Source organism: Cheilinus undulatus, linkage group 21, assembly GCF_018320785.1.
Source record: "Cheilinus undulatus linkage group 21, ASM1832078v1, whole genome shotgun sequence".
Classification (NCBI taxonomy): Eukaryota; Metazoa; Chordata; class Actinopteri; order Labriformes; family Labridae; genus Cheilinus; species Cheilinus undulatus.
Genome location: NC_054885.1, coordinates 25,797,944 through 25,904,126, shown reverse-complemented (window position 1 = coordinate 25,904,126; position 106,183 = coordinate 25,797,944). Strand labels below are relative to the sequence as shown.

Genomic DNA, 106,183 nt, shown 5'->3' with positions numbered 1-106,183 from the left:
TATTGCTTGCGATGGAATCCCCATGCAGATTCTCTCAAAAACACAAACTTTACATATGTACATCATCATGACAAAGGACACCAACTCAGTGGCTTTGAGGAGAATGATGAACAACAAATAAACTTTGGGAAGTGAAGGAAGGATAGGCAGAGGGTGATATGCTAGGAAACAATGGACAGGTTCAGTAAAGCGACTGGTGATTGTGTTCACATATTTATGTGTGCATGTGTGTGTCGGTTTGTGTGTATTCTTCTGTCTAATGTGCATTTGGGAACACAAATGTAATCCTGAACATTGGCTGAGTTTAAAACCTTAGAGTCATGAAACAGGATTCAGATGGACTTCTAATGCCTAGCTAGAACAAGAGGTGAAACTGGAAGCCCTGTATGGGCATTGATCAGGCTCACAAAGAAAAAGCTCAACATTTCAGAAAAAAACATGTTCACATTCTACTTGAGAGCAAGATGAGATATCACAAATAAACTTTACCACCAACAGTGTAGAGCTACAAATAGGAATCAAGTTTGAATGTTTAAATTGAAAGTTTAAACCACCACCTCTAAAGAGTACGAATGAAGATGTGCCAAATTGGCCTCTTGGTTTCAAACCAAGAGGCCAATAACATTTTCCTATTAAGTCTGCAGACTCGATGCCTCTCAGTTAATGGAGCTTGTGTGCTATGCTGCATGGCATAGCCTCTTTATGATACTAGCAACCAAGGCAAACAGAAAAAAAAATCCTTTGATGTATTTGAATATATCCAACTTTGTTACTAATTAAGCAAAGTGAAAAATCCAAAAAATCTAAAGCAGCAAACTGTGTGACCATGTCCACTTATCTATCATTTGTATTCTAGACCCAAAAAGATTTTTTTAAAAGGACAGTTTTACAGACAAGTTGGGGCAGTCACTGGATAATTCCCCATTTAAGTTGCTGTGGAAGAATTGCCTCGCACATCTATTTCTTAGGACAGGTGTGTCGGAGTGCACAGTGTCCATCTTAACAGTTCAAAGAAAAACAATAGCACACTGTTCAACTTGCAAAATAAGGGGGGGATTATTTGCAGCGTGTCAGAACTAGACCTTGATTAGACCCTCGTACCACAACTTTGCAAATAAATACTCCCTTTTATTGCAAGTTGGACAATGTACAGGAGTTTTCTTTGAACTCATTTAAGATGCTAAAAGTAAAATTTGCAAACCTTAAAGGTGTTGGTGTGAGTTTTAATTCAAGCCAGGCATTTTGTCTTTAGCTCATAAATACTGAGTTGATTTGATTTCTCATCTTACTTTCAACAAAGAAAGAAATCATTTCTCCCCTAATTTGGGAAACATTTTTTTCAACTACTCTATCCATTCGGTACTCTCACCTTCCAGCATTTAAGTGTGAATACAAATCAAATTCACAGACAGGGAGATGCTTTTTTAAGCAGTTCTTCTTCATAAACTGTATTTTTGTGAGGTCCAAGAAACAAACTATACTTTAGAGCACAGGTGTCAAACTCTGTTATAACGGGCACATCAGTATGAGGTCTGCAGATTTCCTGAAGTATAAAAATGTGAACTTATCCTTGATGATTTAAGATATCCTTGTTAAGTCACAAAAACTGAAAAAGTAAGGAGTAAAAGTATTTAGATAAGAAGTCAGGAATGTGGGAAAAGAAATTAATTTGTGTTTTAATTTCACATTTTCAATTTAACATCTCACAATTAGGACACAAACTTAGGATTTTGACTTTTAATTTCATACTTTGAGCATTTCAACTCATAATTCTGACTTCTTATATAATATTTTGAGCTTTAAGATTAAGTGATATTTTTACCTTTTTAACCAATTATTTTGTATTTTATCTCATATTTTCAACTCCAACTTTGACTTCATAATCCCATAGTTTGACCTTTTAGACTCACAGTTTAAAATTTTGAATCATATTTTGACTTTTAATGTCATTATTACAAATTGTATTTCATATTTTGGCCTTTAAAACTCATGATTTTGACTTCTAATATATTTGCCATAAAAAACATTATTTTTCTATTTCAATTTCATGTTTTGACATTTTTGAACTAATAAATTTACTTTTCTCAGATTGTGAGCCTTTATAAACTTATGTTTTTAACTTTTAAAATATCAAAATCATTTACCATCAGTGCTAAGTTTTTTTGTTTTTTTCGTATAATTTTTACCAGTGAAAAAAGGTTGACAGTTTATGGTTAAAAAGGTGACCCTGTTAGGCCCACAGGTTAGACCTGATCTAGAATCCGGCCCCTGCTGTGGTTGAGTTTGACACCCCTGCTTTAGAGTCTGTCTCTGCACCATTAGGGACGTACCTGACTAAATCAGGCTTAGTTTTCTAAGTGATAGGAATATGTGTTAATACAAAGGAAAGATCTCAAGCCGACTGAAAGATTATTTTTTGTGACTTTAGCTTTCTGGATGGAGTGAAGGAAGGTGAGAGCGACTGGAAAATTACAGGGGGTTTTAACAGATATGAAACATGACCAGACAAATCATTTCTGCCAACAGTAATGAAGCAGTGTGGCATTGCCACATATTAAACATAGATAATAATATTCAAAGGGGAAGACTTAAACAAAGCACATACAGAAGGAGGACATCACCATTAAGTCACAGACAGATTTTAACAGGTTGCTTTAACTGAAAAATGCTTTTCTCATGAAGCAAAATTAAAAGTTTTCCTCCCAAATCTTAGATGTAGTCTAGGCACACAAAAACACACACACACATACACACACTTTCACACACAAAAATCCATGTGCACACTTGTCCTGTGTGCTGCAGATAAAACATCTCTGAACAGGCAGATCCAACTGCTCCTGTCTCATTTATCTACATTGCATATTTCTAGGTTTGTATGCTGTCTGTCGTCACGCTCTCTCTTTTTCTTCTTCCCACTGGATTTCTGTCGTCCACTCTTCTTCTACCACGGGCTGTCACTCCAGTAGCCGTTCATGGGGCCTCCTACTGCTCAGCCGCAGCCGAAACAAAGAAGAGATGGACGGACAGAAGAGGAGGGGGGGTGGTGGGGGGGAATCCAGGAGGGGTCAAAAGAAGGGAAAGAAAGAGAAGCCAAAAAGGGAGAAAACTAAAAATATTGCCATTGGCCGCTGATTCACACTGGATTCAGTGCAAAGTAGTAACGCTGTTGGTGGTAGTGGTGAAGGTGATGATGGTGGATGAGCTCAAACTTGAGGAAAACCACATTTTCATTCTCAGGCTGAGTTATGATGTGAACTTTTCTAAAAGAAAAAGAAAGCCACCTTAAAGGAAAAATTCAGCACTTTTTTAGGAACACAGTTTACTGCCTATCTTAGAATAATGTTTAAAGGTGAAGATCAGTCTCCTATCAATGCATTAGCACACAAGTGAAGTCAAAATATGACCAGTCTAGTTAGCATAAAGACTGAAGAACAAAAGTGCATAAGAGTGCAAAATATTCTCATTTTTAAATGTTTGAATGTTGTGAAACACTTTGAGTTTAGGCACCAAAACTGATCAGTTATCAAAAACAGCATGGGTTCACTTTGATTGAGTTTTTTGGAAGTTAGAGACATATGGTAACTTAAAAAGGTCATATAATTTAGAAACTAATGGGATTGCTACATGAGGACAGGGGTCAAATGTTTCTAGATTAATCAAGTCAAATTATAGTTAAACACAACACAACACCCAAACTATTGGACCAACTGTGCTGTTTGTTCAGCGTCCTCCTTCAGCTCTGACAACTACCCAAATGGATGTTCATGTCTTTCTAGCTTCTAGAAAGTCCACAGATTATGCCAAAAGCCCCACAGTTAAAGCCTTGGGTTAATTTCAACTTTCACACGACTGCCTGCAAAAGGCAAAAGGCTAGGCTTCATGTAGACACTTGGCTGTCTTCATCTGACTCTAATCTTGCACAATGCATAGATAAGAGAGTGGTGTCCATTTTCTATCTTCCTCTAAAAGAAGAGCATAGAATCTGATTTGTACTGTTCCTTTAAATCTTATCTTATGATTGCAAAAAGCATAGCAAAAGAAAATCTGTGTTGTAGGGCTCTGCTGTTTACTTAGAGCTGTAGTGAGGGGGCATGGAGGCAGGTATGGAGTGATGTAAGTGGAGTTATGACATGTTACCTACATTTAATTTTTCTTTGTTTTCATTTGTTCAACTAAACATGATTCATGCTGCAGCTCTTCAGTCTAAGTTTAGCCACGACTCAGCCACTACCACCTATGTTAACCGAAAAACGTGACCTCTTTGACAGTGAGTCCCTTCTTCAAATTGGAAGCCCTTTATACCATGAAACATGATATCAATTCTTAAATCAAACAACAAGGACATTTCTCTTGCACATCCAGGAATTTTGCCTTTTCTGCCACCTTGGAATAGCAATGCAGTTTTAGAAAAACACTTCCTATTAAAAGCGTTGGTTATACCCTGATTCCTGTATTTTAAAGGATCACTTCAGCCTCAATACAATTTCACTACTTTTGAGTCAATGACTGTTAAAAGGTATACAATTCAATCATTTTATACAGGAATTTTTCTTGGAGAGGCCTGCTGAACAGTTAGATTTAATAATACATATATATATATATATATATATATATATATATATATATATTTAATGAACACCTTAATGAAGAAAAACTTTTCACTTTTTCTGCTTCTGTGAGAAGCTAGGCTGACATTAACATTTAAATATCCTATCTAAAATAATACCCAGGCATGTGTGTTCTGACCTCCAAGAGAAGAAGAGGCTTATTTTGATCAAACTAGCTTAAAATTTTGAAATGTAATTCATACATAAATGTTTAATTTTTTCTCATTCAAATGCATGGCAAATGAATTTGGAATTTATTTTTCTGAACTTCTTAAAAATGCAGCCTCTTTGCAATTCAGCTGGATGAAAGTCTTTGAACCACTGTCATATGTCTTTTAACTCAAGAGGACAGAGACGTTCTTTCACATACTTTCCTCAAACGTCCAGGGTATAAAAAAATGATTTACCTTTGAGCTTGCTTTGTTCATCCTGTGAGCTTTGGAAGCATTAGCATTAAAAGTCTGAAGCTTGTGGAGGAAGCAGCAGAAAAGGGAGATGCTTCTGCTTTCATTGTATTATATTCATGGAGGTGATGGAGAGCCTTATAGAAGACTTATTCTCTCTGTATTAAAGGGATGTGCAGAAACCCAATTACATGACCATGATGTGTGTGTGCAAGTACGTCTGTGTGGAGGGGAGTTTGTATCATTAACACATTCAACATAACATTGACTTAAGCTTAAACTGCTTTTTTTGGAAGGTGCAGAGGTGCTACACTTTGGGTTATTTTCTTTTCTAAAGATATGCTTTTGATCTTAAGTGTAGAAAATGTCTATATTTTCAATCATTTTGAAGGTATAGTGTATGTTATTCTGGAGAATCTCATACTAAAAACATGCATGCGGCAGCATTATGTTAGTGTCTATGTGTGTTATGTGTGTATTCTGAGGCTTAATATTAGAAAAGTCTCTTATTTATAGCTACTTTTAAGTATCACTCTTAAAGTATTGAAGTGCAAGTGCAGTCAAGATACAGGCAAAAAGTAGCAAAGGTAAAGCTAGGGGTAACCTAACTCAGCTATCATATCAGTCTAAACTAATGTAGACTCTAACCCTGTTAGTAAGGCAGGTGTTTTTGAGGGTGTTTGTGTATTTTTTAAATGCATTTACAGAAGCGTCTTTCTCATGTTTAAGTAAGGTTTGGATATCAACTGGATTCTAAAATAAGTGCCTAGAATTGCTCTTAGTTTGTAGTATCTTTGAGAAATGGTGATGAAAGAGCAGCCAGGATTGACCAAATGCCCATGAGACTCTCCTTCCCTGTCTAAGCTTGTTGTTTGATTTTCTTTTTCATGTTCCCCCATCTTTAAAAAAGCAAAAAATATTTTGTTGCTGTTGTCGACACTCTGTTGTGTTTTCCTGCCAGCTATGCTACAAAATGGAGGGAATAGGGGAGTGGCATCGCCTGAGTCCTGGTGGCTCGAAGGGTTCGAAGGTGGAGTTGGTGATAGGGGTGAGGCGCAATGGCGCGCCCGTCATCCCAGAGATATTATTGAGGCTGCGAGACTTCTCATAACCCGTGGCTACATGAAGATGACAAGAACAGGTAAGGCCCAAGGTTAGAGTGGGATTATGCATAAACATTTCAGAGAGCAAATGAAACAATCAACGATTTCCAGTGAGGTAAAAAGTTGTAAAGTAGGCAATGTGTGTAAATGGATGGAAATGCAGTGTTTAATGGCAGAAAGAAATTTTATGATATATCCATTAATGTTATGTTATGACAGCATTGCACATCAGAAATAGCAAATATAAACAATTTGTTACAGTTGCAAGCATTTATAAATAAAACAAAATTGAAAAAAGATAAATAACTCAAAATTAAACCAGCCCAAAGCAAAATATTTGAGACCAAAAGAGGAAGTTAGAAAAAGACAGACAGACAGATGGACGGAGGGACAAACAGATAGACAGACAGACAAAAAGAGACAGGACAAAACAGGAATATTGGTTATGAAAATAAGCTATTAGTTGCCACAATTGCCCTTAGACACCTGGGGATGGTGCTGTTCAGCACCGCCATGAGCTGTGTAAGGTAGGGAGGATGCACTAGTTCAGTGGATGTGCACAAACTGTATTGAAAATGAATAGTATTAACACAATTTTAGTCATGCCCATCCACTGACTCCCTAATCTGAGATTCCCAAAAGTACTTTGTCCAGAAAACCAAACCAGACTTGGTGGCTCAAAGATTTTTGGGAAACTCAGAGAAACTTGTGGATAAATCATCTGGAGCTGAGCACAATTAGAAAAACACCCAATGCTCCACGCATACATTTGAATCCTAAAAACATCTCCCCTGTTGAAGACATTTGATCTCAGAGTCCAGGTGTTTTAACCAGGCAGGATAAAAGGCTGCTTTTAACAGGGAAACAGTCAGTAAGACTGACAGAAAGACAGACAAATCAATGAAAGAAAAAAACAGTTTTTAAGTCAGGTTCAAGTGTGTGGTTCCCCTAATTTAGAGCATAAAATGTCAGTTTGATAAGGGGAAATTTTAGAGCTAAAGCCATGCTAGCAGCTATGTGAAGCCATTTTTGGCCATTGCAGCACTCCACCCTGAATACCCTAATTAGCATGCTAACAATGCTAGCATTCCTGCTGTTTACTGACTACAATGTGTGCCAATTTTGTTTAGCACTTTAGCATGCATGTATTTGTGGATAAAGTCAGAAGTAAAAGTTGGAGACAGAGGTTGATGAAAATTATTCATTTGTTTCTTTTAATGAACGACTTAAAATAGCAGAAAGTGGTCAGAGTTAGATGACGTTTTAACATACTGGGTGAACTGGTCTTTCAAAATGATGCTTTCCTTCACAGATGTTACGTGCAACTGACTGAAAAAGATTTCATACTGAGTGAGAACAAAAGTTCAGTGATTACCGAAGACAAGATATCTACAGGCCAGATATCAAGTTTTGTTCCAGTTGTTGCATTTGTTTTAGACCTTTGACTGTGTTTTTGAATTTGAAAGGTCCTGAATTTGCTTCGTGGCTGTTGGGATGTGTTTGCGTTCAGCCACTGTACCTCCATCCCTCCCTCCCACTCCCCATATTCATCTCTGCAAACCTAAGCCTGTTTGTGACCACAGCGCTTTATTTTCATCTTAATCACACTTGTTTAGGTTTTGTTTTGTTCTTGGGCGGCCAGTGTGGTAATGACTGAACAAATCATCATAATGAAGGAGGGGCTAGTTCCACGGTAGACAACTGCGATCTAAAGTAAGCATTGTGACAAATCTGACAGAATATGGCACTCACATGGAAGACATATGAGCAACAAGATGATAAATCTGACCACCCTGTACTTCCTCTACAACTTAGTGCTTAAAGTGAGCAGGCCTTCATGTGGGATCCAAACTCTCTAAAAGTAATAGGGGGACATACAGTAGCTTCTGATTATCAGGCAAGCATTAAACAGTTTTGCCTTAGAGGCAGACACCATCTCTGCTTTTATTAGGAGTGAGGGTAAAAGCCTTCTTTATTGATATAGCTTGTAGTTCAAGCTTGCTTTTCTGGTAAAGCTCTAGATTAACAAAAGGAGGGCTTGTAATCTTAAGCTTGGTAAGACTGATTAAGGCAACTGTTGTCCCAGTTTAAAAGATTCCCTGTTGGTCTTGATTTTTTTGTCCCAAATAGTCCCGTCTATGGATATTGATACCATTACTTTCTACAAGGTGAAATGGTACTGATTATGTTTGTCTTGGTGTGTTGGAGAACAACTAACTTTTTTTCAGTTGGACAAAGGAAATGCCATTTGTCAACAACCTTTATTTTTGGAGAAAGTTGCCAAATTTCATTTTATAACCATCAGCTTAGAACGACAGTATCGATGCAGACACAATAGTTAGCGATAGCTACTTTTAACTGAGGACATGACCTGGAGCCATTACACTGCAGCAGGGTGAGTGCTTATTTATCCCAGCAGCTTCCTAGCTGGCTTTGCTTTAGGAAGAAACAACATAAGACAATCTAACTGATTGAAATGAGTCAGTCTGCCTCTTTCTCCTCAGCAAATCACAAATACATATATTTTTTATATTAATTATAAGTCACCATGACAGACTTTGCACATTGCAAATAATGGTGAGATGGTGGACATCCATCATTCTGAAGTTTGACAATAGTCACTTTTAACCAGACTAGTGCCGTCATGGAGCAAGAAACTACTACAGCAGTATGGTATATTATGGAATATATTGTGGAGTGTTTGGAGCTTCACCTAAATTGACCAATAACTTTTCAGGAGGTATTCTGGGCACTGGACAACACATTGAAAAGTTGGTGTAATCACACTGTAACAATGTATCTATTCATTGCTCTGTGTGTTTGAGAATGTGTGTTTGCGTGTGTTGGTGTGGTTAACTGCATGTGCATACTGTATGCATGGGAAATTGTTCCACTGTGTCATGAATTATCCGGGTCAGGTTTAACTTTATATGTTTTGTGTGCGCATGTTTGTGTGTTTTTTCCTGCATGTCTACTGTGTAAGAATACACATTCTGCTGTGCTTAAATAGATGTGTTTGCAACATCAAGTGTTGTACCTACAGGAATAAATCAGCAGCAATGTGCCATTAGCTGATTGAAACACACACACATGCACAGTCAACATAATCACACACACATAAAAGCAGCAGCAGATTTGAATTGGTTAGGATCAATAACCTAACATAGTGCAGAATTTATAGTGATCTGTCATCCCTCATCTGACTGCTATCATTAGAACTCTTATGAATATGATTCTGTTTATGCCTCACCAATTGGTAGCCTACACAAAGATTGAAGGTACTTATGCCTCTAATTCAGCTCATCATGCACGTTCATGTATGACTTTCCCATAAAAGGACTGGAGTTGTGGTGACTGATTCTATCATGTACTGCACATCAGCTGTTTTCAGATCATCACTGGATTATAAATGAAATTGTGGTGATGATATTTCAGCCCCAACAAGCCAATAAAGGTTTGCAGTTTGGTGCAATTTGCTTTTGCTTTGTGTCTCCATGTGGGTAAGAGCTGTAAGCACCTCTGCTTTTAGTTTGAAGGACAATGTTCTCATGCCGACAGAATAATTCTCTACACAAAAATGAGAGAGGGCAGATCATAAGAAGGGTTTTGGATGTGATACAATCTTCTTTGTCTGTTATAAAGTTTCTTTCCTGAAACAGGCTGAAAAAAAACCCCACCTCATCCAAATAAGCACCCTTATCACTATACAGCATTATTGCTCCAAAACGTCCTCATATCTGGGAAAAGGTCGGCTGTATGTGCCAAGGTTCAGCGTGAGCTGCTTTCTTTTAATGCTGGTAACATCTGTATTTTTCTGATTCAGTGTGATTTACAGCATCTGGGTCTACAAACAGCTGATGTCCAACACCCTACTGTCATTTCTAGTGTTAGGATTCATATTGTATGTGCTAGTGATGATGACTTCTAATAAATATTAATGCTTTATCTTGGATGTTTCCATCACTGTAGCTGCTGGTCTTGTGATCTGTTCTGAAGGTAATAAACTCCTAGACTTTATTGCTGCTCCAAAGCACATTTGTTGCTGCTATAACCACTCTGTAATGCTCTTGAGGTAATCATCATCTACTGGAAACAGTTAGCTACTAACTAACATAAAGCATATACCTTAAAATCATGTTCCCCACTGAACAACAATGCCTCCAACATTTGTCTTTGTTTTTTTTAAACAGTAAAGCCTGATCATAGTCATTTTTATGTTATTCTCTATGTTTGCCAATTTTGAAGCAGATATCTTATTGGATAGAGGGCCATTTAGATTTGATAAAGAAGATAAGAACATGGCTTTAAAATTCTGATAAACAAAGCCATAGCTTTAGCCACTAAACTAATTCTAGTAATAAGTTAGACTTATAACTCTAGCTTAAGCCTCCCAAAGACTGTATGTATTAAACTGGGATTTTCTCTGGAATCTTTCTTTATATATAGTTTTTATTGTTTTAACCAATAAACGCTGATGATGATGATGATTAAATACCTTTAAAGCCAAAGCAAGAAGCTAAGCGAGTGCTCACGGTGTTGCAGCGGTTCTGTTAACTGTGCTGTGGTGGGGACTTGTTGTACATACCTCCACTCAGTCAGACTTTAGTAACACAACGAAGGGGAAGAGACTGAGGCGGATAGCCTACGGATGGAATGGATACACAAGTGTTAAAATGAAATGTGGGAACATGAGAACATGAGGGACGGAGAGGGAAAGGAAGGAGGATCAAGAATTCAGGAAAAAGAGGAGGGAGAGTGGAGATAGATGGGCAGGGAAGAGTTAATGGTAGTTATACCTTTGAAAATGAGCTCTTGCTACAGTGAAAGGGAAGAAATGAGCTCAAAGTTGGTTCACAAAAACAAGAATGAGAATGGGCAAAGAAAGAAAACTACTATATCCTTGTACTTTTCTTTCTGTAAAGGAAGTTGTTTAATGATGTAAAATACTCATTTTTTAAATATGCATTATTGTTGACTGAAAGTTTTTATGTGTCAAGCTTACAGCTGGTCAGCTATATTTTCTGGTAAAAAGAGTAGTTCGGGTATATAGTGAATTTATTTTGTGTGCCAGTGAGAGAGAAAGACATTAAGACTAAGAATATATTTCATACAAATTGCTATGTTTTTGCTTTGTGAGCTGCTGTTGGTATGTCCTGCTAAGGCTGGGCACATCCAGGGTGAGTCAGACCAGATTTTTAAGTTGGTGAAGACAGTGAATTTTGAAGGTCCGACTTCAACTGCCACCCATGTGACATCAGCTTCCAATTTATTTTAGCTGTTGTTTTTGAGGCAGAAAAAATAATCACACAAACCTGGGCGCATGTGTTGCTTTGGTGATTGGGGCCTCCATGTGATCAGAAAACAAGCAGATGATGACATCACACAAGCTTTCTTTAATGCTGTTTAGACAACAACATTAGTAGGGATTGATATCTGTTATGGTTATTTGGATACCAAGAGAAAATTCGTAAAGCTTTGTGTACTTAGAATAATTTGATATCTGATAGTTTATCCTGCATAAGTGGTCTAGGATGTATTTGGAACACGTATGAACCCTATTAAATGACATGCTCTACGGTACTCTGCTGGGTAAAAAAAAAAAGCATGGCTCACTGAGATCTGGGGCTCTATGCAGGGATCTAGATTATTTGGCTCAGTTCTAGTGGTGCAATATTGAGAAATAATGTGGGATTGTAAATATAATATAATACATAAAGGGTATCGTTAGTGTATTAATGGTTATCGAGGAAAATGCAGAGAATAATGATAGTTTGAAGCGTGTATCTTTCAACTTAAAACTTATGAGTATTAAGAAGCCTAAAAAAAAATGAAGTTTTACAGTGCTGCTTTCAAAAAATAACTATTTTTTTCAAATATGTAATTGTACAGCCTGACATTGTGACTGCATTATTTACAAAGGAGCAGCTCTCTGAAACGTCTCATCTGCAGACAACCAGCATGACTCTATGGCAACTTCTTGTCTTTAACTGAGTCTCTTCTTAACTGAGTTGTCATTTCAGTTTAGCCACTCCACGCTGTTTATTTACTAAATAACACTTCACCTTATCCTATGAAAGCAACAAAATGAGGAGGAAAAGCTGAAAAGAGGCACCATTAGCCTCTAAGCTAATGACTGATTTGCTCTCGTTTATTCTTATTGCAGCGGCTTCACTGCACACAGTATGTAGGGATACCAAGCCATGGTAAGAGAGCCACAGAAATAATGTGCGGGTTTTTGTTTAACAGACTTGTTTCTGCCACTTTTATGCCTCCGATTGATTATGGTGATGTTCTGTACATGCAGGCATCTTCTCAAAGTCTTGTATTTTTGGATACTGTTTGGACACAGAGGCTAATTCCCAATCCATAGTCCTTAAGTCATCACTGTTTTCTGTATAATCGAGTTGGTTGGCTTCTGTTGATCACTCATAGGCTAAATCATTGGCATAATCCTTAATTATAAGGCTTTACTAAATCTGCTTCCACCATACCCATGTGATTTTATTTATGTGAAAAGTTTCTGGTTTAGAAAAGCATGCTAAAGTGTTGACATGTCTTTTAGGACTCCAAAATGAACATATCAGTGCAGGAGCAGATGAAAATGCTCTTCAGTTGTATTCTTATTTGCTAGAATTGTTATTGTGTTCCAAGTAAGATTTGTTGCGGGAAAAATTTTTGGGCAGCACAGCAAAAATGTTAAGCAAGGTTTGGTTTCTCTACTCTTGTGGTTTGACTCACATTCACTCATGCTATTCATTGCAATGCCACTATAAGAAAAACTGTATTAGTCTGTAATGTTATCAAAACAAATCTACAAGTTTATAAAAACAGTGCTGGCTATGACAATCCTACTTCAGTCCATTTGGTCCGAATCTTGTTACCACTTTAAAATTATAGTTTAAAAAATATATTTTCCCAAGTTGGGGAAACAAATGCAAACACGCAATGATTGACACATTTGTACTGAATAAATTAAGGGGGCTTGTAATCCATCAGACCTTCTAGACCAGGGGTGTGAAACTCATATTGGGTCCGATGCCAGATTTGCTCCAATGAGACGTCCTGAGGGCCGGACTATTAAGCCCAGGAGCGTCAAAGTCAAAAGTGGATTCTAAATTTAGGCCTAACCTAAGAGCCAAACAAGGTCAGCGTTTAAACATAAACTCTCTACCTCATTTTCACCATTAGTAACATATGAGAAAAATATGACACTGATAATTAACCATTCTGAGATGAAAAAAGTCAAATTGATGAGTTTAAATGATGAAGTTTAAAAGGCAAAAATATGACAAAGAATTTTAAATTGTGAATCTTGAAGGTTAAAACATGAAAAAAGTCAAAATCATAAATTTAAGTCAGAATTGAGATGCAAAATTGAAAATATGAAATGACAACATTGATTTCTTTTCCCACCCTCCTGACTTTTTATCTAATTATTTGAAATCTTTCTATATATTATCAGATTTTTATAATTTAACAAGGATATTTTAAATCGTCAAGGTGAAGTTTGCACGTTTTTACTGGAGGAAATCTGCAGACCTCGTACCAGTGGGCCACTTATAATAGAAAGCTCTTATGATCTTGCGGGCCGGGTATACAACTGTACTACAGGCCCCCAGGCCTTGAGTTTGACACTCCTGTTGTAGACCAAACTCTTAGAAGCAAATCTGCATAAATAAAGTTCATTTATCTAATGAGGCAGCCATTTGGTTCTCTGTTTACACCCAACATAAGAGGTCACTGAACAGAAGAATGAGATATATCAGGCAGTGATAGATATAAAACCTTTTTAAATGATAGAGATTTATTAATGATTTGCTGGAGACCCGCTTATACACAATCGTACTGTTGAAAGCCCTCAGTAGTGTGTTTAAGAGTCGTCGTAGAATGAATGGTTGACCACAGTTTAGAATATGATCTGTGGTTTCTGTGCTGGGTTAATGAAATGAATGAAGAAGGAGGGGAAAATGAGAAATGTAGGGACAACGAGGACAGAGGGCAGAAAGGCAGAGGGATGGAGGAAAAAGGGTAGGTTTAGGGTGAGGAAGAGTTTACATCAAACACCAAAGGCAAATATTATCCTATTACATCAATCTGCATGCAGAAGATATATCAACATGTGTTTCAGTTTACAGCACAATGGTCATTATTTTTAAGATTTAAGGCAGTAACTGCAGAAGCTTTCATATTTATGTTTTTACAAATATGACCTCACACACATAGACACCTATTTTATCTCTGAAAACACATGTTGATTTAAGATTGTCAAAGAAGTAATATTTGCATTAAATACACACATACAAACGTGCAATTTCAACAACACGTCAAACAGGAGGTTAACAATTATACACATACATTCATATAACATGTATGTGATATGTGCTGTAGCTCAGACAAAAAGACTAAAAGGAAACACATACAAACACTGATTAGATGGACAAGCAGGGAGAAGCAGGCAGACAAGACAGTAGTTACTTAAATGACCAAATTATGAAGGCCCTGCTCACTTAAATGACTAAATCTAGATCTTAAAGCAATATACCACTGAATAAAACACACAGCAAAGTTAGAGCATTAGTAAGGTATGAGTGTGAGTGACCAGGGTGATTAAAAAAATGACTTTTAAACTACTTTAAGTTACAATGATAACTTGTCTATCCTCAATTATTTTAGTAATAGTATTTCAAACATACGTGGAAGCTGGTCAACAGGGAAGAGAATATGGTTCTGTCCTGTTCTTCACTGATGTTGGGAAAAGTTTGTATGAAAGAAGCTTATTATCTAATGTCAAGATGAAGATAAAAAAAGAAAACCAAATCAACTTCATGAGGTATATTTCTGTTTTGTTTCAAGAGGTAATTCGGGAAATTTTGATTAATACGTAGCAACAGGTATCTGCAAAGAGAAGAAGAAAAGGTGGCCAAAGCCAGGAAAAGTACTATATGTTCAAAAGTAATTAACCCAATGCACTATATATATCTGTTAGTAATGTACATTACCTGAAATTTTCCAACAGTCTTTGAAGTCAGAGAAATCAATGAGTTGTTTATCATTGCCATTAAAATGCTGGATGTGACATAAAAAACTCTTAGATTGTTACATAAAGAAGCATGACCTGCTACTAAAAGCTGCTGTTCTGTTGCTGTATCACATTCACGTTTTGTGCTGCTTACTTGTAATGGACCACAATTATTCTCTGCCATTGTCTGCCCCTGCAATGAGGATCTCCAACCCCACCCCCTTGTGACATTGTAGCTCCACCAGGCATTTCCAGGTCGAGTAGAGACCAGATGTGCCGCTCAGCTTGGTCCACTTCTGAGGTTCACTTCTCGTTTTGAATGGTGGACTCTGTTCAATAAAAAACTGCATTCCATAAGTAATATTCACTAATCACTTCTGCGCCATTTTTGGTTACATGGATGAGTATCTCATAAAGAGGGAGAAAAGCTGCTAAAAGTGCGCTTTATGGTTAACACTTTGAGCAGCATATCAAACATTCTGGAACTGTGCACAGGGTGAACCAGGAGGGCCTTTTTTTCACAGCGTTTCCTCCTTTTTATGGGGAAAATCATCCATGAAACCAAAACACTAGTCTACTGCTCAGTAAATACACCATATGTGGTGTATTTTTTTATTGCACTCTACATTCAAAATGAGAAGTGAGCTGCAGAAGAGGACCAATCTGAGCAATGCATCTTTACATACCATCTTTAGTTTTTATCTTGATTGGGAGCCCCTGGTGGTGAAATTTACATACTGCGCATTCAAGCTGACTTAATTTACTAACTTTTAAGGTCAATTTTATGGTTATAATAATATTGGAAACTTTAATATGATATCATCTCAACTACACCAGTGCCTGTTTTGATACCACAGCAAAAAAATAAAATAAAATAAAGATAAATAAATAAATAAAAACTCACAGGCACCCAGTCCTGGGAGATCTCTTGATGTCAGTAATCAAATATTGCTGGCAAAGTTCTGCACACTATCCAAATTGCACAAATACCTTGTCTGTGTTTGGGAAAAAAGGGTTGCCATGACATTTGTGTAGTTTAGCCAAAGTGCAGGAGTCAGCCTGCAATTTTTAAGGACTCATCCTTCTTTTATGAACCTGTCCAATGAAAGAGAGCATTTGTATTTTTAAATTATATTGATATTACAATAACAAGACTGCATTGTTTAAAAACATATGGTATTAATATTGACCAAATAAAGACAACTCTATTCACAAAATATCCAGAATAAATAGCACATATTAATGTTTTATAATTCACAATGTCTGGTCTTTGATCATTATCCAGATGATCGAACAGTTTACACTTTCCTTGGCAACATGATTCCACTCCTGATACAACAGCAGCTGAACTGTTGCAGCAGCAGTAAGGATATAAGATAGCATGAGTGCAATACAATAGGCCTCAGGGGATCCTGACCACCAATAACAATTAAATCCTTCCCTAAAGGCAATTGATCATTGGTGGGAGAAAAGGAGAGTTACAGAAATACAGCTGTGTGTTGATGAGAGAAAAAAAAGAATGAATTCCAGCCCGAAAAGAGAATATTTAAGGTGGTACAACACTGCGTCTCATTGGTTGAACTCAAGGGAAATGTAGTGAAAGAGGGATGAGAGCTCTCCACTTTGCTAGGGTGCAGCATCTCCTAACACATCAATGAGCCCCTAAGTAAGACTCAAGAGTCAGTTCATGCCTATGGTATCTGTCTGTCAATAAAGAGAATCAATACTATTTCTACAGAGAACAGGGAGGGGGAGGACAGGGAGAAAAAGACAGAGAGAGAATTATGGAAGGAAAAAAAAAAACAAGGGGAGCCCGGACGGCACTTAGAGAATCCATGAAGTACAAAGCAAGTGAGTGATTAATGCAACATTTCATTCCTATCTCGACCTTCACCCACTTACTGATTAAGTTTCTCGACTAAAGGGTAGATAGACGTGTGTAGGATCATAATGCAGAGTGTGTCTGCTGCCTTTGAATCCAATGCAGTTAGTAGGGTGTAATGTGCAGTCTTAGCCTTTGGAGGCACTAGCACTGCACCAACATTCACTTTAGAGTTACTGTATCTCTGCAGATTTTTTTTCCCCTTTTCTAAGAGAGAGCAGGCAGTGTTTTCTCTGCATTCTCGGCACTATTCATTTATCCTGTTTTGCACTGAGTCAGACTTTGGCAACTTGCAGAGTCACTGGGAAACAGATTTAGTGGGATTTTCCTTATACAATGAGGACAAATGTAACTAAAGGTTTTAATCTAACAATGCCAAGAGAAAAAAAGGGGGCTTTACCTTTTCTGAAGGCTGACTTGCAATGCTTCTGCATACACCTACATAAGATTAAACAACATTTTTGATAAGGCTCTTCAATTTCTTGGAAAAAAATGTGTTATGTGACTTCTGTCCCCAATTGTCCTTTAATAGTGAGAGGCAGGGAGGCTGGCTGCAGACCTCTATGGTGGGCCGCTTTGGGCTCATCTGACCCCTACAATGGGGTGACCTCGATTGTGGAGCAGGAAGTGATGTACTTACCATTGTTGTGGTTTTCCTTAGTTTGTGGTGTGTTATCAGTGAGTGGAAAATATATGCTTCGGAAATGTACGTCACTTCAACACTTCCTCTTGCAAACATGTTTTTTATTGTCTATTATGTTCTGATGAAGACTCCTGTGAGTCCAAATGTGACATCCCTGCTCACTATAGGATTTCTAGAGTGCTTTGGATTTTCAGTTTTGACTTATCTTTCATATTGACTTTGTTTGCATATAACCGGGAAGGTCATTTTTTCCTTTTGCAATGATGATCTCTGTCCCCTTATCCTTGAAGAGCACCTGATATCTGTCACAACTTTTTTCAAACCTTTTTGACCGGTGCAGCACTCATCCAATTTCATCTACAATTGTATGTCATTTATTCTATTTTTCAATTTGACTAACCAACAAAATAACAAAATATTAATAATTTTGCTTTCTTTTTAGGTCTTTGTCATCATTTACATCCCAGAAGATTGTTTTTTGTTTGTTTGTTTGTTGTTGTTGTTGTTGTTGTTACACCCTGCCTCACTGTATGCTTGGTAAAACACAGCCCACTTTATTGATATGAAATGAAACTACGTAGTCACAATTAGGTCTTGACCCAAACTGCTTTGTTACACCGAGTCCCGGAGTTCTCCTGTCCACCGTTTCCGTAGCAACAGGGAGCTAAGGATAAAGTCAAGCGGTGAGAGGAGAGGGAGTGAAAAAGAGAGAACAAGAGAGAGCATGTTGGGTTGTCAGCGGGTTAACCATTAAATGATGGTAAATAAGGACAAATAAATAAAATAAACATGACATACAAACATAATCAATTTGGTAAAATGAATAAAGATAGATAGATAGATAGATAGATAGATAGATAGATAGATAGATAGATAGATAGATAGATAGATAGATAGAGTGCTGTGAAAAAGTAATTTGCCCCTTTTCTTATTCCTGAGTTTTTTGCATATTTATCACACTTAAATGTTTCGGATCATCAAACCAATTTTTAACCTTGCAAAGCAGATGGGTACGCCTGTTTCCTTGTTTTTCACTGGTGAATCCATCTTGCAAAGCTCCCATATGAACTGTTTGGGCCCGGTTAGACAGTGACAGGACAAATCAGCGACGAGGGGCAGTACTTTCAGGTGCTGCAGTGTCGTTACCTAAGCAAACAGCAGCAAGAACTGGTGCAGTTATGGAGGAAGAGATTAGTGTGGATGCTGCTAAAGCGCCAGGTTATCAGAATTTGATGACATTTCTTCATGAAAAGAAGAACAAAGAACTGCAGTGAGTTGTTTTCTTTTCAAAAACGACAGAAGTCGAGTACTTACATGTCTATAGTCACCATGTTTCACGTTATTCCTCACTGACTCCGCACGTGGAGCTCGATAGCAGCTACGTCACATGTTTTGTTGCTCTTATTGGCCCGTAGAGATGTGACAGACAGAACGTTCATCCAATCACACTCTAAGTTTTTTTCAAATTTTTTCTTTCCTCAAACGTTTCCCATTGAAGCTTTCCCAGATGGACGTGTGAAACAAATCCATCTGGCATGTCAGGTTAACCAGTTTTAATATCTCACAAAGACAACCCAAGTAAATACAAAATGCAGTGTCTGAATGGTTATTTAATTTTTTGAAGGGGGTAAAAAATCCAAACCTATCTGGCCCTATGTGAAAAATGAATTTCCCCCCTTGTTAAATCATGAGTTAACTGTGATTAACTACAGTTATTGGAAAGCTGAGACCAATTTCCTTGGCCACACCCAGGCCTGATTAGCACCAGATTTGTTGAATGAAGACATCTCTTAAATAGAAGCTGTCAGACAAAGTGACGTAGGCGACAAGATCTCAAAAAGATACCCATCATGCCACGATCCAAAGAAATTCAAGAACAAACGAGAAACAAAGTGATTGAAATCTATCAGTCTGGAAAGGGTTACAAAGCCATTTCCAAGGCTTTGGGACTCCAGAGAACCACAGTCAGAGCCATTATCCACAAATGGAGATAACTGGGAACAGTGGTGAACCTTCCCAGGAGTGGCCGGCCAACCAAAAAGACTCCACGAGCACGACGACGACTTATCTAGGAGGTAACAGAACCCAGAATGATATCCGAACAACTGCAGGCCTCACTGGCCTCAGTTAAGGTCAGTGTGCATGACTCAACCATAAGAATGACACTGGGCAAAAATGGCATCCAATGGGAGAGTTCCAGGGCTGAAACCACTGCTAACAAAAAACAACACAAAGGCTCGTCTCACATTTGCTAACAAACATCTTGATGATCCCCAAGACTTTTGGAGAAATATTCTGTGGACTGACGAGACAAAAGTTGAACTTTTTGGAAGGTATGGCTGAGTTAAAACAATTCTGCGAAGAAGAGTGGGCCAAAATTCCTCCACAGCAATGCAATAGACTTATCACCAGTTATCACAAACACTCGATTTCAGTTATTGCTGCCAAGGGTGGCACAACCAGTTATTAGGTTCAGGGGGCAATTACTTTTTCACATAGGGCCAGATAGGTTTGGATTTTTTTCCCCCTTAAAAAATTAAATAATTAAATTAATAATAAAAATCAACAATTTACTTGGGTTGTCTTTGTGAAATATAAAAATTGGTTTGATGATCCAAGACATTTAAGTGTGATAAATAATAAAAACTTTTTCACTGTAGATAGATAGATAGATAGATAGATAGATAGATAGATAGATAGATAGATAGATAGATAGATAGATAGATAGATAGCCAACCAGCTTCCCCCCACAGTTAGAAATTTTTGATGCAGTACTGTTCCTTTTTTTGCTTTACTGATTCATTCCTTGAACAAGCAATAGTAGTTTGCATGCGTACCTGCCCTTTAACTTTTGCATACAAAGGCAATGAGAGCCAGGAAAAGAAGCAGAGAGCACTACAATGCAATGGCGCCCTTTCTGAATGCCTCTAAAAGCTCATAGTTTCATTCTTTCCACCCATCGCAACCTCAGATCTGATAGTGTTGGATTGCAGTTGCAGTGGTAACTTTGGAGATCTGTTAGAGAATCCATCCAAGCACAATCTGTGTGAATGTCAGTGTGAGGGGAGGGAGGAAGGAAAGAGAAGTGATCTAAAAGAGATTGTAAGAGAGCGGTGGTGGCACATCTAAAGCTCTAGCCTTGTGACTACATTGAAATGCTTGATTTATCTTTTCTGGACTCAGTCACAGATGAAATAAGAAACCTTAAAAGATAAATAAATCAAACATTTTTTTCTTGAGCTAGTCTTGGAGTAGTGTTATCATTTGGATTTGAAGCTTAAGAGAGCAAAGAGAAAGTCTGAAAGCCCATCCCAGCACAGCTAACAGTGCCACCACTGTGCTAATCACCACAGCCCTTTGAACTTCCTGTTTTACTTACCTGTGTGTGTTTGCATGTGTGTATTTAGGGATTTGTCTGTCTTTCTTTCTCCCTTATTGCTCATACAGATTTTTTCATGAACGTCTTAAACAGCATTAGCCATCAAACCTTCAAAGCAACTACAACGGTCAGTGTTCTAGTGCAGTCCGACAGAGAGTCAGACAGCTGAGCTACAGAAGGTCATTTTTTTGAAAATGGGAACTTAAAAAGTATTTGAATCAGATGTATAAAATTGTTCCCCAATAAGCAGAGCCCATGTTGCAATGGGCTCAGTACTCTCTGTGGGCTGCACTGTAAATACTGACCTTAGCTCAGTTCCAGACGAAAGGATAGAGGAAACCCTCCAACTAACCAATCAGCAACCAGCTCTCACTCTCAGTGATTGGGCAATGAGCCAGCCAGTGCGCAGCAGCCGCTTCCACTCTGGCATTTGTCCCAAAACAAACATGTTTCATTGGATTCCCTTTAATCTGTACCTTTGATTTTCTATTTCTTTTGTTTCTTGATATCTTTATTTCAAGAAAGTCACTTAGTGCTTCGGTGCATTATACTTGACATTTTGGTACACTTCAATTGTAATTAGTTTGGTCTAAAAAAGACAGTGATTTCTTACAGCACCTTCAATCAGTATACCAAAATAAGTATGGAAAGACCAGACACCGTCTTCCCCAAGTTCGGTATTTTGACCCTAAACCAATTTTGAACAGGAATGGAAGGCAGGGGTTTAGGAGGGGTAAGCATTTGGTTCATGATGCCCCTTATCTATAAGTACCAGAGTGAGAAGAGACTGGGTGAGAGGAGGAGAAGGAGGAAGAAGAGGAGGAGCAAGAGGAGGGGAAGACAGCTACACACACAAATTACAGACACACACAGAAAAAGGACGGACATACAGACAAAGGAAAAAATAGAGAAAAGGACAGACAAACAGACAGACAGATGGATAGTGTGACACAGACAAAAAGAGCCAACATACAAACATATATGACCTGACACAACCTGGAGAAGGAGACAGTAACACAACAAAATAACAACAGCACACATCAGACATAAACCTTAAACTGAAACCTTTTAGCCCACACTCTTCACCCAGGTTTAAAACAACATCCCCAGGTTACAAAGAGGGACAGCTTTTCCCTCTCAGACACACTATGAGGCTCATAGGAAGTACAAAGAAGCATGCACTGAGTCACACACTCATGTCTTACAGTCAGAGTCACACAGTGTGTTCATGTGGTTGGGAACAGCTACAGTGTCTGTGTGTGTCCAACTGTGAGTGCTGATTCCTCTTGGGTAATTGAAACCTAAAACAATGTTTTTGTTTTATATATTTACTTCAAAAAATAGATCTTTAATTACCTCAGAAAAAGGAAACTATTCAGGACTTAACTTCAGCAGTCACAGTATCTCGTAGAATTAAAGTGGAATATGTCTCTTCACTGTGGCATCACATTTGCGTCACAGTTCTGAGCGTAAGAAATTATTTTTTATTACCAGTATTCACATTTTTTTCAAGGATATTATCATGCAAAAGAAAATCAAACTTAAACTTTTGCAACTCAAATGTATGGATCATAATGAAGTTTTGTCCTTGATTCCAACAATAAAAAAAATCTCAATGGAAATATTTTCACTGACTTATATATATTTATATATATATTTATATTCTTAAAATGTAATAGCATCATACTAAAAAACTGCAGGCTATACTACAGCAGGTTCAGTAGAGCTAAGGTACTTATAACTATGTAACCATCATCATGCTGCATTTATTTCAAAAGACTAGCACAAAGTAGATGTATTAGTAGCAAAAGGATCATAAATAGAGATATATAAAAAAAACAAGCGACTAGCATAAAGGCATGCATTACTCATCATCAGGTATATCATGTTAAATAAAATCTGTTTATATTCACAGTGTCCTATTAATTAATGGCACAATCATTTTAGAAAGAAATCAAATTGATAAGTCAATTCTATTTTATAGTGCATGGGCATCACGCATACACAAACACACAAACAAAAAACATGCATATGAACCCCATCTTACGTGTGACTATTATTCATGGTATGATGCTGAAATCACACTTAAAAGCTTAACAAGAAAAAGCACCCGGCATGCACCTCTTCACATTCAGTTTTGTGTTACAGGTGTTTTTGTGTGTGCACATTGTGACTGTATTAAAAAAAAAAAAATTCTTTTAGTTTCTCATTTTAAGGTCTAATATTAAGAGACTGTGGATTATTAGTTAGACCTGGTCACTGGAAGATTCATTCCAGACTCCTCCAGTGTCCTGAGCCCCAAATTGTGGATAATTTTGTATATAAAGGTGTTACATATGAGCAGCACAAACATGTATGGTGTAATCTGGTCATGTTATTCCTGGACTCTTTATCACATATTTACGCCATACAACTGAGCTTGTATAATGTGTGTGTAATTTTTGGGCTCATCAGTTCTCTCTAATACAACTTTTATTGTCTCCAGTTTCTCTTATTGTTGTTGTGCGTTAACATATGGAAAGCATTGAACACATTGGCTTTAAAATAAAAATTTGATCAAATTTAGTTTAGTCTAAAAGAATATCTATTCTACTGATTCTATGCCCTGGCTAATTAGATTATCAGTTCTGTCATAAATTATATTTTGTCTTATATTTCATGCAAAGTCTAATTCAGAGTGGAAAAAACAAAGTGTAGGATACCTTTGTGAAGTCTTATCCACCCTTAATAAAATTTAATTTACATTAATAACACAACAAAGTCTAGTCTAATGTTATTTAGCCTGCAGATTTAATCTGAATATTCTAATTGAAAGTGTTCACCTATTATGTTGCTGTTGTTGTTATGCTAGTCAGAGGGTGTTTTCACACATATTGCCTGTTCAGAGGAATAAATATGTTGTTGTAATTTGTCTTTGTGTGATTTTTGTGTTCCTGCTGCAGTATTGTAAAGCAGGCCAAGTATACACCAATGTCTAGTGTTGTAGTACTCGAGAATCGTTTTGGCCTTGAGACTGGTCTTGGGACCTGGTTTCAGATGTCCTGGTCTTCTCTCAGAATTGGGAGCAGTTTTGCTCAGTCCTGTCTCAGTCTCAGACAGGTGTGACTCAGGATTTCCATCAAGACCACATCTGATCTGCTATTCTTCAACATTATTACTATGATAATAAGGAGAAGCCCTTGATAAATAAACAGAGGGCTTCAATTCATTCAGACTGGGCATATGATGTCATTTCCAGTTGAACTGGTCACTTGTTATGCCTCCTTGTAAATCTATTCAAGTACCTTATGTGGCACACCTGCAGAAACTCAGATCCTTACAAACAGGTTGATCATATTTTTAGTCATAAAAACCTTTCTAGTCAAAAATTCTGTACCTGTTAGTGGCTTGTTTTATTAGATTTTTGCATTGTGGTGCTTTGATACCTTGTTTTTTTGCTGTCTTTTAAAAGAGAGTGCTTTTTTGTTGTTCAACCTTGTGAAGATATTTTTTGGCTGATTTTTATGGTCTTGGTTTTGTCTCAGCCTTGGCTTGTCTTGGTCTTGGATAGTGTGGTCTTGACTTAATGTCATTAGCTCTCTGCTTTGTTTTCCCTGGGAACACAAATGCCATGTGCACTAGTGAAGTTTGCACTGTGGGATGGCTCCAAGATGTGAGTTAACTCATCAACATGCAAAAAAAAGAAAAAAAGAGTTGTGGGTTGACTTAAACAACAAGGAGGTCAAATATCTGACAGATGTTTTGTTCTGTTTCCTGGATTAATTGTGTTCTCACTCCAAAGCTATGTCGGCTCAGTTGTTTTGTGCTAGAGTTCATTTATTGTGTTCACATATGACCAAACAAATGGAGCCAAAGAGGTAACGCTCTCTTGTTTCAGAATAAAAGGATCCAGATGTGAAAACACCCTTACTATTATCCTGTGTAGTTTACTCTTCATTAACCATTTCTAGGATTTGTGTGTGTGTGTGTGTGTGTGTTTTTCCTTTATTTAGAAAGGACAGAGGTTAGAGCAGGAAGTTGAGAGAGAGAAAAAGAGAGATAGAGAGAGAGAGAGAGGGAGAGGGAGAGGGAAAGGTGCCTAAACCCAAGCCACCTGCTTGTGGGACTTTAGGGTTTTTTGTGTGAGTAGAAAGCTTTTGCCCCATTTTGTGGTCTGTGTAAAAGTTTACCTTTGTGTTTCTAAGGTTTTGATCCAAGAGGAGGTGGAGTTGAGACTACAGCTCCTGCTGAAGCAGAAGACCATTTGGCCTGAACCACTCCTCTCCCAGGGAGCATGCCACACTGCTAGACTTTAAACCATCTGTTAGGGTGTGTATTTTCAAGTGTGTTGGTGTTTATGGGTCAGAGGAAGTAGGTGTGGAGATGTATAGGTGTGTGGATTATTACAATTGACAGGTGCAGGGTTGCATTTTAGTGTTGAAAGTCATGGTGGCAAGAGAAATGAAAGGAACAATATAAACAAAGATTAGTTTTAAAAAAGAAAGAAATGAGTTTGCAGATAGTTTTTAATAGGGATTGATAGGGAGAGATATAAAAGTTTGGTGATTAAGCAGTGGGAAAAGATGGAACAGGGAACATGGAGAGTAAATGATGGAAGCAGGTGAAAACAAACGTAAGAAAAATACATTGAGGAAGAGGGAGGGAAAGAATGAAAGACATATGAAAAGGCATGAAAAACAGCAGTGAGAAAGAGGTACAGCAGAAAAATGAAGAAGCAGGATGTGAAGACTGAAGACAGAATGACTTTCGTCTGGTCTGCTTTGTGCCAACCAAGTCAGATTTGAAATACTGCAAATAGGACAGGTTTTATTTCAGGATATTACCACTTAATATTCTTAAAATGTATGTATGTTACAAGAAAAATCACAATTGGCTACATTACAGGATGAGGCTGGAGGTATTGTGTGTTCTTCTTTTTTTCTACAAATCAATCAAATCCCAAGAAAGGACTAACACTATCCTAAGAGCTAAGTCAAAGTCATGTATATGAGGTAAAAACAGGCTCATCAAGTATCTAAATAAATATACATATACATTAGTTTGGGTTTTAGCATATCTGCACTTCTAAACATACGAAAAAGGGGATGAAAGACTCAGATATCTGCATAACAAAAAAAAGAAAAGACAACAAAAAAATTAAATCTCAAATAAACTAATAAAAACTTTTTCTGGTCCAGTCATAGTTTCTCAAACATCTTATATTCTCTTTTTTACTGTCATACAGCTCACTCAATAGAAAAAAAAACAACTAACCAACAAGTGAAGTCAAACTGACATTATCACATATTTTTTATTTATTTCTTTGCCAGTAAGTCGAATTGATTCTGTTTGAGGAACAGCTGGGAAACAGTGTTAGAATTTGTTGACCAAATGAACAGAACAAAAAACGTGCATTCAGGTTAGCAGCTCTGTGAGGCTGCACTGTTGTGTTCTTTTCGCTAATTTTGGTTTAATTAAATGTTAGAAGTCACAAAAAATGAACTTATATTCCTTTTAATAGGGAATCAAAGTGTGTCAAGCTCTGAGACCTAAATGGGTCATATAGGGAGAAAAAGACTAAAAGTTAATTAAGATAAAACTTCATGACTCCACGAATGGGTACTGGGGTCTAAAAGCAAAAAACTATAAAATAAAACAAAATCTTGAACAAATGCAATACATGTATGATTACTGTACTATATGTAAAAAAGGAGATGTCTTATAAACAACCAGGTGATCATTTCATCTTGTGAAGGGGTGGTTGCCAGAGAAATAAAAGAGTTCAATCCAAACATTTATTATTAAAAAATCAAACTGCAATGTTCCTTCCAAAGCAATCTAGACAGACTATAGCCCTCATAGAATTAAAATGCTGTTATTTTACATGGCAAAATATACTTTAGAAAAGCTACACAGGTCTTCATCAGGGCCATCATCAGCAGTCAGATGACCCTGATGAAGACCTGAGTAGGTTGCAACATGGTGGGAGTAAAGTGCCCTAAACAGTGGGCCTTATGTTGTGTTCACACCAAATGCAAATGATTGCCTTTTCACGTGAATCTGAACGTGTGAAAAAAAGTGAGTTTACCCACTTAATTTTTTTAAATTTGCACAAATAGCTCGCTCCTTCTCTCACAACCAGCTTTAAAGTCAAATGTCATCATGCATGGCTCAGCTTGACAACACTGAGAGGACTGCTGCTTTGAATCTGGTGTGACAAAGTGACGGATGAAAGTTTTCACAACTTACCTGGTAATCTGACCTCCTCACTCCCTTTCCTCCAAGCAAGCTTCTTTTAATTCTTTTGCTGGTAGAAAAGGCATGTAAGTCATATAGCTCAGGGTAGCCACAGACACCAAAATTTCCTCCTCCATTTTCCAGTTAAATGAACCTCCTCCCCACTCAGGCCGTTCCTTGGGAGGTCCTCCGGTGACCCTCCAGTAACGCATGTGAAATACATCATTAGGGGATCTCCATGCTGATTTGCCATTGAACAGCAAGTGAATCGCTCTAGTTCCGATTTTTCAACTCTTGCAAATAGGCGGATGAAGTGAACGGCGCGTTGAACAAAGTTTGAATTTTTGCAAATTACTCGCTCAATTTGCACAATTAATGTTGTACGTTCATGGCATTTTCACTGCCAGAGGGGAATTCACGTCTACTTGATCTTTACATGACTTTACATACCTCACGCCAATGATTTTACTGGTGGTGTGAACACAACATATGCAATGATGTTGACTCTGTTTTAGCTCCTTACAGTCCTCAGGAAAATCCTGGAAAAGGACGCAAATGTCCACTTTTTATAAATTTTTGTTTTTCTTTTTAACCTTGGTTTTGTTTTCTAAGATTTTAGGTACTGACTTATCGTTATACCTCATACAAAAGGGGAAAACACTGCTACATAGTGTTGTGGGATAAGTTAATTCAATTTAAAGCATCAAAACATAATTTAGACAAATGCACATCTTTCTGTGGGATTTGTTCATTGTTGAAAAAACTGAATAACACCAATGTTGTCTGCAGCCTTTTGACACTCACAGTCAAAAACAAAAGGAAACACCAAATATGTGAATGACTGTTATGAAGTGAAACTTACACAGCGAAAAGGAAAGGTTATCACAGATTACAGCACAAAAAAGGAGGCAGATGTTATCTTGTATGAGTGATCTGAATGGGGGATGCTCTGATTAAATGGTAATAAAAGCATTTTTGACAAGTCATGAAAACATCAGTCATTACTGTTACTTCTGTTTCACATAGGAGTAAATCCAGTCACTCCAACAGTAGCCCAGATGGCAGTGCTGCAGCAGCAGCAGCCTCTGCAGTACCTCTGCAGCAAAGATGCGGGATAGATGCATGAAGGAGACTTCTTCTACTGGCTGTAATTTGAAGTTAATGAGGAGAATTGTTGGATTAAATATCAATGTTGGACATTGATATGATATTTGTGCTGCAGGAGGGAGCTGGTAAATTTGAGAAGTTGTGGTAGTGCCTTGATGGAGCAGAGTTAGCAAAATGCTTAATATTATATTTTTGAATGCTTGAAAGTCTTTAATAAAGCCTGAAGTTTTACTGTCTTTATTGTCTTTGTTCTTTCACATTTTTTCTGTGTCTGTGTCTGTGTACGATGGATGCATGGGGGATTCATGAACACCTGTAAAGTTTCCATAAAATTGTTAATATTCTTTTATTTTGCCCCCCCACCCTCATCAGTGTGTATAATCAGTTAAGTGTGTGCTTGGATCATGTGCATTTGACTGTTTTACAATGTCTTTGCACACAACACACAATGTCAGCACATGTCAATCAGTACCATGCATTGAGCGACAGTCCACTGCTGTCACTCAAGTACTGCCCTCCCCCTCCTCCTCCTCCATCAATGCCCCACCTCCCCCCGTCCACCCTCCTACCTTTCCGAACGTTCCCATCTGTTGTGCGTTGGAACTCCCCAGTGCTCAGCAGGAAGCAGGCCCGGTCATGAGGGTAGCGCTCACGGCTGGTAGTTGAGCCAAGACCTCCAGTTGCTGGACTACGTTCATCCCCAAGGACCTGGTCAATGGTGGGGCAGTCTTCATTGGCCAAGGCTGCGGCATTGGCTGCTGCATCTCCATTCTGCTTTGAGTCTGGTAGATGGCATTGATGAGGCAAGGGGCATATTTGGGATGGCAGGTAGACAGAGGAAAGTGGGTGGCAGAATTCAATGCAAGGAGGAGAGTAGAGGAGATAAAAAGAAAAAGAGGTTGAGAGGAAAGAGTTTTAAAAAGAGTGTGAGAAATTGAATAAAGATGATGAGAAAAAAGAGGGAGAAGAAAAACAGGAGAGTGAAAAAGAAAATAGACAAAGGAGAGGAGAGACAAACAAGATTTAGAAGCAGGCATGAAAAGGGTGGCAAGACATGAAGTAGATATGGGTGGGAGGACAAGGAGGAGATGTAAAGAAAAAGAAGATTAATGGTTAGGGGAGAGGAAGAGGAGAATGGGGTGCATCACAGCAATAAAAATGGAAAATGGAGATAAGACCAGGAGTAGTGAGGAGCGAGTCAGAGGAGGACAAGGAGAAGGAGAAAGGATTTAGAGATGAGAAACAGAAGCCAAAGAACGTGAGATGAAAGAGAAGTAGTGAGAGAAAAATGAGTGGAAGGTAAAAATAAAATCAAAAGGGTAAAGAGAGCAAAAATGAATAGAGACAGGGAGGAGAAGAGAGTGCAGGAGGAGGGGGTGTGGGAGGTGGGATGGGGAGGTAAAGGAGCGTTATTGCCTCGTGATAGCTGTCCTGATCACATGACCAACACACTGCAGCAGAGCACCAAACACAAACACACACGCTTCACACACAGCATCATTCAGCACTAAAAGAGAGAACTTAAACAAAGGATGTAATGTGCTGCATACACATAATGAGAAGATTGCTGTTGGGAAGCAGAGTTGGTGTCTCTCAACACAGCTGTCATTTCTAATGTGATAAGATTTAAGGTAGCAGACACAGGCCTCAGAGGTGGACACACACCAAAATAAACTTTCACGAGTATCCAGTAAGAGCTGAAATCAAAAGTGTTGTTTATTTTTTCTGTTGTTGTCTCACACTGCCACACTCTATGGTGAGAGCTGGCAGTCAAAAAAGTAGAGATTTTAGCCACATTAAGAAAAGACTAGGAATGGCTGGCTGACAAAATCTTGAGCATACAGAAGTCAAGTTTTCTCAGTCAGATGTATGCACTATTTTTTCAAGCTCTGTCACTGAAAAGTAGCACTGGCATTATGGCAGACAATGAAATTTAAAGCAATTCTGGAATTGGGTTTCATTTGTTTTTTTTTCAAATACCAATGCTAAATTGATTTCTTTTAAATGGTGCTGGTGCCTAAAAAGTACTTGTATTGATACTTTAAGAGACAAAAAGTGTTTTAAAAGTCCGCTGTATTCAGACCCCCTTCACTTTTTTCATTTTTCTTATGTTGCAGCCAGATGCGACAGTCAAAAAAGATATATATATATGTACAGGATATATTCTCATTAATCTACACTCAGTACCCCATCGTGAAAAAGTGAAAACAGAGTTTTAGAAACCTTTAATTTGTTAAAACTGAAAAGTTAAAATATGTCAATTACATCAGTATTCAGACCCTTTACAAGAAAACGCCATGTAAAAGCCAAGTGGGCTTTCATGTGTTTTGCACTGAAGAGAAGCTTTTGTCTCACCGATCTGCCATAAGCCCAGAGTGCTGCACTGATGGTTCTTCTTCTAGAACTCTGCCCCATCTCCACACAGGATCTCTGGAGCCCAGTATAAGTGACCATTACGTTCTTGGTCACCACTCTTACTAAGGCCCTTCTCCCCCGATTGCTCAGTTTTGCCAGGCGACCAGCTTCGAAGAGTCCTGGTTGTGCCAGAGCTTCCATTTGCCACTGTGCCCTTGTGATCCTTTAGTGCAGCAGGATTGTTTTGTAGCCTTTCCTAGAGCTGTGCTTTGCAACAATCCTGTCTCTGAGCTCTGCAGTTAGTTCCTTTGACACCATGGCTTAGTTTTTGCTCTAATATGCATGACCTGCTGTGAGGCATTTTATAGAGCGGTGTGTGCCTTTCCAAATCATATCCAATCAACTTAATTTACCACAGGTGACTCCAGTGAAAGTGTAAAAACATCTCTGCAAAGAGTGAGAGAAATGGGAGGAATTTGACTTAAATTTGAGTGTTTGTGTAAAGTGTCTGAAAACTTGAGTAAATGTGATGGTTTAATTTTTCATTTTTAACAAATTTGAAAAAAAAAAATCATACAATTCTGTTTTCATTTTGTCATGATGGGGTAATAAGTGTAGATTAATGAGAATAAATATGATGTATTTTCAACTAGAGAATCAGACCAAAACATAAGAAAAATGAAAAATATGCTGCTAACGTGTTGGTACAAGTACTGTGTTGGTATTGGATTTCGATACTCACCCTATTTTTAAATCTGCATTACATTTACAATGCTCTGATTATAGTCTGGCGCACAAGTTTTTTTTTTTCTTTAAGAAAATGTCTGAGAAACTCTTTAATATTGGTGTCACATTTTTAATTGGAAAATGTGTATCTCTAAACTGGCTGCCATATCTGTGTTTGGCCTGCTGATAAAGGCATCGGTATCATATGTAAGGTTCCCATCAAATACTATACTGGCAAAGCTAACTAAAGAATATTTTTTTAAATCAATTATTCCAAGTCTGCAAAAGGCAAGCAACTCCCCCACAAGCAGAAAGCAACTGCACATACAAACACAATCATTCACCATACTTGACTCCGTGTAGATGATTGACATGTCAGCAGCAGAGCAAAGACAAGATGAGATGGCCTGGATGAATGTTCAGACAGGCAGAAAATACTGTGTATCTATATAGACACAACCCAGGATTATCTTAACATGTCAGCCTTGGCAGTACAGCATCTGGCTTTGTGAGAAAAAAAGATGGATTTGTCCAGAGAAAGTGATAAGCTTTCTTGTCTCATGTATATTAAAATCTTTTTTTAAGTGCAGCCCCTCAAGAAGGAATGAGGACATCAGCAAGTTATTTACAGCATCAAAACAGTTAGATACACTTCTCACAACATTTCACTGCTTGAAATCTGACCTCTGGTCATCAGTTTGATGAAATAGTTATACAATTCTATATAATCATATTTGCTATGGTCACTCTAGTGATTAACTTAAGTATCTGGAATTTTTATAAGTAGTAAAGTACAGAAGAAAAGTTGGCACATGTTTAATGACAGAAAATGTCTTAAAACCAGGTCAAATCCTGTGGAAAAACACATCCGTGCCTCAGTATGACAGAAAAAATGGTCCAGAATGGATCATCCACAACACTGTTCCAACACATCTGAGGCCAACAACCTTTAGGACTTTCAGGTTAAAATTCAGGGAGACTTAATTTATGATTAGATGTTTTTTTTTTTTTTAATTCAAGGGCTTTTTAAATCAATTCAAGAGTTAAAATTATGGACATTAATTTGATTAAAACTAAGCTGTCATTTATTGCTGATAATTTTGTTATAGTTACAGTTATACATTTTATATCTTTTATGTAGCTACACAGCATGTAACTACTTGAGCATTTCTAACCTCTGGGACCCAATGCATGATTGTTTAATATTTATGTTGCTAATCATGCTAATTACTGATCATTATGCTAACTGGGAAAGCATGCACAAGCTCTCACAAGGGTGAGGCATTAATCAGTATGCTTTTTCTCTTACCTGCTCTGTTAATCTCGATGATCTCCTCCTGTGCCAATGGACAGTCTCCAGTACCCATAATGCTACCAGAGCCCACCATGCTGGGCCCAATCACATTGCCCATTAGCCTGTGCGGCGATGCAGTTGCCATGGCAAGGGCATCTGGCTTGCAGTAGTTGGGACTGCCTGGCTGTGGCGCTCTGGGGATGTGCTTGTTCCTCTTCTTGGGAAGCTTCTGCTTAGCCATGGCCAGGGAGTAGTACATGCCGAAGTTGTTCACGATGACAGGCACAGGCATGGCGATGGTTAGCACACCAGCTAAGGCGCAGAGGGCACCTACCAACATTCCAGACCACGTCTCGGGGTACATGTCTCCATAGCCCAGCGTTGTCATGGTCACCACAGCCCACCAGAAGCCGATGGGGATGTTCTTGAAGTTTGTGTGGGCTGCAGCTGTTGGATCATCAGGGTCAGCAGCGATGCGTTCAGCGTAATAGATCATGGTAGCAAAGATGAGGACGCCCAGCGCCAAGAAGATGATGAGCAGCAAGAACTCGTTGGTGCTCGCCCGCAGAGTGTGACCAAGAACCCTTAAGCCAACAAAATGGCGGGTTAGCTTGAATATACGCAGGATACGAACAAAGCGTACCACACGCAGGAAGCTCAGCACGTCTTTGGCTGTTTTGGAGGAGAGGCCACTCAGCGCCACCTCCAGGTAAAAGGGCACAATGGCCACAAAGTCAATGATGTTAAGGGTGCTGCGGAAGAACTCTGCCTTGTCAGGGCAGAAGATGACACGCAGCATCACCTCAATGGTGAACCAAATGACACAGACACCTTCCACATATGTCAGCCAGCCATCAGTGACCACCTCATACACGATCTGTAGGGTGGAAGAAAAAAACAGGTAGGCTGATAGTATGAGACCTTGAGACATATTTTAAAAACATTTACTTAATTATATATCCACAGGAGCAAAGAATAATTGGTATCATTTTGAGTTTCTACAGCTTATTCTTTCAGAACCAGAACCCTCATATCCACAGTCCTAGTAGTGGCAAAAGTACTATACACAAATTCACTAGTGTGAAAATAAAATGGAACATGGGCAGGGGCTCATTTAACTTACATTAGCCTGTTCATATTACTTAATTATATACTGATCACTGTCAGTCAGTGTTCTGGTGCTTCAATGCTAGTAAAAAAAGTGATATGGTTATAAAACATGCTATCTAAAGAAGTCACAATGGGATCTGATGATAAGAATTGTTTTGCTATTTGTATTGACTCTTTGAATAGAGTGTATGAGTAATATTGAGAATACCTAGCACTAATGATGGATTCACACAGATCAATGGATTATTACTGTTCCTGCAGTTTGTCTATTTGAACAAATTAAACTGTAACACTATGAAGACATCTCTGTTTTCAGAAATTACTTTTTCTTCAGAGTTGTTTCATTTTATTTTTTTTAGGGTTCTCCTGATCTCAGAATCCCAAGGAAAAGGAAAACACACCAACATATTGGCTGGGTCTCTGAGGAATATTGACTTTCTTTTTTCTCACTTCAACAGAAATCTGTTTGTTTTGCAGTTATTTTAACTTAGGAAAAGTTTGAAGGAATGCTGTCCAATAGCTTACAAGACTAAATGTTATGTTTGTTGAGAGAAAAAGAGTCTACCATAGTTAACTTATGGCACTATCTGTTTCAAACTAACTGAGACGGGCTGGCTGCAGAGCCCACATTACTGACAGCCACTCTCACAGATTATTCATCTGAGACACCAAGTGTTGTAATTTACTAGTACAAAGAATTTTCAGTTTTAATTCAGCTTTATGCATTTACAAAGTCTGGCAGCTACAATGAGGAAATAACCACATTGCAAAAATAACAGACCAAAAAACAATTCATAAATAAATCAGTTAAAAAAAAAAAAAAAAAAAAAAAAAAAAGTCAGGGGTCTACTCCAGGATTTAATTATGGCTGAGCCGGGCTTGCTTTAGCTTTGTTAGCTTTAAGCTAAAATAGCTACGCTACCTACGTAATTAAAGTTATGACATAAGACAATGAAGCTAAGTTCACTTTAGCAATCTGAGCTTTAGCAAACCTAGCTAAAGCTATATAGATAACATACCTATGTGGCTTACATAGCTGCTGTGTGATTTCAGCTTTAGCTACATTAGCTATTTTAGCTCCTTAGCTCCATTATCCATAGCTAAGTTAGCTCTAGCAACATGAGTTCTAGCAAACATAGTTAAAGCTAACTTAACTGTGCAGATCATGTAGATACCTAGCATACATAGCTGCTTTGTGAGCTTAGCTTTAGCTTAGTTAGCTGTATTGCTACCATAGTTATGAAGCTTGTTATCATCATAGTTTGGCAGCTAACAGAGCTACTTAGAATGTTTTCACAGAGGATGAGCTTTTTTTCTGCAAAGAAGCATGAAATTAAGTCAGAATTAAGTCAAGTCCCATTGTCCAAGTATAATGATAATAATGAAACTAATACTAATTCTAATCATACTAGCAATACTAATATTGATAATAGTAAACAGATTCTATGAGACAATAACATTATAATTATACTTTCACATTTTTTTATGACAAAACTGCACATTCTTTAGGGTTTTCAGCAGGAATGTATGCTTGCCAGAGTCAGGCAAGCAGAGTGCAGACAACAAGTCAGGAAGATATTTGCCACTGCAGCTCTGAGGAAAAGGAATATACAACCTTGTGTCTATAATTCAAGTCACTAAAGCTTCACTGTACCTCATCATGTGTCGTGTTTCCGATGATGACTGTCTCCGTTTTGTTGTAGATGGTGTTAAAGGCTTCATGAGTCTCCAAGCAGAAAGTGGAGATGGAGAGGAGGATGAAGAAGAGTGACCCAAATGCCACATACTGCAAACAGAGAAACAAAGAGGGGAAGAAAAGTGTTACTGCAATACAGAAAATCTCTTTTTACTGAAACATCACAGGAAACATACTTATCTTCCACAAACATTTTTCTCTCTGGCTTTGGTCTTTGTCATTAGTATTTGGTGTTGATATGACTGTTGGTGGGGGGGGGGGCATTGCAGTAGAAACTAGTGATCAAGCCAATAGACTGCAGATAGGGGGCGCCAATAAAACACAGAGAAAAGTCAAGGAGCACTGTTAATTCAGTGCACATGTCCTGACTGGTGCACTCTTATTTATGGCAGAGGGTTAAAAGAGGAAAAATACAAAGCATGTAGACAGAATATAAGCATTTACATGAACAAAGGAGAGATAGAGAGATGTATTCATTATTTGAGCTGCATTGTAATGAATACAGTAGATGTGATTGAAGATCTGCCACACCAAGTTATAAAACAGACAAACAATAAAAACTTAAATCTGACAAATCAATTCTATATTTTGCAGAGCTCAAAGTTGTTTCTTGCAGATCCAAATAATACATATATTTGAGATATCCTATTAAAAAGCAACTTTCTCAAACACTGAAGGAAATCAAACAGTGTTGGAAAGAAGCAGCCAATAAAATACTGTGCAATACATTGTACAAAAGAGCATTTTTATATTCATGTTTAAGGACGTCCCACTTTTTCTGTGATTGCCCTGGTTTAGACGTTGGTGTCTTGGACCTTTGTAATATATGTTGAAGGTAAAATATTGCCATTTTTAACAGACTACCATTTTTATGTTCAAGCATGAACTCAAAATAAAAACACAGCCAGTGTGAAATTCAACCCTGATTCGTGTGTCGAAAATCAATGAGCAGTTAGTCTTTGCTGGCGTTCTTGACAGCAGAAGTTAGTAAGCTACCAAACAAAGCATGTTCTGCTGTATATGAGTCATTCTAATGACAAAGTCAGCATTTTGGGAAGAGATTCAGGAGATTTCCTCCCTCCTTTGTGGTGTACCTGATGTATGAAAGGTTTCTTGACTGTTTATTTGATTATCACATATTGGAAAAGGTGCTGGTGTCCTTGATCAGTTCAGAAAAAATGGGCTTTTGCTTTCGTTTAGAAAAGCTCATTTATGTATGCATTTCTTATCTATATTTCTTAAGCTCTTTTTGATCATATGAATGGACTTTCCTCACACTAATATTGTTATTTACAGAGTCCTTGAGAGACTGAAAGCTGCTTTGGATCTTCTAGCAAAGCCGTGGTGCTCTTCACTCAGTTGGGCATTTATAGGGATTTAGTCTTAGCATTTTTGGCCCGACAGCACAGAAAATTCCTGTCAGAGGATACTCAGGGTCCTCTTTTAAGTTTCCTCTTAGAAACCACTTTATTGGCTGGCTTTTGTGATTTTTAATTGTGTTTTTGATGTTTGGGTTCTTTATTTTTTAGGACATATGTATTTTCTTTATTACTTGTCACTTTGCATTTTTTTTTTTGTTTATACGATTAAACTGCATTTCAAAAGTGCTGTGAAAATTAAGCTATTTTTATTTCTATCATAATTATTAATATCAGTAATCAGGTATTAGTGCCAATACCAAGCCTGATTATGAAGTCAAGGCTGGATCCATGTCTGCAATGTGGCGATATCTTAATATGAATCAGGATGAAAGAAGTAAAGAGGAATGAAAACTAAGCATTTTTAAATAGACAGGAGGAGGAAGGAGAAACATCTGATGAAAATAATACATACATTTGAAATTTAAAAAGCAGATTCAGTTGCTAACTTTCTGAGGGTTTTGCCACAATAAAGGAATAATTTTCTGTTTTGTTTGAACTTTTTGATATTCACAGCCTTAAAGCTTAGTGCTAAAAAATGAACAACTCTCTGAAGCTTGGAGTCCTAACATCCAAATCTGATGGCCATATTCCATGTCAGATATCAGGCACATCCATCTTCTATATAAAATGATTGTGCCTGGTCTGAGATGGATTGGACCAATCAGAGTCATTTGACCTTGATTTATGTTGAGTGAACAAATGTTGACTTATTGGGAGCATTTTTTATAACTTTACTAGTTAATAGAACACCTGAGATTGACTTTCTTGAATTATGTAAGAAATACCAAGTGAACATAAATATTTAAGTTGAGCTAACATTTTCTGGGGGTTCAACTAAAATAATTAGCACAACTACTTTGGTTGAGCCAACTAAAATAGATATTTTTTCTGCCAACTCAAGATTTTTATCTATGAGCGTGTTTTTTCAATGCAACAACATGAAGTATTAAGTTGGGCCCTGCAACTCTAAAAAGCTGTGAAACTTGTTACTCAACTACAGTATTTTACGTTGGGCCCTCTTTTTAGTTCGGCAGTAGGGTTTAGTTGTACTGCAAGATGGTAGCAATGGCTGTCACCAGTTTAGCGATTAGCTTAGATGTAAAGTATAGTAGAAGCTTTCATCAGAACTGGACCACATTAATTCATCATCAGAAGAGCGAAGAACTACACTGAAATCTTTTTTGTCCTCCCCTGACCGGCTTCGGCAATCATAGCAGCTATGTGGCTAGTTAACGCTTGAGCTGCAGATGCTCACCATGTTATATGCTTCGTCACTCTGATAGGCCCATAATAAATGAGACAGACATAATGTTCATCCAATCACCCTCCACCTTTCCCAAACACTTTCAAAGAGCAGACACCAAATAGATGTGAGACCTATCCAATGCAATGGATATGTGAACTGGCATGTCAGGTTACTCAAATCCATCACATAGATTTAATGCTGCACCCTTCAAATTAATGCTCCTGCAGTGTTTCAAATAAGTGTTTGACACTGACTGACAAATGCTTTGTAAATCATCCCACCTGATGCAATTGAGCCAAACAATTCTCACATTACATGAAGCTGAAGTGTGAGAGAAGTAAAATACTAGTACCTTTAGAGATGATTAAAAAACAGCTTCTTTCTTCAATTTAAGTAATTACACCTCAGTGCTGCTACCTTACCCCAGCAATCTGTACATCATATTTCTGTGTAAGCATCTTTTGCACAGTACAGCTCTGTTTAGAATCAGTGATGAAGTTCACTTTCATGTATGTGTGTTAGTGTGTGTGTTTGCTAACACAGGTTTACAAGCTCATATGATGTTTGAAATGGTACGGAATAAAAACATGTGTAAGTACGCTCTTAAGTGTATGTGTACAAATGTGTGTGTATCTGTGTGTCAGGTCAGAGATATAGACAGACTGATGAAGTCTTCCTCCAATCCTCAGAGAGCAAATCAAGTCCCACAGCTTATTATCATGGTCTAATTTAACACTGCTATCTAGAGCTGCCCTGGATACTCGTGCACACACTCACACAAACACACACACACAGGCATACACACATTCATATCATGATCTCTAAATGGAAATGACGGGTTATAATTTTTTTTGTAAACATATTTCACTTTACTGTATTTGTAGTTTATCAGGCTTGGAAAATTCCAAGTTTATCTGGTCATTTCTTTTAATAACAACTTTTTTTCTGAAGGGTATGATCTCAAAGTTGTTGTAGAAATATTATATGTCCTTATGTTCTAATACTATTTTTTCTTTTCTAGCAGAGTGTTGGATATTGGCCGATACCGTGTACAGATCCAACAATAGTGTAAATTTTCTGGACCGGCTGTGCTGTGAGAAACTAGCACATTGTTTTTGCCCTACAGTGAACTCAGACCATGGCAGAATGGTAATGTCAGCCTCTCTGTGAGAAATGAAGTTGTTTTACCTGCTAATGATTGTGAGTTTTACTGCTAAATCTAAAAATAATGACACTGAGAGCCACATCACAGGCTCTCTATCTCTCTTTCTCTCTCACAGTTTGACACAGCATGACATGATGACGGAGCAGCCTGCCATTGTTTGACAGCCCCTCACAAAGTATTCTGTAAAAATATGGCAGTTAGCATTTCAAGCAATAAATGATGTAAAATGGATTTTAAAAAAATGGATAAAAAGATGTTCAATATCAGCTCTACAGGAGTAGACTAAATCTTCAAACACACTAAAAAGTAACCCGCATTCCAGGCTGGCTAGAAAAGGTTCAATGCGGGCTACAAAGGCATGGATAGCATCAATAGAATGGCACAATAGCTATCCTCTAGAGGGAAAAACAGTAAGAAGATGCAATTTATGGTTCAAAACTTATTAAACTTTTAATAACCTGAGTATACAAAAACAGCAGTCTGAAAGGTTTTTTATTAGATACATACAGAGAATAAAGGATGTCATGCTGCTTCCAAACTTTGCTGCTACCCTGGGTCTTTTTTCCTCCCTTATCAGTTTTTTTAATCTGTTGTGAAACTATTCAAAGTTAACCTGACACGTCAAATCTGGAAAACCTTCAAAACTAAACGTTTGGGAAAGGGCAGAGGATTTGAAAGAAACTTGGAGTGTGACTGGATGAACATTCTGTCTGTCACATCTTTACGGGCCAATCAGAGCGACAAAACAGGTGACGTAGCTGCTAGCAAGGTGCGCGTGCGCAGCTACCAAGGAATAACGCGAACAATGGCGACTGTAGACATGTCACTACACTTTTGTCGTTTTTGAAAAGAAAACAACTCACTGTTGTTCTCAGTTCTTCATTTAAGGAAGAAATGTCATCTTGTTCTGATAAAAATGGCACTTTAGCAGCATCCATGCTAAACTCTTCCGCCATAATTGCACTGGCCTCTTGTTGCTGCTCGCATACGTCACAACTCCGCCGCACCTGAAAGCACTGCTCCTCATCGCTGATTGGTCCTGTCACTTTCTAACCTGGCCCAAACGGTTCAGACGGGAGCTTTGCAAGATGGATGCGCCAGTGAAAAATAACGAAATGGGCATATCCATCTGCTTTGCAAGGTAAACTAAAAGTGGGTTTAATTTACATTTTGTCTACTATTTTTCTGCATTATAAATGTGCACAAAACAAAGCAGGAGCCCCAGTGGACTGTGGTAGACTTAACAGTGATTGAACTGCAACATAAGATGTTGTTTGGTATTTGTAGGTAATGATCCCTTTCATTTTGAACATTCAAAGTGTTAATATCAGAATCCAGATCATATTCCAAAATGGTAAGCAGTTTGTAAAGAATAAACATATTTTAAGATGTGGTCAGACTGGTAAAGTTCTGCTTACAACTCTCTTGAGGATTTCAAGGTGGTTATGAAGTATACTCAAATTAAAAGGATGGCTCTCTATGAACAATAAAATCAAATGTTACCACCAGCATAAAGACTGGCTTTTATGAAGTCATTATCTATGTTTGTAAGCACTGCCACAGGGTAAGGTCCAAATGAAGTATTGACTCCATGCTGCAGAATGCCCTTTATATTTTACAGAGCAAAGATTTTCAACAAGTGATACGTATGATGGTTAGGAGGCGGCTGGGTGATGATTATAATTTTGTCTTTAACCATGGTGTTTTAAATTAAACAGGTATTTAATGTCCAGCTGTTTTAAATAAAACAGCTGTTTAAGTTGCTGACAAACATTAGAATCCCTTTGATTTCTAATGTCAGATCACAATCATGAATGTTCAGAGGAAACACTTCCTGCCAGCCAATTGCTGCATAAATGTTGCTGGCTAGTAAATCTGTCTGCACTGCCAGACACTTTGGCAGGTAACCAGCCATCATCTGGGATCTTACAGCTGGAAAAAAACATGTGTTTAAGTCACTACTGCTGCAAGCTAAAAGTTGAGAGAAAAAAAGTTTTGACTGAAGCCCCATTTATGCAAGGTAGTGCAGGTTCAAATGATCTGCGGCTCCTTTCCCACATGTCATTCCCACGCTCTCTCTCACTGAGTTCCTACACCATCCACTGTCCTGTCCTCCCCAAATTAAGCTTAGACTCAATAAACCTGCAATGCAGCAGGAAAATTGATTCTCCCAAAGAAGAAGAAATAGAAGACATACTGTATGTTATTAATTTATGAGGGTAAATTCAATTTTTTGGTTTTCCACTTCACCTCCAATGCACTTAAACACACAAAGAGGATCGTATGAGCATGTACTAATGGGCAGAGCTAGGGGTTGCACATTCAAACACCCTACATCCCTGATTCTCGTATATCTCTTTATAATCCCTTTTATCCCCGGTTATCAGCCATTTCCTCCTGCTTCTTCTATTTATGAGAAACTTTCAGTCGATGAAGCTCTGGCTTGCTGTCATTGTGAAGCAGTTGCATGTCATCTTGAATGCCAGGAATGCATTTTGTTTGTTGCCATGCTAAGCACTATAACAAACATTAAATTATTGCATTATTGATTAAAAGAATTGATGTCGTATCTCTGCGCTATGGATAAAACAGCCCAAGTGTGCTATTCTAGAACAACAAACTGTGGCAATATAAGAAAATTAATTCATAAACTTTACATGATAGTACACATGAAAGTTCTCCTTTTGTTAAACTGCTCTAATCTGTCACTGTAAGATCATACAACTTTTATATACAATACCTACATTACAAACAAATACAAATATTCTGTGGGCCATATGAAGCCCACAATACTTTTTGCTTTTTCAGTTTGCTTTGTTGCTGAAACTACGTTTGCATATTTTTGAGAGAAATTAGAAGAAAAAGTCTAAAACATACTAATAATAAAATCAAATGAAATGTTCCTATCATCTCTAGCATCCTGCAAGACACTAGAAAACACAGGAATCCTTCCTGGTCTCTCTCTTCTTCCTCTCTTACCTACTTTGCCATGTTGGTCCCAGCTTCTTCCGCACTTTTTCATTCCCTCGTTCCTGCCAGTCACACAGAATGACCTAAATCTCTTTCCTTACATCCTCCCCTGGACAATTTTTGCTCTTTCTTTAGCTTCCTCTCTATCTTCTTCATCAGACTGCCTTTTCTCTCTTCCTACTCTGCTGTTTGTCTCCTTCTGTCTCTTTTTTCCTCCTTCATTTTTTTTTTTTTTTTTTTTTTTTTTTTGCTTCTGTTGTGTGTTCATGTAGTTTAACCCCTCCTTATAGATTCTCTGCTTTTGTTTGTCTATCTCTGACTTTTACTTCCCTTAAACCTACCTGTGACAGAGGTCACAGGTGGGTACTGACCCAGGGGATTCATACTCCACTCTGCAGTCCCTTTCTGAGTATCCTCACCTTTAGTTTTTTTGTTTGGTTATCACAACATCTCAGAACAGATTTTAAGTCCAAAAAGCAGCAACTTTCATAAAAATAAACTGCACCAAAACCTTAAAAAAAGTTGAATGAGACAAAAACGAAGAACCAAATGACATTGACATTTCTGAGAAGAACAAAAACACAATTATGATAGATGGTCAGTGTCTGTGACTTTTGTGTTGTTGTGGAGTTTTTCAACTGTAAAGTCACCCCACAATGAAACCCATTGTTTTAAACTCTAATGGATCAAAAAAATCTTTTTTAAAAGATGTATTTTTTCATTTTTCTACTTTCATGATTCTTTTCAACAATGGTGATAATTTTTTTCTTGTTTACTTATAAGTTTATTAGGTAACACTATTTTTCTTTTTCAACATTAACATTTCAATGGATAACTGACAAAGACACATTTTTCTCTTATTTGCAGAGATTAAAAGGACAAAGCATTTGAAATAAACATTACAATATACAATAAGCAAAAGTAATTTACATGACAAACCATTTTGTCTGGAGAGATTTGAGGGCTAAATCAACTGTCTTCCAGGCTTAACAACATAAAAACAATGAAAAAAAGAACCATCTGATCATGGATAAAGTTAAAAATTTATATAACAGCTTTAAGTCAGTGAAGACCACACAAGAGTTGAACAAAACTGAAAAATCTGGCACAGCTTTTTTTGCCCTTTAGATCAGAATCAATACTTTAACATTTTGCTGACATGTGATAACGCATTACTCAAGCTAACATACTCAGCTTTTAAGTTAAGTAAATGAAAGCCAAATGATCGCCAAAACCAAAGGATGAAGGCTTGTTAAAAGCATTTACAAAGTCTTCAGCTGTTTTACATGTATTCAGCATAATGGGCGAAACAACACTAAAACATCATCCAGCAACATAGAAAACACTTCCCTGTACTTTACCTAAGTAAAGTGCTTTGCTCATAACATCAATATGGGAAGTAAATAGTGAGGATGGGGGGAGGCTTACTTGAAGTGCAAGTAAGCAAAGAAGACAAAGAAAGTTAAGGATGCAAGGAAGTGAAGGAAGAAGTGGATGCAGCAAGAAAATAGTGCTCTCAGCTTGGGACAGAGGATCAAAAGCTTCTAATTAGAATCATTTAGCCTGGCCAGGGTTGAGATCTGTGCCCAAACTCATCACTCTGATGATCCCACATCGACCTATATACCAGCCAAGAGAATGAAAAAGGAAGGATGGGGGAAGGCCACTAACAACGCTAAAGAAAAAGAAGGGTGTGCTGTGTGCAATATTATACAGAAGCTGTTACCACCAAGTGGAAATACTGAAAGAAAAAAATCATCAAGATTAAAGTCAAAAAGGCTCAACACAGTCTCATACAGCATACTGCATCCTCTACAGGTTACCTCCTAATTCTATGGTTAATGGTAAAATACATTCTGTAGGAAAGATACAAAGGGCTAACACCCAAGAAATGACAGGACTGTGGTAAAGGTTAGGGAAATACAGCATTTTGACTGTAATCATGATATAATAAACCCAGTGAGCCGCAAACATGATCAAATCTTTATCATAAATGTTGACAAGCTTAAAGTTTCCCAGGAAAAAGACAACTTGTGTTGTGAGAGTTAGATGACAAAGAACATCATCACTCCCATGTGTGCCAAATGGTTTAATCTCCGCAAAAATAAAGTGTCAAGTGACATGTTTTCACCAGAAGGTTACTAAGCAACAAGCAAGAGGTCCAGGAAGTGGGTATGCCCACTCTGTGACTTGTGCTCAAGGACAAAAACTGTTGATTTCGCAATCCTTACGATAGACTATGAAACATGTACAAATAGTCTCATTGACGCCACCCATTGGTTTCTGTAGAGGCATTGTGAGAAAAAAAAGATGACTGTTACAATAATGGAAATGCTGTCTCAACCTAACTTTGATCCATTAAGAAACAGTCAAATAGGTGGAGGTTAGGTAGGCCTTAACCCTACTGGCAAACAGCTTCAACAGTCCACCCATCAGTCTACTTAGACATGTCCCTGATAATGCAAATTTATGTACAGTGTAAAAAAAAAAAAAAAAACCTACATAACCATTTTTAATGTCAAAGTGAAATAGATTTGAATAGATTAATGTCATTCAATTAAAAATATGTAAAGTAAAATAAGTGCATAAAAATTCACCCTCTTCAAGTGAATATTTTGGCTGCAATCACAGCACTGAATCATGGTGGATAGGTCTCAATCAGGCTTGCACATGTGGACACCGCAATTTTACTCCATTGTTCTTTGAAAAATTGTTCAAGCTCTTCCAGGTGGCATGAGGGTCAGGACTGAACAACCCTTTTCAAGTCCAGCAATAAATTATCTGTTGAACTGAAGTCTGGGCTTTGACTCGGCCACTCTTCTCTCAAGCCGTAGTTCTCTTGCAGTCTGAATAAGATTTCCTCCAGAAAATTGCTGCATTCATTTTAGCCTCTACCTTCACAAGCCTTCAGTGCTGGCTATCGAGAAGCATCCCCACAAGTTGATGCTGCCACTACTGTGCTTCACAGTGGGGATGGTGTTTTTTTGGTGATTTGCAGTTTGGTGTTTGCCAAACATAGCATCTTGTCCAAGGCCAAAAAGCACCATTTTGGTCTCATCAGACCAAAGACCTTTAATCCTCTTGACCATGGAGTCTCCCATATGCCTCTTGACAACAGTGGCTTTCTCTTTGCCACTCTCCCATAAAGCTTTGACTGGCGAAGTACCCAGGCAACAGTTGTATGCAGAGTCTCTCTCATCTCAGCTGCTGAAGCTTGTAACTCCTTCAGAGTAGTGATAGGTGTCTTGGTGGCCTGTCTCACTAGTCTCCTTATTGCACTGTCACCCAGTTTGTGAGGACGGCCTGATCTAGACAGATTTAAGAATGTGCCATAATTCCTTCCATTTCTTGATGGATTTAACTGTACTCCGGAGGATGTTCAGTGCCTTGGAATTTTTTTTTGTATCCATCCCAACTCATTGTGTACTTTTCAATAACCTTTTCTCTGAGTTGCTTGGAGTACTCTTTTGTCTTCATGATGTGGGTAGCCAGGAATACTGATTAACCAGTGACTGGACCTTCCAGCCAATTGTGAATTCATACTACAATCACTTGAGACACAGTTAATGCACTTAGGTGGTCCATATTTCACTGTGAGAGTACTAGCACAAACTGGCTGAACCTCTGTTGAATTAGGTGATACACTTTATGTAATTACTTAGTTTACATCGCATATTTGTATTATAACAAAGCCAAATTTAAGAAAAAGTGGTACAAGGTCCACACTGATGCAGCAGTAATGAAAGAGACAGGCAAATGATGTCATCGTGCTGTTAAGGGCAGAACACTTGTGCTGATTTGCTGAGCTAGTTGCTAGTAGCTGCTAGTTTTCAATGTGAGCTACTCAACAACCCAACATAGTAATTTATTATTGTACAAGTTACTTGATGATGTGAAACACTTGACATGTGTTAGAGTATTCAAGGAATCATTGTCTTAAAAGATGCAGCTGCAGCCAAAAGATTTCACACACAACTTAAATGACATCACTTTTTCTCTCCTTTAGCAGTGACGCAGCATCCAGGATGTCCTCTCTAACACTGCAGGAAAGACACACACAAACGCGCACACCATTTTCCTTGTAAAGGTGACTTCACTACAAATAGCCTGGCTGAAGATTTGCATACTGTTTACTGCCCCAGGAGGAGGATACAGCAGTTTGTTGGCTGAGATCCCTCTACCCGCACACACAGGCACACACACTTGAGGTGTGAGTTCTGCCAAGTCAGTAAGAATCAAACTGGACAGGCTTTGTGGGTATGTGTGTATATGTGATAAAAGAACACAGTGACAGTAGAGGTTCAGGTGAGAGACAGCCTGTCTGTGGTCTTGTAGCTGAGTTTTGTTTTAGTCAGGAAAAAGTGGTGCAGTTGCGCATTGCTGTGCTACAGCAGCTGGGATGTCTTACAGACTCCACCTCTGTGGAGTTCCTTATCTCTACTTTCACTTTATTTTTCCCTTTTCTTCTAATACACCTCTTGCTGTGCATCTAGCCCTCCTTTATCTTTGCTGCAATTCATGTTTGTCTGCATTGACTCCCTGTTAGCTGTCCTGTGCCTCTCCCTCCATCTTTGTTGTTGACATATAGTGACAATGCAGAAGCTGCTCAAGAACGAATTCAACCCAAAACTATCCTGAAGATCGGGTTAAAGAGAGATTGGCAGAGTTCTTAGCTCCTTGTTTGTTTGTTGTTTTTATTTATTCTTCACATCTACCTCTATCATCCCTCTTCAATACAACTGTGAACAACAAAATACTTTCCAGCAGACACTGTTCACCAAGCCAAAAAGACTGAGCTCATAAAGAGAGATAAATGTGGCAGGTGGCTGTAAGCTTTAGTTGTGAGCAGTGAATTAACACTTTTGTTTGTCATGATGTTGCTGATTAATATCAGCCTGATTTGTATGGTGAGTAGGATCACAACTAGTGATTAAATTCTGTAGCAGTGGGGGCTGGTCTACAGTAATTGACTCATTTCTGAAGCTAGCCAAAAGTGGCCAGAACTGCAGTTTTGTCACTGCTTCACTGACTTCATTTTCTAGCCCCTGGGGGTTTAAAATTCGTGAAAAGCAAGAAAAATATGTATTTTAAGTTTATAAAACAATAGAGGGACTGTGTTATTAACTACAAGCTCAAATTCCATGATGAAAAACTCTCAGAGAATTTAAAATAAAGAGCATTTACTTTAGGCATGTTTGTTTGGTACCATGGGCTCCCTCCTCCCCCACATGTCTAGTGTTACAGTAGTGACACATTTCCATGCCTGAGCACACTTGCTTATGCTTACAGTCAGATATAATTTTGACAATATAAGTGTAGTTGGTTTGCGAAGAAGAAAAAATAGAGACAACTATGCCAACCACTCGAATTATCATCAGTTTATGGTCTGTGCGGACAATGGGATTGATCCTGCCAGCTACAGATACTTTAAATATTTTTAAGATTCCAGCAGTGACCCTCTTCCTAAGCTATGAAGCTTTAGGATAAAATGGGCCCAGAATGAATAAATAAAACAATTTCTGAAGAGACAGGAGATGTTTACAATTGGCTTTGCAACTCCATTTGCAGAAGAGCACCCTGTACTCTCCCTCATGCTGTGCCTGAGTCCACGTGAATCATGAGACCACCTCTACAAGTAGTGCTGAGCCTGCTTCACTTCTGTCTACACTTATTAAGACTAGACTTTGGGGTCAAGTGTACTCACATAAAGGCCTTGGTGTGCCTTCTCAGCACTCTTAAACTTCTGGAAAATTTTGGCATCCAGGGAAGATGCATTTGCAGATTTAAGGCATAGCTAGCTTGCAAAACTGCCAACTGGAATGTCAAAACATGTAGTAACTCACAATTAAGGAGGAGAACATAAGATGCTAATGTGCTGTTTCTATACTGCCATACAATTAAAAAAAAATCATCAATCAGTTAAATGTGTCTTTTCACGGTCGCAGCTATTTTTTTTCTAGATAGGTTTTGTATTTAATGACCAACTGCCAATTTGCTTTGCACAGATTTCAGATTTTTTTATCCAAAAATTGGCTCTTAAAACATGGTGTGGCTCATATACATGTGCAAAACGTTATCTTTGCAGTAACTGTACATTAAAGTAAAGGGCCCAGACAGGTTTTAAATAAATCTCATACCTCTGTCACTATTACCTTCCTCCCTTACTTACTTAATGCTTACTTAACTTGTTTGCTTCAGTGCCAATCCTCCTTTGCTTCTTTCCTTTCCTCTTCCCCCGTCTGTCCTTTCTTTCCTCCTCAGAGAAATGAACGTAGCTGCCTACTATAGCCAACCAACCTCAGCCGTGCATAAACCTCCCAAAGCACTCTGATTGTAATTGCCATTCGGCCTTCACCAGACGTATGCGTAAGCAAAGCTGGACCGCACTGAATCAGCAAGGGGGGGGGGGTTTAGTGGTAGCGGTGGATTGAAGAGGATCGATGGGACTCCTTTGGATAAAAAAGGATGTCTTTTCATTATAAATCAATGAATTAAATCCCTTTAATCAAATCACCATAAATCATAAAAACAGCTGCCCAGGTTGACGTTAGATCCAGTTATTGTCTGTGTTGCATTATGTCCAGCTGATGCATGCTAGTAGAATAACAATCTAATGCCAGAGCTCATTGAAGGGAAAACATGGCTTATATCCTGCTTAATTTCACCTGCTTAGCAACCCTTTTTGTCCCAAAAAAGACATTCCAAGAGAAAGGAAGAAAGACAGGTGCAAAGAACAGACAAGTTACAAGCTAATCTAATGCCTAGAGCTAATACTGCACTATAAGACATGGGCTGATGGATACTCAAGGTAGAGCAATGACATAGAAAAGTGAGAGGAGGAGGGGAAGTGCAGTCACAGAGTGGCAGGGCTCCACCCATCAACTAAACATCCTCAAACCATGCAACAAAACTTGCCCAACACTTGAGTGTGTTCATTTTGACTGAGGCTATTTTTGTCTGGTGTTAAGAAAGTAAAATAGAGCTCCGCTGGAGTAGATTTTGAATAATGGACAAAATGACATTTTTTTAAGGAGGAGGGGGAAATTTTGACAAATGGGCATTAGGAAAAAAAAAGCTCTGACTAGTTTAATAAGAAAAATTGAGCAGGAAACCCCTGAGGAAGCCAAAAAATGCTACCAGAACGGCTCAGCCCCCCCCAACAGCACTAGCGCTGTTGCAGGCTACAGATTGCTGCAGTGCCTCACTCTGTGCAGGGTGAGCTCCAATACAGTTTGTAGGAAGGACGCAGCTCTGCCAAATAGTGCTCCAGTCTGCCAAGGCTGTGAGTGTGGGCCAAAAGTAGCTGCTGCCAGAAAGTGAACACTGCACCTATGCAACAGACCAGTAGGGGCAGTGTCCTACGCTGAGCTGTGGTTGCAGCTGACAGAGAACCACATCAAGACCACACTACACCCCTAGTTATAACCTCTAAAAGCCCCAGGGAAAAAATGTTTAGGGCTACAGTGTGTGTGTGATTTGTGCATGCCCTATGGGATACATAAGTTTGTTATATGTGTGTTTTTGCCATTTTTTCTCCTGTTTAATAATCATTGACACTATCTACCTGTGCCCATTTGATGACTGTCAGTCAGATTTTTTTCTTTCTTTAATCTTGTGTTTGGTCTCCACGAACAAGGCTGGTGTGTCTCAAAGGGAGGCCTGCAAGGGATTTTCCAGCTGTTTCAACCTTCAGGTATATTTTGAAAGGAACGCACAAGTTTTCACATAAAACACTTAATGACTGAGTCGCTTCAAGGATCATAATTATCCTATATGTTTAACCCTTTACAGGGCACTCACTGAGACACTTTTTTTTTACTTTAGTCACTTATCTATATTTTCAACAATATTATGGTGAAAACTGAAGTCAACAAAGTGACGATATATGGTTCCTTGCCGGTTTAAAATCTCCATAAAGTTTATGCATATTAAAATGTTATTTATGGGAAAATAAAAGTGGCCCTATGGTTCCCATAAAGAAAAAATGTTTCTATGCCCCCATTGTTTCTTTCTTCCCTGGTCTGTACACAGTTGTCAAGGATGTTTCAAGGTCTTTAGAATGTTTTACAACTTCATCATGAGAACAATCACAGATAAAACTTTTTTTTTTCCTTGAATGTATGTGACTGCTGCTACAGTAACTCTTTACAGACAGCTGGGCACAGCCAAAGTTTCTTTGAACTAATCAGCATATTTACATTCTCAAAATTGTAATGGTAATGTAATGGAAATAGTAGATACATAAACTATGCTACTTATGTATGCTGGCATGCTAAAATTGCAACTCAGACTGATGAGAATGGCCATTTTCAGGTTTTTGGGGAGATATGAACAATAATTCAAGTGTTGCATTTTCCACTGATGTCACTGTCAATAAAAGTTTCCCACTGCAGGTTTAAACTCAGACAGGTTCAAGAATTTAACCAGCCCTCAGCCTGTGTCCATTAATGGCTATGTTTACACTGGCAATGCTATGATGTCTATCCATTTTCATAGTCACATATTGTCACCAGGGGACAAAGGCTGAGGCAGGGCAGCTCCTCTTCCCTCAGCAGTGACTACTGCATTTAAAATTGCTCCATTTGCTTCATACTTGGTGTGATTCAACAAAAGTTTACAAAAAAAGCAAACTGAAAGGAATCCTCCTGGTTTTAACAGCAGGCATAGAAGTTCACAGCTGAAAAAAACAAGTCAGATGAATGTCTTTTATGCCATTGTTGTTGACAGAGTAAATTTAAGTTATGCAGCATTTTGGATTTTGATCACTCTGTAAGAAGCGCTGAGTGTGCAATGTTCCAAAAATTAAACTACTTTCAACTGAGAGTGCCCGACAATACTGAGGGTATTTTTGTGCTTATGCTGCACAGGGCTAAAAATGCTGATGTGCATGTCTTTTTTTGTTTGTTTGTTTTTTTTTTGTTTTTTTTTTTATGGATTACAGGTGCTGCCAGCAAAAAATATTTGTTTGGCTGTAACAAATAAATTACAGCAAACTAGACTGTCATTCAAAATTTTACCTAAACTTTTCATGTTGTATGGTCATTCTTGCGCTGTGTTTACTTTTAGAGAGATAAGTGTGTGTCATTCATAGAAATAAAAGGGAGATGGAGCAAACCTGAGTAGAAGGGGTGTTGGTGACTGAAGCCTCCCATTTGGAACTATAATGATGAACAGCTTGGCTCCGCCTCCCTGCCTTGTATTGATATTTTAACTGGCTGGTTAGATGAGGTCATCAACTGAGGAGAGCACTCTGCTAAGGTCATATATTGATTTCTTCTTTTTGTGTGTGTTGATATGGAGGTGTTCATAGTTGGTGTAAAATAAAGGAAGAAGCTGTCAAATTACCCATGAGCAGGGATACATGTTAGCCTCCTGCAAATTTGTGTACTGGTGTACAGTCATTCTGTTTGTGTTTAGGTGAAATAACCCTCCGAATATCACAAGTGTTGCAATGTCCTTTATTCTTAACGTAAACACAAATAATTATAAAAATAGTAAAGATGCAGGTATCAACTGGAAATCTGGTCCCACCAATAATCCACTGACCCAACACACAGACAGACACACCCACATTTGCAGACTACTGCTGGTTGTGTTTCTTGGCTGAGTAAACAAGACACCAGCTATCTGCCAAACTGGAGCTGTATCATACACAGCCAAAAAATTTTCAAGGCAGTTTTTCTTGAACATTATCTTTACCCAAAAATTCAATTCATTCTAATGTTTAACCATCGGCTACAATGTCAATCATAAGGGAATGATTTTCTAGCACTGCAGAGTTTGTTTTTCTTGTTTGTCCATCATCTCAGACTCAGTGACTGTGATCTCATTGTGTTGCAGGCTACAAAGAAGCTCCAACTGCCTTCTGTTTTGAGATTTTCCCAGCTAAAAGTGTACAAAAAAGCAGGTGTATAATTAGGAGTATAAGATCATTTTTAACACATATCCGTGCATTTTTGTTCTAAATGCACACAAATGGGGATACATGTGCCACAGTTAGTTACATAAGTCACTTAAACAGGTTCTTTAAATAAAAGTATTCTAATATGCTGCTTACTTCTGCTGTAATCAACCTAGGCACATTAAAAAAAAAAAGTTAAGATGCTTGTTGTCTTAATTTTATCTCATCTGGATCACCTCGCCTATTGCCTCAAACTGGATTCCTCCTTCTTATTGTTCTTCTTCCTTTCTTTAAGATGTGAGGCCCTCTTTATTTTCAGTGCTGCTCACTGTATTTGAGATGGCTTGCTCATCTAGACATTTCCATTGGGGGTTTAGCAAGTGATAAGCAAACACGTTGATTTATACAACTCACACACCTGTCACTCAAATAATGTTTATTTTAAGTAATTTATGAGAAAATAATGAAAGGACAGAAGATTTGCACGTTCAGATGAAACAAATGTATATAAAGAGTTCATTCATTTTTAGAGAAAATCAAGCAAGAACAAAAATTTGGAAAAAAGTAATGAAAATAAACATTAAAATGTTGACTGCTAAATGCTGAATGGGCATTCTGAGAAACAAGGCTCTGCACTAAGAAGTTGTAGAGGCTCTCCATTAAGATGACTGGAACAAAAAATGGCCCCTATTCAGTTTGAATTTGAGGCCCCTGCTTTATAGCGATTTCAAGCTATTGAAGCCATTTGTTTTGGAAAAACTACACTACCACAAAACTACCCTACTTAGAAGTATAAACTACTAACTACTAAACTTTAACACAACTAATAGTCTTGCTTCAACTGCCAAAGTGCCAAAGTATTCCAGGCGCTGACTTGATCTTAATGCCATTTTTTTTTTCATTTTATGCAATTTATTAAAAGGTAGAGCATTACAGCATATTATTCAGGGGTAGTCATGTAAACTGCACATTGTCATAAATAAAGTAGAATAACTTCCCAAAAGTAAAAGAAATAAAAAACTTAATACACAAAGCAGCAGTCAAATAATATTTGTTCTTCACAATTATGGGATGAAAAAATTCAATATAATGAGAAAAAAACAATTTCTTTCTCTCATTACAGTTATCTTATTTCTACATGATGATTTTAATCTCACATACATGAGTTTTTACTTTGCAGTTCTTACTTTTTAATCACATTATATTTATTTTATCACGTAGTAATGATTTTTGGCTCATATTTATGAAATTAATCTTATGAACTGTCCTCATTTCTGACTTTTGGCCCATTCTTATTTATTTTTTACTTTTTAGCTCAAATTTATGAATTTTTATCCTGATTATCACTCAACAAATTTGGCAAGCCAAACTGACACTTATTAAACCAAAGACAACTTTGGCCCACCAGCCCCACATTATAACCATGTTAAGTATAATCACTGATATAAGAGATATGCCACACACGCATGATAATAGTTTCACCTATGACATAACATTAAATAATGGCTCATAAAATCCTTTTGTGGCAGAGTCTCATAGGTGGTTGGACACGTGACGTCATTTACCACTGACATAACTGTGTCTTTGCAGTCTGCGAGTTAAAACAGAGACTTGAACTTACACATTTAGCTAACTAGCAGTGCAACTGTTAGCTTGTTTAGCTTTCTTACCATAATGTGCTTTCTTAGATTTGATGCTGTTTTTGAAGCTTGAGATTTCCACCGTTTTAGGTAAACACAGTAGGCAGTGTATTATGTGGCTGTTGTTCCTCGTCGTTTGAAAGGCAAAGAGTCTTGATGTTGGACCATGGATGAACATGCTCCTCTAAAGGAGATGCAGGTATTACATCTTCAGCTATTATCTCCAATTGTTGATAGTTATGGGGGAGGGGTCACTCCTCCGTTCACTCTGTGGTGCTGAGGATTTTACCTCACACTGCTGTGAGAGCTCAGCTGAGTGTTAAAAAAATGAAAATAAATTCTAGACAAGTAAAAGTAGCGACCAGTGCATGCCCAATGTAGTGGAGAAGAAGTATAGTTTTTTAATTACAAATGTAACAGAGTAGGAGTAAAAAGTATTCTGCTCAATAACTACTCTCAGAAGTAGGATTTTTCAAAAAACTACTCAAGTACATGTAGTACCACCTCTGCCAGTCAATGACACCTCAGCACCACCAGCAACATTCATCCTGATTGACATTTGCAGGGATTTTGTCTCATCCAGTCACGAGGGTCCCACCTACACAGCTCATCTAATGGCTGCAGAATCATAAGTACCTCCACTATGTGTGTCTTTCATTTGAAGGTGCCTACATGTATGGGGGTGCACACCCCTACCCTACTTTCAGCTGTGTTAGTTCCTGCCAAAACCAAACTAAGGTTGAACTGTGAAATATTCACTACACACATCCTAAAAATGATAAAGGAACACTTAATGTAAAAGTAAAAGGAGCACTTCTGTCTTCTCTAAATTGAAAAACACTAAAAGGATATTGGAAAGTGAAAAATGCACATAAAGTAAATAATGGAAGAAGGGTTGATCTTTTTTTAGCTTTGCAGTTTAGATACAGTCTTCAAAACTGGAGAGATGGCAGATGTCCACTACAGCATCAAAAAGCAGAGTTCTCTGAGGTTTCTGGACAACAGAGTTGAATTGCATTAGTAGAAGAAGAGGAGATGATTGCACCATCTTTTTGTTCTGGTTTATTTTCTGCTACACTTGGTCTATCTAACTGTTTGGTATGCTGATGTTAAAAAATGCCTAAAGGTCTATTAAGTTGCATAAATCAAGTCTCTGACTTGGTCTTGCTGCTTGCTAATTGCTTCCTTTACTTTCTTCATCCCCTCTTCCCTTACTTCCTTTTTCTTCTTTTTACATGTTGAAATTGGAACGTAAAACAACAAACTGTTGTAGAATCACAAATAGAGGGTAGTGTGTGTGTCCATGTATGTGTGCGCGTGTGCGTGCACGTGTTTAGCACTGTCTTATGTCCCTAGAGTGATTTAAGAAAAGCACAAGACCTGAGGGATAATGAGAATGAGAGCAAGAAAATGGAATGAGATATTATTCAGAGGGTGGAGGAAAGAGAGAATGTTCTTTTATTATGTCCAGTGTCCGAGACCAACATTTAAGTATTTCTGTCAATGACTGGAAAGGGAGAACAAAATTATTTGCCAAACTTTTCTTAATGAGCTTAAAACTACATAAACTTAACTTTAAGAGAAAAACAGCAGAAATATAAAAAACACAACTAAACTCAAGAAATTTTTGCCTCTAAGTACTTGGAGTATTTGTATACTCCAGCTCTACATCATAATGCCACACATGGGTGAGGGATGTATCAAGTGTTACTCAATAGACCAAAGTTCATGTATGATGAGGATGCTGCCCTGAACAGATCTACATAGTAATCATCAAGCATCATTTCTTTTAGCCTTTTTTAAGGTTTGTCTCTTCTCTGCTGTTGCATTTTAAAAAATGTTTTACATCATTTGTCTCCTCAGTTTAATGTGGGAAAGTTACACATTGTTCCTTTAAATTCAGATTGACTTAGCCTTCATATTATATTATTATGGCCATTAACTGTGATTGGTCATGAAGCTTGGGTTATTTCTGTTGCCTACTGAGTTTTACAATTCACTTGACTGTCAAAGGACCTTAAGCCTTTGTTTTAGAATGTTACTGGTTCATTTTCTAATTTCAAGCTTGCACCAAAAGGCTCAACAACACAATCAAAACGGGTTTCATGAGTTCAGCAGTGAAATACATACTCAGATGGACTTAGAAAAGGTGACAGAGTTCATCTGTTCAAACATAAATATATCTTTGTCAGTACAAAAAGGATGATGGTCCTGCTGCAACGTCCTATAAAAGGGCACAGGTACTGCACTTCATTCAATATATGAACAACCTCGAGCACCCGCAAGCTGAAAGTCAGCACTTCAATGGTCATAGTCAATTCATTTTGACCTCAACGGGCCAACAGCCATGCAAGTAGCTTTGTGAGGCTGTACTCATAGGTGCTGGGCTGTATAACATGCAGTTTGTTCCATTGATTGTGATTCAATTCAATGACATCAATGATTCAATGACATTAAAAAAATAAATAAATAAGGAAATTTTCATACAGAGACAGGAATTTCCTGAAAAAACTATTTGGATATGATTCATGCTGTTCCTTTGGGATTTTACCACATTTTTGTCTGATGGCATAGTTTCTTAAGTTGCAGGACATGGTAGTCATACACCCAGATATGATCAGCTGACGGCGAACTGATCCAAATTATCGCCTCCCAGCTTCCACTTCCACACTTCCAGTCGCACCTCTTCCTATCAACACAACATTGTATTTATATTAGTGCTGTTACTTTACTAAAAAAAATAATTAATCACATCACTATGCTGTAATTAATCATGATTAATCACATCATTTCTTTAGTTTTAGTCATTTTTAGATTCTTTAAACATTCTTATTATCAAGTGTTTATTTTTATTGTTTTAACTTTATGTACAGCACTTTGAAAGCGCTTTTTACTAAAAAAATGTATTTTCATTATCATTATTATTATCTATAAATTAAAGGTAGAATATCTGACATTTTATACTTAAATGTAATAAAAATCAAACATATGTTATGTAAATGTTTTTCTGAGTACAGTATCAACACACTGAATTAAAACGTAGGTACCCTGTAGTTTTGTTTATATGGGATGTTTACAACTCTGTCTGGACCGGACTGGGGCGGTAACCTTCTCCTCTGGCACATGCCCCTCTTCTCCTAGAAGCACCCCCAGGGGTATAAATTCGCATTGCTGCTGCAGGTTAACATTTCATTTCCGACAGAAGGCCTGCCACCGACTTCCCCTCCACCTAAAAAGCCTCGACATTTGTCTAGGAAACCCTCCGACAAAGTGAGAGGAAAAACTAGAGTTAATATCGGACTTGCTTTTCCTCGGTGGCAAGCCCTGTGCGACGCTAAAAAGCTCACACATGACACAGAACTGGCTTTGCTTCTCGTGGATGCGTAGGTACATCTTTTCATTCATTGTGCGCATTGTCTCAACATTTGTCCAGTGTTGATCTATTGACACAGCACTATTCTTATGGTTGGACATTTAAGCTTAGTGTGATAGCGCAGCTGAAATAAATGGGTAAAAATGAATGGAAGCTAGTTGTGCTAATGTTAGCCTGCTGCTAATCAATGGAGGCTGCAGATGGAGGTAGCTCGACTCAAATCAGGTAGTGTCACAAAATATGTTAATCTCAAATCAACCAAATCTTGTTTGAAGCTGATGTTTTCATGTTTAATTGATGCTGTAACATAACCAGCCAGGATAAGAAGAGCTCGTGAAATGGTTTACTGCAGCTGAAAAAAGATATTAGCAGTAAAGGTAGCATTTGCCTTGAACATTACATATAAACTTGTATATGATCGTTGTTTAGGATCAACGGAAGCTAAAGTGGCTAAGGGGGGGGGGGGGGGCTTCAAAATGGCGGAGGTGTGTCAAAAACTCCTCTTTGTTTACATTTACAAGGCTGTGCTCTCCTACCACACCTTGAGGGAAAAAAATCACATAGTCTACCTTTAACATTCAAAATGCTACCATTTATTTGCATTTTTGGTTGAGATAAATTAGTACAAGTATGGTGTTTAAATGAAGAAATATTAAAAAAACTAGAGTTCTTAAACTTATTTGTGGTTTGTAAATCAGTGTCTTAATTCACTGAGCAATAATATGTATAAACTGCAAATGAGCCAAGAAGACAAACACATCAGGTACAAAATAAAGTTTGCTGTTACCCAGAGGTAGCTGAAGTTGCTGACTAATGTCCAGTGGTCTCTCGTCAGTGTAATAAATGTAGCTTGGGCCAGCTGCTCCACTTTAATCGCCTATTTAGCTGTCACACAGTTCACGGATTCTTGTGACAGTAGTTCTCGTAGGTGTTCGGTACGCGTCATCAGAGGCGACCTGGATGATGTCTTGAAGCCCCTTGTGGTCAACAATGTCAATGGCCTGCAGTCTCTGGCGATCCATTAGCGATCGCATTAGTTAGCTTTGATGTTGTCGTTTTGGGGACAAATCCAGGTCTGCTGGACTGTGCCGGTGTAGCTTGACGTTATGGCTTGATCCCATGTTGTTCGTGTTAGCATCTTTGCTAACATTAGCAAAGATGCATTTCGCCTGGAGCTGGACTCGTTGTTCTTCAGTGTGAAGACAGTTCATCACCGCTGTATGTGCACACAACTTTTGTTTCATCTAGACTCCTATTAGGCAGCTTTTCTAATCGAAATTTGCCGTGAAGGAGACCTGGGTCTGTCTCCTCACTCATCACTGCTGGCTGCATTTGACCCGCCTTTAACGTTTTCAGGCCAACCAATCTGCTTTGCAAGGTTTTTTACGTCCCTCTCTCATAGCCTTCGACACTTCATGAATCCATCCTCCACATTCACTCTCCTCTCTGTCACTTCTAAACAACACTGCAGCACTACACTAGAGTCATCAGGAGATTCTCCTTTCCTTCACTTGCCTATTGTACCAAAATGTGCTACACTTGTCAGAGAAAAACAATCAGGAGTACAGCATGAAAGAACTGAACACTACAAACACAGAGGAAGGTTTAATAGAAATCACTGCATTATCAATGCAGCGCATGAAGATGGACCAAGAGGTTTATGTCATGACAGCAAATTTGTGTGTGTGTGGGGGGGGGGGATCTAATGTGTGTGTAGAGTATGAGAGGGAGATCCAGAGAAGGGTAGAGAAACAGCAGACTCGGCAGTAATGTTAAAAGCATAGCATTAAAATGGACAAAAACAGTCCTTCTTCCTCTCCTGCACACTATCATAAAATCTTCCACATCTTTTAAAAGGAGGACAAGAGTTTGTAAGCAAAAAGAGGTTTGCAAAAAGTGCACTTTAAAACTCTTACTCTTTTTAGATCTCATGAATGTAATGCTCTTTAAAGGATCTTTAAATCAGTGGGTAAATTGTAGTTTGACTCAAAACTCCCATTTCACATACACTCACTGGACAATTGCTGAAGTTCAAACTGAGCATCAGAATGGAGAAGGAAGGAGAATGACCTTAACATGGTAGTTGGTGCCAGACGGGCTGGTCTGAGTATTTCAGAAACTGCTGATCTACTGGGATTTTCACACACAACTATTTCCTTTAGGTTTACAGAGAATGGTCTGAGAAAAGGGAAAATATCCAGTCAGCGGCAAATGTGTTGATGAAAATAATTTGTTGATGTCAGAGGTCAAAGGAGAATGGCAGACTGGTTCGAGATGATAGAAAGGCAGCAGAAGAAGATACCCCCAGGTGCCACCCTTTAAGCTAAGAACAGGAAACTGAGGCTACAAGTCACATGGGCTCACAAAAATTGGACAATAGAAGATTGGAAAAGCGTTGCCTGGTTGGTGAGTCTCAATTTCAGCTATGACATACAGATGGTAGGGTCAGAATTTGGCGGGAACAACATGAAAACATGGATCCATCCTGCCTTGTATCATAGGTTTAGGCTGGTGGTGGTGTAATGGTGTGGGGGATATTTTCTTGGCATACTTTGGGCCCCTTAGTACCAACAGAGCATTGTTTAAACTCCACAGCCTTCCTGAGTATTGTTGCTGACCATGTCCATTCCTTTATGACCATAGTGTGTCCATCTTCTGATGGCTATGTCCAGCATGATAATGCGCCATGTCACAAAGCTCAAATCATCTGAAACTGGTTTCTTGAACATTACAATGAGTTCACTGCCTCCACAGTCAACAGATCTCAATCCAAGAGAGCACCTTTGGGATGTGGTGGAATGGGAGATTGACATCATGGATGTTTAGCCAACAAATCTGCTGCAACTGTGAGATGCTATCATGTCAATATGGACCAAAATCTCTGAGGAATGTTTCAAACAACTGAACACAAGAATTAAAGGCAGTTCTGAGGGCAAACCCAGTACCAACCCAGTACTAGCAAGGTGTACCTAATAAAGTGACTGGTGAGTGTAGTTTCTAATTCACGATCTGATTTTAGCCACTAGATCTTTGTTTTTCTGTTACCTGAGTATACCTTTCAAGTTGCTTTAGTCCTTAAAAAAAGAAAAGAAAAAGCTAAACAGAAATTTAGAACATATTCTTTTATGCATGCAGAAACGATCAAAAACAGATTGAAAAATGGATGAAAAAACATTCAATTCCAGATTTACTATGTGGATTTAATCTTCAAAGAACCTGGAAAGTCAGCTGAGTTCCAGGGTCATTAGAAAAGCTTCTTTGAGGCTTTTGAAGGCATTGATTGTGTCAATGGAATGGCAAAACAGCAATCTCCAAGAGGAAAAAAACTAAGAGGCTACAATTTATGGTTTCAACGTTATTTAAATTTTTATTAACTTTGTCACTTCTTGTTTTATACGACAACCTCTGTCTCAGACAGTTAAATGAATAACCTGGGATGTTAGGAAGCACTTACCTCATTAAATGCTGTAGCTAACATTTACATCAAACCTACATTTGATCAGTAGCAGAAGTTTGTCCAAACACAAATATGAATCTAGTAAACAGCATGAATAGTTATGTCCTAAACTAAAAAAACAAAAAAACAAAAAAAAAGAAAAAAAACGAACAATCAAAACTTTTGAAAGCTTTTGTACTTGATGCACACATCATAGTGTAATTATAACTCATTGGGCCGCTTCATGAGGTTAAAACATACATCCAATTTGGAGGTACAGTAAGCAGCCTAAGAGCCAATCCCATTTCCACCCCTCAACCCTTCCCCTTAACCCTTCCCTTTGCCCCTCGAAACAGAGTGGTAAGTGAAAACCTTCCCTTAAGAAATAAGACGCCACTTGATTGCTGTTCATCACCACACACTGCCTCCTCAAAGGTGACAATAAAGCTTTGATCACCTTGTTCATATTATGGATCTCTGTGTTGATCTTCTCCATATATTTATACAGTTAATAGCCCTGGTTTACTCATGTACATACCAAAAACACAATAAACTCCCATCCCTAATAGCTAAAGAATAAATATATGACACCGTTTTATATTCATTTATATAGATTTAGATAGATAGATAGATAGATAGATAGATAGATAGATAGATAGATAGATAGATAGATAGATAGATAGATAGATAGATAGATAGATAGAGTTTATATGATACAGTAACGCTGTCACAGAGTTTGTGTGTTTGTTGTGTGTGAAAGATAGCACCAGGGGGCTCATCTCTATGAGAGTGCATTAGAGGCACTGTAACACTTCCATCCCCACCAGGGGGACTAGTGTATGAGTTGAAATGACAGAGTGAAAGAGGGCTATATTTAGAGGGTAAAAGGGAGGGGGGAGGATGGCAAGGAGAACGGGATCCTCTAATGGGTTTTTGGCTATACCTGAGGACAAAGATTCAGAAAGGGACATTGATGTGCAGTGCTGTTTGGTGCATTACATTGTATGTCAATGCAGCAAGAGTAAAAGCTTTATTTTTATGTCAGTTCCCAAACTGTGGCACTACAGTTTCTCCACAGTCCCCCTAAGGATGACTTGTTTGGAGAATCCATCAGTTAAATTCAGCTTACACAGCTTCTGCTGCAGCTCTACTTGAATCATATGAAACATAATTCCTCATAGTTTTTTCAAGTATAAAACTAGTTAGAAAATACAATGAAAAAGTCTTTTTGTCCTGAGAAAGTTACTCAAAAGGATTTTGAATCAGAATGGCAGCTTTCATGTCTTTGATTTTGTGATGCAGGACGTGCAGCTAGAGCTAGAGGTGTGAAAATGATATGTTGGTTTGGTCAAATGACTATAAAGGTTTCCTCGGGTCAATACCTCCCCTGAGTAAGCTCTTCAAATGTCATGTCTGTCATGAATAAATAAAGTCATGCTGACCGCAGTCAGTATGTATATATGTGTGTGTGTGTGTACATGCGGGTGTGCGCAAGTGTGTGTTTGAGTTAAAGAGTTGAAAGACGAGCAGAGTTTACCCTGGGATTTATATGAAACTTCTGCTCACACCTTTTTGCTGTTGTAAGCCACAACTGAGGTCAGGTTAAGCTTTAATAAAAGAATAACTCACTTACAGATTCCAATAGAGCTACAATCCTATTCAGACCTTATCTATTAAATGTCCAAATCCACCACCTAGTGGTGCTGACTATGCTGCTGGGACAGTGCAGTGGGGATGCCTGTCGCCCCATATTTCCAGCAGACTGGTCCAGTTCCATCTCTTATTGCTGTTAAAGCCTTACAGTGATTATCATATGTAAACTAAATATGGATAATCACCATTACGCCATTAAATATCAATTGCTGCACATCCTTCTTATAGAGTAATATTGAAGCACTATTGTATTTTGTTGTTAAAAAAAGTTAATGACTATGACTTTCTTCACTGGAATTACTCTCTGTTACCTTAATATATATCATAGTATATGGATATTAAAAAATAATAATACTTGAATGTATTTGAAGTATTTTACAAAAAGATTGTTTATAGTGTCTGAGTTTGTGCATGTGTCTCTTTGTGTTAATGTATGACTGGATTTGAAAATTGCAGACAGCTATTATTTTCTTACATAATTATCATCACAATACATATTATATATTTATTTCATTTATGTATCTTATATTCTTTTCTCACTAGATCTGTCTTCTCTGTTAATTTTTTCTTTATCCATTTTTTTGTTTGATTCAACTTTCATTTCATTTTCCCTTCTATAGTATATACCTATATAAATATATATACACAGTATATACCTCTCATATGAGCTAGTCTTTAATCAAAACATGTACTCTTGATCGTTTTGTTGTCCTGTCTCTGTCATTTTGTCACTTCTGGATCACGTTTTGTTCATTAAATCTACCAATGAATTAAAAAGGCATGATTAATCAAATATTGAGTGGTTTTGAAGGTTTTCCTCACGTTGTAAAAGCTTCAAATGGTTTTTGAGGTGAAGAACTGTATATTGCTTCAGCTACATTGTTAGATTTTATCTTGAAGGCCAACCAAAGCCTACTGGTGTTACCCAAGCAAACAGTGCACAGTAAGGTAAATGGTTAAAGTCAGAGAGACTGAAAAACACCTAGTACAGTAAATCTGGCCATTGATCTTAGTAGCACACAGTGGCTCTTACACCTTCGCCCTCAATCATTTTCCCAAATACACCTTTGTAAAATAGTGGCAGCAGCAGACCGAATATCATTAATTGGCAGATTTTAAAAAACATACTTTGGGCCTTTTCATTAATTGGAAAAAAAAAAAAAAAAGCATCCATCACAGGTACTAATTGTAATTGTCGGAGTTAAAATGATTTTTCTGCATCAATTTAAGACCACATGTTAGTCTTCATTTGAAGAATAATTCTAACTTTTTAGAAACACATAATCCAAACTTGTCAATGATATGAATTCTCTGTTATGTTCTGCTTCATAAATGAATGTTAATTAATGTAAAAATTAATTATTAATATTATTAATTCATGACTATTAATTAATCCTACCTAGTTTGCTAATTTGGTTAACTTTGAAGAAGCTTGTGAATTGTGCCCCCTGCAGTGGGCTGAACTTATCACAGAGTTGATGATAACAAAGCCCACCCGCTGAGAGGGGAGATGTGACTGGTTAATTTTATTTATTTTAATATAACCTTCATTGAATTTCCAGTTGGATTCTGTAACTTCATAGAGGCTCCACCAATCACCGATCTGGAAGTAAAGTATTTTCCGCCTAGCAATAGATGAGACAGAAAATTCTGATTTGATGACAAACACTGCTCTTTCATTCAATCCTCTTACATAAACACTACAACTGAAATGTAGTGTTGTAATGGATTTATTTTTCTCAGAAAATATATGTATCTAATTAATTATGAAATAATAAAATAAATGTGAACAGATGACTTTTCAAAATGTTATTTTCTAACATAAATAGGTGCTCTCTTAGCAATCAATCAATCAATAAATCAATCTTTGTGTAGCACCAATTCATAACCCATATTATCTTGACATTTTGTTAAAAAAAAACAAAACAAACAAATGCATGCATGCAAATGAGAAAACAACCAAAGCAACAGCAATGATTAAGATAAATGAATGGCATTTCTAGCCAAAAATCCATCTTTTTTTTCCTTGGATATGGCTTTAATGTCAGAAATAAAGGTAACAATATGTGAAGAATTTGCAGTTCTAATCATGTTTAATAGAAGGGTCAACATTAAAGTTTTTGCAGCTGAAAAGATTTCTTTTAAGATATAAAGAGTCCTGATGGTTTCCCACTAGGTCTCAAACGCTGGTATCAATAATAAGGAATCATATCAGTATCTAAGAACATCCAAATTTATCAGTTACCTTAGAGTACATTATGTTTGCACCTCTTAAAAATATTAATATTATAATATTATTAAACACAACAAAATAAAAAGCAGCACAGACAAAAGCAAAGCACAAAGTGAAAATGTAAAGCAAATTTTGAAACTGAGCTTTCATAAAACACTTAAAGTAGGAAAAAATAAGATTGGCTGATGCCCTAAAGCATGTCATTGCAGAGCAAAATGCCCCTAAATGGCATCTATCAAAGGGCCCCAATGGAGGGTCACAGGCTCATATGGGATTAAAATAACAGTAATGTAACTAAATCATGGCTTTAATAGTGAAAATCAAGATGTTGCAGTATTAGATAATCAGTGTTACATTCACTGAAAATCTTAAGTCACCAGAATTCTAAGATTTCTGTGTGTGAATGCATGAACCCTGAAATATGAATTATCAAAAAAGGTCCAGTAATTCGACACTTCATGGTTCCTATGTTCATGTTTTTTATATAGTTCCATTGAACCACTGACATTTAATCAGTGACCTTTATGCTTCTTCTTCTTACTGCTAATCAAAGGTTGTGAATATAAACTATAAACAATGAGTGAAATTTGCCTCTGGGGCTGCAAAGAGGAGTCAACACTACCTTTCCTAAACCCTGCTTTTCTTAACAAATGGCCAAAAGGGGGGCATCCAATAAATTACATTATGTCAAACTAATTGCCCCACAGTTAAATCAGCCTGGGGCAAAGAAAGCTCTACTTCATCACGAGAATGTGACTTGAGTTAGTTAGGAAGGATGATGACAGTGCTGAAACCGTCAGTCCTGCTACATTCAGCAAGCTGCATTTAATTTCTAAGAGGATCTGCAAACCTCAAAGTGAAAGTGCCTCCTGAACACTGTTTCAGCACTTCAGCACTGGACCACATCTGTTTCAACAGCTGCATCAGTGTCTCAAAGTGCCAACAAATAATTGCCAGCAATAGAAGCACTCCCAGAATACAATTGTGTTGTGACGTTGATTCAGCAATGTTTCTATTTTTGTGTCACTACTTTGTGCCGCCGACCCACATTAGCCACTTCAGTGCTGGATAGCACCACAGGGAAACAAACAAGCACATGTAAAGCGTTTTTCATAGGACAGCTCTGTTAGCTGAAATGTACACCCTGTTTCAGCACTCTCAGCAGTGGACAGCTCCGTAGCTCAGCACATCGACAGGATTCATGCACTGTGGGCACTCTAGTTATCAGGCATCCATCCAGGATCCTATGGCACCTATTAAACTTCACCTCCCACAATGAACCACAACTGAGAGAGGGGATTTTGAAACATTTTAAAATGTTACATTATCGAATTTGTCCACCACTATAAACCTTTATTGGCTTCTTGTTGTTTGTCTTTGATAAACAAAATCTCACAACCATTGAAAGTACTTTAACTCAAGCTGTAGCTCTTAGATGTCTAAATGACCTTTCAGTTAAATGTTCTGACCCACAGACTTAAATCATCTTAGCACTTGATCTCTGTCTCAGGTATTATTAACAGCCCTTGTCAAACAGCCAGTTTAAAGTAAGGTACTTATGGCACGTGACATTTCACCTTAAATATGAATGTCACAAAGGTGTTATGGGGGGACAGTGTGATCCCACCTCTGTGTTGGGACCAAAGACAGTGGCTTACCCATTTCAGAGCCAGATGGGACCAGCTGAGGAGAGCAGTACTCTGAATGTGTGTGTCTGAGCCCGTGGAGTCCTTGTTGTGCATTTACACATCATGCTCTCTCATGCTTACACCACACTACAAGGTAACTGAGACAGAATTATTATAAACATGCGAAGGTGTGACATCAGGGGAACTTGTAACAGTGCTGTTTTAGAGTCACACTCTGAAAAGGGTACTGTTGTGTTTTTTTAAGATTATTTTGGGGCTTTTACACCTTCATTCAGACAGGATAGCTGAAGAGACACAGGAAACATGGAGAAAGACATGCACCGAACAGTGCGGCCCACAACCAGTGAGTTGAGGACTTAAGCCTCTACATATGGGCGCACGCCCTACCCACTGAGCCAACGCGGCACCCGAGTACTTGTTGGTTTTTAAACAAAATATGAGCATACTTTCTCTCCTGCTTCACAGGCAGGAGAGCTTAGCCTAGCAATGTCCTTCCTTATCAGACCCAAATCTAAAGCCATTTTTCTTTTAACAAAGCCCCTGAACCTTTGTTATCCTGCATTACCATACAAAACAAGACCTAATTTTCACTTTCCCCTCTGTTTGCTGCTCTCATTAAAATGTATTTCTTCTTTAAAGCCACTCTAAGAGAACATTATGGTTGACTCTTTATAACTGGAAGGTACCAACTGATACATTTGTGTTAATGAATAAGGAAATGCCTCACCTGCAGTCTAACAGGTTTACAGAAAGTGAGTTTGAATAGGTTTAATATGGCACCTCAGGGCAGCAGATAACAGAGCTAATGTTAGGGTCTACTATTGTAGGTTGCAGGTCTATTCAGCTGAATTGCATTGAGCACCTGCAGCCCTGGCAAATTACAGCATGCAAAGGAGTGTGTGGATCCATGAAAGAGTGTGTGAATGATATATTGCTGGAAGTTGTTAAACAGGAACCTCAAGAATTGGTTATAGAGGAACTACTAAAGTGTTAGCTGTGTCCTATTGATAAGGTTGCTGAAATCAGACTACAGAACCTCCACCACTGATTTATCCAACTTTGAAGTGATTTGTTAACCTTTGTTTCTTCATGTTTTGTCCAAGTAAGGGCATTTTTCTATAGACTATAAATAATACACACATTGTGAATCTGTTAGCTATACATTCTGAGGTTTAACCCGAAAACATCAGTCCAAACATGATTTTAAAAACAGCACTTTGATAGTTGTTGGCTGATACAATCTTGCAGATATATCAGCATAACTACAAATCTTTACTAATCTGCATTTAGAAACAGTTATGAACTCTGAAAACATTTTTTCTATGGAAGCATGGCTATGTTATATTTCAAGTCAACATAGATAATCTGTGTGTAACTGGCACTGTGGTCAAAGTGGATCACTTACTGAAGGTAAAAAAATCTAGTCTGATTAAAGGGATATGACTGCAACATAAATCACAATGACACAGGCATGGAGATGATTTCAGTGGAGTGTTAAGAGGATCTGAATACTTTGAAGAGTATTCAAGGTTCCTCTGAGACATGTAGGATAAAACAGGCTCTATGTCTTAGATTTAAAATCTCATAGGAAGATCAAGTTTGTTCTAAGTATCCCTAGCCTGATACTTCTGTGCCAAAGCTCCATTTTAAAACCATTAAACATATATATCATTGTGAGCAGAGTCAAAAAGAGATATACTTTTTGACTCTGCTTCTTCATAGTTTGAGCATATTATATTAAAATCAACAGCCACTGCATGCATTTTCCCTGCTTTTCTTTTAAACCTAACTTTATAATGGCACAGATTTTTGAAAACAGTCTAAATTGGCAACCAACAGGCTCAGGGATGAGATTCTAGAAATACCAGTTGATGTTGAGTTGTGATCTTTTACCTTTACTGGGTTTGATTTTTTTTTTTTTTTTTTTTAAGGAATACCTCTTTAAATAGAACATAAATGTACATGTTTAAAGTTACTAATACTGTGAGCAGTTGTGTGAAATGTTTTTTTTAACTGATTTGTTGCAGTCTTAGAAGCCACATGTGGTTTCTTTAAACCCTGTCTACTCTGTAAAGTGTTAACACGCCACTGAAGAGGTAAGGGTGCTCAAACCAGCCAGAGAGGTGGAGGGAGATCAGCTGCACTTCCACACACACGTCACAGCAGATCATTCTGCAGTAATCTGCTGCATGTGTGAGTGTATTTGGCTGTGCAAGGCAAGGGGCTTACTGCACATTCTGTTTTCTATGCTCAATTAGCTTCTTTTGCACAAGTGTGTACCTCTGCATTAAGCTTGTGTGGGTCTGTGCGCTTATGTGTGTGTATGTACGTGTTTGTTGACCCCTGCGAGCAGAGAGGACAGTAGAGATCACTCAGAGGTTAAATGCTTTATTTCTTGACATGTCATCAAATAAAGTACGGTGTCCCTCTTTTTCTGTCCTCCCTCCCCTCTTACATTCACACCTCTCCTTCCTTCCCTCCCTCCCTGTCTCTCTCTCCTGCAACGGGTGCCAAATAGAGAAGAAAGCTCTGTCGCAGCATTATCCTGAAAAGCACAGAGGGGGAAGGGGGACCCTTGTGGATATATTGCCTATAGCGCAACAAAACCACTAGAGTGGGAGGGGAAGAGACAGAGCAGTGCTAAAGGTTTTTTTTTTTTTAGAAAGGAGGAAAGATGTCAAGTAATGTCAAGAGAAATTCAAAAAACAGAAGGATTTTGGAAACAGCTAGAGCATGTGTGATTGAAAACCATGATCTGGTTGTCTTTTTGCCAGCGAGGTCATGCAGGCAGTGACGTTACCATCTTGCAGCACATTGTATACCGAAGGTCAGAAACAATGTACCTCTTCCATAAATAACTTGGCTAAGTCAGTGTTTTTGGGTGAATCGGTTAGCAAAAAGGAACAGTTTCCACCCACTGACCAGCTGTCTCACCTAAGCTCTTAAAGGAATAGTGTAACAACTTTGGAAATATGCTTTTCTTTGCCTTTTTTTATTTTTATTTTTTCAAAGATACAGTTTACAAAGAGGAATTCCAAGTTCACCTTTGTTTTTTGGGTTTTTTGCACATTTCACAGAGACAAATGGTTCATTTTTAGCTAAGGTTTTCACAGCTACTCTTAGTTACAGCTGTTTAAAATGAACTTTTATCTATCAAATAAAAAGACATTCTGTCAATTTTATGCAAATTCTGACTGTTAATGAGGCCACCATGCTTTTAAAAAGAAGAAATGTAAATTATTATTCAAGAACTTCTGCACTGCATCCCATCAGACCGGGAGTGCAAATTTTCCAACGCTAGCTTTGTTTAGCTACATTACACAAACGACATAGTGCGTGTACTTGCAGTGATTGGGGCTTCACCCGCAGTGCATTAATTTTGAGGTTTTCTTTAACCCAATGTAGATTTGTGGAAAAAAAGATCAAAAATGTAGAGGCCCCCAGCTGGAACCAGCAGAAAGAAACATAGTGGACTTGGGTGAAGTATGATAGCTGATGCTGTCCTCATTAACGACCCCGAGCCTCTGCAGTGCACATGTAGCTCATTAGAATTTTTATTGACTGACATATTTTACAAGAAAAAGGCACATTAGCAAACAGAACTGATGTAGCTAAAAGCTACATGTCCAAAAGGCATCGGAGGATAAAAATCATGAGCAGCGCTAACTCCCAATAATAACTAAGCCCCTCAAAATGAGGTCAAAATGACATTTTCAGTGCTGCAGTTACTGTGAGGTGGTACAGTAAGAGTGAGTGTAGGTGTGTGTATTTGCCACTGTATTGGTATTTATTTCTTTCCTTGAGGGACTAGGAAATGTCATCACACCCCTTTTGTGTGGTTGTGTGTAAGTATGTGTGTGTGTGTGTGTGTGTGTGTGAGGGAGAGAGAGAGAGAGAGAGGGAGAGAGGGAGAGAGAGAGTGAGAGAGAGGAAGGTGGAATGCATGTGTAGGAAGGTTTTGCTTACAAAGGAGCACCATTCAGCTGAGACATCCACCTGAATGAGGCGAGCTCAGACGCACTGCTGGATCAATAAACGGATACGAGCATCCCAGCATGTCGAGCTCAGCAAAACAGCAAAAAGGAAAAAGAGGGGCAGTAATGGTAAAAAAACAATCAGGTGTTGGGGGGGGTGCAGAAAGTACCACCCCCCCCCAACACACACGCACACACACCCACACACACACACACCCACCCAGACACACACTATTCTTCCCATTCCTCTCTTGCTTCATAGTCTGATTTCATTCACCACCCCCTCACCAAAAACATCTCTCCTGCCATCCCCCTCCTCTCCCTTGGTGTCTCCCTCCCTCCTTCTCTGCAGCAGACTAGAGCGCAGTCAGCTACTACGGGGACTGCAGTGTTACGCTATAGCACAAGCAGAGAGCTGTAGAGAACTAGAGGAGGGGGTGAAGTAAAGGAGGGGGGAGGGAGAGGACACTGAGGGGGTTGGGGGGGGGAGTTAATAGCGATAATAAGCAATCCAGCAGTCAGCTCTAGAACCGTGGTAATAAAGCAGTATAAGCTGTCAGTGGTGATGACGAGGAGAAAGCGAAAGAGTGGAGGATGTGGAGTAGATGTGAGGAAGACTGGGAGGAAAAGAAAGAGAGAAGAAGTTGAAAATCTTGCAGTCACTGCAAGGATGTTTTATACACTTAATGGAAAGTCAAAGAAATTAACCAAATGTTCCTGTCATTCATTTTCCATTTCCTTTTCCATTTTTTCAAACATCTGCCTTTTCTTCTTCAACCAAGACACTGGCAGGGAAAATCCGCTTCGCCCTCATTGTTCTCCTGCAAGCTAATCAGCTAAAAACTGAGCCGGCCGCATGACCCCAGCCAACCTGAGAGTCGCTGCTGCGCTGGCTGCCCCCTCCATACTTTCCAACCTATCTTTATGTCAACGTGCTGGCACCAAAACTATTGACTGCAACACTTTCAAAGTCACCTCAGCTGTCACACTGATTCTACCCATCCCCCACCTTAAACATAACCCTGGTATTAAATATGGCCTCTATTCTGTCACCACCCAACAGTTCTTCAAACACTTGTTGGGCTGCCAATAATTGTCTAACTTCTAAGATTCATCACACTGAAATACACTATAAAAATGTAATTCATCAAAATCAGATATCCTCCATTCATACCTAATAGTAGGCATTCCGTTTATCTTGCACTATTGCTAACAACATCTGGTGGTAAGCAGGCAGCTGATTCTCAGGTCTTTTGCTGCATATCCCCACTTCTCTTCCTGCACTGCTTCACCTGTCCCTTTTCAGCTCTGACATTGAAATTATATCAAATTTTACCAAAAAAAGGGAAAAAGTATAATGACTACTCACTTTTAGAGTAACAGATATTTTTTGCGTAGCTTATGCAAAATTAATTAAATACTTAAGGTAAAGGCTGCTTGACTGTGCACAACTCTAAAAACACTCTGAGTTCACCTTGGAGCTACAATGAAGCTGCACTGAGCAGAGCGCATTCAGCTGCGTTTGCTGCATTTTTCAGACATCAGTGAATGATGAATGAATGACTGATGTTGGCAATTCTGGAAAAAAAAAAAACTTGTTCTGCATCCCAACTTTTTAACAGTTCTTGTTTGAAAAACACGTATGAGATCTGAAAGTGATGGAATGTTCCCATTAATTTTTTTAAGGTCTTCACAACTTTTAAGTATTTGCATGGAAAGCACAAATTTTAAGCTTACTGTTAACACATCATTGGTTATTAGAACCTGAGAGTGACTACTCAAGCTTTCCAGCATGATAGAAGTCAAGTGACAACAGACAAATAGAGTCTGCTTTAGGTGTTGGTCAGGGCAAAGGAGGGGTGAGAAAACGCAACAGTACAAACTGTTATTCATTTAACCTACACCTCAATGGTTGACTAAAATTAGCATGCCTGAACCAAACAGATGAGGCCAGTTTACCTTCAGGATACAGATACATAAAAATCTTGTCATTTGATAGGGCACCAACAAAAAGTGTAAGAACAGTCAACTTTGTCTTCCAGATTCAATATTCAATATGCTGTCTCTGTCTAGACTGCAGAATCCACAAAAAACACACCTGATTCCTAGTAATCCAGGTCAGCATTGGCTCCTCAAATAGCCATAATATTCTGGAGATAACAAAGCAGAGATGTGTAAGCTAAATGTAAAATTTTCATTTCATTGATCTTATTCAATTGAACCAGCATTTCAATTTAGTTTTGTTTTTCGTCACAAACAGAACATTATGAATTCATTTTTGATATACATCCTATCATTGTGCTGCTGGCTGTTAATAAAAAAAAAATATATGTTAAATGTGGATCTAAGAATTGACTTTGTTTTTGTTATTATTCTTAGTGTTGCATAGTATATTGAAATGTTCAGTTTTTTTCAGTACTTTTTATTCAAAACGGATTTCCTGGGCTTCAGTACCTCTCGCTGGTCAAAAATAGCTCTGATGTAGGTGACCAGTGGGTTGTTATGCAGGCCGGGAGAATTAAAAAGCTTTATATTGATCTCCACAAGATGGCAGTGTGAGCAAAGTAGGTCTGCACAGTCAAGAATAAGGTAGATGCTTAATACAGCACTAGCCTCAGCAAGGAGGGAACCATGTCTGATGCTATGCTACAATGCTAGAATAGTGAGTTACCCATGATAACACCTCCCAGACTGGGTGAACAGAACAGACTACCAGCGTCTCCAATGGAGCTGCCCACAGAGCAGATGCTAAACCAGTGGACTTATTGAACCTGCGTGCTAAAGGTGCTAAGAAACAGCCAGAACAGCACAAACTTAAAAGGTCACCAAGCTCCTCAGTGACAAACACACAGACCTGTCTGAGGAGTTTAAAACACAACAGGTTAGTATAGAAGCTAGCTGAATAGCATGACAGGCATACATGAAAATGTAAGTTCAAAAACAACAAATGTATGATGCTAAAGTTATTTGGTGTCTCGTTTGTGCCTTTAAAATGACTAGATATCTAAAATATCCTGTAATGGGCTACTGAATTATGTTACATTTCAATAGTGGCTCTATAATGTAAGATTGAACAATCAGTTAAAAAAAGGCTTACAATATACAATATTTTATGTATTAAATGTTATCAAATCATAAGTTTATAAAGAATTACAGTTTATCTAAATAAATCTCACTACAGAGTAGCTTCTAGTCTTGATGTACATGACATTAGGCTTTAAGATTATCTATAAAATGTACTTGATAAAATCAGTGAGTCCTATAGTTTTGCATAAGCCTGATGTGAATGAAAAAAAAACAAATAATTGATCATAAAAAGAAAGAGTGACTATTAGATAACTAAATCTTAATTTATCGGTTTTTAATAAACTTAATTCCCGAATGTGACCATCCTTTGTAAACATCCTGGTTCTGCTTCTGTATCGGATATTTAACTATTGTTTCAAGTTTCAAGTATCACTTTAATGTTAAGTGTGATACTACACTTGGTATTTGTATCAAAGTTTAAATGTAGGTATAGTAACAACACTATTTTCTCTACAGTAAAACATACTGAAGTTTATATTGTAAAGACCCATTCAGGTAAAAAGGAAAAAAAACAGCTGTGATTTGCTCTCACTAATTTCTGTAGTGCTGTAATGTGAATCACCAGATGGGGACATCAATAGTACTATTGATTCAGCTTTGAGCTGAATGTACAACAGAAGATATGTAGTTTCAGTACTTCTAGTATTTTTTATTTTAAAATAATGGAGAATGGAAGTCATGTGTAAATGCTAATGCATTACAAAAAATGTTATATTTATGGTGCAGATGGCCAAGCGGTGTTGCACCCAAGTACCATCTGCATGGGTTCAAGTCCTGCCTACTGCTTCTTTCCAACATGTCTCTCCTCCACTCTCTCATTCCCAATTCTGACTCTATCCACTGTCCTCCTCTCTAAATAAAGACATGAAAAGCCCAAAAATATATCATTTAAAAAACTTTTTGCTGTGAATAGTTGATTGTTCTCAATGCCACCAGTGTGGAACTTGATAATTTAATTTATTCTAAATGTTCTGGGTTAATTCTCTAAGGATAAATTTATCCAACATGTAACCACACCACGCAGAAGAATAACTAGGAACAAGGAAATTTCCATTTCCTGATTTTGGATTTCTTGTCAAAAAAGGTTAATTATTTCTGAGTGCACTAGGTGTAGAAATCCTCTTTTGCAACTTTTATTTGTATTTGAACCAAAATCTGGTTCTGAAAAGTATATATTACAACTTATATATTCAGCAAAGCTAGAAGGCTCCACCACTACTAGCAATAGCTTTTAATCTCCCTGACATCTCTCATCCTCCTTTGGACCTTCATGGACTGACAGACAGGTGTAGTCTTGGATCAGTGTGATATTAGGTCATGGGCTGAATATGATGCGGTCACTAACCATGTAGCTCTCCATTAGTCTCAGGCACTATTATCTACACCTGTTACCTGTTTCAGCACCATGGACAGAGACAGAAGGTCCAGTCATTATTAGTTGTTTTCTTAAATGCATCTGTAAATGATGAATGCGATAAATTGCATGCTGATTTGTAGTAAACCACAAATTTCAACCTCCATTTGTCTAAAACAGCTTCTTCACATGTTTCCAATATGGAAATAAAGACATGAACAAATTCACTCTCTTACGTATTACATATTACAAACATGATCACAGACATGGGGAGACATTCAAAATAAGCTTTTTAAATATGAAATAAAGAAACCAAGCAAATGTTCTTTATTATTTGGGTATTATTTTTTATCTATTCTTTTTATTTATTTAAATATGGCACACTGCTGCCCTGCCTTGCATCAGCCTTTTCTTCACCCCATATCAAGGGCAAACCATGTTTGCAAAATAGAGTCAAATATAAGAGTCATTTCTTATAGTGCTGTGCAAAGGCAACGTCTACTCTTAAGATTGTTGCTTTATTGTTCCCTCCTCTAAAAAGCTTTCCCCATGTTGCCTTCAGGATACTGCACCAAGGTTTTCTTGCTGTCCTGTTTTCTCTTATCCTTCTTTTTTTAAGCTGTAAAGAACTCACCCTAGTAGTATTGAACAGTACAGAGTTTATTAGTCAAATCAAACCAGCTGTGATATTTAATAAGCACAGGCATAGAATGACATTTGATACTTGATTGTTATGCTAAAGTCCAAACTAATTGGATGTGAGTTGAACAGCAGAGTCAAACAAAAAATAACATATTAATATCAACCAGTTCTGAAGCAAACAAACATACACCCAAATACAAACACAAACGCATTCATACTCACCTGCTAGCACATAAAAGGGCACAGTGGTGAGTAAGCAGTAATGCATTCATGTGTCCAGAGACAAAACATGCAAAAATCCAGCAAGGTGACTGCTAAAGCACATGGTGGCTTCTACTTGACTGTAGTTTTGATTAACATCATGTTAGATAAGAGAGACCAGATGGAAGACAGGACTATCCACAAGGGTTGTCACCATCAGTTCATCTATGATTTTCAATCATAAACTAAAAGAAGGAAACTGATTCATGGGACAAGTTTTTCTCCTTAAATCATGTTGGTGATGTCTAACTACAGACATCATTTGTGCTTAAATTTAGACTTCGAAGCGAGAGAGGGAAGGACCAAGAAAGTAGTAAAGGTAAAGTGGAGGAGAGAGCATGAAGAGATGAGGATGCAAAGTTGTCAGCAAATGAAGCAAATCATAGAGATGAAGGATGTGAAAGGAAGAAAGGCTTCAAAAGACATAATAATTAATAAAATCTATCCATCTATAAGCATGTTTATCTGTCTGTCGGTCCATCTAAAACACTGCAGAACTTGACCGGATAACTTTTACGCACAGCAATGCGTATATTGGCATAATAGTGCCAAAGCGGTATGAAGGCACTCTTCACAAAGGAAAGAAAAGAAAGAAAAGAAAGAAAGAGAGAAGGGCCAGTGTGGGATTTTACTTTTCGATTTCTCACTCACCCGTGCGTATTTGGATGAGTAGGGGTCCTCGAACAGCGCCCACATCTTTGGCTGCCACACCTCCCACCACGTCGCCCTGCGGCCATCCTCCTGCATGCACAGCCGCTTCAGGTCTCCGTCTGCCCCGCCGGTGAGCGCAGGGTCATCTTCAGGTGCGTCCGGCTCGGGCGTCTCAAAACTGTCCAGAGCTTCCTCGGCGTCGCGGTGCTGCCGGTAGTTCATCCAGCAGCACGCCTCCACGTCCGTTTCATCGATGCCCCAGAAGGCAAGCTCCTCCTCAAAGAGGGGCCCGCAAACATCATTGGGACAGTGGAGCTTGCCGGTGCGGTAGTAGTTGAGGATGAAGGCGAAGGTGGCCGGATGGCGGTCGAAAAAGAATTCGTCGGACTTGGGGTCGTAGTCAAAGTTGCTGTAGGCGTCGGGCTCGGTTAGCCAAGACAAACGCGTCCCCGGCAGCGTCTTCAGGGTGCTCCGGTAGGTCTCGTGTCGGATCCCACCGCAGTTGATCACGATCTTCTCGCTATCTGACGCCGAGCAAGTCATGGCTGCGTTGGAGCATGCTTCGGAAGGTGCCTCCGACTGCTGCTGCTGCGTCTACTGTCCGTCCCCATCCACCGCCGATCCAAACTCTGAGAGCTACTGTTATACCGTCCCGGCAAGGAGCACAGGACCAACTGATGCTGAGGAGGAGGAGGAGGTGAGAGGAAGGAGGAGTCTGCGTATGTATGTGTGAGAGAGAAGGAGATAGAGTATGTCTGCAAGTGTGTGTGTGACGCTCAAGCGCGGGGAATGTGTGGGATGCGGATTTTATGAATCAATAGATTTCCCGTTGAAAGACTGACTGCCTTATTTGCTTACTTATTGAATTCACATCATCGGATAAGTTGATGTAATGAGGGTCAAAAACTGCCTTTTAATGATGAATAAATCAAAGTCATTTCGATGCTCTGCCTCTCCGCTTCTGTTGAATTTGCTGCATTCTTGGCTTGAAAGAAGCAAACGGAGAAGCAAAGTGACAGACCGATTGGCCAGCTGAAAGCCTACTACAGGTTTACATTGCTGAATGCGATGGCAGGGATTTGATCCCATTCAGAAACAGCAGAATCAGCAAGGTTTATCAAGACTTTTTCATGCATAAGAAAGGCATCAGAACAAATGCTGGCACTAATACATCACAAACTGCTCAGTTCAAAACAGAGAGAAAAATATTGTAGATATTTTAGAAAAAATATTTTGTGTGTAGCAAGCCAACATGAAGCTCTTTTCATTTTCAATGTTGTGCAGCAGCATGCTCACATCAACCTTAATCTCCTCATGTTCAAGCCTTTGCACAATTTTTCTTGTTTTCTTGATTAAATGCTAGCAGAGTTTACTTTGTCAAACATGACTTTGATTTTGTAAGATACAGCTGCTTAACTACAGAGGTTTGGTGATTTTCAGTACTAAAGCCATCATTCATCCATTCATGTCCATTAACACAGCCAACATATTTATGAATAAGGGGTATAAAGATTGACTTTTCTGAATCAGTTACCAGTAACAACCTAAAAAAATAACAATTGTGAAGAACAGTTTCTTTAAAGATCTCCCAACATCTGGAGCTGGCCGAGGTCAAACTACTTAACTGGATGAAGAGACTGAATGAAAGGTTCTGATTTCTACTACTCACATTAAGGACAGTATTCTGTCCACTTCTGTCAGCTAAGACCAGTACTGCCATTGCCCTTTGATATATTAAATCCATGGCTCTTAAAAATCTCTTCTCCATCTGAACTCATACAGGACTCCAGTCACTCTTGTGACTTAAGACCTACTAACCCTTAATTCAGCTTTATTTGGCGTTTTGGGTGGCACTTGTTTTCACCTCCTTGATTGCATTATTCAGACACTGTCAACCTGTAGTGCTTGTAGCTGCTCCATCACAAGGATCACAAACTTGGTTTCTATAGAAGAAATTGCCTTTTGTTCAGCGGGATTTTCAGCTCTGCATACTGCCAGAAGTGTTGGCTTAAAAGTCTTTTAACTTTGAGTGCCTGCTTATGAAGTCCTGCTACTTTGCGCTGGTATCTATGTAACTGGAGGTGTATTTTGACCCTTTTACATCTACTCCTCCTGGAATCTACCCTGGTCTCCACTCTTCCTGGTATCTACACTTCCTTGTATCTATCCTAGTTCAACTGTTCCTGGTATTTACTCTGCCTGGTATCCATTCCTCCTGGTATCTACCCTGTTATTTACTCTTTCTGGTATTTACTCTTCCTGGCATCTACCCTGGCACTTACTTTTCCTGGTATCTACCCTGGTATCCACTCTTCCTGGTATCTACTCTGCCTGGTATCCATTCCACCTGGTATCTACCCTGTAATTTACTCTTTCTGGTATTTTCTCTTCCTGGCATCTACCCTGGTATTTATTCTTCCTGGTATCTGATCCTCCTGGGATCTACTCTTCCACATATCTACCCTGGTATCTATCCTGCTGTCTAAACTCCCTGGTATCTACCCTGGTATCTATCCTGCTGTCTAAACTCCCTGGTATCTACCCTGGTATCTATTCTTCCTGGTATCTACCATGGTATCTACCCTGGTATGTACTTCTCCTGGAATCTACCCTGTTATTTACTCTTCCTGGTATGGACCCTGGCATATACCCTGGTATCTGATCTTCCTGGTATCTGATCTTCCTGGTATCTACCCTTCCCGGTATTGACCCTGATATCTGCTCTCCTGGGTAGCTAGTCTCCCTGGTATCTAGTCTTCCTGGTATCGACCCTCTTATCCACTCTTTCTGGTATCTTCCCTGGTATCCAGTCTTCCTAGTATTTACCCTGTAATATCTTCATGGTATCGACCCTGGCATCTACCCTGATATTTACTCTTCCTGTTATCTACCCTGATATCCATTCTTCCTGGTACCTACCCTGTTATCTCTTCCTGGTATCGACCCTGACATCTACCCTGGTATTAACTCTTCCTGTTATCTACCAGGGTATCTGATCTTCCTGGTATTCTACCCTGGTGTCTATCCTGGTATCTACTTTCCCGGGTATCTAACCTGTTATCTACTCTTCCTGGTATTAACTGTTCCTGTTATCTACCAGGGTATCTGATCTTCCTGGTATCTACCCTGGTATCTACTCTTCCTGGTATTCTACCTTGGTGTCTATCCTGGTATCTACTTTCCCGGATATCTAACCTGTTATCTACTCTTCCTGGTATTAACTCTTCCTGGTCTATACCCTGGTATCTACCTTTCTTGGTACCTACCCTGGTATCTACTGTTCCTGGTATCTACCCTGGTATCTACTCCTCCTAGTATCTACCCTGTTATCTATCCTGGCATCTACCCTGGTATACACCCTGGTATCTATTTTTCTTGATATCTACTCTTGTTGGCTTTTATCTACTATCTACTTCCTGGTATCTGCTGTGGAATCTACTCTTCTTGGTATCTACTCATCCTTGTATTTTCTCTGGTAACTTCTCTTCCTCATATCAACTCTTCCTGGTATCCATCCTGGTATCCACTCTTGAATTTCTTCCCTCCTTAAATGTTTCATGTCCAAAAAGACAAAGTGATGACAACATTACTAAATCACTCGTGTTACACACACTTCACAGCCCAAAGTAACCACCCACACATTCTGCAGTTTGGTTAGCCTTAGGAGCAAAGTCTAGACATGTAAGAGGCACCATGAAAGTATACCTAAGGATATGAGACAGGTATGTTTATCCTCCCCAGACAGACTCTTGACTGTGGATTTGCTGTAAGGTGTGGGCCCTTGGGCCCCCTGAGTCCCAATATGTGGCAGGGTCACAGGCAAGATACTGGAAACAGCAGGAAAAAAAACTCTACAGGTATCTGTTGAGCCAACAGATTTCAATCTGTCAAAGTCCCTTTTTTAGTACTACAGAGACAAACACTTACCTGCCACTTTATTAGGTACACCTGTTCAATTGCTTGTTAACACAAATAGCTCATCAGCCAATCACATGGCAACAACTCAGTGCATTTAATCATGTAGACGTGGTCAAGACAACTTGCTGAAGTTGAAACCGAGCATCAGAATGGGGAAGAAAGAGGATTTAAGTGACTTTGAAGGTGCTATGGTTGTTGGCCCCAGATGGGCTGTCTGAGTTTTTCTCAAACTGCAGATCTACTGGGAATTTCACCCACAACCAACTCCAGGGTTTACAGAGAATGGTCTGAAAAAGGGAAAAGGCCCAGTAAGTGGCAGTTATGTGGATGAAAATGCCTTGTTGATGTCAGAGGTCAGAGGAGTGTGAGTAGACTGGTTCAAAAGGCAACAGTAATTCAAATAACCATTTGTTGCAACCAAGGTATACAGCATCTCTGAACGCACAACACATGGAATCTTGCAGCAGATGGGCTGCAACAGCAGAGCATGAGTCTTGATTTCATCTGCGACATTCAGATGTTGGGTTGGAATTTGGTATAAATCGTTATATTAATCTGCTGCTATTTTAGTTCACTCACTGGTCACTTCCCTGATTGACTGTTGCAAATCCCTCTTCTTTGGTCTCCCCCAGAAATCCCTCCACAAACTTCAGTTAGTCCACAATCCTGCCATCCGCATCATTTCCAGAACCCCATCCAGCAATCACATCACTCTAATTCTTCAGCAGCTACACTGGCTCCCAGTCAGCCACCACATCGATTTTAAGATTCTGCTTGTTCAAAGTCATCCATAACCTCGCCCCTCTGTACCTTTCTGACCTCCTTCACATCAGCACCCCCTCTCGCACTCTCAGGTCTTCTTCCTCTCTCCACCTCACTGTCTCACTGGTCCACAAGTCAAGCTCCAAAGCCTTTAGTTGCTCTGCTTCCCAACTTTAGAACTCCCTCCCACCAGACATCCATAATATTAACTCTCTCTCCATTTTCAAATCCCGTCTTAAAACCCATCTGGCATATTCAGTCTGACTGATTTCTTTCAGTCGACCTACACTGTTTCACTCATGGTTTTAAGGTATTGATTACTTACTTGTGTATATTTTGTGGACTTATTCATTTGCCTTGTTTTAACCTTTTCTTGTAAGGTGACATTGAGTGCTTTGAAAGGCACCTATGAATAAAATGCATTATTATTGTTATTATTATTATTATTATAGCTAGAACCATCCTGCCTTGTATCAATGATTCAGGTTGGTGGGGATGGTGTAATGGTGTGGGGGATATTTTCTTGGCACACTTTGGGCCCCTGAGTACCAACTGTTTAAATGCCACAGCCTAGCTGAGTATTGTGGCTGACCATGTCTGCAATTTATGACCACAGTGTACCCACCTTCTGATGGCTACTTCCAGCAGCATAATGCACCATGTCACAAAGCTCAAATCATCTCAAACTGGTTTCTTGAACATGACAATGAGTTCACTGTACTCCAACAGCCTCTACAGTCACCAGCTTCTGTCCAATAGAGCAGTTTTGGGATGTGTTGGAATGGGAGATTGACATCATGGATGTGCAGTCGATAAATCTAAAGCAACAGCGTGATGCTATCATGCCTATATGGACCAAAATCTCAGAGGAATGTTTCCAACACCTTGTTGAAACTATGCCATGAAGAATTAAGGTAGTTCTGAAGACTAAAGTACTACCTAATAAAGTGCTTGGCGAGCAAACATTACAGAAAAGGTCCACGGGGAAAGTCAGGGTTATGGAATTAAAAATATACGGAGTTTCTGGTCTGTGATGATTTTATATGTCTCATTGTTAATCAAAAATGGTGTGGATTCATGTCATGTTACTGATACATGCAGATGTTTACCTGTTACCTTCATTACAAATGAATAAAAAGTTGGTCACAAAAATCATAGCATGATCCCTTTAAGGAAAGACTGACAGAAGTGTCAGTATGGAAGCCAGGCTACAGCCATACAGAGGAGGTAATGTTGGATCCCTCCTGTCCTCCTGTTTCTGTAGAAGTTTCCTTCTCTCTTTTCTAGACCTGTTTCATCACCATATGGAGAAGTTTTTCTCTCTCAAGTCTAATCCATAAAGGTATCCTCTTTTATCCTCAATAAACACCATGTCATATTGGTTGCTATTCTTTGGTTTGGGTGTAATTGTTATTTCTTTTAAAGCCCACGGACCCAAACAGATGATCGTACACTGCAGGCAAAGGAGTGCCTTATGTGGCACCTTGAAGCAGTAAGACAAGTGAATAGAAGATGATGAAAAAGTAAAGTGCAAAGATTTTTTCCCCATATAGTAAACATGTATCCCGGCATTATTTTTGACAAGTTTTTTCTTAAATTCAGCCAAATTACATGGCATAGCCTCTGCATAGCCTTAGCCTAGCTTCAATGCTGGCACTCCGACTAGCCTTTCCTTGAACACTTGTAGTTAAAATTTTACCTCATCCTTCAGATTATTAGACATTCTCTTAAAGAGCAACTTTTCTTCAAGGGAGATCCGCCATCCTTGATTACAGTTCCAAGGTTTGACAAAATTTCACCATTGTCCTTCCAATTTAAAGCAATTAAAAATGATAGCAATTTGACTGTCTTTTATTTATATTCATTTGATTCATTTCTTTTATAAATTTGGCAAAGATACAGTAGGGGGTATGGGGATAACATTAGCTGTCCTGCAGCACATCAACAATGTGCTTGTTTTGCAAAAAGAAATAAATGAGATTTTTGTACATTCTGATCTGCCTTACTAGACTTGCATTAACAACAAGTTGTACGTTAAAATGAACACAAATTAGTTATTTACAATACAATATGACGTAATATTAGTATTGCTAACAATGTAATGTTAGCAAGTTTGATAGTAAGCAAATTATAGCTACTTAACGTTACAAGTACATCACTTATTTTAGGCATGAATCCGTATTTACTCAGTGGCTTTTCTCTGGTTTACAGCTGAGACCCCCCACTCACCCCAATGACATACATATGCACCCACCCCACCCCACCCATTGTGATGTCTTGTAAACAATAACTGAACAAAAGCATAATCTTTTTTGTGAGGTAAACCTTTAATGTAAGGGTGCATCAGAGATTTTTTAGCAATGTGGGTTAAAAACATTCATGTCAGACCTTTTTTGTACATGCATGTTAAATAAGATCTCAAAATAAAACTATAAACATTTCAGTAATATATACAGTATTTTAGATTCTGTCCTGCATGAAAATGGGTCTCCTTTACAAAAGGTCTCATCTATCCTCTCTCTCCCCTTCTCTCTCTCTCCCTGCTGCATCACTCCCTCTCCCCACACCGTCTTCCAATCTACTAAAACACTTGGCTCAATTATAGCAGAGCAGGAGGGATATGATAGAGTGTTTCACGCCCACTGCCCCTTCCCTCTCTCTTTCTCTCTTTCTCTGTTCCTTTCCAAGGTAGTCCCTTCACCACCAGCAAAGGAAAGGGAGAGAGAGAGAGAGTCCAGAAGCAGAGCAATATTTGCTGAGCTCCACAAAATGGGGAAAAAAGACTGCAGACCATCAGATCATTAGTGCGCTCCCATTTTCTCTCTTTCTCTCTCACACATGGTAATCTCTCCATTTTTCTCTCCACCTCTCCTTATCATCTCCACTGTGTGTCCTCTCTCTTGCCCTCTCTCTCTCACTAGTGCAGAGCTAATGTGCTGAGAACAGTCTGCAGCATTGGGCTCTGCTGTATAGTGTGCACTACAACATCACAAACACAAATACATACGCACTACTAAGGCTTGATGCTTTGGAATACCCTCTCAACCTCCCATATGCACCGCATTTCATACATGATCTAGGTTAAAATTCGTCACAGTGTAAAGACCTGCAAAACATAAGCAGAAAGTCCCCTTAACAATTCACAGTGGTAACAGTCATAATTTTCTTATCTAATCTTGTCAATGTTAACTGTGTTCTTATCCAGGTCTCCATTTAAATTCACTTTGAAACATGCCTGTGTCGAGTGTCCTAGTCACCTTAAATCTAAAGCCTTTAGGCCTGAGATATATTTGCTTTTAAGTCTTGCACAGACAGCTGCATCATGAATGTAAATGTTTAAACTGGCTATGTGCTACATGTTTTACCTCCAATACCTCTAGAGGGCAGAGATCTCAGCAGTGTTGACCAGTAGCAGCATTGAACATTGCAGAATCAAAAGTTGAACTACATTTCAGCTTTGTTGTTTTCTGAATGAAGTAGTTTATCAGTAGTTTAGCTGTTTTATGGATGAATAGTGAGATAGCATCAAAACAAGCTACATTTGCCCTATAACAAACTGTGACAGCAGCGGGTACAGTGGAGCCCTCAATGGATGAGTAGAGGACACCAGCTGATACATGGTTATGCATTAGGAACAGACTATTTCCATCCATATGACAGTGAAATCACTGTTTAGTCCTTGATGTCAACATCTGCTGCTGGTAAACATGAGTTTACCTGTGTAGGAACACAGGTGAAGCCTGAAGGATCTTGACAAGCCCCTGAAGTTAACCACTGCCAGTGCAGTCAGCTTTTTGTGAAATGGCCATACTTACACATGACTACTCTCCAACTTTGACAGAGACAGACACACAGAGTTCTTAGAATGCTTGTTTAGATTCTGATGCCAGTATCAGGAATACGTCCGATACTGGTACGGGTAAATGCATACCTTGTATTGGGGGTACAATGCAAGTGTGGTGTGTTTATGCACCAATTTGATACAATTTTGTTTAACTTTATATTTTGTTTTGTTTAGCCATGCTTAATTTTAGCATTATAAACTAGAAACCATTTTTTTTTTCGCTGCTAGAAAACACTGCATGCACAAGCTACTGTTTTTTGAGCAGCAAAGAAGAAGAAGCAAAAGACCCTGTGTGGCAGAACATTTTGAGGCTGTGAGAAAATTACTCTCTGAATGTGTATTTAAAAAAAAAAAAAAAAAAAAAAAAAAAGCTTCCAGACCGGCATTGTCGTACATGACAAGAAGTGACACAGTTTGTTAAAGTGCAATAATTTTTGAACCATACATCGCCTCTTGTTTGTCCTCTTGGAAATAGCCATTGTCTCTTCCCATTGACACTATCCATGCCTTTGAATCCCTTATGGCAGCTTTTTCTAGCCATCCTGGAACTCGAGTGATTTTTAGGGTCTCTTTAGAGATTAAATCCACACTAGCAAACCCGATACTGAATGTCTTTTTTTATCCATTTTTAATCCATTTTGACAATTAATAACTTAATTCTAACAATTTTTTTTTCCCTTTGTAAGGGTCTGTCAACCAATGGCAGGTTGTTCCATCATCACATGGGTAGAACACAATGGAAGAAAGAGAAAGCCTATGATGCAGCTCTCTGTTATTGTTATTTTAATATTCTGCAGTAAAATTCACAATAATCAGGAAGAAAACAACTTGAAGGATCACAGACTGTACATTACCATTTTATTTGTTGAGCCATGTTATGAGTCAAATGTAAGGCTAAAATAATTAGCTAGTCTTCCACAGCACAGTTGGTCCAGAAAGTTTACACTGGTATGGGATCGGAAAGGAAAAAATGGCATTGGAACGTCTCTGGTCTTTAGTATTGTTTTGATCCAAAATATAGCTATTGTTTCTGGTAACAGCAGTCAGGCTTGACAGGCAAAATGACCTGAAAAAGAAAAAATAACCAACTGGTTTCAAAATAAAGGAATGATAATGGAAATTATTATTATTATTACTATTATTATCATCATTAATCTATCCATCCATCTTCCTCTGCTTATCCAGGGCCAGTTGCTTAGTTAGCAGGTTGACCAATTCAACCCGGACATCCCTTTCCCCAGCTACACTTGCAACACCTCCCGGTGGATACCAAGGCATTCCCAAACCAGACATGATATACTGTATAATCCCCCCAGTTGCATTCCCTGAGGTCCTGACTGTTAAACATCAGTCTTTGGTCTTCAGTCCTCCACTCTAAGTCCTTTAGTCTCTCCATGAGTCTCTGGTGGGAAAGACTAAGACTCAAGGAAAAGACTCAAGCCATAAAATAGACAAAGTGAAATGCAGCCTTAGTTCCCTCCAGATCTCTGAACTCCCCCTATATCTCTAAGGCTGAGCACAATCATCCTCTAGAGAAAACCCATTACAGCTGCTTGTATCCATGATCTTAGTCTTTCTGTCATTACCCAGAGTTTATTACCATAAGTGAGGGTTGGGAGGTAGAACAACCAGTAAATCGAAAGCTTTGCCTCAGCTCCAACTTCACCACAATGGTCTGGCCCAGCACCCACAGTACTGCTGATGCTGCACCAATCCACCTGTCAATCTCACTGGACATTTTACCCTTACTTGTGAAGAAGACCTTGAGATACATCAACTCCTTCAGCTGAGGCAGAGACTCATTGCTGAAGGGAACGGTCCACCGTTTTCCTACAGAGATCCATGGTCTCAGACTCTGAGGTACTGACCCTCATCCACTCCACTGCACTCAGCTGCTGCCCCAGTGCCTGCTGGAGGTCCCAAGCTGAGGAAGCCAACAAAACCACATCATCTGTAAAAAACAAAGATGGAATTCAGAGTTCCCCAAAAAGGAAACCCTACTCCCCCTGGCTGCAGCTAGAGATTGTGTCCATAAAAATGACAAACATCACTGATTTATTTAAATGTATTTTAGACTTGTCTGAAATATATACTGATGTGTCTTGCAGAAATGAAACACATACCACATTCATTTTCAAATCTGAATTTAAAAAAAATGTTGATCGCACATATTGGAGAGACTTAAAAAGTAATCAGTTCTAAGTAAAAAAAGTAAAACAGCTGCACATTTTTATTTCAATATACCATAAACACAGAATTGGCAAAGAACAGTAAATTATTGAAATTGAATTGCTGATTGGAAGCAAATTCTATGACTGTATTTCTAAAGGCTTTCATTACTGTAGATTTTTTTCAAGTTTAATCATATTTTCCACGTAGCACATAAGCTTCCAAATTGAGTGATTTTTTTTATATGTTTTTTTTAACAAGTTATAAGGGTGAGTCATGGTTATGTGTACTTATCATAGTGAAATGCTCTTTCCTAAGACACACCTCTAAAACACACACACCCACTTTTGTAAAACACAGACCTATGCACAAATCCTCACAGAGATGGACAATGCATTAGCACATGTAAACACACACACCCATTCGCACACTCAGTTAATTAAGTTAACATGCTGACTAAGGAGCTACAGAGCTCTTTGCTGTATGAGAGTGATAGAGGAGGGGACACAAGCACACAAAATACACGTTACAAAGCGCACACATGGACAGGATGACACTAAGTCAACCAGGAGATATGTGTTTGTTTTGACATTGCAGCAGTACAATGGGCTTGTGTGTGTATGTAAGTGCATGTCTGTATGTGTGTGTGTAAATGACACATGACCTCACAAAGCGGTCCATGGGAGCATTTTTCCCCTTTGATGCCTTTATTGTTGAGATAATGTCACTTGTTTGTGCCCTTATTTCAATGTTAATGACCTGCAACCAATATGGTCAATGTGCAGTTAGGTTCAGACACAGCAAGCACTGGAAAATGTTCAGGGCATTACTGTGTTCATGTTCAAAAGTGAGAAGAAACTGGAAAGAAGAACACACCCATGTGACATTTCAAAAACAGATGGCTACGACCCTTTTATTTACTGTGAAATGTGACCCCTTTGACAAAAGCAAATATGTCATTACTTTAGACTTCTTGCAGACAAAGACTATGCACCAACTTATTCAGTTAGCTAATAAGCACGTTCAACAAAAAAGGACTTGTAGGTGATAAGGCTGACTGAATATTTGAAACCTTGCTAAAAATAATTTCCTAAGTCTATACCTGGTAATTTAGGCAAAATGTTCAAAACATGGTTGATGGTTAAAAAAAAAAAAAAAAGATTAATTGCCTTGAGCTTGTTTTGTGCTTTCCTACAATGAAGTTGTTTGATGGCTACACATATTTATTACCCCACAGGTCGCACTTACAATCCAGCAAAGCTTTCAATTTTGTCGCTCAACCTCCCAACCCTCACCTGTGGTCATGAACTCTAGGCATTGACCAAAAGAACAAGATTGTGGATACAAGTGGCCGAAAGTAGATTTCTCTGGAGGGTTTCTGAGCTCAGCCTTTGAGTTAGGGTGAGGAGTTCAGACATCCAGAGAGAACTAAGGGTAGAGCCTCTGCTCCTTCACATCAAAAAGGAGCCAGTTAAGGTGGTTTGAGCTTCTGATGTGCCTTTCTTTTTCCTCCATGCATAGACAGTCTCATATTTATTGTTGACCATGTCAACTGGGGACATTCAGCTGACTTTATGAATGCATTTTTATTTAGTTCTCATCATATAGTCAAAGACTTATCTGATATGTACTTAATGAAAACCTTAACTATGAATGCAGCCATGGATGCACTTGATTGCAAGTATCTAACTGACATCGTCACTTGCTCCAAACAGTGATTGTATTTCCATTAGCTACAGCTTTAAACTCCAACTTTTGAATGTCTAGACAACAAACAATGCAGTTTATGGGGGAGTCCTTCCTTAATGATGCTTATTCACTTTTCTTCAGCAGCACAGAAACTATAGAGAAGTAGAGAAGGCTATCAAGGACGGGTATCTTCATCAGATGTGGGTTCTGAGATTGGTAGGGGTAGCCTGACAGGCCGGATGAATTTGTTTCACACATCCATCTGGTAAACCTCTTATAGACAGCGTTTAGGAAAGGGCAGAGCCTTTGAAAAAAAAAATCGTAGGGTGATTGGATGAATGTTCTGTCTTTCACATCTTTACCGCCCAATCAGAGCAACAAAAAATGTGACGTAGCCGCTACTGAGGTGCGGCCCTACCAGTGGTGGGTAGAGTACACAGCCACAGTACTCAAGTTAAAGTACTGTTACTTAACAATAATAATTGCTCAAGAAGAAGTAAAAGTACTCATAAAAAATAAGTACTTGAGTAAGAGTAAATAAGTACCTTATAAAAAGACTACTCAAATAGTGAGTAAGTTCATTTTTTGCAATGTATTAAAACGTATTGCATTACGACATATTATTCAGGGGTAGTAATGTAAACTGCACATTGTCATAAATAAAGTAGCATGACTTGTCAAAAGTAAAAAAAATTTAAAAAAAACTTACTTATACATAAAGCAGCAGTCAAATTATGTCACAATGGGGTGAAAATTTTAATATAATGAGAAAAAAGTCTTTCTCTCATTATAGTTATCTTATTCCAACATGATGATTTTAATCTCATATACATTCATTTTATCATGTGTTAATGATTTTTGGCTCATATTTATGAAGTTAATTTTATGAACTGGCCTCATTTCTGACTTCTGCCCTCTTTTATTTAATTTTTACTTTGAAGCTCCAATTTATGAATTTTTATCCTGATTATCACTCAACAAATTTTGCCCACTAGCCCCATGTAATAACCATGTTAGGTGTAATCACTGATATTAGAGATATGCCACACACACATGATAATAGTTTCACCTATGACGTAACGTTAAATAATGGCTTGTAAAATCACATTTGTGGCAGAGTCTCATAGGTGGTTGGACACGTGACATCATTTATCACTGACACAACTTTGTCTTTTCAGCCTGCAAGTTAAAACGGAGATTTAAACTGATATGTTTGGCTAACTAGCAGTGCAGTAGTTAGCTTGTTTAGCTTTCTTACCATAATGTGCTTTCTTAGATTTGACGTGATATTTATGAAGCGGGAGATTTCCACCGTTTTAGGTAGACACAGTAGGCAGCACATTATGTGGCTGTTGTTCCTCGTCGTTTGAAAGGCAAAGAGTCTTGATGCTGGACCAGAGATGAACATGCTCCTCTGAAGGAGACATCTTCAGCCATTATCTCCAACTCTTGATAGTTAAGGGGGAGGGGTTACTACTCCGTTTAAGACCTTTGTACACTGGGTCTGTTTATTTTGAAAAATCAAGCTCATGTTGTTTTAATCAAGTTTGCACACTGATGCCGAAATTTTTGTCCATCATATATTTTTTCAGAACAGACTCGATTTTATGTGAAATCTTTCATCAGTTCAAGTCATTTAAATGGGTGACTGATGATTCAAAACAGGGCCTGCTGCGTCCTCCTTGCTTGCTCACAACAGCCGGACCCCTCCTCTCTCTCTCCCTCTCTCGTACTGAAACCTCACTTTAAACACCAAAGATTGCTCATTTATTATGTGGATATAAACCATGGAAATATAACAGATAGATGGGTGATTGATGGTTCAGTTCAGCGCCTGTTGCTTTATTCTCTTTCACTCGCTCACCCTTGCCCAACCCCACACTCTTTAGCACGGAAACCTCACTGCAAACACCGTAGTTTGCGCGTGTATTATGTAGATATCAGCCATGGAAATATGACAGATAAAGGCATAAGTTGTAACCTACTCACAGGTCATAACAGAGGTTGAATTATAAAGTAGCTCTCCGTTTCTCCAACTTGGATCAGAGCAGGTACTGTATGAAGCCCTCCGTCATGATGGGCTCAGCGGGACTTTAAAGGAGTGACAAAGCCACAGACTCACAGTACAAAATTATTTTCCATATGCTATGAACTTTCGCAGTGGAGGCAAATAAAAACGCATCAGGCCCAGTGTGCAAGGTCCGAGTGTGTGACATTTTTTCAGGTCTGTAAAAAACCACATCCAAAAATAGCAGACCTATAACAGACAAACAAACTTGGTTAAGTGAAACATGATGTCTATAGGTAGGTCTATCCTAATTAGTGTTTATCCTCCTGTAAAAAAAGTGTTTGGTTCCCCTCCACGGACGCCGCCATCTTGAATTTTTGCATTTTGTATGTTTCTATGGTGCCACAGAAGAGACCAAATAACAGATACACTTTTTTTTTTAAATTCCACTGGTTGCCACAGTTTTCACCCGAGAAACATGCAAAATGCAAAAATTCAAGATGGTGGCGCCCGTGGAGGGGACCCTTTGCTTATTCTGAATTTATATTTTAAAAAAACACACATTTTTTTCAGGTGGATAAACACTAATTAGGATAGACCTACCTATAGACATCATGTTTCATTTAACCAAGTCTGTTTGTTTTCCTAAATGCTACTAGGCTAAATATTACACACTGCACCTTTAAGCTTCGGTGCCAATAAGAATATTCCTCTGGATCTACTTTCTAAAAAAGTCCAAGTAAAGTGAGCTTAGTTTAATTAGGTAGATTAAGCAAAACTCATCTTTTTAGGAGTAACCTACTTTATTGTGTGTACTTAATGAAATTCCCAAGTAAAACAAACTTGAATTGATTGTGTAGATGAGACTAAACTTGGCTTTGTGTCAAATACTTCTGACTACAGTGCAATGCATTTCTTATTCTTCCTTGATTTCACCTCACAACAAAGTTATCAATAAAGGTTTAAATGCTCATATGTAAGTTGAGACCTGTCAAACTCATTACCAGGACATCTTCATTCACACAGAAGGACTGACTGTTATCAAATGAATACTTCTAACTTCATAGACAGGGATTGACCTGTGAACAACTTCTCTAATGGTGCAAAGTATTTAACATCAAAAACAACAACAATCCATGAGAAATGTAAGCAAATGAATCCTGGCAGTAACTCACTGCAGAACAGGCAACATCTAAACACATTCACATGTGAACAAAATTGTTGGTACCCTTCTATTAAAGAAAGGAAAAGCCCACAATGGTCTAAGGAAAAATAAATTTAAAAAGTACTTAAAATTAACTAATGCAAATGAGACATTGCTTTTGAAAAGTGGTTCAACAGAATCCTTTTCAAAAAACAAACTAATGGAACAAAAACGATGGTACCCTTAACTCAATATTTTGTTGCATAGCCTTTTGAGGCAATAACTGAATTCCATGATTCCTGTAATCCTCAATGAAACCTCTGCACCTGTCCACAGGTATTTTAGCCCATTCCTCATCACCATACTGCTCCAGCTGTCTTGGGTCTGAAGGGTTCCTTCTCCAGACTGCGAGTTTCAGCTCCTTCCACAGATGTTCAATAGGATTTAGATCAGGGCACATAGATGGTCATTTCAGAATAGTCCAATCTTTGGTTCTTGAGCCATTCTTGGGTCTTTTTAGCTCTGTGTTTTGGGACATTATCCTGTTGGAGGACCCATGACCTGTGACTGGGACCAAGCTTTCTGACACTGGGCAGCACATTTCAGCCCAGAATGCCTTGATGGTCCTGAGATTTTATTGTACCCAGCAGATATTCAAGACACCCTGTGCCAGATGCAGCAAAGCAGCCCCAGAATAAAACTGAGCCTCCTGTTTCACAGTGGTACAGTGCTCTTTTCTTTGCATGCTTCATTTTTGTGTCTGTGAACATAGAGCTGATGTGACTTGCCAAAAAGCTGCAGTTTTGTCCCACCTGTCAAAAGGACATTCTCCCAGAAGCTTCGTGGCTTGTCAGTATGCATTTTGGCAAATTCCAGTCTCACTTTTTTATGATTTGCTTTCAGTAGAGATTTCCTTGGTCATCTTCTATTAAGTCCACCTTAGCTTAAACAGCCATGGATGGTGCGTGCTGATGTACCTTGACTTTGGAGTTCACCTTTAATCTCTTTGGAACTTGTTCTGGGCTCTTTGGGTTACCATTCGTATTATCCATCTCTCTAATTTGTCATCAATTTTCCTCTTGTGGCCAATTCCAGGGAGGTTGGCTACAGTCCTGTGGACCTTAAACTTCTGACTAATTTGTTCAACTGTAGTCACAGGGATATCAAACTATTTGTAGATGGTCTTATAGCCTTTACCTTTAACATTCTTATCTATAATTTCTTTCTAATCTCCTGCGACAACTATCTCCTTAGCTTTCTGTGGTCCATGTTTGGTGTAGTACACATCATTATACCAAACAGCACAGTGTCTACTTTTTACCCTTTGAATAGGCAGACTGACTAAGTCAATGTTTGAATGTTTGATATGTTCCTATGGTTAAGTTTTTAAACTTTTTTAGGGATACCATCATTTGTCCAGGCCAGTTTCATTAGTTTGCTAGATAAAATGATTGAACCGCAATTCATGTCTGATTTTCATTCATTTCATTTTTTATTTATTACTTTTGTCAGTTTTAAGTTATTTTGGTGACCATTGTAGGCTTTTCTTTCTTCAATGGAAGGGTACCAACAATTTTTTCCACATGTGTATAAACACTCTGCCCAAGGGCATCATGGAAAAACTCAGAGAAAAAGGAGGAAAAGTTGGCTAAGAATAAAGATCAGCTTAAAACGTATACGTATTGTTTAGCTGCTTTCACTCATGTTAAACAAATATTTCCACTGTTGTTGAAGTAAAGATAAAATGTTTTTGCAAAGTCACTGGTCAAAAATGAATGACTTAAAAAGACAACCGTAACCAAAATCATGTTTGTTTCATGTGCACCCTTCAGTTTTGTAGTTTCTTCCTCTACATTGTTTGTGTCCTGACTTTCACTTCTTTTTGCGGTTTTGATCTCTTCTGTTTCACTTACTGACTCTAAGTTAACAGACTTTTTTTTTCTATATATTGGCATGAATGCAGTATTCCCCCAGAGTCCTTTATTGAATGGTATACCTCACTGGTGTATGTTCTTCATATCAGTAGTCTACCTTAGAAAGATATTAGGACTCACTATGCCATGATTAATTAATCAGCCAAGGAAAAACCTGCTCAGAAGGGGATTCTGTTTTAATTTTCTGATGTATTCATGCAGTCAAGCCCCCATTTATAAATATATATTTATTTAGGCAATATTATCTCTGAACTATTTAGATTCACATCCAAAAAAATGTCATATGAAAATGGACTTCATTGTTTCTTTGCATCAGTAATAAGCCATGCAGATACAAACTGTATGTCCTTGCAGATTTGACCACTGCAGCAGCTGTGGCTCAGAGGTTAAAGGGTTCATTTTTCAAGAAGTTTTACATTGCAATCCTCTGATCTTACAGTCCACATATTGAAGTGACCTTCGTGAAATAAAATTTAAGTTTTTGTCAGTGCAACCGATTGGTCAACAGAGTGATGTAGCTCTTTTTCAGGTTGTTAGAGTAATAGTGTTATGGAAGGTGGACACTCGTTAAATAATCAGAGCGAACAGCAAAAAAAAAGGATATAAAAGCTGAAGTATTTCTTTGTGAGGCCAAGTGAAATTAAGAAAGAAAGGGGTCTGTGCTTTTGGTCTATAGGCTGAGGATAGATTTCTTTTGGCTTTATAATCGTTTACACACACTGTGCAGTGTAATTTCTGCATCTGCCCTTGGATCTCTACTGCAGTGTGGTGCAGGGAGACATCTAAGGGCCAATAACAGAACTGCAAGAGACCAAAACACTGCAGTCTCCCCTCCCTATTCCACCCTCCTCTGTCTCCCCCTCTCTATTCTTATTGTGCTTTTCATTATGTGAACATGACTCTTGCTTCACTTGTATTGCTTCTTCAAGTCTCAGCTTTTCAAAGCAAAGATTTGATAAAGAGAAAGGGGACAGGTAGACAGCAGTCAGATGACAAATCTTTGCCTCCACAGTGTCAATCTGAAGTAACATTTAACATTATAACTGATGACACTGTGTACGGATGTATCAACTTCCCCGGGCCAGGGAAACTCTATATAACCTTATTTCCATGATTTATCCATCATAGAAATCTTAGCATGAATCTATTACCTGTCTACCTCTCTAACCTTGCTGACTAAAAGCCAAGGCACTGAAAAGCTTTTGCCTTGTATCTGGTATATATCATGTTTTGGTTCATAACTCCTCCAGCATTGGCGAAGCACCTCACTGTCAGTCTGACTTTAACTATGACTTTAACACTGAGCTGTTATCATTCATCATTGTTTCCTCTACACAAAGTAAAGGAAACTAGATTATTGATTTAATAAAGCCTTTAAATTCTTTGAGAACTACAAGTGGCCCTTTCTTTAAGCAGAGGCTATGCTGCCCCAGCTGCTTCCCTGATAACAGAGCTGGTAGTAATGAACCCTGAAATCAGTTATATTTTGTGAATCATTTTTTTCTAAGTGACAAAGAAGAGGATCCCAAGGCAGAAGAGCTAATTACTATTAAACTCCACGTTAACGCCCATTTCTACTGCATAACATGCCAATGAGTGGACAGCTTTATATGTTTAACTTATCTCTCACTTCCATTAGCCTTAAAATAAGTCTAAATAAGCAGCTTCAGTCAGACATCACCATAGAAATGTATTTTGTATTAAACAGTGTGGTTTACTTATCAAGCCGTTGAATATAACCACAGATTTTCACTGTGTAGCCTCTAAAACTTGGTGTTTGACCACACCCCGCTCAAAACACATCATTGTGATGGCCTTACACTGAAGTAAGGCTTTAACCAAAATGTGACTCACAGTTTTAGTCATTTCTATTAAAGTAAATATTAAGTTGAATTTTCACCAGGATGAGTCTCAGTCTATCTGTTAATGGTCAGTTAACAGCATACCTCAAGATCATAGTTCATAATGTTGTGATCATAGTGGTTTTTGTGGATAGTAAATCATACACAATCAAATCATTTGAATTATACTAAAATAAATTAATTAAATGAGAAAGATAACTCTTTATCGGTTACATTTGACCTATTTTACCTATCTTTTAACAATAATGGTTGCAGGACGATAAAGGATAAACTTCTTGGGTTATGAACAGAGGAACACCACTCACTATAATACACTGTTGACACTTGATGATGATTGACTGGTCCAGTGTGTGTGTGTGTGTGTGTGTGTGTGTGTGTGTGTGTGTGTGTGTGTGGGGTATGCTTAGAAAAGTTGTATGGATGTCAATAGATGTTTCATTCACAATGGTTCAATAAAAAAAAGTTGTTCACAAAAAAATAATGGTTGCAGGACAAAAACATTTAAAGGATTCTAACAACTCTACCAAAAACATTGGGCATGTCCTGCAAGGTGCACAGGCATCATTACTTGTTTATTGCCTTAGACTGCTTTGGCAGAGTTTATCCAAAATAACTTTCAGTACCATGAGTAACACTTTTGCACCCTGAATGAAGTTGCTGACTCAGTCACAAAAGTCCTACCTGTGGTAAGAAACTAAAGTATCAGAAAACGCAACCAAGGCAGAACCAGAACCCTAAAGAAGGAGAACTAAAATATATATTTTCAAGTCTCTGTGAAATATTTAGTTGAGATATCCATACGGATGTAAAGGCCCAGAGAGTGCAAAAGCAGGTTTATGGCTGTATGCTTCAGGGAAGGACATTCAACTGTCCTGCAGAATTGATAATGACGCATTTGTCTTTTCAACTGAGCTGTTAGCAATTCTGTGTGCATTATATCGGGTTGAGAATATTTAACCAGATAGGGTAGATATTTGTCTGATTCAAGGCCTTGCTAAGAAGAAGACTGATATCCCAACCAGATATTTTGAATTCATTTTGACTTTGCATGATGTGGAGAAATTTAAATGTGAAGTACGGTTTCTTTGGACCTCAGGGCATTCTGGGATCTTAGGTAATGAAGTTGTAAAATCAGCCCTAAAGAAAGTTAATATTGATATGTAGGTTCTGCTTGGTAAAACTGAGTGCAGGAGTAAGCTAAAAGAAATTGTTGTAAGAAACAAGAGGGAGGAATTATTTCAGCATCCAGAACAGCATTCGCATCTCCTATAATTAGAATAGATGAAGTTAAACTAACACGACTTAGACTAGGACACTGTGGGCTAAAGATATAGTTATACAGAATTGGCAAACACCCAAATGGAATTTGTGAATGCGGCAGTCCTGAGACAGTTAATCACATTTTAGTACAATGTACACTGAGAAAAAGAATCTGGGCAAAAGAAAATGTAACTTAATCTGTGATATCAACAATAAAAATCCAAGTTTCTAGCTTGACATAAATACATCTAATTATGTTGTCAGTTTCTTTTGTTGAAAATACAAGACATAGTGTATTTAATAATTTAGGTAATGTTAGCCAATATTCCAAAGTTTATCCACATAACTAAGCCTGACTTGTTACATTACTCAGTTTCCTTCTGTGTTTCAAAACTACAAAATTCTACATTATCCATGAATAAATGCCTCCTGTGATGCATTGTGGGTATTTAAAATAAATGATAAATGGCTTGTCTAACAGTCAGGAATAGATGAACTGCTAACTGAAGACATGGCAGTAATGATAGATCAGATTGTTGGGATTCAAATCTGGGGATATGTAGGCAGAATTTTCCCATGATGCCCTGGGGCAGAGTGTTTATATGTGTTTAGACATGTTTAAATGTGATCAGAGGGGCATTCCATGAAAGTGGATAAAGAAGAGGCCAGTATTTTACATTAAACTAAAGTCTGATTTTACAGTTTTTCTCAGTCACTTTGGTACATTTCTCAGATCAGAATCAAAATTCTCAAAACTACTTGTTCAATCTTCACATCATTGTCACTTGTGCATATCAAAAAAGCAGCTTCTCATTTCTTTCAACAAGTTGCAAATGCTTTGGTACATCCATGCAAATGATTCTGTACAATTCTCTGCTGTTTCCTACATCATCAATTGCTTAAGTCATGTTGATCGAAATGTATTATCATGGGTCTCTGCTGAATAGTCTCACCCCCACAACATTTAGGCATTAGTTCATCGCATAAGTCTTTACATGCAAAATGGTTGAACATGTTGTCATAATATGTCAAGCATATTTCTATATATTTCCATTAGACTTTTTTTTCTTAAATCTGTCCTGAATTGGTAAATTGCTCCCAGGTGAATCTTGACTTTCTCTAATGAAGGGAAATGTGTGAAGCAGTAGATCAACCAATGATCAAGGAATTTGATTGAGGAGAATTTGATGATTGAGGAATTTTCTCAGCATGGAGATGAAAGTATATGATAGCCAGCCACATACACAGATGACCCTTCTGGCTGCCATGGATGCAGTATGTGATGACATCACAGCAGATACCTGCAGAGGCTGGATAAGACACTCTAAAAGATTCTTTCCACGCTGCATCGCGAGAGAAGATATTTGTTGTGATGTGAATGAGAATTTGTGGCCCAACAGACAGGAACATCAGGAGGTGTAGGAAGACTGCACTGTAATTCCTACAGCACTGCATGTACAGTTTTCCCAAAGAAGATTTGTCCTATGTTCACATTTCTACTTTTTTTTTTGTTTGTTTGTTTGTTTTGTGCTATGCAGTGCTGTCTTTTCCTTTCTGTATCGCAATGGCATTGTCTGTCAACAAATTACAGTACAAACAGTAAAAGCATAAATGTGAATCTTGTCCAGTCTCTTGCAATCAATCTCCCACATACACTAAGGTGTAATTTACAATTTACAATAACTGTCATCAAAACTTTAGCCATAGTTTACATCAGAACATCCCTCCAGAGTGCACTGTTATGTTGACAACATGACTAAGCAATCTGACTGTCTTATCCGTTCACAATAACACAAGGACTTGTCCTTCTGATGGCACTGACATGTTCATTGACACAGTTATTTACTTTTGAGAGATGAACTAAGGATTTTGAGCAGGAAACTGGCTTTTGCAGGTAATCCATGGTGTTTTGCTATTTGTATGAACTGTTTGAGAAATGCACCTACTGTTTTGCAAATGTCGAGGATGATTCGAGAAATTTACCAAAGCGACTGAAAAAAACTGTAATAAATAATCCTAAGATTTAAAACCTATGGTTTTAAGTTGTAGCACTTTGTCCTAATGAAGTGCAAATAATGTAAAAGAAATTTACAAACAAAGCTTCTGTCCAACCTGTCATGGATGCAAATGGCATTAAAGCATAATGATTGTAAAATGTGAATTTTTTACATTACAGTATCAATTGTTTATTTAGTTATAGTTTAGTTTATCTGAAACACTTTTTTCTTCATGAAAATTGTAAAAAAGAAAAGAAAATAAGCACACTTGACAACAGCTACAAGGGCAAAATTAATGATTGAAGAATTTGTAAGAGGGAGGGCCTAAGTGTTTAATGAACACAATGTTAGTTAAAATATTTTTTCAAAGATTACTGCATACTGTTTAACAAAATATACATTTGATTCTTCTCTAATGGATGGACGGACGGACGGACGGACAGACGGATGGATGGATATAGATAGATGGATGGATGGATGGATGGATGGAGATAGATAGATAGATAGATAGATAGATAGACAGACAGACAGACAGACAGACAGACAGATAGATAGATAGATAGATAGATAGATAGATAGATAGATAGATAGATAGATAGATAGATAGATAGATAGATAGATAGATAGATAGGAACCATCAATGATTTCACAGATGTTGATGTGAGTGATTCTGACTGTGCTCCTATGGCATTAAGTCAGACAACGTCATGTCTTATCACTGCTTTTGCCCCCTAAAAAAAGCTGAAATAAAAATCTATTTGTTTCCATAAAGCACAATTCATACATGAAATTGACCTAAGAATTGAAAATCAAAAACGGATAAAAAAAAAAATTTAAAGTTTAAAAAAAGGCATTATCTAATTATCCTCACGTAAGGCACGTCACTCACGGGATGCGGGGAGGAAAAAAAAATTGTGCATTGCTCATAGAGATTAAAAAAAGTGAAAAGTGAATGAAGGTCAATACATTTTAAGCATGTGATTTATTAATCTTACAGATATTTCTACTAAAGTCACAATCACCCTGTAGTGACCCAAATTTCCATTTTGATAAATTAATCAGTCAAACTAGATAGTATTGTAAGCTGTGATGAGACAAGGCTCAGAGATCTAGCTTGACAGTTCAACAAGCACTCATAGTATAGATGAAAAGTTTTTTCACCTCAGAGAGCTGCATACAGACAACTTAGTCTGCAGTAATGACTCTCTCACTCATGGTGTCACACTTTGTAAAACATTTCCCTCTAAAACATGAACTAATGAACAACACATGCATACCTATCAACTAACAATGCCACATGAACATTATAGAACAGTAGAATAACACGTTCTATCCCACAAAGCAATCCCAGAAGTCCCTGCTCCAGGTGACTGCTTGATCGCCACAACAGGATTGTATAAATGCATTTAATCCACCAAGATTTCTTGACAATAACATCCTCTTTGATTTGTTAATAGTGGAAAATGTTGCCTTTTTGGTCAAAACTTGTTCAGTTCCCTCCTAAAACTCTTAAATATAATTTTTTTCACATTTAGTATCCTCTTTTTAACTATTGATTGATTTGGGCTTCATACACTTCCCATGCACAAGCACCCATGCTGATTGTTTAAGCCAGAATGGAGTTAGATGTGCCTAGATGCAGCTGAGTCTCGTTTGTGGAACGAGTGGAGGCTTAAGTTGAAGTTGTCACTAGTTCAAGTCAGGTTAATTTAGGAAAGCTCAGCCTTCGTTAGCTGCTTTGATGAAACACCCTCCTGGCACAATCCATAAGTCAGGCTGAAGTGGCTTCCCATGATGCAGAGCCTCAGTGCTCTGGCCTGCATGCAAATGATGATATACATGAGCATTATTATTGTTATTAAAAATAACTACAAATGTAGGAGAGTACTGTAAAGCTTGTCCTGAAGCAATATGATATTTTATGAGCAATGCTACTGTTTTCATGATCACATACAGGCTCAATGTAATATTTATGTAAGACAGTTTTAATTGTGGTGGGAAGAAGAGTCAAGAGAGTGATGGGACTGCAGTTTGTACTCTAACTCACTTCTGCTTCCTTTCTGTGTGTGTTCTTTTGAAAAAAAAATCTCTTTTATTGAATGCATTAGATCAGTTTTGTTAAAAGCTCCTTGAACTGAAATAAACCTGAGTCTCCTCCTTCTTCCTGTCGTTTTCCTACATTCCCTGTGCTAAGAATAAGCTCTATCAAGTTCCTTTGTGATTTGGCTTAACATAATTATACCCTTCCACTGCTACCTCTCACTTTATCTCTGTCTGTCTGACTCTCCTGCTCTTTCTCACTCTCCAGTGTCTCTTGTGGTCCTATAAACGGTAGACAATTAGCAGTGAAGAGTAGTTTTATTAATTAGTCAGAAACAAGGGACAAGCAAAAGAGAGATTGATGGATGGATAGAAAGATGATGGAGAAGAGATGTGTAAAAAGTGAAAATGTTCACTGCTGCTAGGTTGGTAGTATTAAGATGAAGAACACATTTATGGACTGGAGTGCTATAATAGATTAAAAAAGTCCAGATCTGGAATAAAAATGAGCCAGTCTGAAAATGTGTTTTACATCCATTCATTGTAAATGGTTGGAGAAATAAATCAGTTTGTGTGTAAGAGTATGAGTTTATGTTTCAATATTTAGGTTTGGGTATTCCTTAGTACTGCTCTGTATTGTGTGTGCTGTGAATTTCCCCATTACTGGATGCCCCTTGTTAACCAAGACCTGCCTGGAAGTGGTCAACCCTTGCTCCTATCTAGATTCGGTTGGGGAGGAAATGTATGCTCAGAGGTTCTTCCTTTTTCCCTTACTCTTTCAGGCTGTGCTCATTCATTATAAATACCTTTGCATTAACCCCATCTCCTTAATCTGTAATGGCTGTGAGGTGGAAAAACCCTGGTAGGAGCATCATCTACTGTGTGCAGGTCTCAGGTGATGTGAAGTGCCTCTGGCAGCTTTTTAGGTAATGCACTGCTCTTGACAACACCAGCTGTGTGCTGTTCATATATCTCAGAACTTGAATGTCTTAGCATAAAATTATCATGTATCAAAGCTAGAAGGGGGAAATAGTGCTTACAGGCAGGACCCACATGGTGTGGCTTCTGGTTGACTATTCAGCCCCCAGTGGCACTTGCAGATAGAAGTGAGAGCCTCTTCATTCATGTGGAGGTCCAGCCTAGAGCCTTTTTCCTCCCACTTCATGAAGGCGCAGAGGGGAGGTGCCTTTACATCTCACAATGCAGACTTTAAGCTATTACGTGGGCCATATGGCACACTTCATGAAGTTCATTCAGCTGCACTGGTGAAAGTGTCCCAAGGGCCCCTCTGTGTTTAACGCCTGTCTGAATACATGATTTAATTACAGAACCCTCCATACCATGCCTCACATCCCTCCGGTGGGTCTCGGAGGCGTTCTGCTCTGGGTTGTGATCTGGACAGCTCTTTTCTAGTACTGGTTGGTCGATGAGTTGGTCTTCTACCCCCACTTTTATTAGTCATATCTCAGTCTCGTGCTCTGTGCTTTGGGCACCTGCCCAGAGAGAGTGGCAAATGTGTTTGTTATGACATAAGATGTCCACACCAGTACACAGGCTGAGGCCTTGGCAGGATCTTTATTATTTTTTGACTGCTGCTTTTGCCCAGTCACCTGGGGCCCAGTTGGTCATTCCCTCAAAAGTTTTTCATTTTGTGGTGACCAATACTAAACCCTTTTAGACAGTTGAGCACCTAAAACACACAAATTGGAGTTACTTGACACATTTTCAGCTCTATGGGCGAGTGAGTCAATTTTTTAATAAACTTTTACTTGCAGTAAGACTTGGAACAAAAGCCCAATTGCATTAACTGAGGACGTGCACTTCAGAAAAAATAAATCCTTAGTTCCTCTTTCTTCTGGTACAATGGTTAGCTCCCATAGGTGGGTCTTCTCTAACTTCACTCATGGTACAAAAGTGTCTAATACCAAAAGGCATTCTGGGAAAACCTGAAGATCAAGCAATCATCCAGGCAACAAGCTGCTATCACAGCCTCTCTGCAGTAAGCAGTGAGTAAGCAGTGAGTCTCACATACACGTTCACAAGCAGTAGTACCCTCTCAACACACACTCCTAGGTCCACTTAAAAATTACAATAGAAAAAATCTCTGATGGTATAACTTTTTTGATAATGTGAGGCTAATTTAAAGGGGACATATTATGCAAAAATCACTTTTCAGGCTTTTCTAACAAAAATGTGGGCCTCTGGCCAGTCCACAATCCCCTCAAGTACCAGAACTATCCACCACCACCCCACCCCTCTTTCTCCACCTTTCAGCGTATGTGTACTGAAACAATACTTTTCAGATTTTCCCTTCATGATGTCATTTGGGGAGTTAGCACCACCCCCCCAGGTTTGGTTGGCCCTCCCTGTTGGGAAGAAAGTTACACCCTCTTGTCCTGATCCTCCTCCTCCTCCTCTGAGTAGGATCAGGAGAGCGACTTCCATTAAGCCACGTCCATTTCCTGAGAGGGGTGGAGTCAGGGGTGGAGTCAGACAGCTTATTAAGATTTAAAGCCACAGGCACAGAAACAGCTCGTTCTGAGCAGGGCTGAAACAGAGGGTTTTTTAGACATGCAAAAATCCTATACTGGAGTTTTTTTTCAGCACCAGACTTCACAGACATGTTTGACCTCTGAGACCAATATAAACTTGTCTTAAAAGGGTAAAATATGTCCCCTTTAAAACTTGATTAATTAGAGTTTGCAGGGCTTTCAAATTCAGAAAGCTTGTATGGCTGCGTGATCGCTTTGAATTAAGCAATACACAGTAAACACACATTTTTGATCACAAAATACAATTTTATCCTGTAATTTTGTCTTACCTTACACAATTTGCAGTTCTTTTCAGTCAGGGCAGCAACAAGAAAATAGCAGCTCCAAGGGATGAAAATCATGACATCAGACACAAGGAAACTAAACTAGAGCAAAACCTAACTGATGCTCTTTACATGAGCTTGTAGGTAAACCACAAAGTAAACTTAGTGCCACTAAAGCACAAAGCTTGATTAGGTTCATGCAAAATATTACATTAATTCAACAAACACTCCAGTATTCCTCTGTCTTTTTCTTATCTTTGGCAAACACAGGTTCCCCTACTTGTATGAAATTTTGAAGTTTTCACAATAAGTCATCACATTTGACATTTTGGCAACAAAACTGAAAAACTCTCATTAATTAATGCTGTTGGTAGGCCAAGATAAAGTAAGTTAAGTCATTTACTGGGCACTGAATTAAGTAGAATAAGCCAATATTGGTGCGTTGTCTTTGAAGTGTGGCACATGCATGATCTGTGACCACCCTTGTGGTTCTCTTCCATTCTGAGCTACTCCTCAATATAGTCTAGAAACATGAAACAAGCTGTAGATTTTTCAGCTAGTGATGAGGCCACCAGACGTCTTTCAGGTAAAACTAAACTAGATATCAGACACTAACACTAGAGCCTCACTAAGGACAGTAAAGATAGGGAACACAGAGAGAGGCTACCACGCCCACCATGAGCTGAAAGCCAACACTCTTTTGACACTGAGGATGTTTATGAAGATGAATAACAGAAACCAAGGAAATTTACATGCCCCCTGTCAAGTCAGCAGTCTTCTCTATGATTGTGGTTGTGTCCACTGGACCAAAGTGTAAGAAAAAGGCTCAGGAAACATTTGCAGGTGTTTTGAGTTAATAAGCTGATGAGATCTTTTAAGGACTGAAATAACAGAGAGAATAAAGACCCAGGAAACCATTTAAAACATGACTTTTCCACAATATTCTAATATTTTGAGATACTGTTTTTTTCATGAGCTGCAACCTGTAACAACCAAGATTTAAAAATTAAAAAAAACTTTGATAAATTTCACTTTGTGTGTGATGAATATAGAATATATATAAGTTTCACTTTTAGGATTGAAACTTTGGAAAAAAAAAAAAAAAAAGTTTCATGATGTTCTAATTTTTTTTAAAAAAGCCCCCATATCAGAGATGGACCATCATGGTGAGTTTTAATCTTCTCCACAAGGGGGCACCACTCAACTAGAAACAATGACAGAAGAATGACTGTGACTGCAAATGCACTGTAAGTCTTTTTTGTCTTCAGGGTGGGTTAAAATTGTTTCCCAACTCACCAGAGGAAAATGTCTGCTGAATATTTAAGACTATGAGCAAAAACATAGTCATAACGTCATAACATAATTTCATTTATATTTAAGCTCAGATGGACTGAGGTTGACCTGTGTTTAACAGAGTAATGTGTGATCAGAGTAACAGGCTTCATTAAAAAGCCACCACTTTAAAATCACAGCATTTCTTTCAAAATGAGAAAGTCTTTGAATCTGGATGATGTAACTCTGTGAAGTTATTTTTTCAGCTATTATGTTGAACTCAGATCAGCTGTTATGCAAAAGCCAAACTTTGATGGGGTGATGTGGACCATGTACTTCTCTAACATAGTTTTGGCTCAGTCACCCATTACAGATCTGTCTGGCCCGGGCTGGCCTGCAGTGAACCCAGCTTGGTTAAATAAACCCTGCACATGTGTCAGTCAATAGTTATATCACACCAGAGTCATCAGCACTGTGCTGCTAAGCCAAATACCTAATACACCATGTCCTGCTAATATGGAAATTAATCTTAAACACTTTTGACAATACATTTTGTCTCAGGGAAATAAAAAAAAAAAATATCGGTGTTTTACTGCTCTGACTGGCGGTGTGATCTTGATAATAAAGTTTTGATGAAGAAGTTTGTGCAATAATAAATTATGGAAAGAGCTGCATAGCTCAAATTCATCCCCATTTCAGGAAAATGCATCTGCACACTTTAAATCCTTTTGATGATATTCTAAGCAATATCATTCCAGGTAGTTTTGTATTTTGAAAATACTATTTACTTGTCTAACAAACATGGATCATTATGTGTGAAAATGCAGAAAATGTGATCCCTGGGCTAGTACAAATGAAAAAATAAAAGTTAAAAATAGTGTGTCCACTTGTGACCTATTTTTGAAGATTTAGGTCATCCGTGGCAATCAATTTGCTTTGAGAGCAACTTGTTTTGATCTTTTCCTGAGATGTGTTGGAAGAGCAATAAATGGCATATAGCCATACTTCACTCTTGACCTACCTTTAATAATCCACATTAACCTTTGCTACCCTCTCTCTGTTCAACATCAACACTGCCATGCCTGACTTTCACTCCACTGTTTCATCCAGTTATTTATTATTAACATCTCCTGTATAGGGATTTTCCAGACTTCAACTCAAAGTGTTTTACAGTACTGCAAAGCTCAGACATTGACAGACACATATCTGGGGCAGCTGTGCCTCAGTGGTGAAGTTCTCAACAGGAAGGTCGGGTGTTCAACCTCCAGTTCT

General features: G+C 38.4%; 1 protein-coding gene across 1 annotated transcript; it reads right to left on the bottom strand.

The window, feature by feature from the left end:
* Positions 1 to 5,977: 5,977 nt before the first annotated feature.
* LOC121503622 (potassium voltage-gated channel subfamily C member 1-like) lies at positions 5,978 to 79,784 on the bottom strand. The gene is made up of 6 exons (XM_041778113.1): positions 79,725 to 79,784; positions 76,198 to 76,776; positions 35,500 to 35,631; positions 32,751 to 33,612; positions 28,930 to 29,142; positions 5,978 to 6,129 (listed from the first exon to the last, which is right to left on the bottom strand). The coding sequence occupies exons 1-6, from the start codon at positions 79,782 to 79,784 to the stop codon at positions 5,978 to 5,980; spliced, it is 1,998 nt and encodes a 665-aa protein (XP_041634047.1).
* Between the last annotated feature and the right edge of the window lie 26,399 nt (positions 79,785 to 106,183).

Bases quoted from the DNA above. Each gene is read 5' to 3' on its own strand.
- LOC121503622 (XM_041778113.1), bottom strand. From the start codon at position 79,784: ATGTTGTCATCACTTTGTCTTTTTGGACATGAAACATTTAAGGAGGGA. The intron at 29,143-32,750 runs GTAAGAGAAAAA...GCCATCTACCAG, and splicing joins CATCGAGATTAACAGAGCAG to ACTCAAAGCAGAATGGAGAT. The intron at 6,130-28,929 runs GTAGGAGGGTGG...ATCTTCATGTAG, and splicing joins AGATGGGAACGTTCGGAAAG to CCACGGGTTATGAGAAGTCT.